Source organism: Hypanus sabinus, chromosome 26 (assembly GCF_030144855.1).
Source record: "Hypanus sabinus isolate sHypSab1 chromosome 26, sHypSab1.hap1, whole genome shotgun sequence".
Taxonomy (NCBI): Eukaryota; Metazoa; Chordata; class Chondrichthyes; order Myliobatiformes; family Dasyatidae; genus Hypanus; species Hypanus sabinus.
The window spans coordinates 36,198,751-36,342,929 of NC_082731.1; the positions used below are offsets into that span (position 1 = coordinate 36,198,751).

General features: G+C 43.5%; 3 protein-coding genes across 5 annotated transcripts in view; all 3 read right to left on the reverse strand.

Annotated features, from left to right (window-relative positions):
* Window positions 1-23,237: 23,237 nt before the first annotated feature.
* On the reverse strand, window positions 23,238-45,999 carry LOC132381438 (heterogeneous nuclear ribonucleoprotein L-like). The gene is made up of 13 exons (XM_059950840.1): window positions 45,845-45,999; window positions 40,688-40,818; window positions 38,973-39,210; window positions 37,536-37,623; window positions 36,653-36,747; window positions 35,501-35,573; window positions 30,197-30,256; window positions 27,652-27,926; window positions 27,302-27,423; window positions 26,516-26,717; window positions 26,011-26,068; window positions 25,043-25,138; window positions 23,238-23,629 (listed from the first exon to the last, which is right to left on the reverse strand). Exons 1-13 carry the CDS (start codon window positions 45,914-45,916, stop codon window positions 23,571-23,573), a joined length of 1,569 nt encoding a protein of 522 aa, XP_059806823.1. The 5' UTR covers window positions 45,917-45,999; the 3' UTR covers window positions 23,238-23,570.
* Window positions 46,000-55,905: 9,906 nt separating this feature from the next.
* On the reverse strand, window positions 55,906-95,082 carry LOC132381439 (heterogeneous nuclear ribonucleoprotein L-like). The gene is made up of 14 exons (XM_059950841.1): window positions 94,931-95,082; window positions 92,649-92,770; window positions 88,875-89,106; window positions 87,200-87,287; window positions 83,271-83,365; window positions 79,550-79,622; window positions 70,185-70,244; window positions 67,773-68,092; window positions 66,571-66,695; window positions 66,045-66,246; window positions 64,483-64,540; window positions 63,958-63,978; window positions 57,804-57,899; window positions 55,906-56,285 (listed from the first exon to the last, which is right to left on the reverse strand). The coding sequence occupies exons 1-14, from the start codon at window positions 94,970-94,972 to the stop codon at window positions 56,239-56,241; spliced, it is 1,581 nt and encodes a 526-aa protein (XP_059806824.1). The 5' UTR covers window positions 94,973-95,082; the 3' UTR covers window positions 55,906-56,238.
* Window positions 95,083-140,824: 45,742 nt separating this feature from the next.
* LOC132381440 (uncharacterized) overlaps window positions 140,825-144,179 on the reverse strand; it is a 10,310-nt gene continuing 6,955 nt past the window's right edge. For 2 of the 3 annotated variants that reach the window (XM_059950842.1, XM_059950844.1), the window contains exon 2: window positions 140,834-144,179. This exon is cut by the window's right edge. In XM_059950842.1, coding sequence (XP_059806825.1) covers window positions 142,850-143,845 — 996 coding nt within the window. In that variant the 5' untranslated portion in view covers window positions 143,846-144,179 and the 3' untranslated portion in view covers window positions 140,834-142,849. The other variant, XR_009508032.1, reaches the window with a different exon arrangement.

The following is a 144,179-nucleotide window of genomic DNA, read 5'->3' on the forward strand; positions in this document are numbered from 1 at the left end:
GACACTCCGAGGGAGGAGTTGTAAAGTTTGATGGCCACAGGCAGTAATGACTTCCTATGATGCTCAGTGTTACATCTCGGTGGAATGAGTCTCTGGCTGAATGTACTCCTGTGTCTAACCAGTACATTATGGAGTGGATGGGAGACATTGTCCAAGATGGCATGCAACTTGGACAGCATCCTCTTTTCAGACACCACCGTCAGAGAGTCCAGTTCCACCCCCACAACATCACTGGCCTTACGAATGAGTTTGTTGATTCTGTTGGTGTCCGCTACCCTCAGCCTGCTGCCCCAGCACACAACAGCAAACATGATAGCGCTGGCCACCACAGACTCGTAGAACATCCTTGGTATCGTCCGGCAGATGTTAAAGGACCTCAGTCTCCTCAGGAAATAGAGACGGCTCTGACCCTTCCTGTAGACAGCCTCAGTGTTCTTTGACCAGTCCAGTTTATTGTCCATTCATATCCCCAGGTAATTGTAATCCTCCACCATGTCCACATTGACCCCTTGGATGGAAACAGGGGTCACCGGTGCCTTAGCCTTCCTCAAGTCCACCACCAGCTCCTTAGTCTTTTTCACATTAAGCTGCAGATGATTCTGCTCACACCATGTGACAAAATTTCCCACTGTAGCCCTGTACTCAGCCTCATCTCCCTTGCTGATGCATCCAACTATGGCAGAGTCATCAGAAAACTTCTGGAGATGGCAAGACTCTGTGTTGTAGTTGAAGTCCGAGGTGTAGATGGTGAAGAGAAAGGGAGACAGGACAGTCCCCTGTGGAGCCCCAGTGCTGCTGACCACTCTGTCTGACACACAGTGTTGCAAGTACACGTACTGTGGTCTGCCAGTCAGGTAATCAATAATCCATGACACCAGGGAAGCATCCACCTGCATCACTGTCAGCTTCTCACCCAGCAGAGCAGGGCGGATGGTGTTGAACGCACTGGAGAAGACAAAAAACATGACCCTCACAGTGCTTGCCGGCTTGTCCAGGTGGGCGTAGACACGTTTCAGCAGGTAGACGATGGCATCCTCAACTCCTAGTCAGGGCTGGTAGGCGAACTGGAGGGGGTCTAAGTGGGGCCTAACCATAGGCCGGAGCTGCTGCAGAACAAGTCTCTCCAGGGTCTTCATGATGTGGGAGGTCAATGCCACCGGTCAGTAGTCATTGGAGCCACTGGGGCGCGGCATCTTCGGTACAGGGACGAGGCAGGATGTCTTCCACTGGAGACTCAGGCTCAGGTTGAAGACATGGTGAAGTTCTCCACATAGCTGGGGGGCACAGGCTTTGAGCACCCTGGGGCTGAAACCATCCAGGCCTGCAGCCTTGCTTGGGTGGAGACGTTTCAGCTGTCTTCTCACCTGTTCAGCTGTGAAGCCCACCGTGGTGGTTTCAGGTGTGGGAGGGGTGTAGTCACGGGAGCAGGGCGGGGGGCTGTGAGGAGGGGTAGGAGGGGCGAGTGGAGTATGTGTTGGTTGGGGGCTGACAACAGATGAATCGTGTGGGGGATGGGCAGGGGCCACAGTGTCAAATCTGTTGAAGAATAGATTGTTTGTTGGCCCTGTCCACACTGCCTTCAGCTCCTCTGTTGCTAGTTTGCCGGAACCCAGTGATGGTCCTCGTCCCACTCCAGACCTCTCTCATGTTGTTCTGCTGGAGTTTCCACTCAAGTGTTCTGATGAAGGGTCTCGGCCCGAAACGTCAACACTGCTTCTCCCTATCGATGCTGCCTGGCCTGCTGTGTTCTACCAGCATTTTGTGCTTGTTGTTTGAATTTCCAGCATCTGCAGATTTCTTCGTGTTTCCTCCTACACCTGTCTTTAGCCTCCCTGATCTTGGCTTTCAGGTCCCCCTGTATTGTCCTCAGCTCCTCCCTATTTCCATCTCTAAACACCCTCTTTTTAGCATTCAGGATGTCCTTAATGTCCTTTGTTACCCATTGCTTGTTATTTAAATAACAAAGGACAGTTCTTGCCCGGACATTGAAGTCCACACAGAAGTTGATGTAGCCAGTGATGCACTCTGAGCCCATCAATGTCCTCTCCATGTGGCTCACAGAGGGCCTGCCAGTCTGTTTCAGAGTGTCAGAGTATCTCACTGTATCAGTGAACCCTCACGGTACAGTATCTGTCACAGTATCACCGTAGCACAGAAAATTCACCGACATCTGTCCTATCACTGAAAATTCACCAACATCTGTCACAGTATCACTGAAAATTCACCAACATCTGTCACAGTATCACTGAACCCTCACCAACATCTGTCACCGTAGCACAGAAAATTCACCAACATCTGTCCTCTCACTGAACTCTCACCAACATCTGTCACCGTAGCACAGAAAATTCACCAACATCTGTCACAGTAGCACAGAAAATTCACCAACATCTGTCCTCTCACTGAACCCACACCAACATCTGTCACCGTAGCACAGAAAATTCACCAACATCTGTCACAGTATCACTGAACCCTCACCAACATCTGTCACCGTAGCACAGAAAATTCACCAACATCTGTCCTCTCACTGAACCCTCAACAACATCTGTCACCGTAGCACAGAAAATTCACCAACATCTGTCACAGTAGCACAGAAAATTCACCAACATCTGTCCTCTCACTGAACCCTCACCAACATCTGTCACCGTAGCACAGAAAATTCACCAACATCTGTCCTCTCACTGAACTCTCACCAACATCTGTCACCGTAGCACAGAAAATTCACCAACATCTGTCCTCTCACTGAACCCTCAACAACATCTGTCACCGTAGCACAGAAAATTCACCAACATCTGTCCTCTCACTGAACTCTCACCAACATCTGTCACCGTAGCACAGAAAATTCACCAACATCTGTCCTCTCACTGAACCCTCACCAACATCTGTCACCGTAGCACAGAAAATTCACCAACATCTGTCACAGTAGCACAGAAAATTCACCAACATCTGTCCTCTCACTGAACCCTCACCAACATCTGTCACCGTAGCACAGAAAATTCACCAACATCTGTCCTCTCACTGAACCCACACCAACATCTGTCACCATAGCACAGAAAATTCACCAACATCTGTCCTCTCACTGAACCCTCACCAACATCTGTCCTCTCACTGAACCCTCACCAACATCTGTCACCGTAGCACAGAAAATTCACCAACATCTGTCCTCTCACTGAACTCTCACCAACATCTGTCACCGTAGCACAGAAAATTTACCAACATCTGTCCTCTCACTGAACTCTCACCAACATCTGTCACCGTAGCACAGAAAATTCACCAACATCATGGGTAGGACGCCGGAATGGAGGTCGACCCACCTTCAGTCAGCAAGCAGATGGCAGAGACGCAGGGCGACACCGCTGAGCCCGAAGCAATGAACACTCTGCTGGGGGAACTCAGCGGGTAGGGCAGCATAATCCCCATGCAAGGTTTCTAGCTGAGAGCTCGACAAGTCGGACAGTGTCAAGCGCACAGAGAGGCGAGCCACAGGCTCGTCCCCGGCGCAGGTATCCCGGAACGGCGCTTGCTGGGAGTGATGTTCCGACCGTGCAGGAAGGATCTGACCGTACCCTACCCTCCATCCACCACTGCCAGCCAAGCAAGCTTTCAGTGCTTGTTGGGGATTTCCGGCGGTGAGGCATTCGGAGAATTTACACGGGCGGCTTTCCCATCCACCAAGCGGTCCCCTTGCGGTATTCCATGCTGACCACTGCCTGATGCGCTCGTGGTCAGAAGTATTGGTCTGGAAGAACCTCTCACATGAAGGACAGGTAGTGTGACAGTGTCCAGCCGACTGGGGCTTTGCGCGGCATCGGGGGCCAGCCTCAACCTTCGCAGCACCAGGGGTAGCGTGGCGCTTTGGGCCCACGCACAGTCCTTCGGCCAGGATCATACATTAACCCTTTCTCTCCTACACTCATTCTCATGAACCTCCCCCGGACCCTCTCCAATGCCACCGTCGCTTTGATCAGAGACCCCAAAAGTGCCCACAACACTCCCAGAACAGTCTGACCCACGCCCCAGCATTTACACCCTTGCTTTCAAAATGAATGCTAACGTTGCATTTGTCTTCCTCACCACCGTCTCAACCTGCACATTAACTCCTAGGGAATCCTGCAGGAGGACTCCCAAGCCCCTTCGCGCCTCAGATCTTTAAATATTCTCTTAGAAAAGCGTGGATATCTTCACTCACCCCAACACTGAACTGATTCCACAACCTATAGACTCACTTTCAAGGACTCTGCTTCTCTATTATCATTTACTGGTTTTCTTTTTGCACGTATTTACAGTTCGTCTTCGCTTGCACATTGCTTGTTTACCCCTTTTTTTTTGTTTGTCACCGAAGTTCCCTCCAAAGTGAGCGCGCACACACATCTTTTGCTACTCGCTCGCAAAGGGATTCAAACTGCGCGCACCCTCCACCTCGTCGGCGGGCTATGGAGACTTCAGGATCGTCCCCAGTCACGTTTCCTTTTCCAGTTTCTGACACGGACGGTGCTGACAACGCGGAGTTTGCCTGCAGGTTTTAGAACTGGCTTACCTGTACTGTTTTTATTGAAGAAATGATTGATTCCACCAACACACACAAAATGCTGGTGGAACACAGCAGGCCAGACAGCATCTATAGAGAGAAGCACCGTCGACATTTCGGGCCGAGACCCTTCGTCAGGACGTCGACAGTGCTTCTCCCTCTAGATGCTGCCTGGCCTGTTGAGTTCCACCAGCATTTGGCGTGTGTTGCTTGAATTTCCAGCAACTGCAGATTTCCTCGTGTTGATTCCACCCTGTCCAATTCCAGAGAGGCAAACGAGAAGAACTGTGAGTTCACTTAAAAGCCGAATGGCTTAATGACCATTTTAAACAACTTTGACAACGTGAAAAGATTGATAATGTCGCACCCTGTCAGATAGTCTATGAGAAATAAGACACAGCGGCATGCCGAAGGGGGGGTTCGGCCCGAAACGTCGACCGTGCTCTTTACCATAGACGCTGCCTGGCCTGCTGAGTTCCTCCAGCATCTTGCATGTGTTTCATTGACATGTGTTATTTGTTTTAAACCATGAACAACAAACTGGACTCGATAGTTTATAATCCATAGAACAGCTTCAGGTTTACTTCCACTTAAAAACTCAATGCGCACACCGGGCAGAAAAAATTGCACGGCACAAGATTTTAATGCACACCGGTCATTACAAATTAGAGGGAACTTTGCTTGTTGTGTTGTTTTCTGTCGATTCTGTTGTGTTTCTTCGGATCTTTTGCAAAAGAAAATGGATCTCACGGTTCTATATGCTGACACTTTGATAATATATTTACTTTGACGGTGAAGTTCATCTCAGATCTCCGGTGTTGTGCGGTGTTTATGTGATCAATCATGGGAGTCCCCTGCTGCTCCAGTGGGCTCCACCGCATCCCGGGTACTTGTGTATTGGGGAATTAGTTCGCCAGCTTCCTTAGAAAGTCTTAGAAATGTACAGCACAGAAACAGGCTCTTCAGCCCACCTCGCCCATACTGAGCCGTTTAAACTGGCCTCTCCCATCGCCTTGCACCGCCACCATCCGATCAAAACTTTGCTTGAATGTTGAAACTGAGCTCGCAGGCACCGCTTGTGCTGGCAGCTCATTCCACAGCTGTCACGGCCCTTATTACCCCTGGAGCTCAGCTTAATGTCTACTCATCTGATTCATCTGCAGGTAGGACAGTGGGTGAGGGGTAAGTAAGTGGTCAGACAAAGAAAATCGATCTCTTCAAAGGATCCAAAGGTTATTAAAGTAGAAGGCGTGATTGATAAGTTCATGGCCTAAGGTAGGAGGAGTCAATTTTAGAAAACCTCACACATTTATTTTTCAGCATAGTCCCCTCCTACATTTACACACTTAGTCCAGCGGTCGTGGAGCGTACGGATCTTGGACCTACAGAAAGTGTCCACAGCAGGGGTGATTGATGAGTTTGTGGCCTAAGGTAGAAGGAGATGAGTTATTAACTTCAAACTTTCTGCGTAATCACTCAAAGAGTGGAACTGCAGGTGCACGTAACGAGAGCTGTATAACTCACCTCCTTCTACCCGAGGCCATGAACTTATCAATCACCCCTCGTATACAACTCTAGGATTCTTCTCCAGATACTCACAAATCCAAGAACCCTCTCCCACATGAAACATAACAAGAATATTGGCCTCAATATCCTTCTCCCTGCACAAAAAAATCATGCAATATCTTTCAAGCGTATTGAGCTGTCATTGTGAGCTGTCGGTGGTCAATATTAGTGCCCCTGGATATTTGATCTAATTTAGTGGTACTAATTTAACCGATTATTTATCATATCTGGGATGTGTGCTGTGAAGATAGTGGTGAGAGATTCTGCTTTTGTTAGTGGAGGTATTGAGTTCGAAAAGGTTGTGTTGCAACTCTATAAAACTCTGGTGTGGCCACATCTGGAGTACTGCACACAGTTCTGGTCGCCCCGCTATAGGAGGGGTGTTGGGGCTTTGGAGAGGGCGCAAGAGGTTCACCAGGATGCTGCCTGGTTTAGAGAGTGCATGCTGTCACGAGAGGCCAAACTTGGGCTGTCTTCACTGGAATGCTGGAAGCTGAGGACAGATCATGAGAGTTGTAAACAGAGTAAATCTGTTTCCCAGGGTTGAAGTGTCTGACACCAGAGGGCATGCACTGAAGGTGAGAGGGGATAGGTTCGAAAGGGGATGTGAGGGTTAAGTTTTACTCAGAAAGTGGCAAGTGTCTGGAATGCGCTGTCTGGTATAGAGGCAGAGACGTTTGGATAGCCACATGGATGTGAGAAAGATGGAGGAATATGGACATGGTGTAGGTCAGGAGGGAATAGTGTTTGGGTGTTTTTGATTTGCTTTTTATCTGTTTCAGCACAACATTGTGGGCCGAATGGTCAAAAGAAGCTACAGCAAGTTGTAAAATTAGTGAGCTCCGTCATGGGTACTAGTATCCAAGGCATCTTCAAGCAGCAATTCCTCAGGGAGGCGACGTCCATCATTGAGGACCCCCATCACCCAGGACATGCCCTCTCCTTGTTCCTCAGAAAGGAGGTACAGGAGCCTGAAGACACACACTCACCAATTCAGGAACAGCTTCTTCCCCTCTGCCATCAGGGAGGAGGTACAGGAGCCTGAAGACACACACTCAATGATTCAGGAACAGCTTCTTCCCCTCTGCCATCAGGGAGGAGGTACAGGAGCCTGAAGACACACACTCACCAATTCAGGAACAGCTTCTTCCCCTCTGCCATCCGATTTCTGAATAGACAAAGAACCTGTGAACACGACCTCCCTACTTTTTTATATGATTTCTGTTTTTGCACTATTTTTAATTTAACTACTTAATTCACATATATACACTTACTGTAACTGATTTAATTACATTTTTCCATATTATTATGTACTGTTGCTGCTAAGTTAACAAACATATGCCACTGATATTAAACCTGATTCTGTTCCTGTGCTGTTCTATGTTCTAAGTTAAGTGCTGAAAGCTAGTGAGATTAGTTTGAGTTCCAGGAATTATACCAAATGAGGATGACATATTTCCTTGGATTGGATAGTGTGACACTTGGAGAGAAGTGTACAGGAGGCAAAGTTATAGTGTTGCACGTTGGCCGGCAGAGAAGCTGGATCTGCCAGCTCACAACGCCAGCAGCCTGGCTTTGAACCTGACCTTGGGTGCTGTCCGAGTACTGCCTGCACATTCTTTGTGACCCCGAGTTTCCTCCCACTGTCCAGTGACATACTGGGTGAGAGGTTATTCTGGTACTATAAATTGTCCATGGTGTAGGTTCAAAGTTCAAAGTAAACTTATTATAAAGTCCATACTTGCATGTCACCATATACGACCCTGAGATTCGTTTTCTTGTGGGCATACTCAGTAAATACAAGGAACACAACTGAATCAATGAAAGGCAGCCCACAATCAGATGGACAAACACGCAAAAATTCAACAGACTGTGAAAATACAAAGATAAGTTAATAATACTCATGTAAAAAAGCAATGAATAGTAAGAACGAGAGATGAAGAGTCTTTGAAAGTGAGTCCATAGCTTGTGGGAACATTTCAATGATCTCTGGAGAAGGCCAGCAGATCCTCAGCTTAATATCTCAAAAGTCAGCACTTCAGAAGTTTTGGCATTCCCTCGGTATTTGACTGCAGTCTCAACCTAGATTTATGGACTCCAATGAGCCTTCAATCTGACTCCTGCTTCACCAAGGCAGGACAAGCTAAAGTTAATGCCAAAAATTGTTCTCTTTGTCTCCAATGAAAACCATGGACGCATTTGTTTGTTGAAGTGGCACACTGAAATTCCCAGTGCTTGCACTTCCCTCCACTGGGTTCTACATGTTGTAAATTGGTCCTCTGGAGGATAATGGGGTGAATTTGCCCACTCTGAACCAGATTAATGAAGAAGTTCGTTCTTGATTAGCCAAGGCATCAAAGGGTGAAGGCAGGGGAGTGGGGATGACTGGAAGAATTGGATCAGCACACAATTAAATGGTAGAACAGGCTCAATGGGCCAAATGGCCTACTTCTGCTCCTGTCTTGTGATGGGGCAAGTGAAGTTATCCCTTTAGTTCGAGAGTCTAATAGCTGAGGGGTAATAAATGTTCCTGAACCTGATGCTGCGAGTCCTGAGGCTTCTGTCCCTTCTTCCTGAGGGCAGTGGCGAGAAGAGAGCATGGCCTGGGTGGAGGGGGTCCCTGATGATGGATGCTGCTTTCCTGCGCGTGTGCTCAATGGTGGCTGGATGGTACCCATGATGGAGGTCGATGGTAGGAGCACGGGTTGTGGAGAAACGGTTGGCAATAAGATCCATCCAAGAGCCGTGGCAGGCTCAGTCCAAACACCCCCATTAAGTTGGGAGGAGATGCAAATCCACAACCTGAGCCACATACACTGCAGGAACTCAACCAAGAGGCAGGTTCGATATTGTCATTAAAAAAAAAAATTGGATAGGTATACGGACAGGAAAGGAATGGAGGGTTATGGGCTGAGTGCGGGTCAGTGGAACTAGGTGAGAGTAAGCATTCGGCACGGACTAGAAGGGCCAAGATGGCCTGTTTCCGTGCTGTAATTGTTATATGGTTATAAGAACACTCATCGGCCTCGGAAATGTTTTCTGGCTCCTTCTTTGCTATTCCTGCCTGATGAAGTACTTAGAACATAGAAATTTACAGCACATTACAGGCCCTTCAGCCCACAATGTTGTGCTGACCATGTAACCTACTTTAGAAACTGCACAGGATTTCCCTAGCACATAAACTCGGGCCAGAACATCGGCTGGTCATTTCTCTCCATAGCTGCCGCTCGACCTCCTGAGTTTTTCCAGCATTTTGTGTGTGCCACTCAAGATTTCCAGCATCTGCAAAATCACTTGTACCTCCTAACTAATCACAATGCTATGAAAGTAACCCCAATTCAAGTGATGAACGGTCTCCTGTTTCATTCCTCACATACTCCCTGACCTGCTGTCAGGACGCTGGAACAGGGATCCAATCACAGAGCCAGTACACTGTGATATTAATTGAGTAACAGATCCCGAGGTGCAAACAAAGTCGGCGTCAAAGTTCAGGCAGAGATCAAAACATCCAGAGAAATCCAAAAACTAGAATCGGGAAACAGGCAGAGTCGATGTTCAGACAGACAGAGTACAGATACAAATGCTGGAAAAGCTCAAGAAAATTTACTGGCACAATCTGGCAACAAACAGGTGAAAACACAGGACTGATGTACACTGACCAATAAACAGAGAGGCAGATGATAGGTGGAGCACAATGAGACACGGGTGGCAGCAATACAGGTGATAATGAGAAACAGGTGAGAGATGGAGTACTCAGTGATACAGGGGCCGGAGTAGAGCAGGAGCGGGGACAGGAGCACGAAAACAAAATATAAACCACTGACTGATGGCTAGGGTATAAACACACAAACAGACAGAGTTCACCTGTTGAATGCTTCGAACAACTTATATTTTCTTTTCAATCTCCTATGTAAGTTATGTAGCCACTGTACAATATAGTGTAATGCCCTGGCTAAAATTGTTTCTAAATATCAGAAAATTTACTATAAAGAGCAACAAACGGTAAAAAAAATCAAATCAATATTTGTGTGACCACCCTTTGCTTTTGAAACTGCATCATTTACTTTAGGTACACTGTCATATAAGGAAATTGGCTGGTACATAGTTTCTAAGTATTTCAGGGAACCTATAAACATATAGAAACATAGAAAATCTACAGCACATTACAGGCCCTTCAGCCCACAATGTTGTGCTGACTACTCTAAAAACTGGCTAGAATTTCCCTATCGTATAGCTGCCTATTCTTCTAAGCTCCTTATGCCTAAGAGCTTCTTAAAAGACCCTATTGTATCCGCCTCTACCACCGTTGCCAGCAGTGCATTCCATACACCCACCACTCTCTGTGTGAAAAACTTACCTCTGACATCTCCTCTGTACCCGCTTCCAAGCACCTTAAGATTATGCCCCCTCGTGCTAGCCATTTCAACCCTGGGAAAAATTCTCCGGCTATCCACACGATCGATGCCGCTCATCGTCTCGTACACCTCCATCAGGTCACCTCTCATCCTCTGTCGCTCCGAGGAGAAAAGGCCCAGTTCTCGTAAGGCATGCTCCCCAATCTGGACAACGTCTGCACTCTCTCTATAGAGTCCGCTTCCTTCTTATAGTGAGATGACCAGAACAGAACACACTTCTTCTACAGACTTCAGCTAGCTCGCTCGCTTCTGTCTCTCCAGGTAATCCCGGACAGCCTCATGATGATGTTGAGACTGGGGCTCAGTGGAGGCCGGACCCTCTGAAACCAGATTAAAACCTAGCGTGCCTAAGACCTTCACACGGTATTGCAGTTGTTCACTGGATGTGGATGGTGCTGTCATCTCAGTTCCCGCAATGTTGCTGAACTGAGTCAGCAGTCAAGAGTCAGAGTACTGGTGCCTGTCTCTGCAGTGACGTACAGGCCAGACCAGTGAAGTCTGCTTCCTGAACCACATCACTGAACCAGATGGAGATTGTGTAAACTCGTCAACGTTGGAAATAAATAAAAACACAAAATGCTGGCGGAACTCAGCAGGCCAGACAGAGCATCTATGGGAGGTAGTAACGACGTTTCGGGCCAAAACCCGCTGAAGGGTTTTCAACCCGAAACGTCATCACTCTCCTGATGAAGGGTTTCAGCCTGAAACGTCGTCACTACCTCCTCCCATAGATGCTGTCTGGCCTGCTGAGTTCTGCCAGCATTTTTTATTTATTTCCAGCATCTGCAGATTCACTCGTGTTAACATTGGAAATACTAGCTTTTTAATTCTGATGATCCACTCAAATTCTCATCTGCTTTGGTATCATACACACCAGACCACAGGTAATTTGCAATTTGAGTAGACCACATATTTCAAGGGCAAATAAAGGCCTCAATGAACAATACTGACACAAGCAGGTAGATCTCTATCTCCCTTCATCCAGTAACAATGAAGTACTTTGTTAATCACACTACCTCTGGCAAATGATCATTGCAGGCAATAGCCTGTAACTTCCCTTTCACCTTGGAGGCAAATCGATGTGACAGAACTGAGGCGAGGCAGTGGGCCTGTCACTGAGAACAAGGAGGACCCGAAGCTCGATCGATCTGAGCGCTGGGTTGGATTGGAAAGGTCGGGAACAGGCTGAATCGAGGTTGCGGGGTCCAGGTCCCAGAGCGTATCGAAGCGACTGAACCTGATGCTTGGACAGGCTTGTGTCAGGCTATTGGGGCCCTGGGTGAGGGACGGGCCGGTCCAGCTTTCTGCTCCACTCTGCGCTTAACTAAGTGTCTGCGGACGGACTCTCTTTGTGGCCAGTTCAGAGCGCCATTCGCATGCGTTTATTGTTTGTGTGATTTTTTTTTCCATTTAAAGGTTGGCGGTGTTGTGGACAGTGAGGAAGGTTTTCAAAGCTTGCAGAGGGATTTGGACCAGCTGAAAAAATGGGCTGAAAAATGACAGATGGAGTATAATACAGACAAGTGTGAGGTATTGCACTTTGGAAGGGAAAACCAAGGTAGAACATACAAGGTAAATGGTAGGGCACCGAGGAGTACTGTAGGACAGAGGGATCTGGGAATACAGATACAAAATTCCCTAAAAGTGGCGTCACAGGTAGATAGGGTCGTAAAGAGAGCTTTTGGTCATTGGCCTTTATAAATCAAAGTATTGAGTATAAGAGTTGGAATGTAATGGTGAGGTTGTATAAGGCATTGCTGAGGCCGAATTTGGAGTATTGTGAGCAGTTTTGGTCACCAAATTACAAGAAGGATATTAATAAGGTTGAAAGAGTGCAGAGAAGGTTTACAAGGATGTTGACGGGACTTGAGAAACTGAGTTACCGAGAAAGGTTGAACAGGTTAGGACTTTATTCCCTGGAGCGTAGAAGAATGAAGGGAGATTTGTGTTATGCCCGTGGCCCCCTCCTTTTTGAGAATTGCAGGATCGCTATTGATATGGGTCAGGAGACCCATGAAATGAGAGAGAGACACGCAGATTCCTCAATGTTTGGAATGTGTCCTTAACGGCCATTATCTCTTGGAGACGGAGTTGTGTATTGAGTGCTGTACGATTCATCGAAGCCCGCAGGCAATGAACCGAGGGGGGTTGGTGGAGGGATTGCATCATCCCACCCTGATTGATATCTGAAACCCAGTGAGTGGGGATAAAAGAGGGTCTGTGGGAACAGCCTCTCAGACGCACCAGAAGAAATGCTGGAACTCCTGTAACAGCGTAATAGCGAAAGCCGGTAGAAAAGCCCACGTGTGTCCTTTTCCATTTGCCTCGGAATTGGTGGGTCTTGCCACGGAAGCACGGCTTTAGCTAACAACAAAGGGGAAATCAGCCCCCAACGACTCGAAGGATTGACATCATAAAAGGAATGGGCAAGTTAAACATCCGTCTTTCTCTCCAACCAAAAAGCTGCAGCTTGAATGAACTTGAGTGACTTTTATATTTCCATCGGACAATACATTATCCCCTAGACAACGATAGAGCTATTTCTTATTGATTATTATTATACCCGCGCTTTTAGATTTAGTATTGACGATGTATATTATCTGTATGTTTGCATTGATATTATTTTTTGTGTATTTTTATCAATAAATACTGTTAAAAATAGTACCATCAGACTTCAACGGACCTCTCTATCTTTGCTGGTAAGTGACCCAGTTACGGGGTACGTAACAGTTGGGGTTCTCGTCTCGGGATTTGACACCAAATTGGGAGGCCAGTGAATCGGGCTTGTAAGTCCAAACTTGGATCTGGTTACGCGTATAGCCAGACAGGAAACCAGCAAAGATGGATGTGGGTGAATTTATAGAAAACCGGACTCTGGAGGCGCTAGAGGCGGGACCAAATCAGACTTGATAAATGTGGCGAAGGGGTTAAAACTCGCAAAGGTGAGGTTGTCAATGAAAAAGCGGGAGGTGCGAAGAGCCATAACTCAGTATTATATTGGGAAGAATGTGTTTGCAGCTGAGGTATTGGAAAATATCCCTGAAAAGGTACTAGCTGGTGGGACGGCTCAGTTAGAGTTGGAGAAATTAAGGTTGGAACATGCAATTAAGTTAAAGCAGCTGAGAAAGAGAAAGGGCCAAGAGACAATGGGAGCATGAGCTCCAGCTAAAGGAGTTGGAGGTGAAACGGGAGCAGGACCGAGCTGAGAAGCAGAGAGCATGAAATTCAGTTAAAACAGCTGGAAGCAGCTGAGAAGGAGAGAGAGTATGGGGAGGCAGAGAAACAGAGGAAACATGACTTGGAGATGGAGAAGTTAAGGCAAGGGCGAAGAGATCAAGGGTCAGACCGAGAGGAGCGGTTTAATGTTAGTTGAGAGTTGAGGTTAGTACCTCCGTTCGAGGAGACGGATGTTGATAGTTATTTCTTGCTTTTTGAAAAGGTGGCAGTGAATCAGAAGTGGCCCAAAGAGCAGTGGGTGGTGTTGTTACAAAGTGTGTTAAAAGGGAAGGCACAGCGGGCATATACGGCATTGTCCATGGAGGAGGAAGAGGAGGAGAGTTATGACAAAGTAAAGACCGCCATTCTCCGGAGTTATGAGTTAGTACCTGAAGTGTATAGACAAAAGTTCAGAAATTTAAAGAAAGGGTGGAATCAGACGTATACTGAGTTTGCCTATGAGTAGGGTGTGCTCTTGGACCGTTGGTGTACAGCAGAGATAGTGGAGGAGAATTATTAGCGTCTCAGGGAGTTAATTCTGATTGAGGAATTTAAAGGTTGTGTTTCGGAGGATATCCAGATGTATTTGAATGAGAAGCCAAATAAGTCCATCTCAGAATTTGCTAGGTTCGTAGATGAATATGCCCTAACCCACAAGACAAAGTTTTCCTTGAATAAAAGTTCCCAGAGAGACCGTGAGAACGATCGAGAAAGTCCGCCGGCTGAGGCAGAGGTCCCGCCGGGAGCTAGTGGTAAGATTGAGGGGGAAAGGCCAGACGGCCAGAGATTTCCGGGCTTGACCTGTTTTAAATGTGGAAAGGGGGGGGGCATATTGCATCTAGGTGCTTTGCTCCGAGGAAGGAGACAGGAAAAGGGAAAGCAGCAGTCCCTATCGGATGTGCCGTGGTAATCAGTAAATCGACAAGAGAGCCCCGGGTAGACAGAGTACGAGAAGGTTCTGAGACTTGTATGTCAAACGGAACCGTGTTTGTGAGGGAGGGAGACTCACCAGTTCCAGTACGGATCTGGAGAGACACAGGGGCTGAAATATCATTGATCAGCAGTAAGGTACTAGATTTTGGTCGCAAGACGGGAATGGTAGCTGTGAAAGGAATAGGCAAAGGGACAGAAATGGTTCCCTTGCATAGGGTCATTATGATTAGTGAGCTAGTCTCTGGACCAGTTGAAATGGGGGTGCGATCAGAATTCCCGAGAACTGACGCGGATGTCCTTCTGGGTAATGGTTTAGCCGGTGGTAAGGTTTGGTCAGCAATGACGCTGACGAGCCGGCCGGTGAGCATTGCAGCCCTGTCTCTAGATTCCCAGATCTATCCCACATGCGCGGTCACTCGCAGCATGTCGAGAAAGGCAGCTGAGACACAGAGCAGTTTAAATCAGGCCAGTATCGATTTGGCCGAGACGTTTTTACCGACCCTGCACCAGAAGGGTGGGAAAACGGAGAATTGAAAAGTGAAAGAGAGTAAGGGAGAGTGGTTGGACCTGCCCTTAACGAGGAGAGAAGTTCTAGGGGCACGAAATAAAGATGAGAAACAGATAGAGCTGTTAAAAGGTCCAGAGTTGGACATGGATGATCTGTCTGGTTTGGCAGAACTGTTTGAAGAAGTTGAAAATTCTAAAGGTGTTCCCGATAATGAAATGAGGGCAGTCCTAGATGAAAAGGGTGCCCTTACCTTGAAGAAGTCTGCTGCGTTGGTAGATGAGGTTGTTTCAGCCTGCGGGGTTGAGTTTACTCCGAAAGGGAGTTGCCCAGAGAGTAGCTGGGAGAATCAGGGGAATTTAGAATTTGGACCGGGTACGGGTATTGAAAGCCTGGAAGAGGCAAATGTCCCGTTTGAGTGTGTCCAAGATGAGGATGCACATGGTACTGAACCTACTAATGGAGCTCAGAAAAAGTCTGAGGTATTTGATTCAGTTGAAAAGGAATGCAGTCCTTGTGGGTCAGATAGACTTGGTTCAGTGAAGAAAGGGTTAACCTTGGTAATAGTGGGAAGTGAGAGTTCCCAGGTGTTTGTGCTCGAAGGTGTGTAAAAAGTTAATGCAGAGATCAAAAGTGGGGAGATGAATATTATTATTGAAGGAGAAGGGAAATATGTAGTTCCCAAATTGAATGAAGAAAATGTAAAGGCTGTGAATCAATTACAGGTTGAGTTGGAAGGTAACGGGGCCCCATACACTATTGTTATTCCAGAGTGTGGTGTGAAAAGGCAAAATTTGAAATGCTGTTTGAACAAAGAGTTTGAACTGAAAACTAATAGACTGAAGAGTCCTGAAGAGAAAACTAGCAACTTGCGTAAAATTAAAGAATTGGGTGGAAATTCAGAAGATGGTCTAAGTTTGGGACACATTGTTGATAAAATAACTCCTATGGAAGGAGCGAACGAAGGTCTATTTCGTCAGGGTGCACAAGCTCCCCACGTGGGAATTAACCGGAAAAGAGGCGAGGGTTAATGGGGACGCCATTTTTAAATAGCAGAAGCCGGTTTTACGGGATTTCGACAAAGCATGTGAATAATAAAGACAACCCCATGGAAGCCTGCCTGTTAAGTTTGAAAGCAACATAAAGATTAGTATTTGCATGAACTTTTGTAGTATACCCGTAAGCTAAGATCACAACTCTTTAGTTTGTTTGCTAAAGAAAAATAAGACCTACAATTAGTTGGTTACTAAATTGGAGTCTGATGCTACAAGACTTTAGTAAAGTACAAGATGTTAAGGTATTAAAGGAAGTGACAATGCAATCGGTAACCATCTAGATACTGAATTGAATGTATAACTGTGTTACTCTGTAGAAAAAAAACTTTGGTATTGTGTTAGATTCTAAAATCCTGTAAGACTCTGTATTACTTACTTTTTTTCCAATGGTAAAAAACGCGTTGAAGAAAGGGGGTGTTATGCCTGTGGCCCCCTCCTTTTTGAGAATCGCACGATCACTATTGATTCAGGTCAGGAGACCCAGGAAATGAGAGAGAGACACGCAGATTCCTCAATGTTTGGAATGTGTCCTGGGCCTCCGAGAGACAAAGCCACGGTTAACGGCCATTATCTCTTGGAGACGGAGTTGTGTATTGAGTGCTGTACGATTCATCGAAGCCCGCAGGCAATGAACCGAGGGGGGTTGGTGGAGGGATTGCATCACCCCACCCTGATTGACATCTGAAACCCCGTGAGTGGGAATAAAAGAGGGTCTGTGGGAACAGCCCCTCAGACGCACCAGAAGAAATGCTGGAACTCCTGTAACAGCGTAATAGCGAAAGCCAGGGGAAAAGCCCACGTGCGTCCTTTTCCATTTGCCTCGGAATTGGTGGGTCTTGCCACGGAAGCATGGCTTTAGCTAACAACAAAGGGGAAATCAGCCCCCAACGACTCGAAGGATTGACATCATAAAAGGAATGGGCAAGTTAAACATCCGTCTTTCTCACCTACCAAAAAGCTGCAGCTTGAATGAACTTGAGTGACTTTTATATTTCCATTGGACAATCCATTATCCCCTAGACAATGATAGAGCTATTTCTTATTGATTATTATTATACCCGCGCTTTTAAATTCAGTATTGACAACGTATACTATCTGTATGTTTGCATTGATATTATTTTTTGTGTATTTTTATCAATAAATACTGTTAAAAATAGTACCATCAGACTTCAATGGACCTCTCTATCTTTGCTGGTAAGTGACCCAGTTACGGGGTACGTAACATTTGATAGAGGTATATAAAATTATGATGGGTATAGATGGAGTGAATACAAGCAGGCTTTTTCCACTGAGGCTAGGGGAGAAAAAAACCAGAAGACATGAATTAAGGGGGAAAAGCTTAAAGGGAAAACGGGGGGGGGGGCTTCTTCACACAGAGAGTGGTGGGAGTGTGGAATGAGCTGCCAGATGAAGTGGTAAATGCAGGCTCACTTTTAACATTTAAGAAAAACTTGGACAGGTACATGGATGAGAGGTGTATGGAGGGATATGGTCCAGGTGCAGGTCAGTGGGACTAGGCAGAAAAATGGTTCGGCACAGCCAAGGGCTGAAGGGCCTGTTTCTGTGCTGTAATGTTCTATGGTTCTCTCTCTCTGCACATTGGGTCTTTTTTTAAATGAGTTCTTTTAGGTGACAGCCTGTTAGGAGATGAATCTCAAGGTTGTATAAAGTATACGTGCTTTGATAATAAATGTACTTTGAACTTAATTCTTCCCCTTTTTCAGGATTCACCCAATCATTTTACGAATTGCTGAATCTGGTTTAATCACCCTTACATCAAGGTTAAAATTTTCACATTGCCAGCTCTTTCCCCAACCATCACAATCAGTGCCCTAGCGTTCACTAGCTCTTGTCATTCGAAAGCTGCCCCTTCATTAAAAAAGCGATCTTGAATCCTTTAAATGACACCAGTTATAGCTCTAGCCTCTCCAGATGCACACAAGATCTATGCTTGTCTCTCTAAAGCTGCCCTATTACAGAAAACTCCAGCAGAACCCAGGGATGTAAACCACTTAAGTTACAAAGGTTTCCATTTAACCATCTATATAGATCATCTCTGTACCCCAATTTTTACATCTTCTTAACAATGCCCCAGGTTAGCTGTTATTTTATATGAGCAAATACATCACACAGCGTTAAAATACCTCTGCCCAACACTCTTCCTAAATTATTCACATCAACTTTGAATGTTGAACTCAGAACTGAAATTATGCGATGGAAGATTGATATCAGCAATGTGTGTAAAGAGCCCTAATCTATTCATCCCACCATTTCCGTAAATGTTCTGAGGTTTTGAAAAAAGACTGAATTGGTAAAATATAAAGATGGTCAGGTGATGGCGCTGTGGCTCATTCCATGACACAAATACAATGAGACGGCCATGTGATGAGACTGTGGTTCATAGAACATAGAACAGTACAGCATAGTACATAATTTCCATGAAATTCATGAAGGGACACAGGGAGAAGGGAGGATATTGGGGCTGAGAGGGAAAATGGATCAGCCATTATGAAATGGCGGAGCAGACTCGATGGCCTAATGCTACTCTGAAATCTTATGGTCTAAATATTAGTGCATATGTCAATGATTTGGATGATGGAATTGATGGCTTTGTTGCAGTTTGCAGACAACATGAAGATAAATGGAAGGGCAGGTAGTTTGAAGTACTAAGTAGAGAGGCTACAGAAGGGTGTAGACAGATTAGGCAATGAAATGGAATCCAGTGTCGGGAAGTGTATGGTCATGCACTTTAGTAGAAGGAACGAAAGAAAATAGAGAAAAAATACAGAAAAATGAGGTGCAAAGGGACTTGAGTCCTTGTGCAGGATTCCCTAAAGCTTAATAGGCAGGCTGAGTCTGTGGCGAGGAAGGCAAATGCAATGTTAGCTTTCAAGACTACTAGAATATAAAAGCAAGGATATATTGTTGAGTCTTTACAAAGCACTGGTGAGGTCTCACTTGGAGAATTGTGAGCAGTTTTGGGCCCCTTATCTTACAAAGGATGTGCTGAAACTGGAGAGGGTTTGAAGGAGGCTCACGAAAATGATCCCAGGATTGAATGACTTGTCATATGAAGAGTGTTTGATGGTTCTGGACCTGTAGTCACTGGAATTCATAAGTGGTGACCTATTGAAACCTACCAAATGGTGAAAGGCCTTGATAGAGTGGATGTGGAGAGGATGCTTCTTATGGTAGCAGAGTTGAAGAATAGAGGACACAGCCTCAGAATTGAGGGGCATCCTTTTAGAATGGAGATGAGGAGGGATTTCTTCATCCTGGTGAGTGGTGTAGCTTTGGAATTCTTTACCACAGACAGCCAATTAGGCCAAGTCTTCATGTATATTTAAGGCAGAGGTTGATAGATTCTTGATTAGTCAGGGCATAAAGGGATACAGGGAGAAGGCAGATTGGGGCTGAGAGGAAAACTAGATCAGCCACGATGAAATGACAGCAGATTTGACGGGCCAAGTGGCCCAATTCTGCTCCTTATCTTATGGTTATTGGAGTATTAAACAGCTGAAGAGCATGGTTAATGAATATTCTGTAATGTGACGTCCATTTTCATCTGATCAACCAATACAGTAAGTTCTTCCAGTTCTATATATTCCACACAAAAAAAGATGCAGATGTTAGTTTAAATCCAGGATTGAGCTTTGCTCTCAGACTTTTGCTTGGAGTTGAATAAAATACAGAGTACAGGCCAAGTTGCAGACATTGATTAAACAAAGTTACTGACCATGTCCACCGAATAAAGATCAGACACCACATGCATTCCGAGGAACACCAGACTGCTACAGAAACTTCTTAAACCAAATCCAGATGCTGGCACCTACTTCAAGTGAAACGCTGCCAGGGTTCTGACTGGTCAAGTGCCCGGGTCAGATCACTTAACTTTTCTTAAGTACAGCTGGTATCTGTCACAAGCAAAAGAGTGATCCAAACAACTGAGCCGCAAGCTTCTTAAGCCTCATCTTTCCCCAGAAGCGCAGTCAAGGATCAGAAAATACATAACTTTCCACATTCAAATGCATGTCTACAGGGCAATGATACAGTCACTGAAATCTTCAAACTGGTTACTCCGCAATACCAAAGTTGAGAAAAATGTTAAGTTTTGTTTATGTTGTTCTATTGTGTGCCCACAGGGTTGCATACTTTGTTAATAAACTCAGTGCCATAGAGAAGAACAGTACAGAAACAGGCCCTTCAGTCCCTCTAATCCATGCCAAAACCAATTAAACTGCCTACTACCATCAACCTGCACTGGGACCACATCTCTACTATGTTGAAAGTCAAGCTCACGCGCACCACTTGCACTGGCAGTTCATTCCACACTCTCACCATCCTGAGTGAAGAAGCTTCCCCTCATGTTCCTCTTAAGCTTTTGGTTGTAGTTCCACCCACATCTCAGTGGGAAAAAAACATGTTTGCATTTACCCTATCTATAACCCTCGTAATTTTTCTATTCTAACAAATCTCCTACATTCTGAATACAGTCCTAACCTATCTTTCCTTATAACTCAGGTCCTCCAGACCCAGCAACATTCTTCTGAATGTTCTCTGCACTCGTTCAACCTTATTTACATCTTTGCTGTAGGTAATGACCAGAACTGCACACACTACTCCAAATTCAGCCTAACATATTATACAACTTCAACATCCCATCTCCTGTACTCAATGCATTGCTTTATGAAGTCCAATGTGCCAAAAGCTTTATGAACTTATCTACCTATGATGCCACATTCCATGAATTATGAACCTGTATTCACAGATCCCTCTGTTCTTCCAGTTCCCTGGACTGCTCACAGTGTAAGAATGACCCCTGGTTGGTCCTAACAAAGTGCAAAGTGCATTAAATTCTACCTGCCATTTTTTTCAGCCTGTTTACTAGCTGATGCTAACCACATCATCTAGATCACTTGAAAGCATTGGTTCTGTGGTTGTCTTTGTTGCATGGCTGTCCATAGGGGGCGGGGGAGGAGACGAGTTTTAGGGCTGTATACGGCATAGACCTAGACAATAAACATTACTTTGAAGAACAAGGAACCACTGAAAAGGAGAGCCAGCTTATAACCAAATCTGCTATAACCAATTGGGCACCACTATCGCCATGGGTAGTGGAACACTATTACAGCTCGGGGTGCCGGAGCCCAGAGTTCAATCCTGGCATCCTCCAAGGAGTGTGTACATCCTCCCCGTGGAATAAGTGGGTTTTCTGTGTGCTCTGGTTTCCTCCCACAGCCCAAAGACATACTAATCAGTAGGTGAATTGCTCATTATTTTGTCCCAAGATTAGGTTCAGGGTTTGCCAGGGGCTCCATGCTGTATCTTTAAAAATGAACATTACAGGGCAGCACTTAGAATCCCTTCAATTGTAGCTGGAAAATAAAGGTAAAAATGTGCTAGGAGGTTCTGCAAAATAACGACGTCCAGAGGAACCTGATTGTTGAAACAGTGCAAACTGTTGAGTTGATGAGTAGGTGGAAAGGGGGCATTTCTCCTGGTGCACAGGTTTGAGGACACTCAGTCCAGGTTGTCCTGACTGCACAATGGTTTACTTCCTGGAGATGCTTCCATCCATCACCTCTGATGGCTAGTCCTCAAGGTTCACAGACATTGTCACTATCAGTTTAACTAATGAACTCTTCTCAGGCTTTGAGCCAGGTACAGATACTGATTATAACCAATGTCTCAATGACAAACACTGCCATCGACTTCAGGTTATAATTGATACCTGTACCCATCTTGAAGACTGAAAGGTTATTTGTCATATATGCCAGGAAAGCAGTAGATCCTTTATCACTGAAAACACTCCTGTCAAGAGGGTAAGTTTGTGATTCCACCTACAGGTAGAATACCTGGCACACTGAGTTCTTTTGCAGAAGCTCAGGGATGATGGTACTGAAGGCTGAACTGAAATCGAAGAGAATCCTGACATATGTATGGGTGAGGTCCACACCAGTAACTGCATCAACTGCAGATCTGCTGGTACAATGCAGATTGAGGAAGTTTTCAGCTATGGATCTGAGAGATGCCCTGATCAGCCTTCATTGTGACTGATGTGATTGCAACCAGATCGCAGTCATCCAGTCCACTGAAACTGTAGTCTCTGAGACCACTGCTATTTGGGGGGAAAGAGAGGGAAAGATTGGAATAAGAGTCAGGGATCAGCAACCCACGGCTCCTTCATGACTGTGCTGCGGCTCCCCATGGTTGTTAGTTTTTGAAATGTAATTCGAAATTTGAAGATTATGGTGATCTTGTACAATCTAAATAAAACGTTGTGGAGACCCCATTTCCTGGCACATCCGAACCGGCTCACAATTAGCCACCGTTCCGGCTAAGGGAGATAGCCTACGGGGGTTTGTGAGTACGTGTCTTTTGGAGCATCCGCGCCCACGGGGACGGGTTGAGGGAGGCTTTAAAGCAAGGCTGTTTAGTTCGAATAAAGTTATCTTTGACTGCAGTGTTATTTTAGCGCTGCGTGTAGCACACCGCTACGTGTTTTTTATCGCTATTAATATACATCACTGCCAATGCCTGACACCCGCCAGTGCGCGCTTTCTTTTAATTCTTCGATCCAAGGTAGGCTAACTATGGAGTAACCTTCAACCCAACGTCTTTTTTTCGGAGTTCAAAATGTTTTTGTTGCATGCAGAAATGTAATTTCGTTTTCTCTGCAGAGTTCATCAATTTCATAAATGCAACACATTGTAGCTTATACATAGCATAAAGGCAAAAAAAACATATGCAGTGTTATTTCATTTTAAATGTCAAACGGGTTTTGTGGCTCCCAGTGTTTCCTTTTCTGTGGGAAATGGGTCCATATTGGCACTTTCAGTGGTAAATGTTGCCGACCCCTGGCCTAGTTAAACAGGCTGATTATGTGCCATGCCCTTTAAACAGCCTACCTCCATTGTCCCGCCATCTAAATACCTACCTAAACATTGAAATCGCGTTGACCGCACTCACCACCATCTCAGTGAAGTTCCTCTTAAATACATGCTGGAATTTATGTATTGATGCACATTTTATTCAATATCTTTATTTTTATACAATTCTTTTTTCTTTATAATTGGACATTTTTGTTGGTGCCTAGGACACAAATTTCTAATACATGTCGATCCTTGATCATCCAATCACAGCTAATAAAAATGAAGGGTATCTGACTTCTACAATACAATTTACCTCTAAAACAAATTAAACCAATTAACTAGAAAATAAAAACAAACTGTAATACTCATCACAAACTGTGGCTCATTACTTCTTTCTGAATGAAAAGGTCACTGCACCTTAACAGCATAAAAAGACTAAAATACAAGTCACAACAGTGGAGAGCGGTCCATCTCTTGAGATCTCTATGCTGCGTGTTGTACTGTGGAGAAACAGAGTTTCAGGGTGTAAGGGTAAGGACCACCTAGAGAGTGAAGAAAAAGAAGCATTAGTCTCATTAACACAAGCACAGCAAATCAAAGATACGCTCAGCCTGGCTATGGCTCACTCAGTGGCCACTTTATTAGGTAAAAGGAGTAGAGCCCACCCACTTCACGGCTCAACACGTTGCACGTTCAGAGATGCTCTTTTGCACACCACTGTGTGGTTATTTGAATTACACTCTCAGCTTGAACCAGCCTGGCCATTCTCTGACCTCAGTAACAAGGCATTTTCACCTACAGAACTGCTTCACACTGGAATCTCTTACTATCTTTCGGGTCTCGGCCTGAAACGTCGACAGCACTTCTCCCTATAGATGCTGCTTGCCCTGCTGTGTTCCACCAGCATTTTCTGTGTTGTTGTTTGAATTTCCAGCATCTGCAGATTTCCTCGTGTTCACACTGGAAGCCTCATTTTCTCGCAGCTTCTACATACATGCTAAAGGCCACCACCCATTTGGTACCTACGACCATTCCACTGTTAAAGTCACTTGGATTACATTTCTTCCCCATCCTGATGTTTGGTCTGAACTGAACCTCTTGACCATGTCTGCGTGCTTTTATGCATGAGCTGCTGCCACATGATTGGCTGATCAAGTATGTGCAAAAACAAGGTGTACAGGTGTACCTAATAAAGTGGCCGGAGAGTGTATCTAAGCTTCAGATGAGTGAACATCCAGCTGTAGTCAGATTAATCAAGCACTGCACAATTACTAACCCCTTGTAGCATGGAACACCACTACCAAAAATCCAATTTTGTCCACTATCACTGCTAAATTACAAGGAGTTCAGGAAATCTGCCAGACCACTGTTTATTAGTTTCCAGTTAATTTTGCCTTTCAAAAAGATTTTAATTTCATTATATTTAGACTACAACCCTTCTGACCCAGGAACTTTAGCCTAATCACAGGGCAATTTACAATGATCAATTATCCTAATTATCTACAGAATTTTTAGAAGACTATATACAACAGCTTGAATGAAGAATACTCCGGGACCTTCAGAATTCCCTGGGCTACACAAACACACATATCACTTTTTGGTAAATGGCCAATAGTGATGTATCTTTGAATGAAGCTTGAATTCTGTCATACCACAATCAGAGCAATGTTAATCCAGTACAAGTTAAGAGTCTGCAATAAATTGTTTCAAGGTTTTTCCACATTGAAGCATATAACAAGCAGCTGCCTGAATGGTTGCATGCAGATTTACATATACAAATGCCGGAAATGCTTGTATACAGATTAGACAGTGAACAAGGCCGTTTAGACCCAAATGCCATGCTTTTGAAAGCAAGGAAAATATTAAGTGTTTTAAGGGCCTTGAACACAAAGTTAATAGAAACCAGCACAGTGTGATGCAGAACGAACACCAAGATTTTAACCGGAGAGACGTACTTGGGTTTTTCATTTGATAGTGATTCAGCAAAGCCAGCGATTCCATGGCATCGTTCTTTGTGTCCCACTCAATCAGACCAGAAGAACTTCTCTCACCTACAACAATAACAAAACTGATTCAAACCACAGTACTGAAACAATGTGACCAAGTGGCATATTAAGTTCTTCAAAACCTGGATGGCTAAGAGCTGAAATAACCACAGCAGTGGCCAGGAATTGTCTGCTGCCAATCAGCTTCCAGCTTGTTCGTGACCACTGAGGAGACAATAATGGATGATCACATCAAACTAGAATGGAAACTAAGGGCAGGCTAGACCACCAAGTTAATGATGGTAGTCAACTCCAAAAAAACAATACCCTGTTGACAAACACTTCAGACAAATTCTTTACAATCAATTGAGCAAGCAGTGCAAAAATTTATACAGCTAATTACAGGCACCCTCCCAGATCCCGAATATTTGCAATGGTGACTGGCAGAGTTGTCACCCCAGGACAATGGTATAATTTGAGACCTACAATTGTTTCAATTCGCTTTAAATAGAAAGCTTGATAATTGATCTTGTTAGTCCACATTTCTGAACAGGATGTCGCATGACATTGCAGAACAGTCATGTAATCTCAAAACATTGAGGCAAAAAACTGAAGCCACCAGCTTTCAAAGTCTAAATATCACTGCGGTCGGCCAGGCGCATGAAAGTCAAACACACAAACACTGCTGATTCAACACACAGGGCAGCACCTGTGAAGGGAAATTAACAATCGACATTTCTCATCTGGACGCTGGTGACTTGACAGACCTTGGATTGAGGAAAGCTTTAAAAAGAATGTGAGAATGTAAAAGGCACAGATGAACATCACAGGCAGAAGGCCAAGAGGCTTTATTTAGGATGTGCTTTCCAACTATCACCTCTGCACTTCACAGCAGAATGCAAAGCCCTGTTCTACACCAACAAATGTCAAGTACTTACTCTTTCCAGAAAACAACTTGAAAGCAGATGGTCTCTTCAATCCCAGTTCATCACACACCTGAAACAAGAGTAACAATTGAAGCTATTTTTAATGCTCTGAAATCACATCCCCACCTTCCAAGCAAAACATAACGTAATTTTTAAGCCAGGCGTTCCCAACCTCTTTTTAAGCCATTAAGGGGGCTGATAGACCACAGATTGAGAACCCCTGGGCTATTATTTGAATTGATTCAGGGAAACACTCTCTCTATAAGCAACATTGATGACTACTAGTCATAATTTCATCTTTTGCCAAGCCCCGTGAATTGTCAGTAATTCAGTTTTATGCCAAAAATAGTAAAAGTCTCCAATTTAGTTCCCGTTTAGTCTCCAAGCAAAATCATATCAGAGAACAAATTGAAAATAGCATTCACAGCAACATGTTCTCCAATGATTAAAAAATGTTAGAGGGCAAGATGGTAACCAAGGTTAACTATGCAATATAGTATGAAAAGATTAACAGTACCTCACAGAAAGCATCTTCTGTCACCTCGGGAGGGGCGTTGAAGTAATGCAACACATTGCTTGGATGCTGGATTCGGTTCTTGCTAGCTTGCTCTGGAGTGGTGAAGCGATTGTTCCTTGAGCCGGAGAAATCTTTGAAACTGCAAGAGCCATCTTCAAGTTCGTATGATTGACCAGCCATTATAGCTTGCTGTTTGGATACACTGAACACAAGCACACAATTTCTAAATGCGTGTACCAAATGCTACATACCAAAAATAATTGCTAACCAACAATGACTGCAGCAGGTATTTACTACAGTATTTGAGAACTGTAATAAATCCTCCTGCCTATTTGAGCTGAGTATAACATTAATACAAAGCCTACTACTACCTGTGTAAGAAGTTCTATACAGTGCATAGTCTTCACAAAACAAGGATATTTAGACTGTTGTCAGATAACCCAAAGTGATATTTTATTTTTAAAACCAGCAGCCCCAAAAGGATCTTAATTTCCATGCTTCAAATTAACCGAGTTTAGAGAGTCCAATGATCTGATGATCTCAAGCATCTCAAACAGGATCTTACCTGATTCTGCCCAAGATACAGTAGTACTGATCTGACACATTTAGCTATCCCTTCCATGTATTAACCAAAAAGTCCCCACCCTAATCTACTGGATAATGGCAGATGCTTAACCAAGCATTGATTATTAACAGGTAGCAGCAAAACAACCAATTCAACCCCAGCTTCTCCTTTCAAGTCCTTGGAAAGAGAATCAACTTTCCCCAGTTTCCTAACAAACGTACCACACATTTAATTTCTGGTCAAACATGTAGGTATTATTCAAATGGCTGATGGCACGATCCACTGCAAACCCATCTCCCATCTCGACCATGGCAGCTCCTGGCTTACTCTTCATGAATTTCACCTAGAAAAAGCAACACAAGACTGAAATATTTTGAAAGCACAGAAACAACAGCTCTAATCAAAATAATTTTCCATCAAATCTATTGAGATAAAGCTGCAGTGCTGAGACAAGATTAACAAGGCATCATCATCTATTACAACGAGATAACACTTATCACACATCCAAAATTTATTTGCAAAGTTTAAATACAAAGAGACATTCATGTTCCCCATCTCTCAGAATACACACCTTCTCCACATTTCCATACAAGCAGAAGATGTTGAACACTCTGTCACAATTCATTCTGGAAGGGTCCAACCCATAAACCATCAGCACTGGACTTTCTGCCTGAGGACCATACTCTGGTGGTGGAGGCGGTGGAGGAGGGCCATACTGAGGTCCGTAACGTTGATTGGGTGGGCCTCGATGAGGAGGGGGTGGACCTCCCATCCTACGGCGTTCATAATGGGCTGGTGGGCCATAGTCATCATCCGGATAGTGACTATAGCCTCCTTGTGGGGCTCCTTAAGAGGAAATCAAAGCAAGTTTACAGTCTATTCTATAAAGGAATTATCACACTACAAAAACTATCAAGGTTACATCACAATGGATCCCTCAGTGTCAATACTCCTCCCTAAAACTGCAGTACAGTTGAGGAGAGATATCTCCCAAGTGGAAGTCACCCATCTCTGCCTTTCAAAATCAGGACAGAACAACTTAATCCCCTTCCACTCCCAGTAACTGCAAACATTATGCCACTATGCACAAGTCGGCAACCAAGTGAAGTTAGGATGGTATACAAGTGGGTAGCAAAAGTGAGAGGGAAGTTGGATTACTGGGAAGCTTTTAAAATCCAACAAAAGCCAACTAAAAAAGCTACGAGGGAAAAGACGAAATACCAGGGTAAACTAGCCAACAATAAAAAGCATGATACTAAAAGCTTTTTCCAGCTATATTGAGTAAAAGGGAAGTAGATAAACTTAATACTTTTGCATCAGTCTTCACTGTGGAAGACACTACCCATTTGCCCACAGTCCATCAGTGTCATGGAGCAGAAGTGTGTAACAGCAATGTTACAAGGAAAAAGTGCAAGGCAAACTCAAAAGGTCTAAGGTAGATGAGGTCACTTGGACCAGATGGACAACATCCCAGAACCCTGAGAGAAGTTGCTGAAGAGATAACAGGTGCATTGGTCATGTATGATCTTCAAAGAATCACTTGTTTCTGGCATGGTCACAAAGGACTGAAGATTACTAAAGTCACTCTACTCTTTAAGGAAGGAAATTACAGGCCAGTTAGCCTATGGTTGGGAAAGTGTTGGAGTCAATATTAAGCAAAAGGTTTGGGTACTTGGAGACTAATGATAAAATAAGTCAAAGTCAGCCTGGTTTCTGTTGAGAGAAACCTTGCCTGGCAATTCTGTTGGAATTCTTCGAGGAAATAACAAGCAGGGTGGACGAAGGAGAAGCAATGGATGTCATTTACTTGAATTTTCAGAAGGCACTTGATAAGGTGCCACACAAGGCTGTTCAACAAAATCCTATGGTGGTACAGGAAAGATACTGGCATGAATAGAGGAACGGCTGACAGGTAGGAGGCAGCGAGTGGGAATAAAAGGGGCCTTTTCTGGTTGGCGGTTAGTGACTAGTGGTGTTCCTCAGGATTCAGTATTGAGACAGCTACTTTTCACATTGTTTGTTGATGACTTGGATAATGGAGCTGATGACTGTGGCAAAGTTGTGGATACAAAGACAGGTGAAAGGTAGGTGATGTTGAGGAAGCAATGTGATTGCAGCAGGACTTGGACAAAACAAGTGGCACATGGAATACAGTGTTGAGAAATGTATGATGCAATTTGGTAAAAGGAACAATAGTGTGCAATATTATCCAAATGGGGATGTTTAAAAAAAAAAATCAGGGACCTGGGAGTCCTCATGCAAGACTACCCCAGAAAGTTAATTTACAGGTGGAGTCTGTGGTAGAGAAGGCAAATGCAATGTTGGGCTTTTATTTCAAGTGGAATAGAATATAAAAGATATTGCTGAGCCTTTATTAGACACTATAGTCAGTCCACACTTGGGGGTACTGTCAACAGTCCTGGGCCCCATATCTCAGAAAGGATGTGCTGTCACTGGATAGAGTCCAGAGCAAGTTCATGAGGATGATTCCAGGAATGAAGGGGTTAACATAGAAGCATTTGGCAGCTTCGGGACTGTACTCACTTGAATCTAGATGAATGAATGCGGGGGGGGGGTGTTGTCTCATCAAAACCTACCAAACGTTGAAAGGACTAGAGGGGTGGATGTGGACAGAATGCTTCCAATGGTGGGGGTATACACAACTACATGCACAGCCTCAAAATTGAGGGGCGACCTGTTCCAACAGATGAGGATTTTTTTTTAGTCAGTGTGGTGAATCTGTGGGATGCCCTGCCACAGAAGCCAAGCCAATGGGTACATTTAAGGCAAAGCTGATAGTTTCTTGATCAGCCAGGGCATCAAAAGATATGGTGAGAAGATAGGTATAAGGGGCTGAGTAGGATCCGGGATCAGCCATGATGGAATGGCAAAGTAGACCTGATCGGCTGAATGACCTAATTCTGCTCCCACATCTTAAGGTTATGCTGGATTCCAGTTAGCTAGACGAATTATCATAGATGCAAAGAAAGGCCAAAGCAAATGAGGGACTCCAGGGTTAGTGTAAAATGTTTTTTTGACGTGTGGGGAAATAAAACTCAAAATACATTTAAGGCTTTGAGCCAGCTCCCAGAACCCCACTAGATCTACACGCTCACCATACTCAGAAGGATGATCTCCAAGCAATGCTGGTTGTCGTTGACGCTTGTTGGGTTCTCCTAGAAAAAATAAACGGGTGCAGGAAAACAAAAGTTAAAATGAATTCCATATTGCCAATGCCACCCAAGAAAATTGCATTAGCAAGGAAAAACAAAACATCAAGGGGGAAACAATCAGCAGAGTACATTAAGAGAATTACAATGTTTTTTTTCCACAGTAGAGATACATATTTAAGACTTGGGCTTTGAATTTATTCAACGTTGTAGTCTAATATTTCTAAGGCCACAAAGGTTCAAGCATAAAAAGGTCTACTTACAGCCAGAGTTAGAGAACAACGTCCATGTGCACAAAATTTCTGCATTTTTTCCTTACCACCCAATGCTTCAACAGCAACTTATTGCAGTTTTGAAAGATGGCGCCCCAAACATATGCTTCAACCCTGCATTACACGTTTTACAGCAATGAATAGACATTTTTTACAAAGACAGTACTAGCTTCTAACAATTGCATCTAGCAACAATTTCTTAAATGTTCACAGTTCTGGTAAGATTCTTCACAGATGTCAAATGGTTCAGTAAAAGTGGTGAATATGAAAACCCAGTGTTCCTCCATGTCGCTCTCCTGAAAGTAGTGTTGGATGTGTTGTTCTTGGGCTTTGTGGTAGCAAGGCTTACTTGGGAAGGATCTGTGTACATCTCCCACATAGGTGTCCAAAATGAAGTAGTGTACCACTGGTAATGTATCATTTATGCAGCAAAATGGCTGTGCTGATGTGCCTCCCACAATGTGTCTCTTATCCCTCCTGTTGAAGCTGCATGTTGCCGAGTATCATCTGTTTATGGCAGATATCTGAATGTTCTTTGGAATGTAGGAATGTAGAAAACTGGTGTTTCGACAGGTTGGGTTGACTGGTGGAAGGAATTCAGCATGTACTTCGAGAGCGTTGTATGAATGCGCTTGTCTTATGACGAAACTCCTCTAAGCAAAGTGAGGGGAAACCCCTGAGACAATTCTGTATCAGTTCACATGAGGCAGTGTTTTTGACCTTTTTTTTTGAAGAAATCTTGAAAATGGAAACAGTTACGTCTCTGGCGAATATGTTCATGTTGTTTGCCTCCATTACCTTCACTTCAGAAGTCTAGGAAAATGGTGATTTGCCTCACAGTATGTAAGTCATGGCATGTCGTATCGCTGTGGCTGCAAGGTAATCTTGGATCAATGTATGACACTCGATGTATTTTGTTCTTGTTCAGTAAGAATTCTGCTTGCTTCTCCAGAAAGGTTTGCCTATTACTGTTGCACTGTGTGCCCTTACTCAGCAAATGGTTTGATTATATAATGCAAAAGCAGAGTTTAAAATTAACAGACTATCAGCATTACAGTTCAGCATTTAACAAAAATATACATTTGCAGATTTTGCGATCATACAAGTACCCACAGTTAAACAATCAAAACCATCCAATACGAGATTTGAGTTATTAGCAAACTTAAAATGCTGTTAATTTTAAGCTATGCATATTTGTTTCCGAAACATACACGCATCCCATTATTACTACTGCTTTAGATGTGTTCGTTACCCCATGACTAGATTCAGGTAGTCTTCAATATACCCAAATCGAATTCCATTATGCATTAAATGGCGGAATTCAATGAAATTATACAAAGCTGGTTAAACACATGCTAATCATAATTTACAGTCATCATTTGGGCTGCCAAGATCTCAGGTTTGACTTTCCGCTTCAGTTTAATGCCGTGATGAATTTCATCATGGCACAGGCTGTGGATCACCTGTGACAAAACCCCAGCACATTACTACTGCTGTAGTAATGCATGGGCTCAGATAAAGAGGCCAACTAGCTCTTAACATGAGGCTGGATGATTACTTGCAAGAGAAAATTAGCAGCCCTCTTTTAAAGTCCGCAAAGCATCACTGTCTTCCTGGGATTAATACTGTGTACCTAGAGAAGCTGTGTAACTCCATATCCAAGCGTGGATTCATTTCAACTCCACACAGAAAAAGGTCAAATCTCAAATTCAAGGACCACCCCTTTCCTCTAGAGTAGAGGAGCACCCCCAAGTATTTTATTATTTTGAATATTTAAAAGCAAGTGGTGACCTTTACAAAACAGCCAGGACAGTGCTGGAATGTGTGGTGACACTTGTGGGCAGTCGCCAACACAACCTGGGATGCGTTGGGTGTTAACGCAAATGACGCATTTCATAGCATATTTCCATGTGCACATGACAAATAATCTTTAATCTTGAAGATCTTCTTTTAAACACAAACTGTGAAATCCGTGTGAGAAGCCTACAATTTAGAAATGAACAATACCAACACAGTACAAAATTTCCTGCAACCAGCATGGTTGTTTTTTTTGTTAATGTGTGGTGAATGTTAGGTGTTAATGTCAAAATACAAAGAATTAATTTATTAGATATTTTAATAGGCACAGTCCAAAGACAGTAAATGCAGACAATAGGATAACTAAACACAATCTCTGAACATTAAGTAGGAAAGACCTGCCTATCATAAGGAAAGTCAAACCTAGTGGAAAACTTTCAGCAACATTGTGCTTGGACACTAAATGCAGTCAGTAGAATGAAAGAAAATATATTGCACATAGGCCCTTGCCCAACAAGCACAGTAAATATTTATACTGCATTCCACCACTTTAATTTGAAGCACTAACTGCTAAGTTTTTAAAACCCAGCTCACCCATTTTGGAAACCCCTTGACACATTCATGTGACTAGAGTCATAACCCAGACCATGCAGGAGAAAATGTAAACGATAATAGATGCACAACTCCCAGTAAATGCTTAATTAGATATTCAGAGCTCTGCAACACCAGCCTAATACTGCTTCAAGCCTGCAAAATAATTCTAAGTGATCAAGTCACCCTTTTAAAACATTGGACAGAATTACAGCATTCAGATGTTAATCTGCATTGAATACAAAATCTTTTGAAAAAATTTGAAAATTTATTCATGAGTGGCTTTGCTGAGAATTTTGCTAATTTATATTTCATATACTAGCTTACAATTTCATTAGTGATCAGATGGATAGGGTGTCCGTGGGATAGCAGCATAGTAAAGGGGCTTGTCTTGTCCATCCTCAGTGGACCAAATGGCCCAATTCTGCTCCCATGTCTTATGGTCTTATTCTGAGGTAGCACACTCACCTTTGGCCCCACCAGACACTCAGCTCTCACCTGTGGCTCCAAGCAGCTGTTTGCATGCGACAGCAACCACACCCAGTACACTACTTCTGACAGCAGACTAAAGCAGGTGAGGATAGCTGGCGGCCTCATATCCCGGTGAGAAGAGACACATGCAAAGTCAGCTCTAGTGGGCTGGGCTGATGAGATTTACAGTGAGATCCTAAGGACAGGAAGATAGTATTGCAATGCTCTGTGGAGAGCAAAGGGCATGAGAAGGCACAATACGTCACTGCAACCAAGAAAGACCCCAGTTTGACGCTCGCTTGTACCACTGGACCTGGACTTCTGAGGTAGAGTAGAACTGCCCCAGTACAACAGCTTTTCTACTTTAAAAACTCTTGCACAGGTTTCCTGACATCTTCAGACATGCACAACCATCAAGCGGGTATTAGAAACCTCTGCATTTGCAAAGATAAAAACATTATAAGTAGCTAATTCACACAAACATTAGGGTCATATTGGCACATTTCTATTAAAAAATTGTTTGAAAACAAATTCAGACTTTCAGGGCTGTTACCTACTTATTCAGTGAAAGTGGATGAGCTTTAAACCTCACTGCTTAGCAATGGTTCAAATAGGTTTCCATTTCTAGAATGCAAAAATCAGTATTCTTTGACCGTTCAAAATTGCCATCTGTACCCAGCATGACTGGATTTAGCCCTCACTGCCTCCCCCAGCCACTGTTATCACTACATTTCCTATTGTACTAAATACACTGTATAGTGCACAAAGCATCAGAAAGTACAACTTTCAATCCACTTATTACTGCAATAGAGAATCATTCATGATTTAAAGATGCAATTGTACTGAGAGTTAATGGATAACATTCAAGTTTCAATTTCATTTATTAAAACACAATAGTATCCTTGAAAAATGTGTGGATTGCTTCAAGAGTTAAAACTAACAGGGACAAACTCGAAGTAGTAAACCTGTAATCCATTGTTCAATTTATTAGCGTATACAAGCTTGGGTTGGTGGGGGAGGGAAACATTAGTTTATTTAAAGTAAGGTGTAGCTTCTTATGCGAAGCACTAAGATCCAAATTTAGAAATCAATGCCGCAAATTATTTGAGCCCACTAGCCCCATAACCATTCAATGTCTAGCTGGAGTGTAGGGACTACACAAGGAACTTCAGCCAAGACAAATAAATCTCCCTAATCTATGATCACATAAAAAAGCTATATGAATTAGAACACAACTGTTCAAATCTATGTGCAAGAAATCCCATAGCCCTACTAAAAATGTTGAAGGGAAGTTCAAGTATCTCTTGCTAATTAAACCCAGACCCAACCGTTGTGCTTTGGTGAGGCCAATATACTATGATGATATAAAAAGCAAGTTAGCTGGTACAAGTACACCATTCTGTAAATCTCGACACTGATAGCTGCTGGGGATAAAAACATGTTGTGAAAAGCTCGACATTGTCAAGTTTAAATTTATTACATAAGCAGAAACAAAATGGAGAAACTAAAATACTCAAAAGTTTACAGATTAAAAAGTGAGCTCCGGAAATAGATCTGTTTCCAAGTCTTTCAAAGACTTCAAAACAAGAACCACGTTTATAATTTCAAAGCCAGAACCCTATTTTACTAAACAAACAGTAAGGAAAAGCCTTCAGTCCCAGTGCTTGTGATTCATGAGCGAAACCTGTAGCTCAAATCTAAATCAGAAATATCATTAGGGTAGTTTTATTATATGGCAAGAATCATTTCAAAGCTTGCCAGCCGTCAGGAAACTTAAACTTTTAAAGATATTCAGTCCTTCCTAGGTGCTTGCCTGTTAAGCTAATGAGAGCTTCCAAATCCACCCCATGATTGGAAATGAAAGCTATTCATCAAGAACCCACCACCATAAAACAGATTGGCCAGTTATTAGAAGCCTACAGGGTGCAGTATTCCAATGTTGCTGGAAGCTTTTCCGAAATCCAATAATTGACAGCACCAAAGTTTAACTGTAAAACATGGTGTTGGGTTAAATGGAATGTAATTTGCAAAACAAGTGATAAAAAATTCAAAATTCAGAAGTGAATGTAATTTTAAACAGGATATATGCATATACATATATACACCAAATTTTTATTACCTTGTCCTCCCAAATTAGGATTTGTATAGTCCCAAGTGTCCTGATCATTTTTGAAGACGTTCAAACGAGTAGGCTATAGAGTGGAATTAAAATTATTAGTTCAGTGAATATACCTTCCAGTCAACAACCACATTCAAGCCAAAATACTTAACATCTGAATTCAATACAAACCAAACTCTGTGCCAATTTGGAGCTTCCCTGCACACGTCTCTGAGTGACAGATATCAAACTCCAATGGAGCTTCATGTTCACAATATACTGACAACATCCCAATGGTCACGATAGATACAACATTCCCACAGTCGACATCTTCTGGATAGACCACAAAACTATTTAATTCACTTCTGTTTCCTGCCTTGAATTGTGTTTCTTGAGCTGTTGGCACCTGTGATTTGCAGTTTGGAGATAGTTTGGGAGATCCAGAGCTTTGCCATCTCCAAGAGGACTCAGGGAGCAACTAGCTTCAAGGTGAGGAAGCTGCAGAGGGCATGAGCCAACGGTCTGACTCCATTTTGCCAATTAAAGCTTCCATTGTTCACTATCTAAAGTGACGGAGATTGTAACATCCAGGTGTACACGGAAGGTGTCAGCTGCCTGCCTTCTGCTTGCTGGTGTAATTACTCTGCTGCCAGATAGGGGAGAATGTGAGGCCTGCTGCTGTGCCTGGAGAATGTTACCAGGGTTTTATGCATTGTGGATATGGTTTTGACTATGGAGTCCCGTTCCCCCCTCAACCTATCTTTTTCACATTCAATATTTTTTTTGCCTGTTCCTTCTCATTTCCTGTGAGGAGGAGGGGGTTTGAGGGCTGATGCTCACATTGTGTTTTGGTTTTATGTGGGGGAGAGGGGCATTTGGGAGCTGGTTGCTTTTTGTACAGGTGGGGGGGAAGAGTGTTGGGGGTCTACGATTGCGTTGACGTTCTTTTGTTTTCTTGATTTCCTGGCTATCTGGAGAAGAATCTCAGTTGTATACTTCAATAATAAATGAATCCTTTGATAAGATCAGTTGGAAATTGAGACATGTGGATATCTACTGATGACTTTGGAAACAGCATAACTGATATTCAGCCTGACATCTCACTTCCACACAGATCAGTTCTGTCATTCATTGGTATATTAGTAACTATGTCAATTTTAACAAGTAACTTACTTTTGCATACTCAATCTTCAAAGTACAACATCCAGAATAGATGTCTGCCCCATTGAGTGATGCTTTTGCTCTCTGAGCACTCTGCACAGAGTCAAATGTGTCCAAAGTTAAGATAAATAAGATTATTGAGAAGGCACATCAATTGCCTGTCAATCACTTGAGATAGACAACCACTAAAACGACTCATATGTAACCCTCAAGAGCTACTACACTAAGGAGATATGAAAGGTTACATATGGGGGAAGCAATGGTGGAGATGGGCAGAGGTCAAGAGTCTGCAATAGCACTGATATACATTAGATTAAGGAACCAAGAGCAAGGAGGTTAGCATGATACGAGGAATTTTAATTAGTTGGTGTAAGGAGTTTGGCTAAAGGCAGAGGGAATAAAAGTCAGGGAGTTTGAAGCATTCTTTCAAACATCAAAGGTTACTCCAGCACAAGTGAGGTGCCTTCTGAAAAATGCTAAACAATCAGCATGATGGATAAACAGAACATCAACCTACATATGCAATCAAATGTCACTTGGATATCTTCACCAGGGAAGAAATAAATGGAAGAGGAAGGTTGGGGACAGTGGCAAAAATCAAGATAAATCTAAAAATCTCGCACTATCCTTCAGTCACTCATAACTGAATTGACTCAGTTCTATCCCACTCCTGAGTCAGCAGCTCAAGCTGTAACTTGTGTCAAATCTAAAACAAATAATGGAATTCACTGATGCACATAAACTGCATTCTACAAATGCAGATCCCAAAGGTACATCAATTAACATACAAGAGGTAGGTGTGCCAATGTCTCCATTAGAAACTTAAGAACAGAAGGTCAAAGTGTAAACTTGGTTCATATAGTCTGCCCAGTTCAACATGAGCAATGCAAAGGATATTCCACCATTGCCTGTACTCCATTCTTTCTGAATATTACAATTCTTTGCACGGGTCCGCATGGATTGCAAATGGTGTACAGCACATCCTGCAAAATAAAAATTAGTTTGTTATAAACAGCTAGCAATTATTCAGAACTTCGAGATACAATGACACAATGAGGCACCATCCCACTTCCAACTACCACAGATCAGAAGCTGCCCTTTGTCCGAGTCTGCACCACTTCCCATTACCCAAAGCGCACCTTGGTCTCCTCGTATCTGCATCGACACCCCCTACAATTTACCACTCAGTCGCACACTGGGTATAACTTACACTGGCTAATTAACCTACTAGCAGGTGGTGGGGCAGAGGTACTTCTCTTCCAAAGGAGGTGCAAGGGGCTCCTTCCCTACTCTAGTCTGCAGGTCATCTCTGGGCAAACAGTAACAACAACTTAGCCCCCCCTCTTCCCCACCTCCAATCAGGGTCACATGAAGCCATGGAAGCAGCAGCTATACGAGTAGCTGGTGCATATCGCAAGTCCTGGTTATGTGACCACTGACACCAGGCAATCTCTGAAGAGTACTGATAATGGGAGGGGGTCACCCGTCTTGTCAAGACACCGCCTAGATGAAGGAAATGGCAAACTATTTCTGAAGAAAAATTTGCCAAGAACAATCATGGTCATGGGACCATGATCGCCCACATCATTCAACACGCACGTGACTATGATGAATTAACCTACATCTTTGGAACTTGGACAAAGTGGAGCATCTGAAGAAAACCCACAGAGTCATGCATACTCTATGTGAACCCAAGCACTGGCATAAGGCAGTAGCTCCTCTAGCTGCACCAATGCTCAGTAAAGCCAATAATCCTGCATGCTCAGGATACCGGAGCATGGAAAGAGACTCCTGCTGAGTCAGGAATTGGATGAGAGTTTACAATTATATCGTAATAAAGGTCAGTGTCACAGCAGGTTAGAGGCTGGGGATCATCAGGTATCATATCTTTTGTTGATCACTTAATTACATTTGAAATAGTTTAACCCTACTTAATTTCCCTTGCATATGTATAATATGTCTACTTTTAGTTTCACCGCTTCAGGATTGTATGTTTTCGCTAGTTGCTAACAAAGGATCAAATACATTTCTTCGACATCATTACTTGATTGAACAGAGGGCATGTCGTACAGGATAAGTACCCGTGCGAGGACTCCAGCGCATTGGTTTGTTTGAGTTACTACTACAGGCGTTTTACAGCAGTCGAATAACCAATCAGCGCCGGCATCTTTGGCAGGTAGGAGAAAACCAGAACGCCCGGGGGAAACTACAGCCACCAGGGGAATGAGCAAACAGGCAGCACTGGAAGCCGGGACTGGAACGAGGCAACTGGAGCTGTGAAGCAGCAGCGTAACCACACCATACAATACTACGAACAAAAATAGCAACCCACCGTTGTAATTGGATAAATGGGGTTCATCACTGTGAAGAGCAGTATGTTGTTGACATTCCTGGAATCATCAGAGTCACCAGGCCTGGAAATTTTCTGACTTGTAGAGTAGTTAACAAAAGCAGGCTGTGCTCCCACGTAGATCTGACTTTCAACTGCAAAGTTCACACAGGCGCAGGCACCATTCAGTTCTTCAAATTCCACTAATGCTTGTCTCTTCTTTGGCATCATCACCACGTAGCTGCAACCCCAAAGAAACACTGGTGTCAGTTTTCTATATAACATGTGAACATAACCAAGCAAGACTGGGATTCCCAGCTTGTTTTGCATCCCCCAGAAATATTTTTTGCGTTTGAAGGCTAGCAACAGAGTTAGCTGTCAGATGTCAGAAAGTGGACAGAAGTGTTAAGTGAGGAGAGACATTGTTTATAATGAAAGAACACAACATAGAAAGAACATTTCTGCAATTAAAATAACATGCAAAATCAAAAAGCTTCGCAACAAAACAAAAATGCTCAAGGTGTCTGTTTCTTGTCAGGCTACACATTCACACTGCAAACATTTAAAATACCAAAAACAAAGGGTTTGTGACAGATACATCAATACAGATCTGGGCACGTTGCAAGAAACAGAAACCAGAGTTTGCATAACTCAACGGTCAATTATGGGACTGCTTGCCAAATCTGAATACCTGGAATTCATGGCAAAAACTAGCTGACAAGTGCTTAGAATAGTGAGCAGTTAAGAGCGTTGTTGTAAGTCCCAAAGGTCTGAAGTACAGTATACAAATGAGCATTAACTTGATTCCACATTGTTTAAATTTGTCATGAAAGGGTCCAAGACGTAGCAAGGTTGGTGTAAAATAATAACATTAAAAAGTACATTGACAGTTAATCAAGAATAGCTAATACACTTGCAAACTGAAAGTAAGATTTCTTAACCTTGCAGTCCAGTAAGAAAATTAGGTTCGCTTTCAATTTCAATTTCTAACTTCCCCCTTCCTTGATAGATCAACAGAAAGAATCACCACTGAGCAAAATTTGTCCCACATTTTGCAACAATCAAATGGACCAAAAGTTCCATGAAAACGAGATCAGGTACTTCAAATACTGGCAACAGCTTCTCAAACTGTAACTGTTTAATATAAACTTTGCATCTAGAAAGCCAAATAACTTTTAAAATAAATAACTGACTTGATTTAAAAAAAAATTAATCTCACACTTAACCCTTTGCTCTTAAATACAGCATTCCTTCAGTTGAGATTTGCCATGTTTTATGCACCCAACAGTTAAAATTGTTTCATTTGCAAATGCTTTCCTAGACCATTAGGATTTGACATTACCAAATTTAAGCATTTTCCTTCCAAATTTCACAGAAACGTGCTCTACTGTTTCTTTGATCAATGTCACCTGACAAATAAAGCTGGGCATATCTGGCTCTGATTGGGACAAATAGTTTGACCCATATCAGTAAGATGATGTCAGCTTTAATTATAAACTCGAGGAAGCTCAGATCCTGAGAAACTAGGTTCGGATTTGGTTAGCACAATTCTAACAGGGGCATTTAGATTCAAGTCAGAAACAGAATATGAGCTTTGTAATTAACACCAAGTTAGCACACATATAGGCATATTATACATATTATAAAAACATATAGGCAAATTATAAACTTAGTACTTCCAGAAGACAAGCTTCCATCTGTTCTGTAATTACACTTACCTGATGGCACCAAACTCCTGCAGTGCTTCTACAAGGTCCGCCTCCATCACTCCATCAGACAGCCCTCTGACATGTACTACGGGGGATGGACTTGGTTTATGAGGATCTTCAAGATAGCTGCCATCTTGCTGCTGCAGGAGAGGAGTGACATTAGCATGGCAGATTGTGCTGATTACTTCACTCCCCCGTTTCCCAATAGAAAAGGACAATCATCCACAGCATTTCTCATTTAGAATCTATCCACAATTAAATGAAATAACCAATTCCATTCACCCATGTTTCTAGAAAACCAGCACCTGCCTTTAGCTATCGGCTAGCTGGGTCTCTTTAGCGTTAGGAATATACTTTCAAGTTAACAAAAAATACAATTCAAGCCCTACACTGTAAATAAAGCAAACAGCAGCAGCATTCAAAATTCTTTTGAAAAATTATGTAGCACTATGTCAATATGAAGCATATACCACCATCACAGGAAGATGGAAACAAAATTCAGGATTATAATTCAAATGATAAGCAAATGTACTTCACACAGCTCGTGACAAGATACCATACAATGCTTTATCCAACATCTCAATGACCTAATGGATGCACCTTTTTCAACACAAACTACTAGCTGCTGTTGGTGGCCTCTTTGAACCCATTTTATTCCATTGCACCTGTGTTTTTATTATTTCCTCACACACATGCTTCACAAGCCCATTCCTTTCGAAGAAAGTATGGCAGGACTTTCCCCCTGCTTGCTGTTCACTTCATTTCACCATACATTGTTGAATGCTAATTAGCAGTGGTAATCTCAATTATTGGTCAAATCAATTGCATCCTCAACTGATATAATGAAAGCTTTAAACTAGAAAAGTGTAAGGATATAACAAACCTTGTAACAAAAACCGAGAGCAACATCAACCATAACATTCTAATTATTCCAGAATTGCTAAACAGTAAGATGATCTTATCATAGTTTACAAAGTAGAAAATGGCTGAATGAATTAATTCACACAAGAGCAGATCCTTAATACTAGTTTCTGTCCCAAATGTCCAGAAATCCAGGAAGTGTCGGAAGTCTAACACCTGGTGGGTACCTTCACGTACAAACCTGAGGATCCCCAGAAACAGCACAAGTAGAGAAGGTGGTTAAGTATTATTTGCCTAGTGGGAATATTTGACCAGTGCCCATCACTGGGAAGTGTTAGAGTAGGTGAGGAACAAGTGTAAACTGCAAATAAAATACCCTTAGGCAAGAGTAATAAATGAAGGGATCAAAGATGAAAGAGAAAAATGACAAAGCAACCGCCTCAAAAGTAAAGCAATTATTATACAGCAATGTCTTAGGTAAACAGGTCATTTAGCCACTGTGAATATGCTAGCTATACAAACACAGAAAATCTGCAGATGCTGGAAATCTAAAGCAACACAAAGTATTGGAGGGCCAGGTACCAAAAAGAGAGTCAAAACTTCAGGCTGAGAACCTTCATCAGGACTGCACCTTTCCATATATTCCTCGGCTTGTTGAGTTCCTCCAGCATATTGTGTGTGCCTTTTCAGTGATCAGTCCAAAACTACCTCTGCCATGATGTTTCAAGAGCTTGTCTAAAGATTTCCAAAGCTGGTCTTTACTGCTCCTTCAGTACTTCTGATTGCAAGCATCCCTGGCTAAAAAGGTTGCTTTCTAATCTTCTATCCTTACGTCAATAAGGATACCTTATATCCTCAGCTTTCTTCAATACAAAGCAAACAGATCTAACCAATGGAGCACCTCCTCCCAACCCTGACATTACGCTTCATGGTAAAAACAGTATTTGGCTGTGGGTCTAGATGATAACTTAGCTGCACCACAAACAATACCCAGCTAATGAAGGAAAATACCCTATACACTACAAGCACCTTATCTACGAGTCCTGCTGCGTCCACATCAAATCAGCTCTGATTTTCAGCATGCTCTCAAGTACCATTCATAGTGTAAATTATGTACCATAAAAAAAAACAGATTTTGGGATTATATTTCACCTGCCATGTCTCTGCCCATTTTAAATATAATTCTGTAGTCAAGAAACAACCCTCCTCACCGACAAATTTTTGTATCATTTTATAGGATTCTGCTCTAAAACATTGATTCTTTCTGACACTTAAACGGAATCAGTGTTCACTATTCTACAATAAACCTTTTATCATACAGCTCACAAAAATGCTGTTACTGCTTCATACACTGTTTGCTATCTTTTTATAAAATTCTACATTACGATAACTTCCCCTAAAGACACCCCATCTACAATTAGTTTATCCTTTCACAGTGCACAGTATTAAATCAAAACAGTCTGTTTTCCCAATAATGATCTAGAAAACATCATACCCACACTATTCTAAATTGGTTTCCTCATCAGAATAGCCAAATTGGAAGTCTATAATATTTTTAATATATCCACTGTTCAGGATTTGGGCATTGGTGAATATTGTCTATCCCTAACAGCTCTCTGGTGAAGGTACTCCCAGAGCTGTTTGGGCAGGGAGTCGCGGGATATGGACCCGATAACTATGAAGTCAGGGTATAATGCTGCCTCTGGTTTCTGAATTCATATTCTGATGCAGATTACCACTGGGAGGATGTCAGGTATACAAGTACAGCTAGCATTTTTGCTTCTTTTTGTTAGTTCAAAGCAACAACTATATAACTACGGATTATTATATGCTACCAGCATTATATTTTGCATCAATTCAGATGTGGTATCGAGCTGCGATGCCATTCTGTACACCAGGAAACCAACTTGGATACCAAAGATTTTACATCTGTTACAGGGCACAAGTCAGAAGTACGACAGAAGACACCCCACATGCACGGAGAACAGCTCCAACAATGCACAAGAGGTCAACAACATCCATTATAGGAGGGGGAGGCACACTACCACCACTATTTCTCCCCTCCTCACCAGCACACTATTGCATCTTTCTTTCCGCCCGAAACGTCGTCACTACCTCCTCCCATAGATGCTGTCTGGCCTGCTGAGTTCTGCCAGCATTTTGTGTTTTTTTACCGCATCTTTCTGTAGCTTCTACAAAATGTATTAAGTCACATACCAAGCCAAAACCCACAATACCTCCCCAAACACACTTCTATCACCAAGAAAGGAAAACACACTTTTTAAAAAAAATCCATAAATTTTCTTACAACAGGCAGCCAATCAGCCCCTTGAGTCTAGCCAAATGTTTGAAGCAATCCAGACTCACGTCCCAATTACTTCCCTGTATTGTATTTTCACTCACTCACCTTCATACTCATACCACTCAACTACAACTAGGGTTATTCTCAAGGTTCTGATAACTGCCACCCTCTTTTCTCCTTCACCAGTCCTATTTCCCTCACACCTCATCTCCTTACCTGTCTTCCCTTATTTACCAGGGTCTCCTGTCCTTCTCTCAGGTTCCCCCTCATTGAACCTTTTATCTTTCACCAATTGACTTCCTGGCTCTTTCTTTACTTCCCCTCCCCTTCCCCGGTTTCACCCATCACCTCCCACCTTGTACTTCTCTCCCCTCCCCAGGTTTCACCACCTCCCATCTTATACTTCCTCCTCCTCCCCCTCCACCTTCTTAAACTGACTTCTCATCTTTCTTTCCAATCCTACTTAGAGGGTCTTGCTCTAAGTCTACTGTTTATTCAATTCCAAAGATGCTGCCTGGCCTGTTGAGTTCCTCCAGGGCGTTGATCGTATTTCCCATGGGCCAACTAACCTACCAAATCCCCCTACCTTTTGGGATACGAAACTCAGGGTGGAAGCTCAGACTGACATGAGAACAAACTGCAAACTCCACCATTAAGGCCGGAAATGAACCCAGGTGGTCACGAGGCAGTAATAGCCAGTGTGATAATGGCATGAATTCCTAAGGTCACGCAAAATGCACTGCTTTTCTCATTCTCCCTACTTCGAATTGCCCAAGACTGCAGCAACACAGGAGACACTGCCTCGTTCTCATTGTTACCGTAAGGTAGGAGGTGCAGGAGCCTGAAGGCACACACTCAGCTATACTTCCTCGTTCCCATCTGATTTCTGAATGGACATTGAACCCTTGAACACTACCTACTTTTTTTAAATTTAAAGTTTTTTTTTGCACTACTTATTTTAGCTTCACTATTTGGTTCTTGATCCTCCAAAATATCCTGCATGGAATTTAAGCTGGAGGTGGCGGAGGGTGAACTTAAGGAGGCTTTTGAAGAAGAGCTGTCCTAAATTTAATTGGGTTTGACTGTGTGACTATGGCTGGGATGAAGGTTATTCCATGCTTTAATTGTGCGGGGGTATGAATGAATTGCTGTACACATCTGACTTGGTAGTTAGTATTTCAAATATAAATATATGTACATACACTTATTGCAATTCAGTTTTTATTTCTCCATATTTATCGTCTACTTCATTGCAGTGCTGGTACAAAGTTAACACATTTCACGACATGCGCCGGTGATATTAAATCTGATTCTAACTCCAACACTACCGTTAATGCAGCCACATCCCACATATTAAGGAAAAACTATTCAACAACACGCCGGATGCCCTCTTAAACAATACAGAGGTTCCTTCCCCACTACCATTAATTGCGGGTGGGAATTAACTGCAGCCACATCCTATAGATATAAAATGGATTGCTGGACATCCGTCCGAAGGTTGTCGACGTGTACACCCTTAATACCCGATGACTGAATTTATGAAACGTCATAGGGAATGAAGGAAACTACTATCCACCGTTATATTTGCAAACCAGTGATGAAGATGAGACTCTTTGGGCTGATAAGGTTGTTCTCTGCCTTTGGGGACCCGGTGTGGTCGCAGGCGCAGCCCACACGGCGCTGGTGAGCGGAGGCCAGACCGTAGGAAGCGCCGGGCCTGGTGCACATGGGCGGGAAACCTTGCCGGGAGCTAGGCCGCGGGTCTCTGAACCCGAACCCGCCCGGACTCTGATCCCAAACCCGCCCGGACTCTTCCCTTTCCTCCCTCGCTGCCGGCAAGTCCATTGGCTCCCGCCTCCCCGACCACGGTTCCCGCTCACGCTTACAGGCCGAGACCTGCTCCGCCGCCTCGCCCGGTCCGGCTGCGGCTACCGCGACGCTGTTTTCCACCCTAGAGTGACCGATTACCACTGCCCCACCCAGCTTCACCGGCCATCCCTTACCCGGCTGCCGTCATTTTCGGTTCTCTGGCGCTTGGCCGCCCGGCCATCGTACACCGCTTGCCTGGTCGCCATCTTGCCGCTTCCCTCACGATCTGCCACAAGGCGACAACATGGCGCCCGCAAATAAATAGGCGCGCCGCCGGCTGCCTCCCGCCCTCTGCCCACGCTGATTGGTGAATAGGCAACGACCGTCATTCCGATTGGTGGCCAGGAACAAAGCATCCTGTTCACTTTCACGGTGATTGGCCAATCTTTGTTGGAGCCCACCTTCTCTCACATCCGGATGGCGGTTACTTTTCAATCCCTGCATGTCTATTGGCTAACAGCATGTTTGTCAAATTGAACATCTGTAACAAAGGTACCGCCTTGTACTCCACGTGGTCCTTGTGGGTTAAGGCCAGAATTATCATTAGAACAAAATCTTCAATACAATTTATGGGGCAACATTATACGTAGTCTCATTTCCTTTTTCTTTTAACACACACAAAATGCTGGTGGAACACAGCAGGCCAGGCAGCATCCATAAGGAGAAGCACTGTCGACGTTTCCGGCCGAGACCCTTCGTCAGGAGGTCGACAGTGTTTCTCCTTACAGATGCTGCCTGGCCTGCTGTGTTCCTCTGGCATTTTGTGTGTGTTGCTTGAATTTCCAGCATCTGCAGATTTCCTCGTGTTTAATAGTCACTTGGTAACCCAAGTAGCATTTGTTTTATATTCCATCTCGGTAGCCTCCAACCTGACAGCATAGACGTCGACTACTTCTTCCTATAGATGCTGCTTTCCACCAGCATTTTATGTGTGTCACCTCCTTCTGGTGCTCCTCCCCCTTCCCTTTCCTCTGTGGTCTTCTGTCCTCTCTTATCAGATTCCCCATTCTCCAGCCCTTTATATCTCTTTCACCAATCAGCTTCCCAGCTCTTCACTCCTTCCCCTCTCTCAGTTTCACCTACCACCTTGTACTTCTTCCTCCGACCCCACCCCCCATCTTCTTACTCTGGCTCCTCATCTTCTTTTCCAGACCCAGTAGAGGGTCTTGGCCAGAAACGTCGACAGCAATTCTCTCTATAGATGCTGCCTGGCCTGCTGCGTTCCACCAACATTTTTTGTGTGTTGCTTGGCCTGAAATGTCAACTGCTCATTTTTTTCCATAGATGCTACCCGGCCTGCTGGGTTCCTCCAGCATTTTGTGTGTGTGTCCCTTGGACTTCCAGCACCTGCAGATTTTCTTGTGGTAGATCTTTAGCTGCAGGCTTTAAGAAGGAAGGTCTTTAGGAACTGGGCCTGGACCAGTTCCTAAATACAACAAAACCGTACCAATGATCAGGGCAACAACCTTTCATCAAAATTTGAAAATGATAAGTGATAAGATGACATCCAAAAGGATGATCTGTCATTTGATCTCCTGTCTACATTCTACCAATCTCTTTGGGCCTGCTTAATATTTAAATATATTTATTTTAAATGCATTTAAACGCATCGAAGGATTCGCAGTGGAAAGGGTGAGCAGGTTCAAGTTCCTTGGTGTGGACATCTGTGAAGATCTATCTGGGGCCCAACATATGGATGCAACTACGAGGAAGGCACATCCGTGGCTATATTTCATTAGGAGTTTGAGGAGATTTGGTCTGCCGGCATCGGCTCTGGCAAATTTCCATAGGTGTACTGCGGAGAGCAGTCTAACCGGTTGCATCACCCTCTAGGATGGAGGGGCCACTGCACAGTGGTGGTAAAAGCTGCAGAGGGATGCAAACTCAGCCAGCTCCATCACGGACACGATGCTCCCCAGCATTGAGGGCATCTTCAAAAGGCAATACGTCAAAATGGCGCCATCTATTTGTAGCATCTGTGTCCCCAATTTACCACCGTTTGCCGAGGGTGAACCGCCTTCGCCCCGCCAACAGTGCAATACTTCAGTGTAGATACAGTGTAATGCCCCCCCCCCCAAGTACACGCTCGCAACACAAATATCAGACAATACACCAAAGGCGAGTAAATTTATAGTTATTTCTTAGTGAGGGGTTAGCACCAAATCAGTAAGTTTATCAGTTTGTGCACATATTTTCATACGTTGGAGCTCACACCTCCAGTTCCATCCACAACGACCTTCCGAGCCTTCGGCCACCGTCCGAACCGCCGACATCCAGTATCCGTGGCCCTGGAACCGCTGTCCACTCTTCACACATCCATCCCCCTCGCTCACCTCCCGAAAAAGCCTGCGAACTCCCACTCAGCTTAAACATACAAGATGCAAGATGGCATAACAATTCTCCATTGGTTAATTCACCCCTTATCTGCAGTTATAACCCAAACATTCCAGACACAGAAACCCATTACAGAGAAGCCATTTTGTTAGGCTGAACAGTTAACACCACGGTTACTGGTATTGAGAGCCCTGCATATTATTAAGGACAACCATCACCCAGGACATGCCCTTTTCTCATTTGTTACAAGAAACACCCCTTGTAATAATGATCAGTGAGGCACAAAGAGTCTGTGTTCACTGAGAAGTAACTTTTATTTGTCTCAACTAAAATGCACCTGGGTTGCACAAAGTAACTTCCTGTGTGCACTCTACTAGAATCCATTAACAGTCAATGAAGAGAAAAGGAGTCTACGCTGGCCAAGCGTTCCTTGTGGTCCTGGTCTACAAGTGACCAGGAGGTCCTCCTTATCCATGATGGTTGATAGAGAGTTATCGACCATGTGTATTTGGAGATCCTGACTCTTGTACTGTTCCTCATCGATTGAACTGGTGGATCTCCATCCCATTGGCTCAAGGTCACCAGACCTACCCGGGTCGCCTACTTACTGGTCATTGCACAGGGCTACAGCCAACATCATTTCCTCTTTCTGCCCACCGCAGCCTTGTGTATTTGTGTCTTTCAACTCTGATTGTTCAAACCAGTTAAATGAGTCAACCCAGACAGTCTTACGAGATTACTAATTGGTTCTTTGGTAGGTGTGGCATTTTACATAGTAATTAGCTACTCATCTGAGAATGGTCTCAGATTTAGCAGATCATTACCTGAAGCTTCCTTGGTCCACATTCAGTTGCCCTAATTAGATTGTCCTGGAGCAAGATTCAGTTCAGAGTCCACAAATTGTGGCAGGCGTGGAGGGGAACAAACGCAACTGATTTGTCTGCTTCACCTGTCCTTGATTGGACTGTAGCTTCTGCAGGCCAACACATTGCTACTATCAGAGAGGAGGTACAGGAGCCTGAAGACACATACTCCATGACTTAGGAACAGCTTCTTCCCCTCTGCCATCAGATTTCTAAACAGACAATGAACCCACGAACACCATCTCTGTATTTTGCTCTCACGTTAGACCATAAAATATAGAATTAGGCCATTTGGCCCATCAAGTCTGCTCTGCCATTTCATCCTGGCTGATCTGTCTTTCCTCTCAGCCCCAATCTCCTGCCTCCCCTCCATATTTTGCATTACTTACTTAACTTTAAAGGCTCTGCACAGAAGAAGGCAATGACAGACCACCTCTGTAGAAACCAAGAACAATCATGGTCTTGGAAAGACTGTGATCGCCCATGTCATATGACACGGCACATAAAGAATGAACAGTTTAATTTTTAACATATATTTCTTATTGTAATGCATGTTTTATGTATTACACCGCACACTGCTGCCGCAAAACAGCGAATTTCATGATCTGTGACAGTGATATTCAATTTTGATTCTGAAATGCACTCGGTGGGCGGAGGGAAGCATAAAACGTACAGGAGTTGCATCACTGTGATCGTACAGATTGCTGAATTCTGTATGTTTATGCGTGAACTTGAGCATTTCATGAATCTGGAATTGACACAATACATGTCAGTCATGAAGGGTGTTGGTCCAAAACATCGACTTATTTATTCCCCTCCACAGATGCTGCCTGACTTGCTGAGCTCCTCCAGCATTTTGTGTTTGTCGACACGGTACCAGGTTTCTTGGAGTCAAGCCGAATGAAGCCTTAATTTATGCTTGCTGTTCTGGTGTAAACACAGGAACTGAGTGACTGTTTGCAATTCAATCATCATAGGAGGCTGATGGATCACCAAATATCAGACCCACGTAAAGTGGGCCACTTTATTAGGTACAGCTGCTCGTTAATTTTGATATCTAATCAGCCAATCACGTGGCGGCAACTCAGTGCATAAAAGCATGCAGACATGGTCAAGAGGTTCAGTTGTCGTTCGGGAAGAAATGTGATCTGAGTGACCTTGACCATGGAATGGCTGTCGGTGCCAGATGGGGTGGTTTGAGGATCTCAGAATCTGCTGACCTGCTGGGATCTTCGTACAGCACTGCCTCCAGAGTTGATGGAGAATGGTGTGGAAAAACTTTCAGTGAGTGGCAGTTCTGATGGTGAAAATGCCTTGTTAATCAGAGAGGTCAGGGGAGAACAGATCTCTGAATGCACAACATGGAAGTGGATGGGGTACCGATGCAGAAGGCTACATCCAGTTCCACTCCTGTGCCTAATAAAGTGGCCACGAAGTGTAACTGGCACTTTTGCATGTGCTGAGATGACAGGTATGTGGAAAATATATTCCTGAAATCAATGAATGTTTTTCATCTACGCTCAGATATATCATTAAAATTTTAAGATGGCTCCGGTGTTCTGTGAGCTGCAGGACCCTCCCAACCATTGAGCACATCTTCATGGAACGCTATCGTAGGAAAGCGCCATTCAACATCAGGCTCAGCTGTTGGAGACTGAAAAGCCTGCCACTGTGCCCGGAGAACGTTACTCAGGTTTTCTGCGCTTCAGATATGGACTTGGAATATAGTTTTTTTATACATAGTTGGCCCTCCTTACCCGTGGGTTCCACACGCGCGTATTCAACTAACCGTGGATCGGGAAAACCCGGAGGTTCTCTCTCCGGCTCTCGTTGTTTGAGCATTGTTCGCCTCACGTCTTGTGTTGTGAGCGAGGGGAAGGAGCTTAAGGCTAGTAAGGGATGGCTGGCTAGCTATGTAAAGCGCGACAGCCTCAAGAAACTTAAAGATCACGGGAGAATCAGGATCGGCTGATGTCGAGGCGGCATCAGTGTTCCCAGGAGAGCTATGGTGGTTGCATCTGTACTGAACATGTACAAGCTTTATTTTCTTGTCATTATTCCCTAAACAATACAGTATAGCAACTATTTACATAGCATTTACATTAGATTACCTAATGTAATACCTAATACAGAGATGATTTAAAGTATATGGGAGGACATGCATAGGTTATATGCAAATACTACGCCATTTTATATGAAGGACTTGAGCATCAGTGTTTTTTGGTATCCGTGGGGGGGAGGGGGTCCCGGAACCAATCCCCCACGGATACGGAGGGCGGACTGTACCTTGTGTTTTTTATCCAATCTTTCTAATTTTTTTATGTGCAGGGAGAGCGGTTAATATAACCATATAACAATTACAGCACGGAAATAGGCCATCTCGGCCCTTCTAGTCCGTGCCGAATGCTTACTCAATGTGTCTGTTCTGTTTTTGTTCGTTTTTTTGTGCAGGAAGGAGGGATGATGATTGTGCTGATTTCTTTCTTGGTTTCGTGGCTATATGGAGAAGAAAAGTTTCAGAGTTGTATATTTTGATAATAAACAAACCTTTGGATCCCCACAACCCAACTTATGTATCTCTTTTCACAGCTGCCATTGGTACAAGAGCCTCAGGACTCACACTATCAGGTTCAAGAACAGTTACTAAACCTCTTGACCATCAGGCTCTTGAACAAAAGGGGCAAGGTGAACTTCTGGTTTAAGCAACGGCTTACTGGTAGTTCAAAAGGCAAGAAATTTGACTGTAAAACATTCTTAAGCAGGTTGAGGTAAACATTAAAGGGGTGAGCAAAGGCAAAGCTGATTGGAGGGAAGAGCTGTGCTGGAGCATTGCAAAGTCAAAGTGTAACGTGTTCGAGATGGATTGCAGATGGAGTGGAGGGAGCGACTCGGAGAGAAGTCATCGAGGTGGAGGAGTTTCAATGACCGTCCAACTAACCTGGGTGCGAGGTCACTTGGGGAACATCTGACATCACTTATGGCGTGGTGGGGGAGCTGGGGGTGCTGTCGGATTACAATATCTGCAGTTTGATTTAAGAGTAACTCATTGCCACAGGTAGGTTAACTTACTTTGATCTGATTTGCAGGTAGCTTATTGCTACAGATCACAGACCAGCACCAAGAGTTCTGTATCAACGATTGAGAAGCAGGAGTTGAAAGCCTACCATGGTAATTGGAGAATTTCAATCTGTGAAAATAAATATGGAATTTAAAAATGAGTTTGTTCAATTATTGACAGCGCGGATTATGCCATTTGAGCAACCCCGCCCAGCAATTCTTGATTTAACACCGGCCTAATTACGGGATAATTGACAAAGTCACTTAGATCACATTTCTTCCCCATGCTGATGTTTGGGCTGAACAACTGAACCTCTTGACCATGTCTGCATGCTTTTATGTATCGAGTTGCTGCCACATGATTGGCTGATTAGATATTTGCATTAATGAGCAGATGTACCTAATAAAGTGGCCACTGAGTGGCAAATCAGAGAGCACCATGTTGAAGTACAAGTGATACACCATGGGTACTGATGGTCTGGCCTATCAGAAAAGGAGTCAGCAACAAAGGAACGTGTTAACCAAAGTTCAAAGTATAACTTATTATCAGGGTACATTCATGTCACCACGTACAACCCGGAGATAAATTTTCTGTGGGCATACTCAGCAAGTCTACAGAACTGTAACTGTATACAGAATCAATGGACAACAAACTGTTTAAATGCAAATATAAATAAATAGCAATAAATAACGAGCATGAAATAACAAGATAAAGAGTCCTTGAAGTGAGACCAGCAGCTGTGGGAACACCAGAATTAGAATGTGTAATTAACCCTTTTGTTCAAGAGCCTTATCATTGAGTAGTAGTAACTTGAAGCAGGTGGTGCGAGTCCTGAGGCTCTTGTACCTTTTATCTCATGGCAGCAGTGAGAAAAGAGCACGGCCTGGATGATGAGGATCTTTGATGATGGATGCTGCTTTCCTACGGCAACATTTCATGTAGATGTGCTCAATGGTTGGGAAGGTTTTACCAGTGACGTACTGGGCCAAATCCACTAGCTTTTGTAGGATTTTCCCCTCAAAGGCATTACCGTTCTCATACCTGGCTGTAATGCAACCCCACATCTATAGAAATTTGCCATGGTTTTTGATGTCATGCCGAATTTCTGCAGACTCCTGAAGTAGTAGAAAACTATCGTGCTTTCTTTGCAGTTGTATTTATATGATGACAGGCCCACTGAGATAGTGGCTCCCAGGAATTTAAAGTTACTGACCCTCTGATGAACATGAGCTCAAGGATCTCTGGTTTCCCTCTCCTAAAGTCCACAATCAGTTCCTTGGTCTTATTGACACTGAGTGAGAGGCTGTTGTTATTACACCACTCAAAAAATTTTCAATCTCCCTCATGTATGCTAATTTATCACCACTTTTGATACAGCCACAACAGTGGTGTCATCAGCAAACTTGTGTATGGTGTTGGAGCTGTACTTAGCCATACAGTCATGGATTTAAAACAAGTAGAACAGGAGGCAAAGCACACACCCCTATGGTGCTCCTGTGCTGATGGAGATGTTTTTGCCAATCTGAACTGACTGGGATCTACAAGTGAGGGTATCCAAGATCCAATTGCACAAAGGGGTGTTGATGCCGGGTTTTAGAGTCTACTGATCAGTTTTGAGGGCACAATGGTTTTAGATGCTGAGTTGTAATTGATGAAGAGCATCCTGATGTATGCATCTTTGCTGTCCAGATGTTCCAGGGTTGTGTGGAGAGCCAATGAGATATCAACTGCTGTAGACAAGTGTTGTTGTGTTAGGAGGATTGGAGCAGATCCAAATCGCTACTCAGGCAGGAGCTGATATGCGTCACACCAGCCTTTCACTTCATTGTGGATGCAATTGCCACAGGGAATTAGTCATTAACACACTCTTCTCAGGCACCAGTATATTTGAAGCCTGGTAGGAGCAGGTGGGTAGGACATATGACCAGAGCGACAGCAGAAGACAATACCTTAAGTTAACTATGCAGTGTTTCCAGTCTATGGTTAATGGTATAAAAAAGTTTTGGAAATCCTTTGTTAACAAAACTTTTGCCCATTCAATAAGTTCAACCCCTTGAACTATCTAACAGATTGCAGCATCTCCAAATACCCTGCTGATTTGGGATATTACAGAGTGAGTACATCTATTTTGACGTGGACTAAGTTTTGGTGGGGCGGGGAAATAGTGAAAGGGGCAAACAATATCTTTGTTTGGGCCAAGATAAATGGGTTAATCAGATACACCCATCTTATTTCAAATCCAGCTTTGGGACAGGATTATTCAAAGCACAATTCATTCCTTGATTAACTAAAACTTTCAAGTCTCCTGGCAGGTCAATACATTTGTTCAGCCCTCACTGTGATTTTGGATTAATTGAAATAGAGACAATTGTGACTGTGGTTTAGTATATTTAACTCTCCCACTCCGATGTCACTTTTGTTTCTGACGCCCCTCTTGAAATGTTTAACAAGCACCATAATGGTATCTCTTTCCCTTCAATACGACTGTTGCAACAGCAATGATTTTTGTTTTCTCAGCAGAGGCAGTGTAACAAAGGCAAGTCCTTTCACCCAAGGAAAAGATGCATTCCTCTACATCCACCAACAGCTGCACATTCATTCAATCCCGTGGCCGTCTACCTGCACAAATCCCCGATTACATCCAGAATAAACTGAGCAACTGAATCTCCACAGCTCACTCGAGTGGAATATTCAAAAGGTACCCTACAATGCCATATCTCCCTCATTAAGCCCTTTATATAAATTTTGTACATCACGATGGAAAATCTTCCTCAGGAACAAATGCTGGCAAGTCTGCACGTCTTTTTGCAGCACATTGATTTGTTGTTGCCCCTTCAGATTTACTTTCAATTTAGCTCAATTTACTATCTTTATTGCCTTCATTTTACAATCAAATTTATTATCACCTACCACATGATTTTTTTGTAGCAGCTGTGCAGTGCAATACATAACCTAAAGTAAAATGCTGTATATGAAAATTTAAATTAGTGCAAACAGAGCAAAAATAGTGAGTTAGTGTTCATTATTTTAAAAACAATACAGCGCAGTACAGGCCCTTCGGCCCACAATATTGTGCCGACCCTTAAACCCTGCCTCCCATATAACCCTCCACCTTAGATTCCTCCATATACCTGTCATGGTCCAGTTCAATGTCTGCAGAATATATTTATTGAGATACATGGTGGAATAGATCCTTCTGACTTTTCAAGTAGCCCCCAATTTAATCCTAGCCTAATCACAGGAGAATTTACAAGTACGAATTAATCAACCAACTGGTTCAACTTTAAAACGTGGGAGGAAACCAGAACACCCGGAGGAAATCCACAGAGTCGAAGTGAGAACATACAAACTCCTTACAGGCAGTAGTGGGAATTGAACCTGTGTCACCCGTGCTGTAAAGCATTGTGCAAACGACCACACTACTGTTTTGATGGCAGAGGGGAAGCTGTTGTTCCTAAAGCATTGAGTGTGTGCCTTCGGACTCCTGTACCACCTTCTTGATGGCAGTAATGAGAAGAGGGCATGTTTTGGGTCCTTAAACCACAACTACCTTTTTTGAGACATTGCGTTTTGAAGATGTACTGGATGGAGCTGGCCGAGTTTACAACTTTCTACAGCTTTTTCTGATCCTGTGCCCCTTCATAACAGATGATAATAGAACCATTTAGAATGCTCTTCACAGTACATCTATAGAAATTTGCAGATGTCTTTGGTGATGTACCAAATCTCCCCAAACTCCTAAAGAAGCTGCTGACACACCTTTCAATTGTCTCATTAGGTTTAGCACTGAATAGATCTTGATAGACGTTGACACCCAGAAACTCTAATATAACCTTGTTGATTCCAATGAGGATCCTTTACACAAACAAAAGTCACTCAACACAATGTTGGCATTTTCAGAAAATACTAAAAGGTTCTCTAAAGAAAAGACTACAAGTAGTCAGGACAACTAAACAAATTGTTTTATTAATACTTTGTAGCTGTAACATAAATAGTGTATGGTATTATGCAGTCAAGGAATTTTCCAATAATTAAACAAGTTTAAACAGTTGCTCGTACATACTAACCGCTAACATGGTCACGTTCCACATTTCACTAACCATTCATTCACGGGAAAACTTTAAAAAAAACTGCCCTTAACTGGAGAACATACAATTCCATTTCATGGGTCACATGTTACAGCATTTAAGTGATTAAAAAAAGTTGAAATGAAACCAGATACATCTAAAGCAATGATCAGCCTCGTGGCGTCTGCTTCCTGATCAGGATCTTGTTAGGCAGTAGAGAAACACAGCTTCAGTGTATACAGATCAGGCCCATCTGTTGAGGTTTTCAAAACATTGGAGTTGGGGTGGGGGGGGGGGGGGGGAAGAGAGAAAAAGAGAGACTTACTCAGTGGATAATCCAGTATCAAACCTGACTAATATACTGACAGGTGCTGCACAGTGCATTAAAAGCGCAGATTGGCTGCTTTTTGGCCACATGTTTATTTTATCAACGGTGTCTTGCTCAGCTGACTCAATTGCAGTCGGAGAACCACAGAACAGAACCAGGCCCTTCAGCCCATCTAGTCAGTACCAAACTATTATTCTGCCCAGTTCCCATCAATCTGCTCCTGGACTACTGCCCTCCAAACCCCTCACATCCATGCAGACATCCCAACTTCTCTTAAATGTTGAAATTGACCCCGCACCCACCATTTCTGTTGGCAGCTCGATCCACACTCTCACCACTCTGAGTGAAGTAGCTCCCCCTCTGGTTCCCCTTAAACATTTCACCTTTCACCCTAAGCCCCATGACCTCTAGCCAACCCTAGTAAAAAAAAGCCTGTTTGTATCTATACCTCTATCAATCCTCCTCTCATTCTCCTACGCTCCAGGTAATATAAAGTCCTAACCTATTCAACCTTTCCCTACAAGGTAGGTCTTTAGCTGAGCACAGGAACCAAGCAACCAACATCTGGAACTCTCCCTCTCCATTCCCAGTGAAGATACCACAGCATCTGAACAAACCGCTTGTTGAGATGAGTAACTGAATATTATCAAGCAATGTCCACCCACCTCTCTGCACAATTGCATGATTGTTCCCCAGTACGGGTTCTTCACTGACCAAAGAATCTCAGTTTAACACCCCCATGAAAATTCCATAAACTTAAAGGAATATTACTAATGGCATGACAAACCTCAAAATATCTCCACTTATGTCACCGAAGGCAAACTAGAACCTGAGGGACCCCACGGGCGTGCCAATGTCCTAGAAGCAAAATCCTACTTGTCTATGGATATCAAAGACAGGCTGGAGGCTTTGGTAATTTTGTTCTCTGGTCAAGATTTACAGACTGATTACAAATTTCAGTTCTTTAGTCTAGTGTTGCTGCTTGTAAGAAACTTCCCTTCCACTTCATCTCTGTACTCCACCCCCCCCACTATCACTCCATTCAGTAACAGACCCCAAATTCCCCAGTAATGACCATATCTTTAGCTTGTCTTGCCAAAAACTGAAAGCCCTCAATTACCATCAACTTTAAGCCCCATCTCCTCAACTTGCACTCTCAGCCACATTTCAGCTCATTTTCCAGAGAAAGACATCTCTGTGCAATACTCTGATACTCAGGTTCTGTCTGGCGTTGTATCAGTAAATAGCCTCATCTTAAGCTAAAGTACCCCTTCCCCTTCAGACATCTTTCCGTACTGGAAGATGTACTTTAAAAAGCAAATAAAAGTACATTTCTAGATTCTATACCAGATGTGTTAATATCAAAATAACTCAAAAGTCAAGAATGCTTCACACAGTTTAGCTCAAAGAATCAATGTCAGAGTTCAGGATGGAAGAATATACCTGGATTTTTTAGCCTGTAGTGATTAAGCATAACCAGTGCTTCAAAAGCATCGGTCTTCGATTCGTACTCCAGGAGCCCGGAAGAACTTTTCTCACCTACAAAAGTGAGAATTTTGGGGTAAGTGAACAGGAGTAAATTCCTTTGATACAAACTCCCAATATCAACATCTAGTGAGGATTGAAGGGAGAGTAGAACTACATGGAAAGGATACTCTTAAAAGGAAAGCTGTTAATAAAATACATTTACACACAAAGCTGAATTATAGTCCCCTACCCGAAACACTGCATTTGGGGTCCAATTGTGTTGAAGTATTGCAAAGAATTAACCTTAATTGATATAGCTTCCAAGATTGAGTTAAACCATGTAGGGAATGCAACCTACAAATCTCAACAAGAATAAACAAAAGTGGAAATTGTGTTAAATGTATGGAATCCATAGTTTCCAACAATGCTAGCCTTTGTGACATTAACTCCCACATGAATCCACCTAACACTTATCCCCAACTTCTTAATCTCATTTTCTAGCACAATGATGAAGGATGCTTCGCCAGCTGTGCTTTTGATTTACAATTCGCCCTCATTCCAACATCCCTTCTTCAGCCCCATAACCTTTGCTAATGTCTACTGCAAACCACAATTCCCATGGGTACAAATGTTTCCTGTATGAATTTGATTCCATTCTTCGAGAGCAGCAAATTAAGATAACACCTTTCATACCACTGCTTCCAAAATACTTCTCTTAGCTAAGCCTTCCCCCCTAATGTGTTTAAGACCTCTTCTCTGTCAGACTGCCTGCATGCAGAGTATTTCCAACCATCTCCAGGGTAGTGCTTGCAAACACACTATCCAACAAGTTCTGACTCTTTGTAAAAACATTTCACTCAACTTCGTTCAATGCCCCTGAAGCATTTTCCAGGTCTTTGCACTGCGCTGCTGCTACAAAAGCAAAGAATTTTACACTGCAGATCCTGGGCATCTCAGTTTGTGCCTGAGTATCTGAAGAGGAAAAATATCAACATTACGAGCTAGGTGAAAATGCTCCAAGCTAACCCTATCTTAATAGGACTCAACTCCTTGCTACCAATCGATACAAAATGAGTTTTTGAACTAACCATTTAGCTTCAGGAACAATTAAATTGAAATTAGAAACATATAGCCTGGCTTGCCCAAGCTGACCATGATAGGAAAAGTGTTAGCTTAATTCCAAACACCTTGAGGGGGAACAAAACTATTTCTCAGATCCAATGGATCCCAATCTTTTTTATGCCATGGACCCCTACCATTAACTGCAGGGTGCATGGGCCACAGGTTGGTAACCCCAGCATCAGATCTCATTTCAGCCACACCCCCACCTCACCTTAAAACAGTGCCCTCTACTTCTAGACTCACTTTTCCTTTAGAAGGAAGACAACTTAGTCATCCATGCCTTTCAGCCTTCTGCATTTCACTGAGAATAAAGCCAGTTTCTATAATCTCATACAATTATAGCATCCTCATTCTCGGCAGCATCCCGGTTAATCCTTTCTGAACTCCTTATTGCCATAACATCCTTCCTGTAATGTCATGATTAGAGCTGGAGGACACAATACAAGTGCAGTCCAATTAATGTTCTGTACAGCTGGAGTTACAATTAATGTTCTGTACAGCTGGAGTTACAATTAATGTTCTGTACAGCTGGAGTTATTTGGCAGAAACAACCCACTATTTATATTCAGCTGGATTAAGTTCAGGAAACTTCAGGATTTCTTTGAATAAGTTATCAACAGCTGTGTACTCCCAAGATTCCACAGATCGTAAATCTAAACACGTACCGGATAGGTTAATTGGTCATTGTAAACTGTCCTGTGACTTAGGTTAGGGTTAACTCGGGGGTTGCAGGGGCTTGATAGGGCAGAAGGATACTGTCTATCAGCACTTTAACGGATGCACAATTTCTACTCAGCTGACACTGGGCAGTAACCTGCACAGACACCAACAAAAAGGCAAAACAAACATATGTATGCAAAACACCTGGTGAAAGTCACAAGCGAACAGCTTGAACAAAAAAATTACTATTAGCATTGTACCAGGAAACTACGGAGTGTTTTCCTTCTGCTGAAGAACACTTATAGATTTGTTACAACAGCCCTACGAGTGCCTCCCATGACCCATCTAGGGGAAAAAATACAATGTAGACTTGAATACACTCACACCCAATCCCATAATCAGATTTAACCTAATAAATGGCTGTCTCACTGTAATAAAGAGCTAGTGATCAGTCCAAATGATGTAATAAGATCAGAACATTTATAGAGCATTACTAAAAACTATTGGTAAAACAGCTCTTCATCCCAAAATAACATCATTATTGAAATTATTTCCAACAAAAGGAGCAACTTTATATTGATCACAAGCACAAGACAATTTGCAGATGTTGGAAATACAAAGCAACACACACAAAGTACTTGAGGAACGTAGGTCAAACAGCATCCATAGAAAACAGTTGACCTGAAAAGTAAACTAGAAGGGTCTCTGCCTGAAATGTAGACCGTTCACTCTTTTCCATCGATGCTGCCTGACTGGCTGAGTTCCTCCAGCATTTTGTGTTGCAACTTTATCTTGATCCCAGTCCTGACAGAGGCCTTTGGCACGAAATGTTGACTCTTCATAGATGCTGCCTGACCTGTTCCTCCAGAATTTGTGTGTTACACTAGTTACAGAAGCTTTACTAGCCAAGATCTAAACTTTGTAGTCTCTTCCAGGTATCATTGTCATTAACCAGCATCTTTTAACTACACTTCCATTAATCTGAAGGCATTTCAACTGATGATACATGCATACTCTGCTCTATCAGACTTGTCAATGCATATGACATGAAATTGGTTTCTGGGTAACAGTGCAAAGATAAAACCCTACAAATCATATAAATAGCCAAGGAACAACGAGGTAGCGTTCATGGACCATTCAGCTATCTGATGGTGGAAGGGAAGAAGCTGTTCTTGAGTGTGTGTTTTCAGGCTTATGTACCCCCACCCCAATCATGGTAACAAGAGAGCATATTCAGGACGCTGAGGGACTGGGCTTGTATACGCTGGAATTTAGAAGGATGAGAGGGGATCTGATTGAGGCATATAAGATTATTAAGGGATTGGACACACTGGAGGCAGGAAGCATGTTCCCGCTGATGGGTGAGTCCAGAACTAGAGGCCACAGTTTAAGAATAAGAGATTTAGAACAGAGATGCAGAAAAACTTTTTCACCCAGAGTGGTGGATATGTGGAATGCTCTGCCCCAGAAGGCAATGGAGGCCAAGTCTCTGGATGTATTCAAGAGAGAATTAGATAGAGCCCTTATAGATAGCGGGGTCAAGGGATATGGGGAGAAGGCAGGAACGGGGTACTGATTGCGTATGATCAGCCATGATCACACTGAATGGCGGTGCTGGCTAGAAGGGCCAAATGGCCTACTCCTGCACCTATTCTCTGTAAGGATCAACGATGTCTTCTTGAGGCACTGCCTTTTGATGTTATCCATTGTACTCATTTATTTAATTTGATTTGTTATTGTTCAGATATTTAACCAGAAGTCTTTGCTGCCCATCAGTTTGGTTCAGGTTCACCTTAAAACTGTTGTTGTTCCTCTTCGCACACTGTGTGGCAACCTTGCTATTTCTTTAGCCTTTGTCTTTTTTTAAAAAAAGTGAGGTTTTGCTAGCTCTACGCTCAACCCAACACAGATGCAAAGTGTACAAGGAGCCAGCCGGATTTGAACCTGGGTCCACTTCCCTCGAAGTCCAGTACAGATGTCACCTCACCGCTGGCCGGCTGCTCCTTAAAACTATCCAGCCCCAGCTCAGGAAAACAGGAATCAATATTTCTACCCCTGTTGACCACAAAAGTCAGATTATTGCAGCACAGTCTACAGTCTACAATGGTTCTAACATAACCATACTTGATTTTGTGTGAAATTCCACTGAGATAATAATGGACTTCATATCTAATAAAAGGCTATGAAATGTTGTATTTATTTTCAGAAACACTGTCGCGGATAATGAAATGACAGAGTGCAGACTCCCTGTAGCTTTTCATATCAACATTCCTTTTCAATGGAGCTTGGCAGTTTCACGGCCAAGTGAAGGCACAGGGGCCAAGAAAATTAGTATTTAATTCTCAGTTGGGCTCGTAAGTTGGGGAGAAAAATTGGAGAAAGATCAATCCTTGGAATCAAAGCTAGGCTAAAACACTAGATGGCTTTACTGCAAGTACCATAGATATTATAAACCTACCAAGGGACACACTGCATTAGTGTGCATGGGCTGAAGTGCAGATGGAATTCAGAACCCACTCTGAAGGTATGGGATTTTATCCCCATTTCTGTACTTGCATTGCACATTATCACACCTGTAACAGTGAACTAATGCTAAACAAACAACTTTTATCAGGAGGGGGCAGGAGTCAAAGTTATCAGTATCTTTTCTAGAAAGCTTAGAAAGATGAGAAAGGCCAGAATCAGATCAAATTTAATAGCAATATATGGTCACCAGTCTGGGAAAATCAAGGTGAAATTCACTTCTGAGAAAAAGCAGTGCTGGAAAAGCACTATTTGTGGGACCCACTCATTCTTCAACCTTTGTATTCCTGAGCTTAGCAAACCACATAAGCAGCCATTAAAAAAACTCAATAACGTGACTGGTAAAATAAAAGAACCAAAGCTACAGTTTTATATTACATTTACTCTATCTCATGACAGCATATTGCCTGATCCCAATATGTCCCAGAGTAACCAGCATTCACACTAAGGTGTGTCAAGCTTTCTTTTTACCTCTTATGAATTTAACCCTTTGCTCACCTCAAGGTTGGGTATGGATGCACTACCTGTTGCTACAAGTAACAGATGAGAAAATGCACTTGCAGACCTTGTAATAAATTGACAGATGTAAAATGCCTATTATACTTTAAAAGCTTTAAATACAAAGACTTGTATTTAAAATACTTTTACATAACTCAACTAAGATGGGAGGTATAATCAGCAGGATTTCTGGAGTTCATGTAACGATGTGTTTCTAGTTTCTCTTTCTTAATTTTGTTATTTTGTGCAATTTTGATTGGGGCGGATTGGTTCTGCAGCCTGCAGTTAACGAGTGACAGCATTACGTTGAATCCTAAACTGTTTCAATGACTTTGTGGGCTGGTGTTTTATATTCTGTCTTTTTTGCTCGTCTTTTTTTAAACCATTTGTGCAATTTGCTCTTTTTGTTGCATGTTGGATGTTTTTCTTTGAATGCGTTCCATGGTGTGTCTGTTTCATGCCTGTGTGTGGGAATACAATTCTCAGGGTTGTACATTGTATACATACTTTGATAATAAAAGTACTTTGAAATTTGAGATTAATACAGGTGTCCTCCATTTTTCAAATGTTCGCTTTATGACAACTCGCTGTTACAAAAGTCCTACATTAGTACTTGTTTTCGCTAACCAAAGAGGATTTTCGCTTTTACGAAAAAAAGACGCCCGCTTTATAAGCGTTTACCCTGAGAAAGACTACAATGACCGCGAAACATTGTGCGTGTAGTTGTTTGCGTAGGCATGTACAGGATTTTTTTTTCTCCAAATCAACTTTGGCTCGCTGTTTTCCTGATTTTGATAAGTGAAACTACACCGTACATACAATATTTCTACTTTACATAGGGTGTATATTTATCATATCATTCCTGCTTTTACTAAATGTTAGTGTTACTTTAGGTTTTATGTGTTATTTGGTTTGATTTGGTAGGTTATTTTTTGGGTCTGGGAACGCTCAAAAATTTTCCCATATGTCTTACTAGTAATTGCTTCTTCGGTTTACGACATTTCAGTATACAAGCAGTTTCATAGTAACACTCTACCTTCGGGGGAAACCTGTAAAGCATTTTTGTAGGATTAAGGTGACACCTACTTTAGTCCCATATTACAGTATATGCTGTGCACTAATAACAATACAAATGCTGGGAAAGACACCATGTCAGGAAATAGAATCTTAAAAATAGTTTTCTATAAAACTCAGCCACGTGAATTGAATGGGTGTGATCGGTTGTTAGTTTAAGACCATCACAAGGTACTTTTAACAAGGATACAGGTACTTCCTCATAGTTCAAATTTCACTGAAAGAAAAAATAGAATACAGATTTATGTCCTACCTTGATTTCCTTTAGATCCAGCTGGTCCGGTTTGGATAATGGAAGAAAGAAATACAAATTTCTATTTAACAAACCCTTCTTCCTCCTAGAGAATTTATATACAATCTGCAGCATAACATGTTGCCCAAAAATGAATCACACAAGGCTTTAAGCACTCAAGAACAAGGAATAATCCCCATTATGACAACTCTCTACACTCTAGGAATAACTCATTCACTGGAATTGCACAAGAGCAATTCATATTGTCAGGTATATTCTTTAAAGATCTCAGCTCCAACATGAATAATTTGAAAACTTCCCAAATCTCAAATATAGATAAATGCCTCCATTTTTCTAGTCAGTGCATGGCAATAAATTTACCTGCCTCATACATAGACGGAGCTCCAGAAGAACTCAAACACCACCCTCAAAGGACTAGATTTGTGACAGCACTACTTTCACTAAGCGTTTTAAGACTAACACTGTATTCAGAGAACATCACACACACAAACAGAACAAGATTATTTGAAGGTACAAGTCACTTACTTTTCCCACTGAAAAATATGACACTTTTAGGTCTCTTCACGTCAACTTTGTCCGATATCTGGAAAACAATGCAAAATTACAAGCCCGCTCTCTGCAAATACAAGCATTAGATGCAAAATAGCCAATCCAGGAAATCAAACATTTAAAGTTAAAGGCAAAGATAAAGCACCATTTTAAGTCTTTCAACTCATGCACTAGAGGCATATTCATTCCCTCCATCACTAACCCAGTATTTGTGGTGTATGCCATCATTATTCACCCAGGCTACTAAGAAAGTCCCTTCTAAACCAGTGACCTCTACCTCAGAAGGACAAAAGCTTCTGGCACATAAGTACTAAGCCAAGCACCTTTCTGACTTGGAAATTCATCGCCATTCCTCCCTGAATGCAGAGTCTATATCCTGGAATTCCTAAGTGAACACCACTGTAAGAGTACCTCCACTAGAATTACACCAGTTTGTCACCGATTTTCAAGGGTGGACAAAACAGCTTGGCTTTTCCTGGCAAGCCCAGAAAGTGATTAAATTACTTTAAAAAACCAAATTATATTTAACGTTAATATCACTGCACAATCAACACGCACTTTCTTCCAGGTTGAAATAAAGTAGAAACGACGAAACCAAAAATTTCCAAAATTAGTTTGTTAGGGCATATTCTGGAGATGTGCAATATAGCAAATATTAATCTCAACAGGAACCAGTCTTCAGATCTGAATATGGATTGTAGATTGAATTTAAAAGCAGCTTGGAACAATAGTCTTCCTGAAGCTGCATTGTAAGTTGCAGAGCAGGAAACAGCCAACTGACCTGAAATGTCTCCACATACGTGAAATGCAATTAACATGCCATTGTATGAATATGACTCAGACCACAATCGTCAGCAGTAATTTTAAGTGTGTTGGCGTGAAGACCCAGGTATTTGAAAAATTACATGCAACTCAAAAGCAGCATTATCAGGATCTTGTAACTATAGAAATTGTCCTGTCAGCTTGTTCTTTAATGTGCTGTAATGTTGAGTTGGGGACTCTCTCTCGAGTGACTCCTAAGGCTTGTGTTTGCCCTGAATAGACTTTTATATCTACCAGCTGCACCCCGATGACTTTGTTCACAGTCGCGACACTAAGTCAAAAGCAATGGATGAAACAAAAAAAATCCAAAATTAGCTTAAAATATAGGTTTCGGTAAATACACTCCTAAATGGATACCTGCAGGAAAATATCTGGGATTCTCTCCTCTGGAGGGCTATAATTATTCAAAAAGAAATCATATTTTTGGGCATTGGGGAAATCAGGTTTGGAAAGTGGACTGATAGAACATCCTAAAACAGGGGTACCTGACCCTATTTTTATGCTATGGACCCCAGGTTAGGAAACCCTGCTTAAAGGGACAGAACAGGTTTGATGATTCACACGGCTGACATCTGTACCTATCAGCAAGTCTTCAGATATGCCAGAATAACAGAGCCCCAAGGCTCCTTGGGTGTTCCTATTTTGAGCACAACACTATTTCAGAATAATGAGGCTCACAAATGGAAAGCTGTTTCAGAGAAATACTACATACAAACCTGATAGAATACTTCTTCAACAGTGCCTGGAGGAGCACTGAAGAAATGCAGCATGTTGTTAGGCTTCTGGATTCGATTTTTGGCAGCTTGCTTCACATTGGTGAATCGGTTATTACGATTCGTTGAATAGTCCTTGAAACTACAAGAGCCGTCTTCCAACTCAAATGACTGGCCAGGGACAATTACCTTTTGTTTTGATACACTGTGGGGGAAAGGAGGGAAAAAACCCTTAGTGAAAAAAAAGGCAGAGGTTTAGCTATTGATTAGCAATCAGAATTGAATCCTGTGACTGTTTCAATTCCCACTAAGATTTAAGTACATAGCCAGTATCAGAAAGTGACCACAAAATTAGTTGTTCACCAACATCCTTACCAGACTGGCTAAAGATCCTGAGGAGGTAAAACTCAACTAACCTAGAAGTGAATTGCTAGGTCACTTCGCTCTGGGGCATTTGGCTTTGCCATCAACCTCCATCCTACAAATGACATACTTGGAAAATGTATTGGACTCAGCTCAGCCGTCTTACCATACATTTATGTGCTGGTCAAACAGAAAGTTTTCAGTGTTCAGACACGTGAGGGCACGGTCCACTGCAAATCCATCCCCCATTTCCACCATGGCAGCTCCAGGTTTGCTTTTTAGGAATTTAACCTGTAAATAGATTTGTAGTTGTTAAGTATTAAATTGAAACATGAGTTTAAAAAAAATTCTGGGAAAAAAAACTTTTGGAGACAGAGGAAATAGCAATTAGTCCACTATTCAAGATAAAACAGCGGAGAATTGAGACAACAGAGACTGGAATGTGAAGTCAAAACAAACTGTTGGAAAAGTTTGGCAAACAAGCAACATGGGTAGCAGCAAAAGAACAGCATACGTTTTGGGTCAAAATTCGGCTCGAGCCCAGCAATTTATTTTTATTTGCCTACCACATTTTTGTAACAATATCTCCCAAATATGCTTCTACACAAGCTCAAGATCACACTTAGAATCAATAGTTCAGTCTATGCCATACAGTTATTGCTTATTGTCAGAGTGCTACAGCAGTTCGAGTGCTTTGCTCCTTTAAAGTACACACACACACCAGTACTTGTGCACATTTTATTCCATATCTGTACTTTAATTTTTAAGACATTATGCACCCCCCCCCCCCCCCGCCCAATCCCGATTTGGTTTGCTACTTTCCAAATACAAGATCTTCTGCTTACTGTCCACAGCTGTTGCTGATTACTTATCGCATTGTTAAGCAATTAACCTTTGATACTGGGCCAGCTACCAATCACTTGCATATTCGTTCGTTAGAAGCACTCTGTTAAGTGAAGGAATTTCAATCAATATTTGACTCTACCTTTCTTGAGAATGTACAGTCTTTTTACATCAGCTCCTTGTGTTCTGTACTGTGATGGTGAATAATAAAACCGCTTTGAAACTACTCAGGAATGAAGTTTAGTTATCTGCCTAGCTTAAAATGGGGAAACTCTCGACTGACGGCACAAAAACATTGCTTATTCAGCAAAATTATCGAATGCTGTCTTTTATCATTGTCTGTCATTCCAACACACCACAGCAATTGCTAATATGTGTAAACAAAAATACACACACGTAAATGTACACGGCAAACAAAGCTGACCCTTGATCAGATAACAATAACCTAAGATAACAATGCAAAGAGATTGTAAACAATCATTAACAATTTCAAAAAGACTAATGCAAATTCCCATGCAAACATACCTTATGCACATTTCCATACAGACAGAAAATATTGAACACTTTGTCTGGGTTCATTCTCTTAGTATCCAGCCCATACACGATCAGGACTGGGCTATCAGCGAGAGGACCATAATCACCATGAGGGGCAAGTGGTGGAGGTTGCTGTACTGAGGAGCCATACTGAGAAGAGTAGCGCCGTGAAGGTGGACCCCTACGAGGGCCTGCCACTGGAGGAGGTGGTGGTGGAGGACCCATCCCCCTGCCTTCATAACGATGTGGCGGAGTATAATCGTCGTCGTCATCGTCATAAAATCCATGGTATGAAGGAGGATAGCCATGACCTGGTCAACGAGAAAGCAAAGCGTGGTCAGAAAGATAAGCTTGCAAAAGATATGCAATTTATTCTGAAAACTAGAAACGGACTTGTACTTTATGAGCAATGTAATTGCTTTGTAGAAATCATATGATCTCCACTTACTTTAGCTTGATTCAGCACTGGTCTCCCACACTAAAAAAGGGGCATTAATTTAAAATAACGTGAACACTATTTTATGGTGAATCTCAGCGACTTTTGGCTAGTGGCCAATGAAGTAATGAAAACAAAACACTTCATTAATCACCCTTTCTATTAAACAATCAGTGCAAACAATAACTTGCAACTTCCCTTTGGCCCTGGAGGCTACAATGCAACAGAACTGAGGCAGAGCAATGGGCCCATCGCTGAGAGCAAGCGAGAGCAGAGGTTCAATCAACTTAGGTGCTGGGCCGAATTGGAAAGGTTGGGTACTGGCTGAAAGAAGGCAGCTGGGCTCATGGCCCTTGAGCATACTTAAGGGCCAGATTGAAAAGATCAGGGTGTTGGGGCCAGAGGCAAGGGACAGGTTTGCTGCGCCAAACTAAGGGCCCGTGAATAGACTCCTTGTTTCCCTTCAGTTCAGAATGCTATGTTTGCATGATTTTATTTTTCCTCTGCACATTGTGTGTTTGATGATCTTTCTTTTAATAAAAAAAATTATTTTGGGTTTCTTTGTTTTGTGGCTACAAATCTCAAGGTTGTGTAAAGTATACATACTTTGATAATAAATGTACTTCGAAAGTCATGAATATTCACTATTTTGTAGAATATGATAGAAGTTGAAAGCCAAGCTTGAGGTGAACAATATTGCTACAAAATTTGTAGATTCTAGAAGTTGGCCAATTCAGTTCCTGACAAATCAATACTATGTTTAAAACAGAATGAAGAAAATTTAACACAAGGGGTCAGCAACTTCAATACATCTGTAATTTAGGGAAGGTACTGCCTAAGTAAAATGTGCCTAAATACCAAGGGAGGCATCTGACCAAAGTTATCCATTAAAACACTTCAGAGAACCACATGAAATCTGATCTGCCAAAATATCTGAAGTTCACTTTATTGTCAATCATTACCAACTTAAAAATCAGTAAATTTGGATTTTACTTTTCCAAATCTGGATTTAAAGGGAAGAAAGCAGGAAGGTTTTGTATTTCTGTTGAAACGCATCCTATAATTGAGTTCAATAATTTTATTTTGCGCCGGGGGTACTGCAAACAAAAGGTCTGAGAGGACAGCACAGCCCCATTCCTGGGACAGGGTTACTGCACAACCAATTCCATCCTGTGCACTTGACAAGAGCAGCTAAATTCAGTGGATTTGGATCTCATCTTTCATCTTATAGCTTAATTTAGTACAGATATTATCCCTTTCTCAGCAAGGTCAAGCTCAAAAAGGGCAAACATTTAGGACTCTAAAGCAATCTGATCTTGAATATGAAGCTCCAGAGGTACTAAGCACGTAAACATTTTAAAATTCAAAATGGAAAGAAAGTTGTTCTTATTGTGTGCAGTTTTGGGCCACTTATCTAAGAAAGGATGTGTTGGCATTGGAGAGGGTACAAAGGACGTTCACGAAAATGATTCCAGGATTGAAAGGCTCTGCTCACTGGTATTAAGAATGAGTGATGACCTCATTGAAACCTATCAAATGTTGAAAGGCTTTCTCGAATGGACGTAGAGAGGATGTTTCCTATGGTGGTGGGAGTCTAGGACCAGAGGACACAGCCTTAGAAGAGAGGGGTGTCCTTTTAGAACAGATTTGAGGAGGAACTTCTTTAGTCAGGGACTGGTGAATCAGCAACTTGTTGCCAAAGGCACCCTGGGAGGTCAAGTCTTCATGTATATTTAAAGCAGAGGTTGATAGATTCTTCATTAGTCAGGGCATGAAGGGATACAAGGAGAAGGCAAGAATCTGGGACTGAGGGAAATGGATCAGCCTGATGAAATGGCAGAACAGACTCCATGGGCCGAATGGCCTAATTTTGCTCCCACATCTTGTTATGGTCCCATTGAAGCATAATACATAAAACTGAACGCACTGTTTAGTAGAGGGATTTTTCTCTGGCACGATCCACTCACCAAAGCTGGATGGAGCATCGCCAAGCAAGGCAGGTGGTCTTGAACGCTTGCTCGGAGGCTCTGGAATATAAAACAGAAAACTAACGAAGCCATTACATACAATGGGAATAAACAAAAGCAGTAAAACTGTTACACATGAAGTCCCAACTGCAGCACAAGATTAAGTACCGTTCCCCAAGGATATAATACCAAACAGTTACTAGAAGTCAATTCGAAAGTACGCAGAATAAGACAGAACTAATACAGAAATGTCTACTTACAGCAGCGCTAGGGCACAAGGTCCAAGTGAACATTATCTTACCACTTTTATGCCTCAAACAGCAACAAATGGTTTGAAAGATGGCTCTCCATCAAACATACGGTTGCAAGAAGATTCAACACAGGCTTGAAACTTCAACCCTGCTTCATAGGTTTTACAGTACATGATCATAGAAACAAAAGATTACAATTAGAACATTCTTCTACACATCATAGATCTTTATTTGCATTTAAGCTTACAGCACAGAGGAAATTACAGAAGAAACACATTAACATACGAAAGATTTGATGACCAGATCATGTGAGAAGTGATGAAAGGAAAGCTGTCTTCAGTGTTTGAACCCCAAGATGCAACGTTCAAATTTACTGGTGCATTTGATCATCTGTGTGCACATATCCTGAAGTGGCCAAGTAAATTAGTTTAAAATCAAGTGACAGTTGCTTATGCAAATATTAACACCACCCATATAGTAGAATACAGTTATTGCATTATGGGCTGTGTTTCAGAATATAATCTATAATGTAAAACACAGATTTGAAATTTGATCTGCAAGTGAATATGGAATGCTAACGTGTCTGTATCTGACATTTAAGCCGTATTATGGGGTCTAACTGATCAAACCCAGCCAGTGACCGTATCTGCAAAAAGCTTGAATTCAAAGTTCAGCAGAACTGAAGTATTTGAGCAGTTTAGAAAAAAAGCAACTAGAATGAATTAATCCATAGATTCAATCTATTTATATTTCACCAAAACTGAGCTGAGGTAGCCAAATGTCAGGACCGATTGGGAAGCATATACAGAACCGACTGGGACTTGCTTTCTAACGTTACTTTCCTGCAACCTTGACTGGAAACTCGCAAGCTGTAGGGAGGGCGAGGTCAGGCTTGGCTCCAATGTCAGCAAGCCACTGTCTGTCTGGATATCCCCTGCGGCTTTTCAAACTCAAGTGCAAATAATTTACTTTATGCAAATACACTAAATCTGCCCTAAAGCAAACACTGATCCAGGGTTAAGGTACGAGGAACTTATGATGGCTCTGGGCCTACATTTCCCAGAGATCAGAAGAATGAGCGCAGAATACTGAAAGGACTGGATAGAATGGGGATTCTAGGAACAGAATACACAACCTCAGAATATTTCATTTGGAACAGAAATTCTTCCTAATCTCTTTAGCTAGAGGGCGTTGAACCAATTGGCTCAGACAGCTATGGAGGCCAAGTTATTGAGTGTATTTAAAGGTCTTGATTAGTAAGCATGTCAAAGGGTACAGTGAGAAGGCGGAGAATAGGTTGAGGGGACAAAAAGATCCGACATGACAGAATGGTGGGGCAGATCTGATTAACCAAATGGCCAAATTCTGCTCTTGAGCCTCAAGGTCAAACAACTTGACTGCCAAGGAAACTTGACATTTTCTGAAGTTCCAGAGGTCAATGAATCTTTTAACTTTCACTACCTAGTCAACTGCGGAGTCTCAATCACACACACAATCAAGACAAATGGCGATTTTTTGGCAAGGGTTGGTGGGCTAGGGGAGGAAAGTAATGGATGGAAAAGATCACCCACCATCACACAAGCAGAGCTGATATGAAGGGCGATCAGCTTATGTAGAGGTTATCTGTTAATCTAATATAGAGGGAAATCTATCACCGTTATTAACCAAGTAACCAATTTTGCTATTGCACTAATTCCCATAAGGGCATATTATTAAATTGGGATTAGCATTTCAAAGGTTCAAAAGGTCCAATTTAATGTCAGGGAAATGTATACTATATACATCCTAAAATGCTTTTTCTTTGCAAAATATCCACGAAAGCAGAGAAGTGCCCCAAAGAATCAATGACAATTAAACGAGAGAACCCTAAAGTATCCCCCCTAGCACGCAAATGGCAGCAAGACAATACCCCCTCCCCCAGCAAAAAAGCATATCCACTACTGAGCCCAAGCTTGAGCTAAGCCACAGCAAAAACACAGACCTTGCAGTTACTTCAAAGACTATCACACTTCATCTGGCATTCGACAAACCACAGGTCCTCTGCATTTCCTCATCTTTCCATTTTGGAGTGCTCAAACTTCTATCATTTATGACTTACAGATGGAAATTACATCTGCTCAGTAACATCTTTTATCCATTCCATGGTAATAGCACCACCAGGGCTCTCAAGTAGCTCATTTCAGTTAAGAGTTCACATACCCACAGAGGTTTGGCTGAACTTTGAAATTCTGCTCATGCATTTCACGGTCACTGCTACGTTCAAGCCTGCATGATTTACAAAGGCTATATAAACCCAAAAAAGCATCTTACAAGACAGAAACCAGTCAGGGGATAGCTAGGAACCATTTAATCATTTGCCATTTCAGAAATGGTATCAGAGTTGGCAAAAATAAAGTTGGTCCAGATATCAATTGGTTGCAAGATCTTCCCTCCTCAGCCTATCCTGCAAGATGCTTTTGGGTGGGGAGAAAAACAGCCCAACTGAAAACTAAAGGCCCTTAATATCACCAGAAGTCAGTGATATATTAGAAATGTGATTGAAGAGAAAATTACTGAATGTGAGAAATAAATAATTCACTTCCTGCCCATACATAGACAATTGGATCGGCATGTATTTGTATACATAAGCAGAGGCATTCAAAGGATGAATCTCAGGACAAACCTGGAAAAGCATTTGGGACTTGAGGTGATAATGTTCAAAACAGGTAGAGGCAACATAAAATCCATTACCAGTGGACTGAAATTAAGAAAGTGCAAATACTAGTGTAGCTTGCTATTGGAGCACCATGTCACTATTTCTCTTGTGTCACGTTGTTACTTTGGGACGCTCAGTAAACAGATCGGTTTTCCTGCTCACCAGATTTGAGCTGCGCAAGATGGAGCAGCTAGTCATCAGTATGAATATTACTTCTCCCTGCACAAATACTAGTCAACCTGCCAATTGCACCATCCCTGCATTTGTTTATTCCATAAGTCTTCTAATGAAGTTTGGGAAGGTTATTTATATGCCAAGCTCTGTATTAGCTTCGCCAAAGGAAGTTCTACCTATAAACAAAGATGAATGTTGTATCTTTGGATCAAACAGGAGACCGTGGGATTTCAATGAAGAACACTATGTGATGCCTAGAGTATGATAACTAATGACAAAGATTCAAATGGAATTAAGTGGAAACCAGGATATTTTCCCTACCCAAACCACCCAGATAATTGCACATCACACTCAAAAGGAATGATACAAAAGCCAGGAAGTGGGAGCAATGCCAACAGCTCCACTTTTTGGCTGGCTTTGACATGCGCTGAATGACTGAGGTCTGGGTTGGCAATCCTCCACAGGGACAACCTCTGGGATACATGCTTGGTGTTAGACTGCTCTGTCACCAAGACAATGAGATACTGGAACAAACAGCACTTAACTGATTTTTAAATACCATTATTCTACTATTTATTTATTGAGATGCAGTGTGGAATAAGCCCGTTTGGCCCCTCGAGCTATGCCCATCCAGCAATCCTGATTAAACCCTAGCCTAATCATGGGAGAATTTACAATGACCAATTAACCTAACAACCAGTATGTCTTTGGACTGTGGTACAAAATCCAGAGTCATGGTAAAAATGTACTAACTTCTTAAAGGCAGTTGGGGGGGGGGGGGGGGGGAAATTGAACCCAGGTTGCCTGTACTGTAGTGTCATGCTAACCACTAGGCAACCCTGCCACTATTTCCCCATCTCCCATTTTAAAAACTTCTCATCTTATGCCTCCCACTCATCAGGATTATTACGGTGAAGCAATTTAAGTCTCAGATGTCTTATATGCACTTTTACCCTCCTTTCAGCTTATGGAAAGTTTTTATATTTGGAAAAGCATGACAGCCTGAAGTTACTTCCCATCACAAGTTTTTTTTGCCCATTCCACTGCAAATAAACAATTGCAATATTTCAAGTCTTAGTTACCTGTCTTTAAATGAGAGAATTGTTGCTTCGTGTGCCCTCTCATGTGGGCATTTAAATAGTCCGTTAAAATTGATTCTCAAAGTACAACGAATGAAAAGTGACATGCTGCTCCATACGTGACAAAAGGATGACAGAAATTGAAATGCTGGGCATTATAAATTCCAACTGTCCAGTTTTTAATGTTTTGCTACCCTCATGCTCTGCTTATATACCCTTATCACTGATGTACCTGCTTACAGATGGTATCAGAAAGACTTCTCCTGAAGTAAAAGGCTCTCTGGCTGTAGAATTGTCTGTCAAGTGGAAGGAACCTTCATTGATTCTGTATGACTGGAGTATTTAATGCAAAATAGCATCTGTACCGGTGGAATAAAAACCTACAAGGTCTCAGTGGACATGAGAAAGTGTCACATTTTTCTGCAGCTAACAGGGAGAGGAGGCTTTGTAGATGAATGATTTCAGTGTCTTCATCTTGTTAGAGGTTTCGTGAGGTAGATTGACAGAGAAAACGGGAAATATTTGAGGTGAATTATTCAGGTATTTCATGGTCTTGACAGCTTGAAGAACGTCCTCGCTCAATTGTGTTTTCTTGTGAGTACAGTGTTGATCACATGGATTATTTCTCCCTCTCTCCTTTTGCGCAGTGCTAGCTACGTGACAAGCTGTGCGTGCAGCCGACGTCCAGCGTTGGTAATGCTCACCGTTACGAGTGTATATACAAATGAGCGTCTTGTATTGAAGTCAGTGAATAGAGGCTGTTGAGGAAAGGCTGAAGGTTTGCCGTATGAGGAGGATAAGCTTCCAGCAACCTTCGATTTCTGGTTAGCACACTGGCATTGACAGGCACTTCAGAGAAAACCAAGTTTCAACACAATTAAACAAACGGGAAACAATTCTGGTACCATGTTCCAATTGCTGGGGACATTTTCATCAGAAGAACACAAGACTGACAATATTAAGGGGATACTATTGCTGAATTAGAAATATGTACCATCATAGTTCAAGGAAACACCAAATAAAGACAGCCGTTGTTTAATCCCCTTTTAGATTTGTTTGTCCAATCTCAAGGCTCCCTTTAATAGCAGATGACTGAAGGGACAGTGTAAACAAGGTGATCCAGAGTACTTGGCAGATCCCATTCTGTGAAGAACACTCAAAACTCCTACAGATAAATGATTTCTATTGTGGAAATACTGAGAAGGGTGGAAACCGTGAGAAACTAAAATGCAAGCAAGAAACACAGAATTAAAAAAGGTATTAACCATAAAGTACACTGCAGATGCTGTGGTCATACAACAAGCTGGAGGAACTCAGCAGGTCAGGCAGCATCAGTGGAAATGAGCAGTCAACATTTTGGGCCAAGACCCTTCATCAGGACTGAAGAAGACTCCCTCTTCAGTCCTGACGAAGGGTATCGGCCCCAAACGTTGATCGCTTGTTTCCACAGATGCTGCCCGACCTGCCGAGTTCCTCTAGTTTGTTGTACGTGTTAAAAAAGGCATTACTCTGTAATTAGCCCACTTTGACAGGGCAGCAAAGGACAGTCATGAAAATAGCATTTATACATACAATACATTCATTTGCAGAATCTTCACCCTTCAAGATGCTCGAAGATCTTGGGCGAAGAGAGCGAAATATGAAAAATTGCAAAAAATGTACGGCGTGTCCTTGCTCTGATAAGCAATGAGGTGAGAGGTTATTGCTCCGACAAATTAGTAGAAAATTGATAGGCATCTTTGTTGAAATCCATACTCAGAAAGTGAGATTGAATATCTGAAGAACTGAGGTGACCACAAAATGAATTCCCTCACTTCACGCCATTGATGAGCGGCTAAAAATAGATAGTAGTCAGACTGGTAGTCACAAGTACATCTATGTAAGAACCCATGTTGAGATATTGTGAAGGTGTTTTAATATATTCCGTATTAACTAAATGCAAAGTATTGAAATCTCAGAATAACATTTTTAATGCAGCTAATTGGAGGAAGCTTTAGTATGCAAACCCTGAATCAAATCAAGCAGCTTATTGTTACTGACCAATCATGAACTGTAAAAAATTTAAAAATTCATAAGACTGGAAACAAGAAAGAACACTCACTGATAATAATGGTATCTTAAAACTATAAATCAACATCATACCAAATTCACAAACAGCTCATTTTAATAGTACACTACTGGCAAAGTAATAGTTTATTACCATGAGCTTGCATTTGTTAAAACCCAAACAGAAAACTACTAAATTTGAAACTTTCAGTTACACAAAGAGTTAATCAACTGTTCACAGGGAATAACAGGACAAATGTATTATAGAAATATTTAGTAATGCGTTCCCATGTGGAAATAAATTTAAGTTCATTATACTAAAAATTCACAATAATCATTGAAAAATCCCCTGAGGTGTGTAAGCACTTGAACTGCAGAAGACAAGTCATTTCAGAAATTCAAGCAGAGTAATTAAGCCAGATCTTACTAGACTCAATTCCCAAAAACACAGCGCTGACTGTAGTGTTATCACTAAAATTTCTATCGAACATTAGAGCACAAATTGTTTGTAGAATCCCTTTTTAAACTAAAAAGGTTCAGCTGTAACCTGCCAATTAGTCAGTTGCCTCAACAGAACATTTGATCTGTACTTTAAAGGCACTGGTAAACACTTGGAAATATTTTGAAATTATGAATAAAGTGTAATGTAACAAGTCTGAGAAAAATATTAAATTAAGATGGAATACTGATAGTAAATTGCCTCCAGTGATATCCAAGGAAGCAAACAATGCGGTGTATAAACATTTTTCCTATACAGTGAAAACCCAATTATGACAAGTACAATTCAGTGCAAGTAGCTCTCACAATGCAGTATATGTATTTAGATATTGCTGTGAGCAGATGTATAGAGATTCAAATATGTCCAGAAAGAAATATATCAAAAGAAAGCTTTGCATTTGGCTACGTGCTTGAATGACAGCTATATTATCACCTTGCTCACACCAATCATTAACTGCACTCTCTTCTTCCCCCCCCCCCCCCCCCCAAATGTGGCAGGACCAGATAACCAATATCACCAGTGCTGGAAGCTTACCTCAGTGTAGACTCAAGATTTAACCTTTGACTTTCAACCATTATCTAAGAGATTAGGGCCAATGTTAACAAAAACCTTTATCCTATAAACTGTCATTGAGTTAGTAAATTGCAAAACGGGCAAGGGAGTTACAAAAAAGACGAGTACTTCTTGTTCCTCGATTTTACTTTCTACCAAGCATTATAGCTATGAGTCCAAATTACAGGATGCATTCTGCGACTGAAGGTAATAATTTCGTTTAACTAAAATGACACCTGAAGATGCCTCAATGTCACAATCTCAATTGTACATCTGAAAAAGATGACAGCAAATATGTTGATTTAATAAGTGAGATATTAACACTTATTAGGGAAAAGAAAAACTTGAGAGCCTAAAGACTCCAGTGATAACAGAGAAGCATAAAAATGTTATTCAGTCTCGCTAATATTCAAATCTTAACAATGAAGCGTTGGTGCTGAATCTCCACAACTATACCTAATCCCAATTCCTATGATAATCAAAGTAACAAAGGTGCTGAAATGTCACGGAAGCTGTGGGACAGATGGCAGGAGTGCAGGGGTGTGGGTACAGACACACCCAGCCAAGACACCAGGGAAGGTCATTTGATTCCAAACAATTGGCTTACTGATTATTACAGAATGTCTCTCTGGTGCTTCTTGCTTCCTCCCCTCTCCCTTCCTCTTTTTCCAACCAGGATTCCCTGCTTCCTGCCCCCTTCCCACACTCAGTCCACAAATGAGAGCCATATCAGAGTCAGTTTTACCACTCACATATAGCACGAAATGTGTTTATTTTTGTGGCAGCAGTACAGTGCAATACATAAAATTACTACAGTACAGTGCAAAAGTCTCAGGCACCCTAGCTAAATATATGTGCCCAAAAATTTTGCACAGTATTGTATATAACCTGCTATGTAAAAAAAAAGCAAACCTTTATAAGACTAGCTTTTAAATTTAGTCTTCAAATCAAAAAGAGCAGGGAATAAATGAAAAATGGCTTCATTCACATAAAAATATACTTGGACTGAGGAAATCCACAGCACTATCACAGCTTCAATTTCTTCTCCCTTTGGGATGCACTAAGACTTTGAAAACACTATAGTTTTCACTTAAAGCATATGATACTCTTAACGTATCACATCGCTGACTATCTTTAATAAATCAACATGCAAAAGATTGGAACCGTAGCTGATACCTACACTAACATGTCAGTATTGAAAATATCATGGATTACAGAACAAGTTACTGACTTCAGAGGGGGAGGAGAGGAATGGAGAGGAAGGAGAACATTTCTTCAGTGAAGTTAAAATTAAAAATGGAGATAACTTGCATCTAAATATGTCCTAAGCTGGAGAAACTTCAGTTCCCAGGCATTTCACAGCCTAGAAACGTAGAAGAGTTTCCATGTTGCTAGGTGGAACAGATGTATAAGGAGAGAATTCCAGAGCTTGGCCAAAGTTATATCTGAAGTAGCAGGAATTAGGGAGTTACACGCACAAAATGCTGGAGGAATTCAATAGGCCAGGCAGTATCTATGGCAATCTAATCTATGACATTTCAGGCTGAAATGCTGACTGCAGTTTTTTTCTCCACTGATGCTGCCTGGCCAACTGAGTTCCTCCAGCATCTGCAGATTTTCTTGTCTGGAATAAGACAGTTGTTAACACCCAACAGCCCAGAGGCGGAGGTGCGGTTTCCAAAGAGTTGTAAAATGATACAAAACTGAGGGATTTAGACATACACGTTCATCTGGCTACCACCAATGGCAAGAGTATAAAAACAGTTCACCTTTAGCAAATTGGAAAAGCACCTAAAATGTGGACAAATTTAAGTGCTAAAATGCCAACTTTGTTCAAAAAATTCAGACTGACAGTTTGCATGTATCAAACCAAATTTGAATTTATCCCTATATTCTACGTATATAAATAAAACTAAGACATACTTGGCCCTGCACTCTAATTGACAATGGCTAAAGGTCAGAGGTTCCGATATAGGTTTGCAAACAGAAACAAATTTGAATAAAAGCAGGATGCAAAGATCAGTTGTGCAAGAGAGAATCACCGGCAACACACTTATACATGACCTTACCTGGTCTACCAGGGTTAGGGTTTACATAATCCCAGGTATCAGCATCATTCTTAAAGACATTCAGACGGGTTGGCTGCAACAGAATACAAGTTATTTACATCTGAAAGAAGTAACTTTGAAGTGACAATGGCCCAGAATTTACTGAGCCAAATTTCAAATGGTTAACAAAATCAAAATCACCCCAGGGAGGCTGATAATATGGCTGTTAGAATGAGGGCAGCACGGTAGCGTAGTGATTAAAACACTTCACAGTACCAGCGACCCAGGGTTAAATCCCCACTGCTGTCTTTAAGGCATTTGTACGTTCTTGCCAAGGCTTTTCTCCGGGTGCTCCAGTTTCAACCATAGAAGCAGACAAAACTACAAAACAATACAAGCCCTTCGGACCACAATGCTGTGCCAAACATGTACGTACTTTAGAAATTATCTAGGGTTACCCATAGCCCTCTATTTTTCTAAACTCCATGTACCTACTTCCAAGCATCTTAAAACTGTGCCCTCTTGTGTTAGCCATTTCAGCCCTGGGAAAAAGCCTCTGACTATCCACATGATCAATGCCTCTCATCATCTTGTACACCTCTATCAGGTCATCTCTTATCCTTTGTTGCTCAAGGAGAAAAGGCCAAGTTCACTCAATCTATCTTATTCATCCTTTCAGATAGACACAGAACATGACTTAAGAGGAGCAAGGAATATAAGCTAAACTGTGTTGCTGAGCAGAGAAATCTTGGGATCAAGTTCATAGCTCCATGATAGTGGCTACACAGCTCGATACAGTGGGTAGGAAGGCTCATGAAATGCTTGCCTTTATTTTACTTCTTTCTAAAACTCTGGTTAAGCCACATCTGGAGTACTCATACAGTTTTGGTTGCCCCACTATATGTTAAGGCTTCATAAAGGGTGCAGAAGAGGTTTACCAAGATGCTGTCTGGTTGAGAAGGCCATGTGCTGTCACGACAGGCTGGGGTTTTTTCTTTAGAGCAGCAGAGAGAAAGGAGCTGTTCCTGCCTTGTCTTCCTCCAGCCTGAGAACAAGGCATGTCCTGGGTGGTGCTGATCCTTAATCTCACCAGTTTCTGCATCCGACTTTGATCTTGCACACTATCTTCCCCAGATAGTGATGCAGCCAGTCAGAACGACCTCCACAATACATTTGTGGAAGTTTTTGACAGTTGACAAACCTAATCTCCTCAAACTATTAATGAAATATAACTGCTGTTTTGCCTTCTTCATAACTAAATCAATAAGTTGTATCCAGGTTAGGTCTCAAGAGATGGAGAAACTCAGGAACATGAAATTGCTCACTCTCTCCATTTTTGATTCCTCTGAGAATTGGTTTATGTTCCCGCATCTTATCCTTTCTGAGGCCCACAACTGGCTCTTTGGTCTTGCAAGGTTGTTGCTGTAGCAACACTCGATGAGCTGGGACTTCTATAAGGTTCACCAATTCTGAAGCACTTGTATTCATTACATCACCTCTATATTGTGACTGTGAAGCATAGTATTAACTTGCTAAGGTTTCTTCAGTTCAGCCTTTGCCCATCCAATAGAAGGAAGAAGGCAGCAAAAATATGTTAAGATCACTAAACTCAAAAGACAAAAGAAAGATACTGCTGTTCCTTCATTGTTGCTGAATTTAAAAACTGGAACACACTATCCCTTGGCACTTTTTGAATCCACTTCATGATTGCTGCTGACTGCTGCTGCTGCTCTGAAAAATCTCACCACCGTCCTAGCAGATTAATGCTTGCCCCGACAGCAATAGGCAAACCCTACTAATGAATAAACACAGTAATTAATTATGATGCCTGTCAGAAGATTACCATAATGCATTAGGATTTTGTAAGAAAGCTTAAAAAAATTCTTCAGCAGCCAGTTGCAAAACAAGTGATTGCTGGAAAGATAAGGCCCCAACAGCTAATCTTAGCTATAATTAAACCAGGCTGTCAACGTTCCTTGTCTGGGTTTGCAAAAGTAGAATATGGTGCCTCTCAAAAATATTCAGCCCCCACAACTATTTTCACATTTACTGTCTCATTTTCTAAATTTAAAATACATTGAAGTTGGAAATCATAAACAATGAGAAAGTCTGCAGATGCTGGAAACCTGCAGCAAACGCACAAAATGTTGGAGGAACTCAGAAAGTCAGGTAATTAATAAACAGTTGTAGGATTACTTTGAGCCAATCTAGAAAATATTGTGCATCACATCAAATCTAAAGAAAAATTCCAAAATAATATACAAAAAATGAAAAACCAGAATTAAGAGGCTGAGAAAGTGTTCATTCCCTTTGTGATCAATATGCTAACTTTCCTCAGGTGCAATATACAGTGCCAACTCATCCAATTTGTTAATGCAGAAGACTGGAGGATTATCTTTTTAAGAATAAATATGCCTTCTCTCTGTAAGGTCCAACAGCATAGACTTTCAACAGACCCAACCAAATGAGGACAAGAGAGCATCCAAGGCAAGTCAGGAAAATGATAATGGAGAAGAATAAATCTGGAAAGGGTGCAGACCACCTCAAAGGCACTGAATGTACCTGAGCTCAGTGCAGTCCATCTTGAAAATACAGAAAAATATGAAACCACAGCCACGCTGCCTATGTCAGGCCGCCCCTCCAAACTTAACACACAGAAGAATGGCACTTGTAAGAGGCCACTGTGATACCAAATCACTGAATAAGCTGCAGAAGTCAGTGGTCACAACTGGAGATGAAGTTCATGGCTCTACAATTTCCAAGAACTCGCACAAAGGGCATTTATGGACAAATGGCAAGGAAGAAACTAGCTAAAAAAAAACATTTCCTTGCCCATAAAGATTATGCAAAGCATCACTCAGAAGACACCGTAAAGATGTGGAAGGTCTTGTGGTTGGATGAGACTAAAGTGGAACTTTTTGATCTCAACGCCAAGCTGTACGTGTGGTGCTAATCTACTACTATGCATCAGCTGGGTAACACCATCCCTACTGTAAAGTATGGTGGAGGGAGAATCATGCTATAGGGCTGCTTTTCAGCAACAGGGACTGGAAATCTGGTCAGGATAGATGGGAAGATGAATGCTACTAGAGACCCTAAATAAAGACATGCTAGCCTCTGCCAGATAGCTTAGAGAGGAAGCTTGTCTTTCATCAGGACAACATCCCAAAGCACACTGCCAGAGCAACTACTGAGCGGCTTCAAATGAAGAACCTATAATGTCCTTAAGTGGCCCAGGACTCCTGACTTTAACTCAATCAAACATATCTGGCGAGACCTCAAGATTGCTGCCCACTGCCCAACTACCCCAGCACAGCATGAGCAATTTTGCAATGAGCGGGCAAATCTGCTCCATCACATTGTGCAAAACAAATTGACTACTGGCTGTAATAGCTGTAAGGGGTGGTTCAACTAAAAACTCAAAGGAGGATGAATACTTCTAAATTGCTGACAGTTTTTCAAGGTTTACAATTTTTTTTCTGGGCTCTAGTGTGGGGAAAAAAGGAGCATGTGATTCAGAAATAAAAATTTTCAGTAAAATTGATCAAAATCCTTGGTTGTAATACAGTACTCATCTATGTGAGTGATGGATTGGGGGCTGAATACTTTTTCCAAGGCAATGAATATATATGCATGACAAGTAGCTGCCATTAGAACCACATCCACAAATCCAAGGAATTTGGAAGGAAGAAGTTGGTGCTGAGGAGAGAAAGATACATAGCTGCATCCCATAAAGACTCACCTTTGCATATTCTATTTTCAAAGTACAACAACCAGAATAAATATCGGCACCATTAAGAGATGCTTTGGCCTTCTGTGCACTTTGAACAGAGTCAAATGTATAGCAAATCAAGGAAAACACCGTTACATATATATTTAACACAAACGACAATATTTTCAACAGCTCAATTACTAAACAGAATCTCACAAGCGGTTTATTTGGTAAATGCATTATCCTACCCTGCTCTTGATCAATTACTGGAAAAACTGAGTGAAATAGCAGTTGTTTTCAGTGCAAAGTACTGTAGTTTGGCAAGTTAAACCTGAACAGGACTTAAATGTAAATATAAGAGTCAGGGAGAATACTGTAGAACAGAGAGATACTGGAGTACAACTATAGCTCCATGAAATTGGTGACACAGGTAGAGAGGGTGGTACAGTGGGATGACACAATCCACCTGCATCAGATGATCATGGAATATGAGAAACAAACAAGATCTGCAGATGCTGGAAATCAAGTACACGCAAAATGCAGGAGGAACTCAGCAGGCCAGGCAGCAGTTATGGAAGAGTAAACAAAGAACGTTTCAAGTTGAAACCCCGAAACGTCAACTGCTTACTCTTTTCAATAGACGCTGCCTGCCCTATGAGTTCTTCCATGCACTGTGTATTACATGGAATGAGAGTTGAGGAAGATTGAGACTTCCAGACGAATGAGGAAGGCGGGTGAGGGTTCAGTGCCGACTGTCTTCCCTTTGATTGCTGCCAGAGAAGGAACTGTGAGCAGCCTACCAGTGTGTGGAAGCTGGGTAGGCCTCTGTCTTGTGCAGTGTCCTTCTCTTTCAGTGAAGGATGACATTACCGTGGTTCTGTTCTATGGATTGGACTGCAAGTTTATGGACAGTGGACTCTTTCAGATTTATGGTTTTTATATTTTGTGTTTTCCCCCATTCTTTCCCTTTTTTTGTGCAGAGGGGGGATTTGGTGTTCTTGTTTCATGTTGTGTGGGGGTTGATTCACTCTGAACAACTTTCATGTTGTTTTGTGGTTACCTGGAAAAAAGGAATCTCACGAGTTGTATATGAATACATACTTCGATAATAAATGAACCTTTGAGACATGTTACAGCTGTTCAAAACATTAGTGAGACTGCACTTGTGTAGACCTGTGGTAGCCGAACTATAGGAAGGACATTATTGAGCTGGAAGGGGTACAGCAAACATTCACAAGTATGCTGCTGAGAGTTAGAAGTGATTGAATAGGCTGTGGTTATTATCCCATGGCTCATAGGAGGCAGAGCAGTGATCTACAGAAAGTACACAAAATCTTGGGGGGAGACAAGGAGGCAAAGATGATTAGTGACCATTACTCGCTCTCCTCCTCCCCCCCCACCCCCCAAAGCAGGGGAGTCTGAAGCTCGAGGACATCGGTTTAAAGGACATCGGCTTCCCCCCCACAAAGGGTACTGTGTAAATGGAATGAGTTGTCAGAAGAAATAGTAGAAAGAGATACAATTAAGCATTTAAAAGGCATTTAGACAGGAACACGGATAGAAGAGGCTTAGAGGGAAATAGGCAGAACACAACAAACAAGGACAGCACGAGGAAATCTGCAGATGCTGGAAATTCAAACAACCACACAAAATGCTGGTGGAACACAGCAGGCCAGGCAGCATCTAAAGAGAGAAGCGCTGTTGATGTTTCAGGCCGAGACCCTTCATCAGGACAAGCTAAGGTAGCTAATTAGTCAGGCTGGACAAGATAAAGAGCTTGCTTCCAATCTGTATAACCATGGATCTCTTTGCCGGACAGGTTTACAAACAGATAAACTACAGTACATATCTTTTTGTTGATGTTCATTTGTCAAACCTAGAATGTAGGGTCACAGACCCCAAACCGAGAGGAGGAAGCCAAATTCAAGTGTCTAACAGTGCTCACCAGCAAGTAATACTCTGAAGGTGTACGAGGAACGATCAAATGGGAATGCATAAAGGCAAAGAAATGTAATTTTAAAGCTATTAAAAATAGACCAATTGCTTCAATTAATTTATCTGATAAGAAGTACATGAACTTCCCAGTTTGGGTTCTCTTCTACGGTTACTAACTTAAAATTCACGGGACGTCAGAGTTACTCACCCTGCATTTCAAAATCCTCAAATGTTCCAGATGATTTTACTCCTGTTTCCATTTATTTCTTTAAGTTATCTTCTGTTTATTGTCATACTCTCGCTGCTGCCTGCAAGGAGTCTGCAATTTCTCCCCATGACCTCATGGGTTTCCTCCAGGTGCTCCGGTTCCCCCCCCCACAGTCTAAAGACATACCGGTTGGTAGGTTAATCAGTCATTGTAAATTGTCCTGTGATTAAGCTTGCATTAAATTGGGGGACTGCTTGGCAGTGTGGCTCAAAAGGCCAGAAAGGACTTTTCCACACATCTCAATAATTATAAAATAAATATTACCATCCTCTTTAATAAAGCATGCATTTAAACTTGCATCAATAAAGTAAATGCATTTACTTCTCTGCTAACATCCAATCTCCCCTCCGACATCCTGAACTTGCTGCACCCTTATGGCTTTCCAATTTGAAAAGTCTAGAACAGTCTGTATATTCAAAGGGTATAACGCCAACATTTGCCACTTAATTTATAAAACAAGCTGTAGTATCCTGACAAGGCAATGGAAACATTTCTTGTTCTTTTCAAATCCATGATAAGAACTGAAAATGCAGGAAAGAAAGTCAGATACAGGTGTCCCCCGCTTTACGAATGTTTGCTTTATGCTGCTTCACTTTTACAAAAGACCTACATTAGTAACCTGTTTTCACATTACAAAGAAGTTTTTGCTTTTACTAAAATTTTTCCCATATAAATGGTTCTTTGCTTTACACCATTTCGGCTTAAGAAAGGTTTCAAAGGAACACTCTACCTTTGTTTGGGGGGGGGGGGGGAGAACACCTGTATCACCTTCACCCAAAACGTTAAGATGTTTCTCTTCACGGATACTACCTGACGTGCTAAGTGCTGTTTTGAAATCAATTTGCTGCTTTGCTGTTTATTGATTTGAAAACTCATAACTGCTGCTCCGAAGTGAGTAATTTTACATCGTCATCCTGAAAAGGGAAATTAACCTTCCACGATCCAAGAACAACCACCATGTTCCTGACTCTGTCTCATCTCGGACATATCACGGAACAGGCTCTCCTGGCCCTGCTACCATGCTGCCCCAGCAACCCTGATTTAACCCTACTTGGGACCTACCAACCAGTACATATTTGGGACTGGGGGAGCAAACACCAGCACCCGGAGGAAACCTACAGTCATGGGGAGAACGTACAAACCCCTTGCAGATAACGTTGGAACTGAACTCCCGACACCTCAAGCTTTAATAGCATCGTGCTAACCACTATGCTACTGTGGCGCTAGTAACATCCTCGTAAGCAACTCTTGCATCTTTCCTAATATGTGCAAGCAAAATTTTCAAAACTCTTCAGAGCCTGGTGATTTAGTTAGGTCTGAAATCCCTAGGGTTTGCATAAAAACCCAAAAATCACATTTTTGGCATTTGCTTGTCATACTGCTCACTTTTTTAAAAAAAACACTTCCTAACTTTTATCAATTAACCTATCTGGTATGTCCCCAGAGGATTAAGTGAACTAGTAATATAGAATGATAATGAAATTACAGCAATCAGGAAGCTTTTCAGCACTTCCCACACTTTAATAAAATTTTACTGTTGACATTTCCCACTTGGGTATCTAGAAGCATCTGCAATTACCTGACGGATCAGAAAACCATTAATAGGAACCAATACCTAGGGTGCACAAAGTTTTGCAAGAGGCTGACTACCTTACTTCCCCCATTCCTAATTTGGACGTATGTACAAGTTTTATTACAGGAAATGCTGATCACAGAAACAGAAGGCAAGGAGAAAAAACATGCACTGCAAAAGGATATTCCACCATCGCTTGAATTCCATTCTTTCTAAAAATCACAATCCTTTGAACAGGCCCACAGGGATTGCAGATCGTGTACAGAACATCCTGAAAAACAAGTAGTTGCAAAGAGGTAAACAAATAATTATGCACTGCACAAAATGAAACCCCCATAAGGATTGCAATTAAACATCTCAATTCCCTTGGAGCAGACATACAAGTAGGAAATCAGGTGAAATTAATAAACACATGAATGGTAGTGTTTAAGACAAAGATTCAGTTTTGTGCATTTAATGATTACCACTGAAGCCGTATATCAAGTAAGATTTAAGCCAACATTAATAATTACTGAAGTGTTCTGAGCAATCTTCTGATCTAGAAGCAGAATTATGAAGAGCAGGCTGAAGCCCACAGCTCTGTCAACGTGGGTTTAATCCTGATCTCTGGTTCCATGAGGAGTGCGGACATTCGCCAAACAAACTAGTGGCATCCTTTCACATCGCTGTCAAAGATCCCAAGGGCAGAATGAGCTCACTCATTTTATGTCTTCTCATTGCATGGAATAAGTCCCAACTAATGGGTGGAGGTGGGAATGCTATCAGTTTTATTTATTTGGAGATACAGGGCAGAATAGACCTTTCCAGCCCTTTGAGCCGCAATGCCTAGCAACCCCCGATTTGGCACTAGTCTAATCATGGGACAAGTTACAATGACCGTTAGCCTACTATAGGATACATTTTTGGACTGTGGGAGAAACCCATGCATTCCAAAGGGAGGATGTAGACACTACTTATAGATAACCTCAGAACTGATCTCCAAACTCTGACACCCCAAGCTGTAACAGTGTCACACTAACTGCCACGCTGCCAAATGAAGATAGTTGCCTGAACTTTGAAGCCTGCACATGAGAACTATATGGACCCATGAACATCAAGACTCCAGAACCCAATCATTCCATATTTTATAACGTTGCAGTAAGAAATAGCTTTCGCTGCTTAGGCTAAATAACATTGTGTGCTTGCAAAATATTTGGCAGGTCAGTAATTTAATCATAATTATAAAAAATTATTATTCCTTTAAATTGTGTGACAGAGTAAAATCAATTTTTGGCCAATGCATGTTTAATGCCCCAGAAGTTTGGAACAGTCAAGAAAACAAGAGTATGGCATTGAAAATTGATCAGCTTTTAAAACTCCAAGTCACAAGCACCCACAAGGTACTCTGTAGTCGACAATGCTCTGCAACAATGAAAAAACGTGGGGCATGAAGCTACATATAGGATGGTAGCGTGATATTGATACGCAGCAACCTCTCCGGACTCTGGATTGGGGATTACCAAACGTTATGTGGTTTTTCTTGTGTGGTCTGTTTTGTTGTGTGCTTTTTTGTGATATCATTCCAGAGAACGTTGTCTCATTTTTTTTAACTGCATTGCATTTATGGTTTCTAAATGACAATAAACTGAATATGAATCTGAAATAGGACAAAAAAAATCCTTGGAAGTGGTTGAACTCCTGCTGGATTTTGATAAGTGGTAATTGAACAAGAGCTGTGCAAGGTTTTAGGCAGCAATCATACTCTGCTTGCGAAGAATGGTAAAGAAAGGCTGGCTAGATGTTAACAGACGTTGGCAAGATGGCAGATACAACATTGAAGGCTAATGGACAGTATTTGCAAAGCTTCTGTTCAACTCACCGTATTGATAGGGTAAATTGGATTAGCGATGTTGATCAAAAGGACTTTGTTGCATTTGGAGTCGTCGTCATCCAGCCTGGCGATTTTCTGACTCGTGGAGAAGCAAATATAGGCCAGTTGGCCCGCGACGTAAATCGGATTATCTGCCGCGTAGTTCACACAGCTACACGCGCCAGCGATGTCCTCGAACTCCACCAGTGCTTGTTTCCTCCTCGGCATCAGCATAACGCAACTGTAAACCAAATACAAAGAGCATCAGAGGCACAAGTTCGGGGTGGTGGTAGCTGTTTTGAAAAAAAAAGGATCTGACTCATCTGTGAAGTGCATGGACCATAAAAAATCCAGAATGCATAATGAACACAATTTTTTGGCAGTAAGACTTCCAGCACTGATTTATTGTCCACACTGAGCATCACTAGATCAAGAACACCATTAATCAGCCCCAAGCCTCATCCTCCGAAACACACAGATGAGGCTCTAATGTGATCTAATAGCACTTGAACTGTTGCCTGAAGCTAATCGGCATTAGGTACTGCGGCTAAAACCAACCTACCTGCCAAGCACACAGATGCATTAAAACACAAGATTCATATGGGATGCAACACTTGCAGCTCTAGTGCAAGGGAATAGCCATTTCCAACAAGATTCTCATCACCTATGGTTGATAGCCAATGGCATTCGCAGCAATTGCGCTGCTGGCATTTATGACAGCAACGAAGGCCCAAGGATTGTTAGGTTTGTCTTAAGTCAGGTTTCTTAGCCTTGAGCTGAACCTGGAGGATTAACAAACCACTCTTAGTCTAACTGCTACCCTTTGACCTATTTGGTAGGATGACCCTACCAAGAGCCAAAGCACAAGACCCTGACTCTAGCCAACAAAGCCCTCCGGGGTCATTGAGGTATGCAAGCCTCCAAACCCTACAACAAGGTTGTGGTCCTCTTGGAGGGTTCAAAGCCATTACCTCTTCCTAATTCCCCACCAACACTTCTGACCAGATGACGAACTGAGTGATCAAATAGATACTGTAATTAGCAGATCAGATCCAGGACTGGCAAGTGGATGGAACCACTAACCAAGCAGTGCTCAGTATGACACGTATCCTACAGCTAATGGGTTACTTAATGACACCATGGACTCTTACAACTAAATACAATGGCAAGAGTTCACTCGCCTAGACAAATGTAGCCCCATCAAAAACTTCATACCATCCAGTACAGAGCACCCCATTAGCTAACCACTCTCTCCCTTCATCTGTTAACACCATGGCCACAGTGTTCATCTTCTCCAAGATGCTCTGCAGATACTGCAATACCACCTCGAATCCCTGAATGCTACCAATGGTCCTGTGGGAAGGCCAACTTCTGAGTCATCCCGATTTGAAATGCAAGAGAATGGCACATTATGAGCGTCAGCCATGGAACTCTTATCCTAATCAGAACTGTGGGAGTACCAATACCAGGACTGCCAGCAGTTGAACGCAGTGGATCACTGTCACCTTCACGGATGATTAAGTGAAAAGAATCTGTCAGCAATGCCTACAGCAGTAAGCAAATAAAGAAAATGAACAATTGTGCTCATTGCATCGTCCTGACCTCAAAGAACAACTCACTGAAAGGAACAGGAAACTTGCCTATATTTAACTGATTTGTGTTTACAAGGACAGGTTTCAATGAAGAGGCCCACAAAGATACAGCTCTAGTTGGTCTGTTGGGAACTCCAGGACTGTAGGATTATGAATGGAGCTACACACAGCAAGGTTCCACAACCGAATCAGGAAAATAAAGTTAATTTTGGGTACAGACATTAGATTGGCCAGAATACCAACTAATGCATTGGCAAGCCCTCACAGATGGTATTGAATGTGGTTTTGGGTCCCTTATCTAAGAAAGGATGTACTGACATTGGAGAAGGTTCAGGAGAATGTTTCCAGGAATGAAAAGTTAACATACAAGGAGTATCTGATGGCTCTGGGTCAGTAATAACAGGAAATCTCAGTTAACACTCAATACGTTTCAAAGACCTAGAGCAGGGGCTCCCAATCTTTTTTATGACATGGACCCGAGGTTGGGAACCCCTGACCCAGACAGACAGGATAAGGAGAGAATGTTTCCTATAACGGAGGAGTCTAGAACTAGAGGTCAGAGCCTCAGAATAGAGGGACAGCCATGTAGAACAGAGATAAGGAGGAATTTATTTGCCGGGAAGGTGGTAAATCAATGCAATTCATTGCCATGGGTGGCTGTGGAAGGCAGATTATTGGGTGTATTTAAGGTGTAGGTTGATCAGACCTTGAAAGGTAAGAGGGAGAAGGCAGGAGAATAGGGTTGAAAGGGAAAATGGATTAGCCATGATGAAATGGCTGAGCAAACTCAATGGGCAGAATGGGCCAATTCTGCTCCTACCTCTTATCATCTTATTACTTCCATGCTTGAATTTAAAAGCACCACTGAATCAATCAAAACTACCCAATGCACAGATGACTCAAGTTACTGTCTCATCCAGCAGACTCTGCAGGGCCATGCCAATAATTCACAGAAGTGTCAAGACTGACAATTTGCTGAAACATTTGGTTGGGTGTGAGGTGGGTGTGTAAAGTAACCATCTCCCACTGCAGAGAATTTCCAAATGGGCCAAGCTCAACATCCTAGACAAGAAACGCAAGCTTCAGGAAATTCAATAATTCAGGCTTCTCATGCCTGCATTAGAAAACTACCACTAAACAACCAACAGTTGCTGGACTGCACACTACAAAATGGACCTTGTACTGAAGCACTACCAACTGAAATCAGAATCAGGTTCATATCACTAGCATTATGTAGTGAAATTTGGTGTCTTTGCAGCAGCAGTACAATGCAATACATTGAGGAAAAAAGACTGTGCAAAGTATGTGTAATGCCCTGGCTCACATTTTTACTGTTAATCAGTATTTTTACTGTATGTATTTCATTTAGCAGTTCTGTAGGAGCAGTCTGTTTGGGTTATTGTTGAAGATAAGGAATGTGTTCCATCCAATTAGGAGGAGGTTTTCTTGGTGAGGTTGGCCTTGGGTTTTATTTTGGTTCGGCGGGAGATGAAGGGAGAAGACACTGGGAGGATACGACCCGGTGGGAGACTCATCTGTTGGAGATGGATTGCGAGCAACTTTCCGAAGGCAGCGTGCGTTTTCCTGTTGACCGAGGGCCCAGCGTGTGAGTGTCAGAGAAGTTCAAGATGAGCTCCAACTTGCGCACATTTAACTGCTTATTTAACATGGCCCCTTTTATTTTTGTTTTTCTTTACCCTTTAATTAAGATTTATAAATATAATACCTTTAATCGTATGCAGCATACTGTCTTATTTCATGGCACTAATTTGTAACAGGATAGCAAATTACAAATTATAAACTTACATACAGATATAAAAAAAGTTAAATTAAATTAGTGCAAAAATGAAAATAATAATAAAAAAAGTAGTGAGGAAGTGTTCATGGGTTTAATGTCCATTCGGATGGCAGAAGGAAGAAGCCGGTCCTGAATCGGGGTGGGGGTGTGTGTGTGCGCGCGCACACGCCTTCAGGCTTCTCTATTTCCTTCCTAATAGCACCAGTGAGAAGAGGGCACGTCTTGGATGGTGGGGGTTCTCTAACGATGAATGCATCTCTTTGAAGCAATCCTCTTGATAAGTAGTGCTGGATACCAAGGAGACTACTGCCTATGATGGATATTTTAGCAAAAGATCCAACATGATCATGATACACTAGATCAGGATTCTATTTCAAGTCATCTACAACATACCTGATGTTGCCAAAATCCTGAAGAGCCTCCATGAGGTCCACTTCCACAACTCCATCTAACAGGCCCCGGACATGTACCACAGCAGATGGCATAATCTTATTGTGGTTTTCTGATCCACCATCCTGCAATGAAGATGAGTCATGTCACTACTTCACTGTTAACTACTTATTTGAAGACAACATTTTCTTTGTAACCGAATTAACCATTCATTATGTGCTCATCCCTTTCAAAAGGATGAATTTGCTATCTTGTCCATTAGCACAGAAGACAATATATAACTTGCGTCACACACATCCCATCAATGGCTTAGCTGAACAAATCCCATAGACTCTCAAATATAAATAACTGGCTAAACCGGATTGTACAACAAGCAGGACTAATCTTGGTGATAAAGTTTTAAGGGAATTGGTGAGTCTCAGATTCCTGTAAATAATGGTTAAGGGTGAGTCTGTGTATTCTGGTTTGAGAATGGCTGCAGTTTGAGCAGCTGTTGTCTCCTGACTTTTCACACCTTTCAATTTTGTGTTTAAATTTCAACTTTGGGTTTAAGTACCGACTATGTCTGTAACTACAGTATGTTTGAATAATGTCTCACAACTGCTTCTTTTAGTGAAAATAAGGATGATAAACTTACAAAACCCACAAGAAGATGCCTCCTAACTTTTCACACCTCTTGGTTTTGACAAAAGGTGGAGATAAGGCAGGACATTCTTTATATTCCTTTCTTAATTTTCATGTCTTCTCTAAATTATTAAGTTTTGCTCTATTTGAGTAGCCGGAATGTCTATGGATCTGACTGTTCTTTTACTTTGAGGTGTTAAAATCAATTTGTCCTGCTGACTCCTTGTCTCACTTGCAGGATGTAACATCTGTTTTCTGTCTACCTCTGCCTGATGTGATTAAGTATTCTTTGTTTCAGACCATCACTGTTGACAGCATTCGTGACAAAGGTGGTATAAAAAAACTCTGTACCTCTGTCCTTAGACAGAGAGACTTCGAGAGTCAGACTCTCTGTGAGTGCAGATGGAATGTTCTCTCTCATAGCTTGCTACTAATAAAGGTGGAAAAGAATTAACCGTGGTACTTGTATCATTACATCAGGTTGATCACCGTTGACATTGGAAAAGGAAATACAATCTAATTGACAGAGGTGCTCCCCCTCACAAGTTAAAAAAAAGCCCCAGAAGCCTGAGATAAAATTGACCAATATTCATCAAGGCCCAGAAGTCTTAGATAAGATTCAAAGAGTCATTTTATTGTTAAAGTAGGCATGTACAACACTGATATTCATCTTCTCCAGATAGCCACAAAATACAGAAACCCTGCGCTGAAAGGAAAACGAAAAACCTCTCAAACCCCAACCCTCCACCCCTTCTCTCGCACAAAAAATACAGATCACCCACCCAGAAGACAGCAGTCAGATGAGAGAAGGCATTAAATTGACCAGTATTCACTGAGCCCCAGAAGTCTTAGTTAACCACCACTCACAGCCCAAGCTCACACTAAGAGTCAATTCATTACATCAGATTAAGAAACATCTAAACCACAGCCTGGGATAAGCCGGTAGTCAAATTATATTGGCCAAGGTAGATGCAAGAAATTATTTACATGTAGTAATGAAATTAGCATTAAAGGTCACACTCAAAAGCAAAGCCATGCCCCTCAACTCAGCAGCTTATAAAAGACAGCAAAAAAAATTACACACTACTGAAATGTCAAGTACAATCCCTGAATTCTTAGAATGGGAATAAAATCTGCTAAGGCGCCCCCTCATCGACATGCAAGGATATCCAAAATCCAACAATAGAAAGGGTCGGATTGGAACAATCTAGACCATGCAAATTATTCTCCTGAACGAGTCCCGTCCAAACCACGTTTTCGCATTCCAGAAGATCAACCTCACTCCTGATTTTTTAAAAGATGCAGCCACCGTAATTGATTTAACGTCTAAAGCAGGGAATTAGTTAACTGAAAAGCAAAGGACGAGCTAATTCCCCAATTTTAACGAATGCCATTAGTCGAGTCCGTTATCTAATAGCGCCCAGTAGAAGGCGGGCATCATGTGGGCACTGTCCCATCCCCACCGCCGCCGTTTGAGCGGCGGCCCAGCGCCCGTCTGCAACTCGAGGGCCGCGGACCACCTGCTGCCACTAGGCCTCAAAGCCCCTTTGTTCAGCCCTTCGCCCCGAGTCCCGGGGGAGGGGGTGTAACACCCCGCCAGGCACACCCCGCTGCGCCGGGAAGACCTGCCCGCAGGAGGGGATACGTCTCCCTCCACTCACCCTGTCGAGCCTGAAGCGCTTCGCCTGGTGCCTGCCCGCCATTCCGCTCCGCAACGAAATCCCGCTCACCGACCGCCGCCTTCGCACACGACCGAGGACAAAAAATGGCGCCCGCAAGCGGCCTCTTTCCGTCAGAGGTCCCGCCCCCCTCGCCGAGGCCGGGGCGCCAATGGGTCCGATCCACGCCCGTCATCCGGCATCCTCCAATCAAGTGGGTCGGAGGTCGCCCCTCCCCCTTCTGCGGGGAAACCGAATAACGCTTTTGGCGGCGTGGGTTTTCATTCATTAAATTCTACGCTGTAGTAAACTGGGGGTCGAAGATGCCTGAAATATTTTGGAGATCATCGTCGGCAGGGAAAGGAACAAGAGTTTGCTGGTTATGGCTGGAGGTATAGAGGGATTTGGTGGGGGCCGGGAACTTGGGGAAAATGAGTCTCTGTCCGGCGGTGACACTTCAACATTTTTCCCAAGTTCCCAGCCCCCACCGAATCCCTCTACATTTCCAGCAGAGTCTTGTTGTTTTTAGTTAAAAAGGCCAGGAAAGTAAGAAATAACTTCTGTGGGACAATACACCCTGAAACAAATGTGGATCCTAAGGAGAAGGTAGAAGATTGGAGGCTGTGGAAGGAAGATCTCCACTGAAAATCAGTGGCTCAAAGTTCAAAGTAAGTTTTTATCAATAAAGTATATCTATGTCACCATATACAACCCTGAGATTCATTTTCTTGTGGACATAATAAATCTATATAATAATAACTATATTATTATATAGTTGGCTGCTCCATGAGGCGAAGGAAGGGATTGCTGAACCTTTGGCTAGGATCTTTATGTCCTCGTCCATGGGAATGGTACCAGAGGATTGGAGGTAGGCGAATGTTGTTCCCTTGTTCAAAAAAGGTAGTAGGGATAGTCCAGGTAATTATAGACCAGCGAGCCTTACATCTGTGGTGGGAAAGCTGTCAGAAAAGATCCTTAGAGATAGGATCTATGGGCATTTAGAGAATTATGGTCTGACCAGGGACAGTCAGCATGGCTTTGTGAAGGGCAGATCGTGCCTAACAAGCCTGATAGAGTTATTTGAGGAGGTGACCAGGCATATAGATGAGGGTACTACAGTGGATGTGATCTACATGGATTTTAGTAAGGCATTTGACAAGGTTACACACGGTAGGTTTATTCAGAAAGTCTGAAGGCATAGGATTTAGGGAAGTTTGGCCAGGTGGATTCAGAATTGGCTTGCCTGCAGAAGGCAGAGGGTTGTGGTGGAGGGAGTACATTCAGATTGGAGGGTTGTGACTAGTGGTGTCCCACAAGGATCTGTTCTGGGACCTCTACTTTTCATGATTTTTATTAACGACCTGGATGTGGGGATAGAAGGGTGGGTTGGCATGTTTGCAGACAACACAAAGGTTGGTGGTGTTGTGGATAGTGTAGAAGATTGTTGAAGATTGCAGAGAGACATTGATAGGATGCAGAAGTGGGCTGAGAAGTGGCAGATGGAGTTCAACCCTGAGAAGTGTGAGGTGGTACACTTTGGAAGGACAAACTCCAAGGCAGAGTACAAAGTAAATGGTAGGATACTTGGTAGTGTGGAGGAGCAGAGGGATCTGGGGTACATGTCTACAGATTTCTGAAAGTTGCCTCACAGGTAGATAGGGTAGTTAAGAAAGCTTATGGGGTATTAGCTTTCATAAGTCGAGGGATAGAGTTTAAGAGACGAGATGTAATTATGCAGCTCTATAAAACTCTGATTTGGCCACACTTGGAGTACTGTGTCCAGTTCTGGTAGCCTCACTATAGGAAAGATGTGGTAGCATTGGAAAGGGTACAGTGGAGATTTACCAGGATGCTGCCTGGTTTAGAGAGGGTGGATTATGATCAGAGATTAAGGGAGCTAGGGCTTTACTCTTTGGAGAGAAGGAGGATGAGAGGAGACATGATAGAGGTGTACAAGATATTAAGAGGAATAGACAGAGTGGACAGCCAGCGCCTTTTCCCCAGGGCACCACTGCTCAGTACAAGAGGACATGGCTTTAAGGTAAGGGGAGGGAAATTCAAGGGGGATATTAGAGGAAGGTTTTTCACTCAGAGAGTGGCTGGTGCATGGAGTGCACTGCCTGAGCCAGTGGTGGAGGCAGATACACTAGTGAAGTTTAAGAGACTCCTAGACAGGTATATGGAGGAATTTAAGGTAGGGGGTTATATGGGAGGCAGGGTTTGAAGGTTGGCACAATGTTGTGGGCCGAAGGGCCGGTAATGTCCTGTACTATTCTATGTTCTGTATATGTAAACAGAATCAATGAAAGACCACCCAACTGGGATGTTCAACAACTGTGCAAATACAGAAAGAAGAGACAACAATATCAATAAACATCGAGAACGTGAGATGAAGAGTTCTTGAAGGTTAGTCCGTAGGGATTAGGAACATTTCAATGATGGGGCAAGTGTCCTTTTGTTCAAGGGCCCGATGGTTGGAGGGGTAATAACTGTTCCTGAACCTGGTGGTGTGGGTCCTGTACCTTCTTCCTGATGGCAGCAGTGAGAAGAGAGCATGTCCTGGGTGTTAGGGATCCCTGATGCTGCTTTTCAGCTTTTCGTGTGGGAGGGCTCAGTGGCTGGGAGGGCTTTTTGTAGGATTTTGCATTCAAGGGCATTGGTGTTTCTGTACCAGGCCATGATGCTCCCCCGAAGTCAATGTCCAATGATTGGGTTCATTGTCCGGTTGGGTGGTGGCATGTTCGGATGCAGCGGCCTCTTGCGAGTCAACCTGAGAGGGACAACCAAAAGAGCCTTTTTTTTCTTTGTTAAGTGTGCTTTAGGATTGTAAAACAATCTTGGACTCTGAGAACTTTGGGTACAGCATCGGCAAGCTGCTAGTTGATCAGAGTAGCCAGCCAGGGTGTCAGTGGAGGAGCTGCCTGCTGCTCGAAGGCATTAGGGTTGTTGCACAAAGACAACGTGCAGTGTAATGGCGGGTGATTGTCTTCGGTGGTTCTCTCGTGATCACGCGACTCTGTTGGGTATTGATAATGTAAGATGGCGCAGGCCTGTTTCCCCTGGCTGGTGGAAAGACAGGCAGCACGGGAGCTGCGCAGCCTCAAGTGGTAGTGAGCACTAGGCCTCAAGCCGCGGGCTTGCCTGGTGCTGCAGTCCAGGTGAGGAGACACCGGAGGCGGGGCAGCATGTCATTTGTGCTCCTTTGGTGGCTGGCTTCCCATCAGTGCTGCCCTCCCATGTTCAATCAGTGGAATGACAGGCTAGCCTGCGTGCATCTGAACACTGCTGGGAGACTGTACCAACAACCTGTAGGAAGTTCCTCAGCGTCTTGGACAATTTTTTTTTTTTTGCTTGCTATTTTGAATGTGCTGCGTATATTTTGCACCTTGGCCCCAGAGGAATATTGTCTCGTTCAGCTGTATCTATATATGGTTGTACAACAATTAAACTTGATTTGATTTGATTTGCCCAGAGAGGCCAAAGCCTCTGTAGGGAAGAGGTAAGATTGCCAATTAACCAAAGGAACATCCTGTTAGCAGGTTTGATGACAGTGTTGAAGTTGATCCTAGTGGGCGGCACAAGATTTGGAATTAGTTACAGTCACTGAGTCTTGGAACACTACGGCACATAAACAAGACTTCGGCCCATCTAGTCTCTGCCAAACTATTATTCTGCCTTGTCCCATTGACCTGCACCCAAGGGGCTCATCGATAGACTTCACTCACCTCAGAGCTGGACGGGTTCCGCAACTGTGGACTCACCTTTGGGACTCAGTCGTTCACCTTCCACGTGTCTTTTGTTAACTTTTTGTTAGTATTTACGCCACTCGATCAAGATGGTCAGCCCCGAACTGACCCTGCAGCCGCGGCCCGTGGCCAGTGGCACAGCGCAGAACTGGCTCCATGGCTGGCGTCGCCCGCCTCAGCGGCTCCGCGAGCCCCATTTGCTTGCCTCAGGTTTGTAGATGGCGTCTAGGAGTTATCAATTTAAGATGCTTAAAACTGGGAGGTTCTGGCGCAGGGGAGCGTGAAGCAGGCACGAGATGCTTTAGAAGTGTGGTTCCCTTCCGATAACTTCATGAACAAACATATTGAAACAGCCGCCATCTCCGAACCCCCTAAAGAGCCAAAGAAACGAGAGACAATACAGTTCAGAGTTCAACCGAAGGGGTAGCCAATCAGGACCGAGGCAAGCGAAAAGTGGGGGGGGGGCTGTATAAAGGCGAGCCCTCCCAGAGAGAACAACTGCGCACCGAGGCTGCAACCTCGACTGGTGATGAAACGTTAGCAAACCAAGTGCCGATCTCAGCGAGCACCGCAACATTTAGTCAGCTGCTTATTCAGGCCACGTCATTTAAATATCCAACCTAGAATCAAAATAGAGACTCCGTGTGTTACAGGAGATTACCACGGAAAAATTCAAGGATATTCTCAATGCCTCTTTGATATAATGCTATATTTTCACTAACTCCAGGGACTCCCTGGTCCACGACTGCCCAAAGGGTAGAAATAGAATCTGGGGTGACACTGAGAACTTGCAATCTCTGTTCAGCTGATTTAAGCGCCAGATTGAATTGACTTCATTACTTACATCCTTCATATACACCAGGAGTAAAAATCTTTACATTACCTCTCCTTGTAAATGTGCAATTTACAGTAATTTATAATAAATAGTATGAACAACAGGACAGTCAATATAGCATAAAAATACAGTTGAGTTAATCACTCCGATGGCCTGGTGGAAGAAGCTGTCCTGGAGCCTGTCGGTCCTGGCTTTTATGCTGCGGTACCTTTTCCCGGATGGTAGCAGCTGGAACAGTTTGTGGTTGGGGTGACTCAGGGCCCCGATGATTCTTCAGGGCCCTTTTTTACACACCTGTCTTTGTAAATGCCCTGAATAGTGGGAAGTTCACATCTACAGATGCGCTGGGCTGTCCGCACCACTCCCAGCAGAGTCCTGCGATTGAGGGAGGTACAGTTCCCATACCAGGCAGTGATGCAGCCAGTCAGGATGCTCTCAGTTGTGCCCCTGTAGAAAGTTATTAGAATTTGGGTCCCACATCAAACTTCTTCAACCGTCCGAGGTGTAAGAGGTGCTGTTGTGCCTTTTTCACTACACAGTCGAATGTACAGACAACGTGAGATCCTCGGTGATATTTATGCTGAGGAATTCAAAGCTGTTCACTCTCTCAACCCCAGATCCATTGATGTCAATAGGGGTTAGCCTGTCTCCATTCCTGCTGGTTCCTTCCACAATCAGCTCCTTTGTTTTTGCGACGTTGAGTGAGAGGTTGTTTTCTTGACACCACTCTGACAGGGTGATGATTTCTTCTCTGCAGGCTGCCTCATTATTACTTGAGATGAGATCAATCAGTGTAGCGTCATCTGCAAATTTAATTAACACATTGGAGCTGTGGGTGGCGACACAGTCATGGGCATAGAGAGAGTGAATGAGGGGGCTTAGTACACAGCCCTGAGGGGCACCTGTGTTGAGGGGCAGAAGGGAGGGAGCCCACTCTTACCATCTGCCAGCGATCTGACAGGATCCAGCTACACAAGGCAGGGTGCAGGCCGAGGTCTCTGAGCTTCTTGTCGAGTCTGGAGGGAATTATGGTGTCAAATGCTGGAATTAAGATGAATGAATGACTGGAAAAGTCAGGGTGTGTCGGGCCGGAGGCGGGGTTCGGCCCGGTGTACCTCTTGCTTTTCCATGATGTTTACTCATCCCTGCGCTGAACTGAGGCTGTGGCCTGCAACTAACAGGACGCTAGATCGGCTGCAGTGACGACTGGCTTCGTAGCTGTGGACTCACTTACGGGAACTTCAGTTCTGAATGTTATTTGCATGATTTGCTTTTCTTTTCTGCACATCAGATGTATGGTGGTCTTCCTTTAATGGGTTCAATCGGGTCTCTTGCCTTTGTGGCTGCCTGCAGGGAGGCAAATCTCAAGGTTAACAAGAAATGCACTTTGAACTTTGGATCAGAAACATGGAGTCATGAAACGTTGGCTCAATTAGGGGCGCAAACCTCCCCACCATTGAGGACATCTTCAAAAGCTGGTGGCTAAAGATGGCATCATCCGTCATCCAGGAGCGTCACCATCTGGTACGTTACCTCTTCCCATGATTACAATTAGCGAGGAGGTACAAGAGCCTGGAGATTCACGCCTAACATTTTAGGAACAGCTTTTTTTCCCTCCACCCTCAACAGCCCATGAGCCACATTGAAGAAGCACTCCATACTTCATTAAGAGTTTGAGGAGATTTGTAATGCCACCAAGGATGCCCGCAAATTTCTGCAGATATGCTGTGGAGAGTGTTCTAACTGACTGCATCACCATCTGGCTGCTGTGCAAGATCAGGAAAAGATGCAAAGGGTTGCATCGGGATTCGATCCCCAATCTTTCAGCTGGTGCGCCTATGGGCATGCTGCAGTGACATCCAGATTTTGTCCTTGAGGACTGAGGCCCCCTGTTGGTCAGTTTCCATTGGAACTCTACCTGTATGCAAGCTAGGGCTCTGTGATATGAAGTGCAAGCTGTTACCCATTTTTAAACATTAAATTGATTACACTCATTCATTATTTAAGGTGGTGAAAGGTCAAACAGGCGAGTGAGTGAGGACTCCATTGGTCAGGGTTGACCATGGATGCTGTATCGTATCTGTCCAGATATGCAGGCCTGGGCAGTTCACTGTGGAGAGCAAGCTCCCTTTCTCCACGCAGCTGATAAACCCAAAAGAACGGGAGAGACCGACACAGTTTGGCACTGGGGCTGTCACAGGAAACGCCAGTCAGTGCTGAACACAACGTCAGACTGCCTTAGGGAATCCAGCTCCGGGTTTTTTTCCCTCGGGGTTCACTCCCAAAGCCTTCCCCACGAGTGGGAACGGCTGCGAGGCAGCGGAGGTTTGAGATCAGAGTCTTCCTTCTCCTGGACGAGCTGCCAGCCACGGCTGACAAGCCCCATCTATTCAAAGCGACCGGTCTTCAGGTGCCAGTAACCTGCCTTTGCCCCTTACCCTGTCGGTAGAAATGGTTCTGCTGGGCTTAGCAGCCAAGCCACATGTGAAGGCCGGGAGCTGGACTTGGTTGTCAGAGGCCATTTGAGGCTCACGCCAATGGGAGCATTTAATAGGTGGTGGGAACAATCTTAAAAGACATTCTGTAGTTTTAACTTATTTCTTTAAACTATAGCACGATTGCAATTCATGCGTTTCTATGCGTGAGGGGCTTCCCCACACGACCCAGACCCTACAGTTGTAGCGGACGGAGCCCCGACTGTGGTCCTTCTTCAAGAGCCTTTGTGCTGGCCACGCCGAGCTTCAATGCGTCCCTCGGACCATACTCCTACATCCCGGAATGTGCCAGCTGTCAGCGTTCCCTTACCGATACCTTGCAGTGCCACTGGGCTCGAGGACCCCAGCCATTGTCAGACTCCTGTACGGTGAGATGGACTTCTGACCCCATAATCGTTATGATCTTGCCCTTTATCGTTTACCTGCAATGCTCTCCTCCTATTACTTTTACACTTTATTTTCCTCTGTTAAAGTTTAACCTGGTATTACCTCAATGCACTGTGTAACGATTGGATCTGTATCAACAGTATGCAAAACACTTCCACATGCACAAAGGACAAAGATGGCGCAATATTTCATCGGGAGTTAGAGGAGATTTGATGTGTCACCGTAGACACTCGCAGATTTCGACAGATGTACTGGCTGGCTGCATCAGTGTCTGGTATGCAGGGGGAGATCGAAGTAAGCTCAGTCAGCTTCACCGTGGGCACCAGCCTCCACAGTGTCCAGGACATCTTCATGGAGTGATGCCTTAAAAAGACGGCATCCATCATTAAGGACCCCCGTCACCCAGGACATGCCCTCTTCTCATTGCTACCATCAGGGATGGGGTACAGAAACCTGAAGGCACACACTCAGCGATTCAGGAACAGCTTCTTCCCCTCTGCCATCCGATTCCTGAATGGACATTGAACCCGTGACACTACCTCTCTACTTTTTTTATTTCTATTTTTGCACTATTTATTTAAATTAATTATTTAATATATATTTTATTTTTACTGTAATTCACATTTTTTCTATCATTACGCATTGCATTGTACTGCTGCTGCAAAGACAACAAATTTCATGACATATCAAATTTCGGGTCAAAGAACACTGAGCCTGTCTACAAGAAGGGTCAGAGCCGTCTCTATTTCCTGAGGAGACTGAGGTCCTTTAACATCTGCCGGATGATGCTGAGGATGTTCTCCAAGGCTGTGTTGGCCAGTGCTATCATGTTTGCTGTTGTGTGCTGGGGCAGCAGGCTGAGGGTAGCGGACACCAACAGAATCAACAAACTCATTCGTAAGGCCAGTGATGTTGTGGGGGTGGAACTGGACTCTCTGACAGTGGTGTCTGAAAAGAGGATGCTGTCCAAGTTGCACGCCATCTTGGACAATGTCTCCCATCCACTCCATAATGTACTGGTTAGGCACAGGAGTACATTCAGCCAGAGACTCATTCCACTGAGATGTAACACTGAGCGTCATAGGAAGTCATTCAACTTTACAACTCCTCCCTCGGAGTGTCAGACACCCTGAGCCAATAGGCTGGTCCTGGACTTATTTCCACTTGGCATGATTAACTTATTATTATTTAATTATTTATGGTTTTATATTGCTGTATTTCTTCACTATTCTTGGTTGGTGCGGCTGTAACGAAACCCAATTTCCCTCGGGATCAATAAAGTATGTCTGTCTGTCTGTCATATGCCGGTGATATTAAACCTGACTCTGCTGTGGCAATTGTAAAACCAATATCAATACCAATATGGATGGCGGGGTGGAGATACACCTCTAGCAAAGGAGGTGTAAGGCGCTCCTTCCCTCCGCTAGCTTGCAGATCACCCTTGGGCAAGGAATAGCACCTGCTCAGCCCCCGATCAGGGTCACGTGAAGCCATGGGACCAGGTGGTGGATGGTCTTATGAGCAACCGGTGCAGATCGCAAGTCCTGGTTATGTGACCACTGACAATCTCTGAAGAGTGTTGATAATGGCTGGGGTCACCCACCTTGTAAAGACACTGCCCAGAGGAAGGCAATGGCAGACCACTTCTGTAAAAAAGTCTGCCAAGGACAATCATGGTCGTGAGACTATGATCTCCTACATCATATGACATGGCACATAATAATGATTATGGCCAATGCCAGTACCAGGATGAGCAAGTTTCGGGCGTCCTCCACCAACCTGATGACCTTCGGAAGCTCCTGCTGTCTCTCTTGGTGTGTCCCCCCAACCAAGGAATCATCCATTCAGCAGGAAGGTCTCTGTGACACAGCTGTTGGGAGATGAGCTCTTCCCCACACCTGCAATGAGATGAGTGACCATCTCTTCCTACACAGCAGCCACGTCGAGGGCAATGTGCGTTGGGGATGTGCTTTGTCTGCACGGGGCTATGAATGGGAGGGCTCCTCTCACCGCCAGCCAAACAAGTTCTTGGTGTTTGTTGGCGAGTTGTGTCAAATGAAGCTCTCTGGCAGGGAAGTGGCTAGAGTGTCCCTGCAGACACTCAGTACCCGATGGACTTGTGGCCAAAGGTGTGTGCTTGGAAGAACTCTTGCACAAAGTGCAGTACCTGACTAGGACATTGAATGACAATGTGGCTAGGCCTAACCTTCACAACAGCAGGGACAGGCCGAATCTCAGCACGTAGTGACACTTGGTGCCCATTGACTGTGGTTCTATGTACACCCTTACGCAAAATGCTCTGTTATACTACTTTCAGTTGAAGCACATTTGGTGGGAAGGCAATGCCTGGACCAGTGCACACATTATTCACTATTTTAAAGTCATCCTTCTGCTCTTGTCACCCTACTCCAAGTTCTTTTGTCTACATTTAGACCATAATACCAAAAGACAGTGGAGTAGAATTAGGCCATTCAGCCCATCGAATCTGCTTCACCATTTGATCAAAGCTGATCCATTTCCCTCTCTACGCAATTCTCCTGGCTTCTTCCCTGTAACCTCTCTCACCCTGACTTATCAAGAACCTATCAACCTCCGCTTTAAATACACCCAATGACTTGGCAACGAATTCCACAGGTTCATCGCTCTCTGGCTGAAGAAATCCCTCCTCATCTCTGTTCTAAATGGACGCCCCACTATTCCGAGCTTGGGCCCTCTGGTCCTAGACTCCCCCCACCACAGGAAACATCTGCTCCACATCCACTCTATCGAGGCCTTTCAACATTCGATGGGTTTCAATGAGGTCACCCCTCATTCTTCTCAATTCCAGGGAGTACAGGCTCACTCTTTCAGTGGTAACTCTTTCAATCCTGGAGCTTCCTCGGAACCCTCTCCAATGCCAGCACATGCTTTCTTAGATGAGGGGCCCAAAGCTGCTCAGAATACTCCAAGTGAGGCCTCACCAGTGCCTTATAAAGCCTCAACATTACATTCTTATATACTAGTCCTCTTGAAATGAATGCTAACATTGCATTTGCCTTCCTCACCACTGATTCAACCTGCAAAATAACCTTTGGAGAATCCTGCACAAGGACTCTAAATACCCTTTGTACCTTAGATTTTTGAATTTTCTCCTCGTTTAGAAAATAGTCTGCACATTTATTCCTTCTACCAAAGCGCATGATCACACACTTCCCGACAGTATTCCATCTGCCATTTCCTGCTCATTCTCCTAATCTGTCTCTGTCAGGGGATCCGAACCTGGGGTCCATGGATCTCTTCCTTTATAGTATTGGTCCATGGCATTGAAAAGGTTGGGGACCTCTGGTCTGCAAGTGTTTCTGAGGATGCTAAGCCATTTCAAGAGAAAGTACCTTTTACACACTCCTGCCACTGCTGGTGATGCAGTTCCAAACATGTAGTTTTAATTCTAAATGTGGATTTGTGAATTCATAATGCAGACATAAGACCATAGGGACAGAATTAGGCCATTCAGCCCATCAAATCCGCCGCCCCATTCCATTGTCAGAAACAGAAGCACTTTATTACCAGTAGGTGAAACATATCACAATTGACTCTGGTTCAGTGCCAAACACAAAACACAGACAATACCATAAAAATCAACACAATAGCAACCAACAATTTACAAGACAATCGTGCAAACAGCCACGAGCAATCAACAATTAGCACAAATGTCTATAGTCAAACTTAAATAAATGTGAATATATGAACAGACTAAATAATTACTAACAGAATAAGGAAACTATTTACTGCAAGGGTTCCCAACATTTTTTATGCCATTAAGCAAGGGCAACCCCCCTGATTTAATGGAGGAGGTGCAGGAACACAATACCTGAGTTTTGAGTGAGTTTTACTGAGAAGCCTGGCTGATTTTTTTTTAATCTCTCTCAACCCCATTCTCATGCCTTCTCCCAGTAACCTTTGCTTCCCTGACTAGTCAAGAAGCTATCGACCTGTGCTGCAAACATACCCAATGACTTGGCCTCCACTGCCACCTGTGGCGAAGCATTCGCAGATTCACGACAGACTGGTCAAAAATGATCCTGGGAGAGAACGGCCTAACGTATAAGGAGAATTCGATGGTTCTGGGCCTGTACTTGCTAAAGAAGTTCTTTCTCATCTCTGTTTAATAGGGACGTCTTATATTCTGAGGCTGCGCCCTCTGGTCCTGGACTCCCCCACTGTAGGAAACATCCTCTCTGTCCAGGCCTTTCAATATTCGATAGGATTCAATGAGATCCTCCCTCATTCTTCTCAACACAAGCGAGTACAGGCCCAGAGCCATCGAATGCTCCACATACAGTACATACAGTACATTAACCCCTTCATTCCTGAGATGGTTCTCATGAACCTCTTCTGGACCTTCTCCAAAGGCAGCACGACTTTTCTTTTCTCACCTTCTCACATATTTCCATTGGAAAAGAAAAGCTTACAATCTGCCCAAATTGGAAATCTGCCCAAACAGGAAATCCGCAGTGAGATTCAAACCGCTAGTTTTGTGTTTCCAAGGGTGGTATTTCAGAGCCGGGACTGAGTTACAGATTGTGGATGTTGGCTGTGAAATGGTTAATATTACTTATTTAGCAAGCTCTTTGTTCAGTTCTCACTAGGGAGACTCGAGGCCAGAAATCTGACATTCCGCTGCAGTATTTAGAGCGCAGATCAGAGAGAACAATGTCGGATGTAATGTCCGTAAAGTGAGTAGGCCACCATTCCACCCAAGAAAAAGTAAAATGTTTTCTTAAGCATGTGTTTTCCTATAGAGCCTTTCGTGCATCTTCCAAAGCATCCTGAAGCACCCAGAATTTTTGAAGTCAGAATCAGAATCATGCTTTCTACCACCGGCATGTGTCATGACATTTGTTGTTATGCAGTGGCAGTACATTGCAATACGTAATAATTGAACCTGTGAATTACTGTAAATTAAATTAAATAAGTATTGCAAAAAAGTAGTGAGGTAGTGTTCGTGGGTTTAATGTCCATTCAGAGGGGAAGAAGCTGTTCCTGAATCGCTGAGTGTGTGGGCCTTCAGGCTCCTGTACTTCCTTCCTCATGGTCGCAACGAGAAGAGAGAGGGAGAGCACATCCTGTGTGGTGGGCGTCCTTAATGATGGACGCCGCCTTTTTGAGGCGTCGCTCCTTGAAGGTGGGGGGACTGATGATGGAGCGGACTAAGTTCACAATGTTCTGCAGCTTATTCCGATCCTGTGCAGTGCCACTGCCCCACCCCCATACCAGACGGTGATGCTCTCTACGGGATGTCTGTAGAAATTTGCAAGAGGCTTTTGGTGACATAACAAGTCTTCTCAAACCCCTAATTAACTACAGCTGCTGTCATGTCTTCTTTGTGACTGCATCAACAGGTTGGGTTCAGGTTAGATCCTCAGAAATATTGGCACCCAGGAACATGAAATTGCTCACCCTTTCCACTTCTGATCCCTCTATCAGGACTGGTGTGTGTTCCCCTGTCTTACCCTTTCCAAAGTCCACAATCAATTCCTTGGTCTTACTGACGTTGAGTGCAAGGTTGTTACTGCGACATCACTCACCGGCTGATCTATCTCGCTGCTGTACGCCTTCTCGTCACCATCTGAAATCCTGCCAACAATAGTCGCATCGAATAAACTCCTCTCAGGCTTCAAGCTGGGTAGCGGCATCGATTACAACCGGTGTTTTGATGGCATACTCTGCCATCTTCTTCAGGGATGATGCCTGGGCACGTCTAGTCCAGTGGTATTTGTGTCATCAGCAAATCTTAGATAAATTTATAGTGTGGTCACTGTCATAATCTTAGAAATGCTGCAGCCAATTTACATAGAGCAAGATCACACAATGATTAGAATCTGTTTAAAAGTCAAAAAGTTCAGAGTACACTTATTATCAAAGTATGTATACTACATTCAACCTTGAGATTGGTCTCCTAACAGGCAGCCACAAACAAGAACCCATTAAAATAAAGAGGACCATCAAATACCCAACGTGCAGGAAAAGAAACAAATTGTGCCAACAGCAAAAGCAAGCGAACAACTGAAGTTGATGAAGCCACAGAGCCAGTCATTGCCGCAGTCTCAGCTCAGCGCAGAGGCGGGCAGACCTCGCCGAGCAGCGAGCTGCACCCGCCCATCCTTCGCCTCCAGCCGTGAACCCCGGCCAGCTTCAACCCAGCCCGGTGCTTAAATCAACCAAACCCCCGGCCGTTCCTCGCTCCCGGACCGCCTCGAGACTGGAGGAGTACAGCGTTAACGCAAGTCCACCGTGTCCGCGTCTACACTAGTCCCAGTTACCGCTTTGAAGTGTCAGCCCAGATCATTTTTCCTGCTGGGAGATGAAACCGGATGGATTCAGTTTCACATTCAGTTTTAATTCCCAGCAAAGAGTATAATACATAGAGTGTTTATGGAAGGACAAAGCCTTCGTCCCTGCCTCTCATGCTCTGAATTTTAGTCATCCTTACTGCTAACATTCATTAGGGGGCACTGCAGTGCTGTTCTACACTGTAGCTTCGTCAATAGCAACCTTTGAAATATGGAACATAACACATTTGTTTAGTGTTTCAATATTTAATATGGGGACAAAGCCAGAATCATTTGAATGAAGTGCACTGGCAATTTAACTGTTCACATGAATGGCCCCGTTATGGTGTGAGTTTGGATGACAGTGTGGAGCTACATCTCGGCCAAAGGAGGCAGAAGGTGCTCCTTCCCTCCGAGGGTAGTGTAGCTCTGAGAGTGGCCGTAAGTGGACCTCCAGGAAACCTGTTTCACTGCATCTGGTTCTGTGCTGCACGATGACGAGTTGCCTGTCTCTTGCTTTTAGTAACGGGCGCACGCAATTCTGGGAACATGCCCACACACAATCCTTGCTGAACCGCCGTGACCTGGCAAACGAGAATGAAAAGTGGTTAATTAAAATCACACAGCAGGGCAAGCGGCCATTTGGCCCACCCAGTCTGTTCTGACGGTGGGCACCTCTCCTTCATGAATCCCATCATTCAACACTTGGTCCATAGCTCTCCTTGCCCAAGAGGTTCTAGGTGTTTCTTAATGCTGTCAATAACTGAGCTTCAACCACTCTCTCAGACTGCACCTTCCAAGCCCTTGACACTCTCTGGGTGAAGAAGATCCCCCTCAGGTCCCCTCTAATCTCTTTTCTCTAAACTAGTTTTCTCTGCCTCTGATAAGGGGAACCTGTGGCTAGGTGGAGCTACGTCTCTACCAAAGGAGGTGTAAGGCACTCCTTCCCTCCGATGGTCTGCAGGTCACCCTTGGGCAAGGTGTAGCACCTGCTTAGCCCCCGATCAGGGTCACAGGAAGCCATGGGAGCAGGTGGGGGACGGTCCTATGAGCAGCCGGTGCAGATCACAAGACCTGGTTCTATAACCACTGACGCCAAGCAGACAATTCTAATAGTGGCTGGGGTCACCCCGTCTTGTAAGGACACTGCCCAGAAGGCGACAATGGCAAACCACATCTGTAGAAAAGTTTACCAAGAACAATCGTAGTCATGGAAACCCCGTGATTGCCCACATTGTACGATGCGGCACACAATGATGCTGTCATAGGACATGGCACTTAATGATGATGTCATACAGCATGGCGCACAACAAAAGAATGAACGATCAGAGTGAGTGCTAAACTAGGAACCTTGTTGGCTCTTCTATCTTTGAGATTGTACGTTAGGATTTGAACTCAGTTGGGGTAGGGTGAATGAAGGAATTCCATGCCAAACTACTCAGTACCTTGTCTGAATTAGATCCTATCATCCATGACTTTTCCTTGGAGTTCTGGAGAAGTTGCCAATCTGGTCACGGGAAGCAATTTGGAGTCAATGACAGAGTTCAAAGTACATTTGTTATCAAATTATGCACTGTATACAATGTACTATCTTGAAATTGGAATCTATTAAAAAGTAAGCAACAACACTCAGAGCTGGGGTTTATTTACCAAAGTGAGTCCACAGCTGCGAAGCCTTCCTCTCAGGCCCGGGCCCTGTCACTTCGATTGGGCGCCGCTGCACCGCACCTTCGAGTTCCCTCCGACCATCGCGAAGGTGCCCGGGAGCACAGGCGGAGCAAAAGCACAACTTTCAAAGGGAAGTTACGGGCTCTTGATGGCAGAGGGCGTTGTCCAGGATAACATGTGTTTAATAAAATAGTTAATAGTTTTGTTTTCTGTCTGCAAAACATTGCTGTGTCTCACCAGCACCATCTTAAACTGGACTTTGACTGAGACCAACTATTGTTTCATTAGCAAACGTCAGTCCTGACGAAGGGTCTCGGCCCGAAACGTCGACAGCGCTTCTCCCTATAGATGCTGCCTGGCCTGCTGCGTTCCACCAGCATTTTGTGTGTATTGTTTCATTATCCACCTATCGATCTAGAATTTACAGCCTGGATCTATAAGAGTTTTGGCCCCAAATGTCGGTCATTTACTCTTTTCCGTAGATTCTGCCTGGCCTGCTGTGTTCCTCCAGCATTTTGTGTGTATTGTTTCATTATCCACCGATCGGTCTAGAATTTACAGCCTGGATCTATAAGCGTTTTGGCCCGAAATGTCGGTCATTTACTCTTTTCCGTAGATGCTGCCTGGCCTGCTTCGTTCCTCCAGCATTCCACATGTGTTGCTCTGGATTTCCAGCCTCTGCAGATTTTCTCTTGTTTGTGTCAGGGTCGGCCACCTACACCACTAAATCACACTCCATTCTAACCGTCAACCGTGTCTGCATCCCTCACTGTGAGAGAGAGCACTGGGGAAACCCAGTCCTTACTCATGCATTCACACACAAAATATGCCTGTATATTTTGACCCCACCTCTCCCCCCCACAAACATCGATATTTTCAGTCAATTACAACACCTTGGCCCCGATGCCCTACCCAGGCAACACCACAGCTTGAGGCCCAGTCCTCCCATATACAAGATAACAAGACCATATAGAATATCAGTTAAAAAAATGCAATGACACGAAATATACATATCTATAGTCCAGACTTTCCAATCCATTGAAACCTTCAGTCGACCACAGGAGAGCTTGTCTTCTGCCCCGCGAACACTGTGGGGGGCAGCCCCGACTCCAGCCCAGATGCTGCGCCATGCCGCCCCCCCCCACCCCCTCCCGGTGAAGCACACCGGCTGGAACGCCTCTCCCCGGCAGCTGTAAAACAGGCAACCCTGCGGCTTGGGGCCCAGAGTCTTCTGAGTCCTTTAACGTCATTTCCTGTCCTCAAGTATAACGAGAGCGAAATAATTGTTACTCCGGATCTGATGTAGCACAACACCCCCCCCCCCCACCCACGAAAGATCAGGAACACAATAACAATAAAAAAAATTACAAATATGAATACAGTATTTGAGATAGCTTATGTACATAGAATGATTGTACGCCCATAAAGTGACACTAGGCTGGACATAAGGTGTCTGACGGGAAATGATAAAGAAGCGGTGGAGTTAATGAGAGGAGGTGTTGATCAGCCTCACTGCTTGGGGAAAGTAACTGGTTTTGAGCCTGGTGGTTCTGGTGTGAATGCTATGTAGCATTCTCCCTGACAGGAGTGGGATGAACAGTCCATGCGAAGTGTGTGTGTGTGTGTGTGTGTTTTCTTGATGTTACTGGCCTCGTTCTGTATCTATGTCCTTGATGGTGGGTAGACCGATGCTGGTGATGCATCGGACAGTCTTGACTACCCATTGTAGAACCTTCCCATCTGTCGCCGTTGTGAAACTGAGGCACCCTACTGTCCACAAAGACCCAATTGTGCAGTGTAAAGGTTTATTTCCCTGTTATCTTAGCCAATATTTATTCAACCATTAAGATGATAACCTGATAGATGTATCATTTTCGCTTGTGGTAACTTGCTACGAGAACACAAATTGTTACTGTGGTTTCTACATTACAACAGTGACTATTCTTCAAAGGTGCAGTTTATTGATGATATTTGAGGGGAAAACTAAATCAGGAAGTAATTGGAATGTGTAAAAGAGAAGTTCATTAATTACGGGTGACTTTAATCTTCACAGCCATTGGAATAATTAGATTAAAAGTGGTAGCCAGAAGAATGAACTTATAGAATGTATTTGGAACAATATGTCACGGAGAAACCAGGCTATTTTGCATTGAATAATGTGTCACATATGACTCAATTTTGCCCAGATTAAGATGGGAGTCAGATAGGGTTGTGTTCTCGTGCCAGTTATTCAACCTTTATAGCGAGAAGATTCAAAAGAGGATTATTGCATGCTGCCGTTTACGCGTGGGAGGGGGGAGCTGGGGTGAGACTTTGGGGCTGTCGTTCATTCTTTGGGGCACTCCTCTGCTTTTGTGGATGGTTGTGAAGAAAAAGCATTTCAGGATGTGTATGTAAAACAGAGTGATCTAGGAATAATGGTGCATAGATCCCTGAAGGTGGGATCTCATGTGGATAGGGTGGTGAAGAAAGCTTTTGGTATGCTGGCCTTTATAAATCAGAGCATTGAGTATAGGAGTTGGGATGTAATATTAAAATTGCACAAGGCATTGGTGAGGCCAAATTTGGAGTATTGTGTACAGTTCTGGTCACCGAATTATAGGAAAGATGTCAAAAAAATCGAGAGAGTACAGAGGAGATTTACTAGAATGTTACCTGGGTTTCAGCACCTAAGTTACAGAGAAAGGTTGAACAAGTTAGGTCTTTACTCTTTGGAGCATAGACGGTTGAGGGGGGACTTGATAGAGGTATTTAAAATTATGAGGGGGATAGATAGAGTTGACATGGATAGGCTTTTTCCATTGAGAGTAGGGGAGATTCAAACAAGAGGACATGAGTTGAGAGTTAAGGGGCAAAAGTTTAGGGGTAACATGAGGGGGAGCTTCTTTACTCAGAGAGTGGTAGCTGTGTGGAACGAGCTTCCAGTAGAAGTGGTAGAGGCAAGTTTGATTTTGTCATTTAAAAAAAAATTAGATAGGTATATGGACAGGAAAGGAATGGAGGGTTATGGGCTGAGTGCAGGTCGGTGGGACTAGGTGAGAATAAGCACTTGGCATGGACTAGAAGGGCCGAGATGGCCTGTTTCCGAGCTGTGATTGTTATATGGTTATATTGTATACATTTCTCTGTTATTAAATTGTACCTTCGAACATTTGAGAAATTAGCTGCATTTCAGGCATGATAATTGGTGGATACAATTTGAACAACCTATGATACACAGTGCTGATATTTATTCACTCATTAAGTTATCTATCTGTCTATCTCTTTATTTATTTGTAACGCCTGGGAAAGGCTTCACCGCTGATGTAATGGTTTCTCCGTAGCAGCAGTGTTTGGGTTATGACTGGAGATAACGGGGGCTTTGGAACGTGTGCCGTCCAATGAAGGGAGATTTTTTTTCTTGTTGTGTGCCTGAGAGCGAGGTGATCTGAGTCTTTCGTTCGGCGGAAGATGAAGAGAGAAGTCGCCAGAACGGAGAGGTCGTAGACATCAGGACGGAGTGGGGCCTGGAGTCAACGAAGCCCGGGGGAAATCGATGGAGGGTCGGCGGAAGGGAAACCGTGAGCTCCAACAATCTGCGCATTAGACAGTTTCATTAAAATGGGCCCTTTTCTCTTTTTTTTTTGCTTTTTCTTTACTAACCCTGTAGTTAAATTAAGAATTATAAAGCTAAATCGTTTCATTGTGTGTGGTGCACTGTCTATTATACCGTGTTACTGATTTGTAACGGGGTTACACATCAGGCAGCATCCACTCAAACAGGAGGTTTCGCTCCTCAATCTCACACGTTTGGTTTCATATTTATTTATGAAACAGTCAGGTTCTGTTGTCTGCGTAAGTCTAGAGAAGACAACCTCTGGCCCCACCAAACGTGTGAGATTGAGGAGCGAGTCGTCCCGCCCCCCCACCGTTTGTGTGGGTGTTGCATAATTCTTAACCCTGTTACAAATCAGTACCACGAAGTAACAAGACAGCACACCACATACAATTAAATGATTTAGCTTTACAATTCTTAATTTAACTACAGGGTTAGTGAAGAGAAAGCAAAGAAAGATAAGGGACCATTTTTAACGAACCAGTCGAATGCGCTCAAGTTGGAGCTCACGGTTTTGCCTTCGCCGATTCTCCGTCGAACTCCCTAGCCTTCATCAGATCATGGCCCCGCTCCGGATCAAGTCCTGTGACCTCTTCTCTCCGGTGTCTTCTCTCTTTATCTCCTGCTGATCAAGATGCGGCATGAAAAGCCGCTCCCCTCATTGGACGGCTCACATTCCAAAGCACCCATTATCTCCAACCATAACCCAAACACTGCTTCTACAGAAAGACCATCACGTTAGCAGTGAAACCTTTCCCAGGGTGATACATTTATTGATCGATTGATTGATTAATTGATTGATTGAGATACAGCGTGGAATAAACCCTTCTGGCCCTAACAATTCCCTAACTTAATCCTAGCGTAATCACGGGACAATTTACTTGGAACCACTTGGGACTGTGGGAGGAAACAGGACCACCTGGAGGAAACCACATGGTCACAGGGAGAGTGTACAAACTCCTTACAGGCAGCGGCAGGAATCAAATTCGCGTCGCCTGTACTGTAAAGTGATGTGCTCATCACTACGCTGCCATGCCATTTCTACAGAGAAGCTCCACGAAATACTAAATGAAGTCGAAGAAGATGCAAAGGGAGGGTTGGCCACCAGCTGCAAGAAGAGCAAATGCATGGTTGTCATGAAAAAGAAAGAAGCACAGAAATGTGAACTGAAAGTGGACAAGGGAACTATTAAACAAACATGGAAGTACAATTACTCAGGGAGCACGATAACATCTGACGGTAGGCGCTGAGGCTGAAATTAGAAGAAGGACTGGGATTGCTAAATGCACCTTCGAGCAAGGTACCGAGGAATGACAATTTCTACGGATACGAAAATCAGAGTGGTACAGTGCTGCGCTCACTCCACACTAACATGCAGAAGCGAGTGCCAAAGCAAAATGAGGAAGACTCGAAGCTGCAGAAAAGTGGCTCCTGAGAGGAATGATGAAAACGTCACGGAAGGACAGTGTAACAAATGAGGACATGCGATGGAAAGCTGGAATGAGAAGAAAGTTGAATCAGGAAACGGCAGCTGGAATTTCTGGGACACGTACTGAGGAAAGAGAAGGTCGAGCGTCTTGCAGTGACAGGAAGAACTGATGGAAGGAAAAGTCGCAGTCGACAGCACGTGACGTTCATGAGTTACATCGAGGGGTGGATTGGCAAAAGTTTTGAAGAGTTTATTAGAACCTGTCAGATTAGCGACAGGCGGAAGACCCTGATTGCCCGTGATGAACCTGTGACAACACAGGATACTGAGGCTGTGAGACTGCCCCCGGCCGCATTACTTCACGTCTGCAAGCTTTGGGGTGACCTCATTTCGGGGTGAATATAATGAACTGAGACTGAGGCTTTGGGCCTAATCCCAGGATTTGGATTCAAGGACTCAACTCGGTTTGGACTGCTGCTGCCCGCTTCTGTTGTTGGCATGATTTGTATTTCTGTCTCTTTCTCTGCGCATTGGGTGCGTGCCTTAATTTATTTATTCAATTGGGTTCTTTCGGGTTTCCAGCTTTGTGGCTGCCAAGGAGATGAACCTCAATGCTTTATAAGTTATACATTCTTTGACAATAATTGTACTTAGAACCTTGGATCTTTAATAAGCGATTATAGTGTAAAATCTCAACACAAGAACACAAAAATTGGGGCAGGAGAAGGCTTCTTGTTCACTACGATCATGGCTGACTGCTTCAGGCCTCAATTATTCTTTTGTGCCAGTTCCCCATCGCCTGAATTCTCTGATCTACACTCAATGGCCATTCGATAAGGTACCTCGTGGACCTAATAAAGGAACCACTGTGAGTAGGTTTGTGGTCTTCTCAGCCACCCCACCTCTCCCAGAAGTTCCAGGAGTCTCCTGCATATTGATAGTGGCTCTCTGATGCCCGAAAATTATATACAATATCCCGGAAATCGATTTTTTTTCAGAGGGAGAGGAAGAGCGAGAGCGAGAGGGAGCATCCTGATTGGTCTCTCTTCGTGCTAAGTAGACCTATCAGTTTTCTCTGTGGGCGGGCTTTAAAGTCGACCTCAAAAATAACGACAACGTTGCTCGCTGCACTGTTTGCAACAGTGACTTTTCTATTGCCCATGGTGGGTTAAAATGTTAAAGACATGTTGAGGTGAGTTTAACAGGTGTCACTTGTTCATTAGCACAGCTAATGTTATTTAAACTAGCTGGCTAGCTGCTAAGGAGTTACTCTATTGATGTCCTACGTGATGAGGCCGAACTCCCTGTAGACTTGCTTAAAGTTGTAACAGAATAAAAAGATGACTCAATGATAATATAAATACATATTTTAATGTCACATTTTCTGCATATACACAACTTGGTTTACAGATTAGACAAAATCACTAAACGAAGTATTACATACACCCTTGGAGGTTGACTGGGGGGGGGGGATATGGGGTTGCGGGGTGCAGGGGTGCTACCTCCCTGAAATGAGTTTTTGCAGGGTGGGATGTCTGTCTTCTGCTGCTGCGGCCCAGCCACTTCAAGGTCTGACATGTTGTGCATTCGGAGATGCTCTTCCGCACTCTGCTCTTCTTGTAACGTGTGGTTATGTGAGTTATTGTCGCCTTCCTGTCAGTTTGAACCAGTCTAGCCATTGTCCTCTGACCTCTCCTATTAATAATCCATTTATGTCCACAGAACTGCCGCTCACAGGATGCTCTTTTCCTTTTTCACACCATTCTCCGCAAACTCCTGAGATTGTTGTTCGTGAAAATCCCTGAATGTCTGCAGTACTCAAACCACCCCGTCTGGCACCGACAATCATTCCATGGTCAAAGTCACTTAGACCACATTCCTTCCACATTCTGATGTTTGGTCTGGACAGCAACTGGACCTCTTGACCTTGCATGTGTGCTTTTATGCGTTGAGTTGCTGCCAAATGATTGGCCGATTAGATATTTACGTCGACGAGCAAGTGATAATAAAGTGGCCGCTGAGTTCAATTCCTCTTTAAGTCCCTCCAATGTTGTAGTGCCCAAAAATCCTCTGGGGGAAGAGAACTCCAGACCTTCACTACCCTCTGTGGAAAGATCCTCAGCATTAAATAATTGCTCCTTGTCTAGTAACTAATTCTCCTGGCTCAAGGCTCTCCCAGGAATGAAAAAGCTCCCAGTAGCTTCTGCCCGCTGCTCTGAGATACGTATCCAGCTCGGCACTGAACTGAGGCCGAGGCTGTGGCCTGCACCGGCTGCCCTGGGCTTTGTGACCGTGGACTCACTTTTGTTCCGATTGCTGTTTCCTTTGATTGCATGGAACTTTTCCCCCTCTCTCAGCGCATTGCATGTTTGTCAGTGTTCTTTAATGTTTTCTCTTGGGTTTCTTTACTTTGTGAGGGGATGAATCTCAAGGTTGTATAATGTATACATACTTCGATAATAAATGTTCTTTGAACTTTTAGTTATGGCTCTTTAAGATCTTATATGCTTCAATAAGTTCGTAGTACATTTATTATCGAAGTACGTATACAGTATACACCCTTGAGATTTGCCTTCTTGCAGACAGCCATAAAACAAAACAACACCATAGAACCCGCTTCAGGAAAAACCTCACACAACGAGACCGTCACACAAGCAGAGAAAAAAGAACAAATCGTGCGGACAAAAAAAACATTAAACATCAAACCGTAAAGTCCACAGCCCTGGGCTGCTAAGGCATGTAAAGCCAGTCCAGGAGCTGATGATTAACGGCCACAAGCTACCACGTTCAGCGCTGTGTCGACAGCTTCCCACCACAGCCGCAGCTCATTCTTCGAAATACCAGAAAGTATCTTAAACTTTTTTTCAGCTGTCCTTGAGAGAAAGCAGCAATGGCACCATGACCATTTTTAGTACATACCTTGAAACTGAAACAACTTTATTAAACGTAAATAAGGGGATTTGCTGAATGATGGCAGTGTTGGCTAAACAGATCAGGTGAAGGGATTAGAATCGGAAACAAGTTTAATATCATCGCATGTATTGTGAAATTCATTAACCTTGTGGTAGCAGTACAATGAAATACATAGTAATAGAGAAAAAAGCTGTGAATGACAGTAAATATACACACTGATCAACCATAAAAACACTCGTATCAAAGTGAAAACAGATCTCTACAAAGTGATCTAAAATAATTACAAATATAAAACGTGCACCATTTGCAGCTCATTCCACACTCTCACCACCCTCTTAATGAAGAAGTTTCCCCTCATGTGCCCCTTAAACTTTTCACCTTTCATCTTTAACCCATGTCCCACCCAACCTCCGAGCGAAAAGCCTGCTTGCATTTATCCTATCTATGAAGGCCATTAGTCTGGATATAAAAAAACTTTCCATGGATTTGCGCCTTGGACAGTTGGCAAACCTGGGCAAATTTTTTTTATATGGAAGACCGGCAAGTCTCCCCTGATGTTGTCCAAGGGAAGGGCATTAGGACCCATACAGCTTGACACCGGTGTCGTCACAGAGCGATGTGTGGTTAAGTGCCTTGCTCAAGGACACAACACGCTGCCTTAGGTGAGGCTCGAACTAGCGACCTTCAGATCACTAGACGAACACCTTAACCACTTGGCCACCAACGCTACCCTACTTATACCCCTCATAATTTTGTATACCTCTGTCAAATACCCCTCAATCTTCTACATTCCAAGGAATAAAGTCCTAACCTCTTCGATATAAATCAGATCTTCCAGACCTGGCAGCATCCTTGCAAATTTTCCTTATAAGACAGAGAAAACATAATAGCGAAAATTATCTCTGTTATGTAGGTAGAGGACTGGGCTGCTGGCAGGAAGCATTCAGTAAAGATCAGGAATCATTGTTAACTATTAACTGATGGGGTGTCATAAACATCTGTGTGTGGGCTGCTGGGGTTTACAATATGTATTAAATAATTATAATGAGGAAGAAAGCCAAGTTTACCAAAGATGCAAGAGTAGAGGGGTTGGGGGAGGCAAGTTGTGAGGAGGGTTCAGTCTACAGGGAGATATCAATAGGGTAATTGAGGGGGCAAAAACTGATGGCAATTGGGGTAAAATTTGGAAATACCTGGTTTTATCGTGAAAAGAAGAATCAGGAAACAAAATATTATTTAAGTGGATACATACAACAGAAAGCTGCTGTGCCATGGGATCCTTATACATAAGACCGCAAGATATAGGAGCAGAATTAGACCATTTGGCCCATTGAGTCTGTTCGTCCATTTCATCATGGCTGATCCATTTTCCTCTCAGCCCCGATCTCCTGCCTTCTCCCTGTACCCCTTCATGCCCTGTCCAATCAAGAATCTATCAAGCTCTGCCTTAAATATACCCAGAGACTTGGCCTCCACAGCCACCTGCGGCAATGAATTCCACAGATGCAACGCTCTTCGGCTAAGCAAATTCCTTTTCGTCTCCATCCTAAATGGACGTCCTCCATTCTGAGTCTGTGCTCCCGGGTCCTAGATTCCCCCACCATCGGAAGCATCCTGTCCACATCCGTTCTATTGAGGCCTTTCAATATTCAGTAGGCTTCAATGAGGTCCCCTTTATTCGTCAGAATTCCAGTGAATACAGGCCCAGAGGCCTCAGTCGGTCCTTATATGGTCACCTGTAAGGCCGCTCTCCACATTGTTTGTGGAAAGCCAGCATACACGTGATGCACCAACAATAACTCTCCGAGACGTGAGGCGAGATATTGGCTTTTATTGACTGGAAGAAAGAACAAGCAGTAATTGACCACCATACTACATCCTGGAGACTGAGAGGCAGGGCTCAGGCCCCAATCGCCTTTATACCGGGGTCAGTGGGAGGGGCCACAGGAGCAGTCAGCCGGGGGGGGGGGGGGGGGCGTGTCCAGACTGGTATATGTAGCTCACCACAACACGTAATCAAGAAGGTGAATTTCAAGGTGACTGGAGGTAAGTCTTATTGCAATTATGACTTATTGCACTGGTAAGACCTTATCTAGACACTTTATCTAGCTGACTATGGCCCGTAATTATGGAAAGATTTACTCCTGTTAGATGTTCATAGAAGGCCTACAAGGCTGAGGCGTGGTCTGGAGAGGAAAATTTGAACAATTAGCTCTGTGCACATTGAAAGTTAGTGCAAGCCTTATTATACACATACGGCTCTCTGAGGGAATTAACAAACGGTTGGAGGATGTTTCCCTTCGTGGCACACTCCAAGAGCAGAGGACAGGATGTCGGAACAAGGTACTGTCCGTTTATGAATGAGTTAATGAAGGGTTTCTTCAAAGGCTCGTGCGTCTTTGGAAGTCCTTGCTCAGAGAGCTCTGGAGGCTTAATCCTCAAACATACTGAGAATCAGAATCTCTCTATCGCATGTAGGTGAAACACATTAGAACTGACTGTGGTTCGGTGCCAAGCATAAAATGCAGGACAATATTAAAACGTGTCGGACATACTGTGCCACCAGGCAAGTCCGCCTATCAGCAGTCTGATGCAGACAACAAACTTCAAAGTAAAAGTTATTGTCAGAGTACATATGTGTCACCTGTGGGCACAATCAGCAAATGTATAGAATAGTAACTAAATAGAGTCAACGGAAGAGCAACAGCATAAAAGACAACGAACTGTGCAAATGCAAATATAAATAAATAGCAATAAATAATGAGGGCATGAAATAACAAGATAAAGAGTCTTTGAAGGGAGACTGTTGGTTATAGGAACATCTCAATGGATGAGTGTAGTTATCTTCTTTTGCTCAAGAGCCTGATGGTTGAGAGGTAGTAACTGTTCTTGAACTTGGCGGTGCAAGTCCTGAGGCTCCTGTACCTTCTACCTGATGGCGGCCACGAGGAAAGAGCAACCCACAATTCACAAGACAGTCGTGCCAACAGCCACGAGCAATGAGCAATTAGCCGAACGGTCAATAATCAAACTTCGATCAACGTGAACATATGAAGAGACTCAATAATTATCAACAGGACAAGGGGAGCAGGGAAGACCCTTTAGTGGACATTTCTCAGGCTGGTTGTCCGTCAGTCGTATCCGACGATTTCAAGAGAACTGCGCGGGAGAGTTTTCGAAGTGGAAAAGCCATTGAACTTGGGAAGTTTCACTCACCCAGCCTCAGGAGTCCAGGTCCAGTGGTATGAAAAGTGTCACAGACTGGGGTCTGCCCTGTTGTGCAGGGACAGTTAGTGGATGACACCTGAATGAGTTTCGTTGGGAAGTTGGATAGCTACAGGAAAGAAGCTTCGGAGATGACCTGGTGGTGATGGACTTGTAACGTCTCCCTGATGGTAATTTGGTGAATAGGTGACCGCTAGGGTGGGTGGAGTCAACAGTCATTTTTTCAAGAGCAAATACAAGGAAATCTGCAGATGCTGGAAATCCAAACAACAACATAAAATGCTAGTGGAACACAGCAGGCCAGGCAGCATCTATAGGGAGAAGCACTGTTGACGTTTCAGGCCGAGACCCTTCGTCAGGACTAACTGAAAGGAGAGATAGTAAGAGATTTGAAAGTAGTGTGGGGGGGCAGGGGGAACGCGAAATGATAGGAGAAGACCGGAGGGGGTGGGATGAAGCTAAGAGCTGGAAAGGTGATTGGCGAAAGTGTTACCGAGCTGGAGAAGGGAAAGGATCATGGGACGGGAGGCCTCGGGAGAAAGAAAGGGGGTGGGGAGCACCAGAGGGAGATGGAGAACAGGCAAACAACTAAATATGTCAGGGATGGGGTAAGAAGGGGAGGAGGGGCATTAACGGAAGTTAGAGAAGTCAACGTTCATGCCATCAGGTTGGAGGCTACCCAGCCGGTATATAAGGTGTTGTTCCTCCAACCTGAGTTTGCATTTCAGCTGTCAGTTTTTTCAGCTGTCTTCTGCGCTCTGGTGATGAACAGGTCTCTCAATGTCAGGAGCTGACAGCAAAACTACAATGAGCTTTATAGATCAGTCCGGGAATCAAGGGAATAGGCTGGGAAAGGGAATGAGGAAAGTGGGATCAGCCATGGTGATAAATGGTGGAGTGGACTCCAGGTGCCAAGGGACCACTGCTGCTCCTATCTGTAGAGATGTGAAGTCAGCTTTAGAGATGCAAGCCTTTAAGTTACAGATTGAATATGTGTAATGCAAGCAACCCACCCCTTCCCCTTATCCAGTTTTAGAGTCGCAATCCCACAGATTATAATACAACCAATCCATTATTATAAATAGGACAATTCATAATCACCATTCAGATATAATATTACAGGATAAACAAACAAGAACAACTTACTTAATAGATATCGCCATTCCAATCACACATAACATACAAAAATAAATAAATGAAAAACACCAGAAATATGCTGAATTAAAAGAGGAATTGATATCTGTTATTTGTCAAGTGGGGTGCCATGCGCAATCCTAATCTGATGAAAAACGGACATGGGAACACGGAGCACAGAGGAACATCTGGAAATCTCCAGAAAGGCCCTCTTCGTTGTTGCCGCTGCTGCTGTGAGGTCCAGGTCTCTGCTGGGAAGAACAGGCCCCCAGTCCTCGGGGTCACGTTGCCGGTGGCGGGGGCATCGTAGTTCGCTCGGCAGAGGATGGTGCTCGGAGAGGCTGTGCTGGAGGGGATGGTCGGAGGCTCGGAGGTTCGACGGACTCGGAATCCGCTGTGGTCGGGATGCTTTCACTGTGCGCTGCGTCTGCGAGGCTGGGTCCAACGGTGCTGCCGTGGAAGTCCATAGCGGGGGGTATTCCCTTCTGCCGCCTGTGTGGGATGACGAGACTACCGGGACCCCAAGGACTTGTGGAAACTGTGTGGTGGTTCTGGAGAAACGTTGTCTCATTTTTTAACTGCACTGCATTTGTGGTTTCTAAATGACAATAAACCAAAATTCAATTAAATTCAATTGTTGTGAGGGCATTGCGTTCTCAGAAAACAGTCTGTCTTACAATTTTCCACAACGTGAAGCCACATTCAAAGTTCAAAGCAAATTTATTTTCAAAGTACATATATGTCAGCGTTTAAACCCTGCGATTCATTTTCTTATGGGCATACACAATAAATCCAATAACCATAATAGAATCAATGAAACACCTCACCAACAGGTCGGACAACCGGCGTGCAAACAACAACAAACTGTGCAAATTCAAAAATAAAAAATGATAATAGAATACCATTTACTTCAAGACAATAAATGCCAAGAGAATCCAGAAACAAATCCAACACATTACAGGATCCTGTAGCAGTTTAACTCAATCTGCTCACTTACACAGACACAATCAAGTGGCTAACGTCATTCACTAAAATCTTGTTTTAAAATATAAACTCATAAAAGACACCAAACCTTACTAAAAGTACAAGCCTGATCCAGTTTTAGAGTCGCAATCCCACAGATTATATTACGACTGATCCATTATTACAGATAGGACAATTCATAATCACCATTCGGATGTAATATTACAAGATAAACATACAAGGACAACTTACTTAATAGATGTAACCATTCCAATCACACATATCATACAAAAATAACTAAGTGACAAACACCAGAAATATGCTGAATTAAAAGAGGAAATTGAAGGACTATGGAACATGAACAGGGTATATATCTACAACTGGTGTCATCCCAAAGTCACTACACAATAGCATTAAACAATTTGGCACATTCAGTAATACCTTCAGAAAGCCACAATACTGAACATTATGCAGTATTGTGTGCAGTTTTGGTCACCTAATTACAGGAAGGATATTAATAAGGTTGAAAGAGTGCAGAGAAGGTTTACAAGGATGTTACTGGGAATTGAGAAACTGAGTTACAGAGAAAGGTTGAATAGGTTAGGACTTTATTCCCTGGAGCGTAGGAGAATGAGGGGTGATTTGATAGAGGTGTATAAAATTATGATGGGTATAGATAGAGTGAATGCAAGCAGGCTTTTTCCACTGAGGCTAGGGGAGAAAAGAACCAGAGGACATGGGTTAAGGGTGAAGGGGGAAAAGTTTAAAGGGAACATTGGGGGGGGGCTTCTTCACACAGAGAGTGGTGGGAGTGTGGAATGAGCTGCCAGATGAAGCGGTAAATGCGGGCTCACTTTTGACATATAAGAAAAACTTGGACAGGTACATGGATGAGAGGGGTTTGGAGGGACATGGTCCAGGTGCAGGTCAGTGGGATAGGCAGAAAAATGGTTCGGCACAACCAAGAAGAGTCAGAAGATCTGTTTCTGTGCTGTAATGTTCTATGGTTCTATCACTAGAATAGTCTGAAAGTTCCTAGTATTTGACAAAAGAGCATGCTTGACTCTGCCAGTACTTCAGGTTTTACCAGCTTGTGCTGAGGAAAAAAATAACTATAAATAAATAAGCAATAAATATTGAGAACATGATATAAAGAGTCCTTGAAAGTGAGTCCATTGTTTGTGGCGACAGTTCAGTGATGGTGCGAATGAAGTTGAGTGAACACAAACACGAGGAAATCTGCAGATGCTGGAAATTCAAGCAACACACACAAAATGCTGGTGGAACGCAGCAGGCCAGGCAGCATCTATAGGGAGAAGCACTGTCGACGTTTCGGGCCGAGACCCTTCGTCAGGACTAACTGAAAGGAAAGGTAGTAAGAGATTTGAAAGTAGTAGGAGGAGGGAGGAAATGTAAAATGATAGGAGAAGACCGGAGGGGGTGGGATGAAGCTAAGAGCTGGAAAGGTGATTGGCGAAAGGGATACAGAGCTGGAGAAGGGAAAGGATCATGGGACGGGAGGCCTCGGGAGAAAGAAAGGGGGAAGGGGAGCACCAGAGGGAGATGGAGAACAGGCAAAGAGTGATGGGCAGAGAGAAAAAAAGGGGGAGGGGGATAAATAAATCAGAGATGAGGGGAGAAGGGGCATTAACAGAAGTGAGAGAAATCAATGTTCATGCCATCAGGTTGGAGGCTACCCAGATGGACTATCCTCCAACCTGAGTGTGGCTTCATTTTGACAGTAGAGGAGGCCATGGACAGACATATCAGAATGGGAATGGGACATGGAATTAAAATGTGTGGCCACTGGGAGATCCTGCTTTCTCTGGCAGACAGAGCATAGGTGTTCAGCGAAACGGTCTCCCAGTCTGCGTTCCACCAGCATTTTGTGCATGAGGTTGAGCGAAGTTTGGTTCAAGAACCTGACGGCTGAGGGGTAATAACTGTTCCTGTACTTGGTGGTGCGAGTCCTGAGGCTCCTGATGGCAACAGCAAGAAGAGAGTGTGGCCTTGGTGGTGAGGGTACCTGATGATGGATGCTGCTTTCCTGCGACAAAGCTCCGTGCAATCTGTGGGCAGGTCTTTGCCCGTGATGGACTGGGCCATATCTACTACGTTTTTGCAGGATTTTCCATTCAAAAAGTATCTGTGTTTCCATACCAGGCCATGATGCAACCACCTTGCATCTATAGAAGTTTGTCAAAGTGTTAGATGCTCTGAGAAGCATTATCTGCTTTACCATGCCATTTCTCCAAATGAATAAATAAAATGAATAGATTAAAAAATAAAAGTGTGCAGAAATAAAATTAAAATTGATGCATAAATCCCATGAAAGCAAATTCATTTTGTATATCAAAACTCAGGTTTTTTTTGGGAGTGATTTGTGAATTAGTGTTACCTGACCTGTTGTGATGTGGTGGTGGGGGGGAGGGGGTGCTGTAGATTTCTGTAAGCCTATGAATGGAGTGACAGAGACAGTTTGTTCTCACAATGCTTTGTGCTAGTGGTGTTCATTATGTATCCAGACTCTTTTCTAGCCAAGGTGAGACAGTTTAATAACATGTTAGGTGCAAAGCAGACAGGAAGTATGAAGACAGACAATTCCCTGTGCTCGGTGTGGTGTCCCAGCAGCACACGCGTCTGGTTCAAGTCCCAGTCTATAGATCTGAGCAAAAGCTCTAGGCTGACAATTGAGTAAATTGAATTAACTTGCATTTGTTTAAATCTTACGACCAATGTGAAGGAGTAAAAATCTTTGTGTTATGACTCAGTTGCAATGTACAGACACGTGAATTTATAAGTCTAATGGCTTGTATAAGGAAGCTGTCCTGTAGCTCGTTGGTCCTGTCTTTAATGTTGTGGTACCATTTGCCAGACGGAAGCAGCTGAAACAGTTTATGGTTGGGGGGTGACTGGTGTCCCCGATGACCTCTCAGACCTTCTTTATGCAGCTGCTGCTGTGAATGTCCTCAGTGGAGGGAAGTTCACCGCCACAGATGCGCTGGGCTGTCCGTATCACTCTCTGCAGAGCCCAGCGATCAAAGTTGGGGCAGCTCCCGGTGATACAGCCAGTCAGGATGCTCTCAGTGGTGCCCCCGTGGAAGGTCCTGAGGATCTGGGGGGGCTCGTGCCGGACTTCTTCAGTCGCCTGAGGTGGAAGAGACACTGTTGTGCGTTTCTTGCCACAAAGCCGGTGTGGACAGTCCAGGTGAGGTCTTCGTTGGCACTTGCTGGTGCAGATGCACTCTTTCTAATGTAATGTTCAACCAGGGTTCCTCCTGCTCTGCGGGTTCCCCGAGTAACCACGGCACTTTTTCAAAGAAGAACACATGAGCTATCCTTGAGTTTTCCTTCAACCAACTTCTAAAAGACGTACAACAGAAAAGTACAGTTTACGCTCTGTGTCCACTTTATTCGATACCTCCTGCCCCCAATAAAGTGGCCACTGAGTGTATGTTGGTGGTCTTCTGCTCCTGTAGCCCGTCCACACCAGGGTTTGATGTGTTGTCAGGGATGCTCTCCTGCAGACCACTGTTGTAACACGACGCTACTTGAGCTGCTGCCTGCTTCCTGTCAACTTGAACCGCTCTGGCAGCATTCTCCTCCGACCCCTCTCATTGACAAGGCGTTTTCAGCCCCCAGAACTGTCGCTCACTGGAATTTTTGTTTTGTTTGTTTTTTGCATCGTTCTCTGTAAAATCTCGGGAGGACAGCAGTCTCTGAGGCACTCAAACCACCCCATTTGGCACCAACAGTCATTCCTCAGTCGGTCACTTCGATGACGTTTCTTCCCCATTTTGACGTTTGAACTGCTTGGCCATCCCAGAAGAGAGTGTGGTTCGGTGCCAACCATGGAACGCAGGACTGTACCACAACAGACAACACAACAGCAAGCAATGATTTACAAGATGATAGTGCTAACAGCCCTGAGTAATCAACAACTAATGCAAATTGTTGCCATTTTGGGGGGGGGGGGGCGATACCTTCTCCGACCCTGAGCCTGGGCTGCACTAGGTGACCACGGAGGGTGCAACAGTCAGAATTAGTGCTTGCTAACTTCTCTGTTTGGTAACTTGAACATCCCTTTACATTTCCCTTCTTGGGAATTGGAATCTAAACTGATCTTTTCCAGTCCAAAGGCCATTGTCGGGTTTTCCAGATCCGCTGGCAACACTTTCCTCGGTTCAGAGATTTCTGTAGGTGGTAACAGCAGCCTCAAAACTAAATGGTGCTTACTTCTGGGGAGGGCAGCAATGGCAAATTTAGATAAAATATTGAAGAGCAGAGACATAACATTGTCTATGGAGATCCGTATAGTCAAGTCTATGGTATTTCCAGTTGCGGTGTATGGCTGTGAGAGCTGGACTATTGGAAAGGCTGAATACAAAAGAATCGACGGCTTTGAACTTGGATGCTGGAGGGAAGTGTTAAAAGTTCGTTGGACAGCAAGAAGATCCAGCAAGTTAATACTTGGAGAAACACAGCCAGACTGCTCACGAGGAGGCTTGGTTACGAGAGAAAAGCTCAACTATTTTGGACACATCATGAGAAGACAGGATTCCTTGGAGAAGACTCTCATTAGGTAAAACAGAAGGAAGGAGAGGATAACAGAGGCTACGATGGACAGATAATATTGCCCAGACAATGCGTATGACCCTGAGGCAGCTTCCATCAAGAAGGCTTGGTGTGCAGGAGTCCACAAGGTCACGAAGAGTCCGACTCGACTTAATGACTGAACAACAAAAAAACTTCTCTGTAGAAAAGGTGGAATCACTGGGTAGTGAAAATTACAGGAACTACCAGAAAGTAGATCAATTAGGGGATCAATTAAGTTGCATTTCTGCTGCAGGAATGAACCTAGTAACGTTCACATTACTCTACACCGGGGTCCGAACCTGAGGTCCATGGACCCCTCAGTTAAGGGAACGAAACAGGTTGGGAACCCCTGCCCTAGAAGCTGTAGGTACTGTCACTTACTTTAAGGACCCCCACTGCCATTGGAAAGGAGGTACAGCAGCCTTAGGTCCCGCACCACCATGTTCAGGAACAGTTATTACATTTCAACCATCAGGCTCCTGAACCGGTGTGGATAACTCCACTCACCTCAGCTCTGAACTGATTCCACAATCTGCGGACTCACTTTCAAGGACTCTACAATTCATGTTTTCTTACTTGTTTATTTATCCATCAATTTATTTGTTTAATTTATTTATTTAATCGATCTATTTATCTATTGATTAATCATTGTATTTTTATTTTTTTCTCAGCTCCTTCTGGTGAAACCTGAGGTACCGGCATAGACAAGCACACTCATTTCTCAATTACTTGGAGCTTTCAGACTTTCCAGCGCTGTTTAGTATTGTGGCTTTCGAGAGGTTTGCATAAATTTAGTATGCAAGCCTAATTGTTTAATGGTATTGTGTAGTGCCTTTGGGAAGATACCATGTGTAGATATTACTGTTGGGACAATGTATGCCCTGTTCACGTTCCATAGTCTTTCAGTTTGTTTTCACTGATTGATTTCTGTATGTTATGTGTCTTTGGAATAAGTTGTTTTTGCTTGTTTATTCTGTAATATTATATCCGGACGGTTATTATGGATTGTTCTATCTCTAATAATGGATTGATTGTAACCTAATTTGTGGGACTCTTGGCTCGTAAAGCTGGCTCAGGCTTGTATTTATTGTAAGGTATGGTTCCTGCAGACACGCAGACTGGGAGACCGTTTTGCTGAACACTTATGCACCGTCCACCAGAGAAAGCAGGATCTCCCAGTGGCCACACGTTTTAAATCCACGTCCCATTCCCATTCTGATATGTCTATCCATGGCCTCCTCTACTGTCAAGATGAAGCCACACTCAGGTTGGAGGAACAACACATTATATACCGGCTGGGTAGCCTCCAACCTGATGGCATGAACATTGACTTCTCTAACTTCCATTAATGCCCCTCCTTCCCTTCTTATCCCATCTCTGACATATTTATTTTTCACCCTCCCCCTTTTTTTTCTCTCTGCCCATCACTCTGCCTGTTCTCCATCTCCCTCTGGTGCTCCCCTTCCTGCTTTCTTTCTCCCAAGGCCTCCCGTCCCATGATCCTTTCCCTTCTCTAGCTCTGTATCCCTTTTGCCAATCACCTTTCCGGCTCTCAGCTTCACCCCACCTCCTCCTGTCTTCTCCTATCATTTCGCATTTTCCCCTCCCCCTCCTACTTTCAAATCTCTCACTATCGTTCCTTTCAGTTAGTCCTGAGGACGGGTCTTGGCCCGAAACGTCGACAGTGTTTTTCCTTATTGATGCTGCCTGGCCTGATGTGTTCTACCAGCATTTTGTGTGTGTTGTTTGAATTTCCAGCATCTGCTGATTTCCTCGTGTATGAGTTTGTATTTTAAAGCACGATCTTGGCGAATGATGTTTGCCCCTTAACGGTGTCTGTAATCAGATTGAGTTGAACCGCTGTAGGATCCTGCAATGTGTTGGATTGTTTCTGGTTTCTGCATTTATCATCTTGAGTTTGTTGCTCTTTTGTTCTGTATTTTTGATTTTTTTTTGTGTGTTAACCACTGGTCCTGTGTTGCCGCGAGGAGTCCTTCTGTCTCTGGGAAAGAGGTCTCCAGTTCTGAGCCAGGGATTCGATGCTTCCTTGAGGACATCTAGCCGGCTCAGATCGTGGGGCTGTCTTCCATGGAGCGTCGTACTCTTCCACTGGTTAACTTTGTCTTCAATAGTGATAATGTCTTCATTTTCTCTGGGGTTGTGCGGAGCGTACCCATTTGAAATGCATATGCTCGCGTGTAGGAGTTGAATCCTGTTTCCTTTGAAGAAAGTTTATCCTTAGAAGTTTTATCTGACTGTTGTGTAAATTCTTTATGTCCATTATTCCTCTTTCTCCTTCTGAACTTGTAAGTGTCAATCTAAGCACACTCAAGTGACCATAGTGTTTTCTAAAATTTCTCATTTCAGGTCTTATTTTTCTGTGTAAGCTTTCCAGATTGGTTTAGGACCGGGATATTATGCCGGAAGAATACCGATATAGTGAATATAGTGTTATTTTTTATATTTGTACAATTTGTCTGTTTTTGCCAGTCTTTGTGTATAGCTTTTCATTGATTCTATCATTTTCTTTTGTCCTACTGTGAACGCCCACAAGAAAATGAATTTCAGGGTTGTACACAGTGACAATAACGTACTTTGATAATGAATTTACTTTGAACTTTGGTCTTACTGTTGGGAAGTATCCAGCACAGTTGCCATTGTGATGACTAAGAGGTGACTCATAATGACGTGAACAGTCCCCTGCTTTGTTAGATTTGGACTGTGGGTTCAGTGTGGCACCTGCATGCTGCTTCAAGAGAGCGCCGTGATCCTAAACCATCAACTGTGGAATTGACATTATCTTGTCTTGTCCACACTGCACCAACTGCCGCCACTGGGCTATAAACGTGCAGGAGCAGCGTGTGATTAAACGCCTTGCTCAAGGACACACACACTGCCTCGGCTGAGGCTCGAACTAACAACCTTCAGATCGCCAGCCCAAAGCCTTAACCACTTGGCCACGCGCCATACAAGATCCAATACTTCCTCTACATCATACTGGTGGGGGGGGGGGGGGTGGCAGGGACTTCAAGTCAGCAGCAGTGATCCTAAACCATCTAACTATGGAATTGTCATTAGGCAGACAAGGCTCCATACCTCCTTTACATCATAGTGGCGGGGGTAGTAAGATAGTGTACTGGCTAGCATAATGTTTTACAGCCAAAGGAATACACAGTATTGCCTGTAAGATATGGGGTTCGATTCCCACTACTACCTTTAATGTACAGGTTCCCAAACTGGGGTCCACAGACCCGTTGGTTAATGATATTGGTCCAATGCACGAGAAAGGCTGGGAACCCCTGCGTTAAGGAGTTCGCACGTTCTCCCTGTGACTGAATGGGTTTCCTCCGGGTGCTCTGGTTTCCTCCCATATTCCAAAGACATAGAGGCTAGGGTTAGTGAGTTGCGGGAGTGTGCCGACACTTACAGGCTGCCCCCAGCACATCCCTGGACGGTGTTGGAAGTCGACTCAAACAAATCATTTCCTGCATGTTTTAATGTCCATACTGAGGCTAATCTTTATTCAACTTAATCATAAAGACTCCACATTCCATGCATGTCGATAGTGTCATCGTTATGTGCAGTGTCATATGACATCATCGGTATGTGCTGTGTCGTATGACATCATCATTATGTGCAGTGTCGTATAACATTTTTTTCACTTTTTTATTATTTCTATTGAACACAAACAAGAACAGAAACTAAACACATGCTAACAAAGCCAGGGAATCACACATAAGCATCAACAAATATATAACGATTAACTTTAAATGTACAAATAAACAAGAAAATCCACTCTAAATACTGTTGGACAGAAGGAACTCTATCTAAAAGGAGTCACAAAACAGAAACATTTACAGAGATAACCCGAAACGTTGACATTATTGTTATGTGCCGTGTCGTATGACATCATCATTACGTGCCGTGTCGTATGACATGGGCGATCATGGTGACCATGATTGCTCTCGGCAAACTTTTCAACAGAAATGGTTTGCCATTGCCTTCTTCTGGGCAGCGTCTTTACAAGACGGGTGACCCCAGCCATTATCAATACTCTTCAGAGATTGTCTGCCTGGAGTCAGTGGTCGCATAACCAGGACTTGTGATCTGCACCGGCTGCTCGTACGACCATCCACCACCTGCTCCCATGGCTTCACTGGACCCTGATCGAAGGGGGCTGATCAGCTGCTTCACCTTGCCCAAGGGTGACCTGCAGGCTAGCGGAGGGAAGGAGTGCCTCACATCTCCTTTTGTAGAGATGTACCTCCATCCTGCCACCCCATGCACGAAAAGACACTATTAAGTAAAATAACACAGGCGCCTCGATTGTGCAGAAGAGAGCTGAACTGACTGCAGCTGAAAGATACTCAAAGGGACCTTCCATAGCATGATTAATATAATACTGCATTTAGGAGTTGGGGGGGGTGGGTTAGTAGACCCTCTAAGGATCCTTCCCAGACCAGCACCATTTCCCAGAAGTTGGGAGGGATGAGTGGCTGGCCAGCAGGGCTGCACAATGCAGCCAATGTGCGCGGATTACAGCGTTTCATTCAGCCTGTGCGTGCCAGCCTCCGCAGAGAGGCAGTCACCAGGAACTCAGGAGGCCAAAGCTCCGTGCCCGTGGAGAAAATCCCCTCGCGCTGCCAGTGGGCCACCCGAAGAAGCCGGCTCTGGCCAGCGTGGGCCGGCCACGGCACGTTGACCTTGGCACCTCGACCCAATCTCCTCGCTGCGCGGCATCGTGTTTGCCAATTACTCGGGAATAATGTCACAGTTCATCATTTTCAACAGCCGTTCAAGTGTTGCTAAGTCCGGTGCTGTAGCGGCAGGTCGTCATAGCAACAAAGCGAAGATCACTGAGGCCCTGTGTACAACTCTGGGCCAGAGAAATAATCTTGAATGGCTGTTTATAAGAAGGGAACAAAGAACACTGTTTTTCAGTCTGGCGTGCATTCAATTATTCAAGTTAGACAAAGAGTTACAACATAGCATTGTCACTGATAAAATAAACCTTGTTTGGACTAAGTATTGGCTTGGTTGTATGATAATTATCAGTGCACTCACTCACAAGGAAGTGAGCTCTATTTTGTAATGCTGTTGCGAAGAAGTGATACCATCGCTGATCTGAGCTTCATTCATCAGAGAAGGTTTCCTCAGAAGGAAGCTTCTAGGAATCATGGAATTCTGGGATTCATATAGCAGAGAAACAGGCCTTTTGGTGGCTTCTACGCCCACCTATGCTAATTCCGTTTGAATTAACCCTTCGGCCTACCATGTTGTGCCAAGCCTATTATATTGGTAATCAAGTGGGCAGCTAAACTAGTCCTCTTCTGTCTACACAATGTCCACATCCTTCCATCCTCCTTCCATTCACGTGCCTATTTAAAAGCCTCTTAAAAGTCCGTTATGTACCTGCCTCTAGCACACCTAGAAGGAACAAGCAGTGAGTGACCACCATACCTGGAGACTGAGAGGCCGGGCTCAGGCCTTGATCGCCTTTATACAGGGGTCTGTGGGAGGAGCCACAGGAGCAGTCAGCAGGGGGCGTGTCCAGACAGGTATATGTAGTTCACCACAGTACCTGCCTCTAGCACACCGCCAGATAACGCATTTCAGGCACCTGACACTCTATGTGTAAGAATCTAGCCCATCACACCTCCTTCGAAAGCGCTGCCTCTCACCTTATGCGCATACCGTCTGGTATAAGACCACACTGATCTATGCTTTGCCTATTGAAGGACCTGCCTCTGACCTTCTCTGTTGTGTTAATAACGATTGTTTTCTGTTTACACATCAGTGCTGGAGAGACTCTTTGTTGTCCAAACTCAGTGGAATCCTGACCTACATGGCCCCTTCCATCAACGTCATCATCATTATGTGCCGTGTCAAACGACATCATCATTATGTGCCATGTCCGATGACATGGGTGATCCCGGTCTTTCCATGACGATGATTGCCCTTGGCAAATTTTTCTACAGAAGTGGTCTGCCATTGCCTTCTTCTAGGCAGTGTCTTTACAAGACGGGTGACCCCCAGCCATGATCAATACTCTTCAGAGACTGTCTGCCTGGTGTCAGTGATTGCATAACCTGGATTTGCCAATAGGCTTCATGTGACCCTGATCATGGGGGGCCAAGCTGGTGCTACACCTTGCCCAAGTGTGACCTGCAGGCTAGTGGAGGGAAGGAGTGTCTTATACCTCCTTTGGTAAAGTATCTCAACTCCACCATCCATCAACAACCCCAAAATTGAGGTAAAACGGCCCCATCTCCCAAACTTGGCATGAATAAAATCAGCTGAAGCTTGTGGAATATTGATTAGGTGCCATCCATTACATCAAGGGCTGTAATGAAGTCAGGAGGTACAGTCACGAGCTATGCCAGGTCTGAAGTTTGTCTCCAGAAACTTGGGGACTTCTGGCAAAAGTAGGAGGACCTCTGGAATTGAATCAGAATTAGATTTAATATCACCGACATATTCATTTACTCAGATACAGCACAAAATAGGCCTTTCTGGCCCTTTGAGCCCTGCCACTCAGCACTCCCCCAATTTAACCCTAGACTAACCAGGGGACAATTTACAATGACCAACCAACCTACCAACCGGTACGTCTTGGGACTGTGGGAGGAAACCAGAGCGCCAGAAGGAAACCCATGCAGCTAAAGCAAGAACGTACAAACTCTTTTACAGGCTGAGGTGGGAATTGAACCTGGGTCACTGGTACTGTAAAGTGTCGTGCTAACCACTATGCTATTGTGCTGCCCTAACATGTTTTTCTATGTTGTGGAATTTGTGGTTTTGAGGCAGCTGTACAGTGCAGTAAATAAAAATACTATAAATTACAAGATGATATATACCGTATGTTAAAGAAATTAAGTAAGTAATTCAAAAAGAGAATGAAAATAATGAGGTATTGTTCATGGGTGGGTTCATTGTCTGTTCAGAAGACTAAAGACAGAGGGGAAGAAGCTGTTCCTAAATCATTGAGTGTATTTCTTCAGGCTCTGTACTTCCTCTCTGATGGTAGTGATAAGAAGAGAACATTTCCTGGATGATTATCATCGTCGTGATCTGCCATGTTGTATGATGTGGACGATCACTGTCTTCCGTTTGTCTTTAATCTATGGAATTCAAATAAGCTCTTCAAAACCTTCGCCTGTCCATCCCTTGATGTAACTCATGAACTTCATGCGCTGTCAGCCGAGACTTTTTCTTCCATCAGTTTTTCCCCTCACTCCGAGACGTTCGAGCTTCCCGTTCTTCGGTACGTGTCCCAGAAACTCCAGCCGCCATTTCCTGATAACATTAGCTCTCTCCTTATTCTGGCTTTTTGCAACACTTCCTCAATTGTTATCTCTGTCCTTCTGCGATGTTTTCATCATTCTTCTTAAAAAAAAACACGTTTCTGCAGCTTCGAGTCTTCCCTCGCTTTTCTTTGATAATAGGCATCCGTTAGTCCCGTGAGACATGGATTTGCGCCTTGGAAGGCTTCCAGGGTGCAGGCCTGGGCAGGGTCGTATGGGAGACCGGCAGTTGTCCAAGCTGCAAGTCTCCCCTCTCCACGCCACCGATGTTGTGCAAGGGAAGGGCATTAGGACCCATACAGCTTGGCACCGGTGTCGTCGCAGAGCAATGTGCGGTTAAGTGCCTTGCTCAAGGACACAACGCACTGCCTCAGCTGAGGCTCAAACCAGTGACCTTCAGATCACTAGGCCGATGCCTTATCCACTAGGCCACGCGCCAACACTTTGCTTTGAGAAAAAGATTTGCTTTGATTCTCACTTCCTTAAGTTAGCATGGAATGAACGTAGCACCACAATACTCGGTGTTTCGTACCCATAGAAATTATATCACTCCTGGTATCTTGCTCAAACGAGCATTTAGCCGATCCCAGTCCTTCAAGTTTCAACATCAGCCCTACCATCAGATGTTATCGTGCTCCCGAAGTAATTGAACTTCTAAGTAACTGAACTTGGCTTAATGGTGTAAAAACAACAACCTCTCCCTCGATGTCAGCAAGACCAAAGAACTGAGTGTAGGCTTCAGGAGAGGGAAACCAGAGGTCCATGAGTCATGATTGTGGATGATCAGCCATGATCACAGTGAATGGTGGTGCTGGCTAGAAGGGCCGAATGGCCTACTCCTGCACCTACTGTCTATTGTCTACTCACCAGAGGTTCAGAGGTGGAGAGGGTCAGTAACGTTAAATTCTTGGGTGTTGCTATCTCTGAGAATCTGTCCTATACCCATCATATTAATGTTACTGTGAAGAAACCACGACATCGCCTCTACTTCCTTAGGAGTCTGTGGAGATCTGGCACGTTATCGAAAACCTCGGCAAACTTCTATAGATGTGTGGTGGAAAGTGCACTGACTGGCTGCATTACAGCCTGGCACAGGAACACCAATGTCTTCGAGTGGGAAATCTTACAAAAGGTAGTGGATTTGACCCAGTGCATCATGGGTAAAACCCTCCCAACCGTTGAGCACGTCTACATGAAACGTTGCTGTAGAAAAGCAGCACCAGACATCAAAGATCCTTATCACCCAGGCCGTGCTCTTTTCTTGTTGCTGCCATCAGGGAGAAGGTACAAGAGCCTCAGGATTCACACCACCTGGTTCAAGAACAGTTACTACCCCTGAACCATCAGGCTCTTGAACCAAAGAGGATAGCTACACTCACTTAGGGACACATTTAAAGACTCTGTTATTTTGTTATTTCATGCTCGTTCCTACTGCTATTTAATTATATCTGCATTTGCACAATTTGTTTACAGTTAACAGTTCCTGATGTTTACAGTTTGCATTTACAGTTCTATAGATTTGCTGATTATATCTGCAGGAAAAAGAATCTCGGGGCTGTGCGTGGTGACTTATACGTACTCTGATAATAAATTTTACTTTGAACTTTATGAGCTTTGATGTTTGTTTAATAGTTTCATTTCCCACTTTCTGTTCACATTTTTATATTTCTTTCTTCTTCAGTTTTTTTGCAGCTGATGGCCAATCCTCTCTTTGCACTTACTTTGACAACTTTATCCAATATTCCTTGGAGCTTCTCTTCAGTGATAGCTATCAGCGCTCTGGCGCCTGGGTGGTGGGTGTCCTGGGTGGTGGGGGTCCTGGGTGGCAGGCGTCCTGGGTGGCGGGTCTCCTGGGTGGTGGGTGTCCTGGGTGGCAGGTGTCCTGGGTGGTGGGGGTCCTGGGCGGCAGGCGTCCTGGGTGGCGGGTGTCCTGGGTGGTGGGTGTCCTGGGTGGTGGGGGTCCTGGGTGGTGGGTGTCCTGGGTGGCGGGTGTCCTGGGTGGTGGGGGTCCTGGGTGGCGGGTGTCCTGGGTGGTGGGCGCCGTCTTTTTGAGGCCTTGCCTGCTGAAGATGCCCTCAGTGCTGGGAAGGTTAGTGATGGAGCTGGCTGAGTTTTAGAACGTATAGAACATAGAACAGTACAGCACAGTACAGGCCCTTCGGCCCACTATGTTGTGCCGACCCTCAAGCCCTGCCTCCCATATAACCCTCCACCTTAAATTCCTCCATATACCTGTCTAGTAGTCTCTTAAATTTCACTAGTGTATCTGCCTCCACCACTGACTCAGGCAGTGCATTCCACTCTCTGAGTGAAAAACCTTCCTCTAATATCCCCCTTGAACTTCCCTCCCCTTACCTTAAAGCCACGTCCTCTTGTACTGAGCAGTGGTGCCCTGGGGAAGAGGCGCTGGCTGTCCACTCTGTCTATTCCTCTCAATATCTTGTACACCTCTATCACGTCTCCTCTCATCCTCCTTCTCTCCAAAGAGTAAAGCCCTAGCTCCCTTAATCTCTGATCATAATCCATATTCTCTAAACCAGGCAGCATCCTGGTAAATCATCCTGCAACTCAACTGATTGATGAAGCGAGAGCATAGAACAGTACTGCACAGGAAGAGGCCATTCGGCCCACAACGTTGTGCTGAACCAGCTATAAAGCAAATCAAAAACACCCAAACACTAATCCCTCCTACCTTCACCATGTATAGAACATACATGATGCCAATGGACAGTCTCTGATAATGGCTCTTGTAAAGACACTGCCCAGAAGAACAACTGCTTGGGTTGATGTGGAGGTGGACCATAAAGAATAAGCCACCTTTTGCGAAAGCACAGAAGAGATGTCGGACAGATTAGCCATGATCATATTGAATGGCCGATGAGGCCTGAGGAGCCTCTCAGGTCCTTCATCAAATAGCAAAGAAATTTATTCTTTTAGATGAGATACGAAACCAGGGCCTCATCCGGCCTTTCAGCTGAACTTAAAAAGATCACTTTTGGAAAAGAGCAAGGTTGTTGATTTCACCAGAATAATCTAAAAATGAGGGTGGTGGGGTGGAGATACATCTCTACCAAAGGAGGTGTAAGGCTAGCCGGCAGGTCACCCTTGGGCAAGATGTAGCACCTGCTTAGCCCCCAATCAGGGTCACGTGAAGCCATGGAGGCAGGTGGTGGATGGTCGTACGAGCAGCCGGTGCAGATCACAAACCAGCTTTTTAGCTGGTTATGGGACCACTGACGCCAGGCAGACAATCTCTGAAGAGTATTGATAATGGCTGGGGTTCACTCGTCTTGTAAAGACACTGCCCAGAAGAAGGCAATGGCAAACCATTTCTGCAGAAAATTTTTCCAAGAACAATCATGGTCATGGATAGAGAGAGAGCGGGAGGACCATGATCACCCACAGCATATAACAATGATGATGAATTTAAGAATAGCTTTCTCTCCATGGATGCGGCCTGGCCCGATAGATATTTCCGTTGCATTGTTAGCACTTGGCTATAAACCATTTTGGGATGATATAAGGTTAGTATCCTCTGTCTTTTTCGAAAAGAGGACTAACAACCCCATCCCATAAAAACCCAGTGCTACAGAAATGCCAACAGAAAGTCCTAAGGCCACATCCTTGGAGAGGAAGGATCCACCGAGAAGGTGGGCTACACCAGGAGACAGTGTGAAGACTGGACCAGGACAGTGGACTCTGGCCAGCTGCTGTCAGCGGCCTAGGCCCCAGTGGGGGTGATGCGCTTAAATAGGTAAGATTATTCTTTTAGCTGAGAAAGGAGTTGAGCTGCTGTTTAACCTGAGTTATAAAGATTCCCACGCTGCCATCTGCCAACAGGTTGAGAACTCGTAAAAGCTGGGAGACAGTCCTGCCTCAACTTGAGTTTGGGATTTGCTGAAATTAATTCTCCCAGATCACGGGGAGGTGGTAAATGATGTCTGACAGGGTGCTGACTCAGTTTGTAACACCCAGCGGGAAGGCAGAATGTCTTCAAAGGAACATTGTCAGCTCCAATTATGACACACAAGTAAAGTTCGTGGTATCCCGCCGCAGCAATAACTTTCTACTTTTATTATTAGGTAAATGCTCGTCTCTGCTCCCTCCATCTTGAGGTGTTTCTCTTCACAGGTTTCCAAGTGCCCAAAGGTCCATTTTGTTATCAAAGTATGTGTGCACAATACAGCTCTGAGATTTGCCTTCTCCAGTTAGTCATAAAATACAGAAAAACCACAGAAAGGCATCAATCACCCCCTTGACGCCTGTTTTAAAATTCAGTCACGAGTTGAGGAGGCTGCCCTAAATGCCCTTGAGAAAAGGCTGCTGTAGCTCTGGTGGTGAGTTTGCTCCCACGGTGATGACATGGAGAGAGTTTTAGGATCTTAACCAGTGAAAGCAGACTGATGTAGAAGTGGATAGTGAGGGGATGGTTGCGGGTGGTGTATGCGGCTCTCCAACATATTAAGGATATTAATAAATCCTACAGAAAAGTAGTGGATATGGCCCAGTCCACCACTGGGTAAAGCCCTCCCAACCATTGAGCACATCCACATGAAATTCAGTCGCAGGAAAGCAGCATCCATCATCAGGGACCCCCACCACCCAGGCCGTGCCCCCTTCTCACTGCTGCCATCAGATAGAAGGTGCAAGAGCCCATTATTTATTGCTATTTATTTATAACTGCATGTGCACAGTTTGTTATCTTCAGCATTCTGGTTGACTATCCCAGTTGAGCAGTCTTTCATTGACCCTACTCCTGCACCTACTGTCTATTGTCCATCGTCAAGGACCCACTCCACCCAGGTCATGCTCTCTTCTCACTGCTGCCATCAGGAAGGAGGTACAGGAACCTCAGGACTCGCACCACCAGGTTCAGGAACAGTTGCAACCCCTCAACCATCAGGCTCTTGAAACAAAGAAGAAAACTTCACTCAACTTCACTTGCCTCATCATCAAACTGTTCCCACAACCTATGGATTCACTTTCAAGGACTCTTCATCTCATGTTTATTTATTTATTATTATTACATCTTCTTTTTCTATTTGCACATTTAGTTGTCTTCTGGACTCCGGTTAAAAGCCCCATTGGTGTGGTCTCTCATTTTTTTTTCTGTTAAGGGCAATAAAATAGATTTATTGAATTTATTGTTGTCAATTGCCCCTGCTCCAGATGGACTTAAGAAAAAGAAGATAGATATGGTGAAATGTTTTGTGGCAACAGTACAGGGCAAGAGATAAAGATCTACAATAATAAATAAAATAGTGCAAAAGATGGACAACAAGGCAGTGTTCATGGGTCCTCTTTCAATATTTTTATTTGCTTCTGCATAAAGGAATATAGAGTACAAGTCAAAAGAAAAAAATAAAATAGTACCAAATACATTATATTAAAAATACAGTTACAATCACAAAACCCTGTATTCATAAAAATTAAATTAAATTGTAATATTGAAATATAATAATTTTGTTATATATATAAAAAAATCTAAACCCAATACCAAAGTCAAAGCTATTAGGAAAAGCAAGAGAAAAGGGGAAAAACCCTTATCATATAATAAAATATATTAGCCACCATCTGTACTTTTACAACAAATCAAAGGTTTTGAAAATAACTCAAAAATGGTCCCCATAATGTATAAAAGTCTTGGCTAGATTCAAAAACTGAACATTGGACCTTCTCTAAATTTAACTTGACATAACATCCCGTTGAGTGTTCGTGGGTTCAATGTCCATTCAGAAATCTGACGGCCGAGGGGTCTTCAGAAGCAGGATTAATAACACCAGTGTATGTGGTGAAATTAGTTGTTTTGCTGAAGCAATGCAATAGACAATAGACAGTAGGTGCAGGAGTAGGCCATTCGGCCCTTCTAGCCAGCGCCACCATTCACTGTGATCATGGCTGATCATCCACAATCAGTATCCCATTCTTGCCCTCTCCCCATATCCCTTGACCCCACTATCTATAAGAGCTCTATCTAACTCTCTCTTGAATGCATCCAGAGACTTGGCCTCCACTGCCTTCTGGGGCAGAGCATTCCACATATCCACCACTCTCTGAGTGAAAAAGCTTTTCCACATCTCTGTTCTAAATGGCCTACCCCTTATTCTTAAACTGTGGCCCCTAGTTCTGGACTCACCCATCAGCGGGAACATGCTTCCTGCCTCCAGTGTGTCCAATCCCTTAATAGCCTTTTATGTTTCAATCAGATCCCCTCTCATCCTTCTAAATTCCAGTGTATACAAGTATACAGTGTATTCCAATCTTTCAACATATGACAGTCCTGCCATTCCGGGAATTAACCTTGTGAACCTATGCTGCACTCCCTCAATAGCAAGAATGTCCTTCCTCAAACTTGGAGACCAAAACTGCGCACAATACTCCAGGTGGGGTCTCACCAGGGCCCTGTACAGCTGCAGAAGGACCTCTTTACCCCTATACTCAATTCCTCCTGTTATAAAGGTCAGCATGCCATTAGCTTTCTTCACTGCCTGCTGTACCTGCATGCTTGCTTTCATTGACTGATGTACAAGAACACCTGGATCTCATTGTACTTCCCCTTTTCCTAACTTGACTCCATTTAGATAGTAATCTGCCTTCCTGTTCTTGCCAAAGTGGATAACCTCACATTTATCCACATTAAACTGCATCTGCCATACATTTGCCCACTCACCCAACCTGTCCAAGTCACCCTGCATTCTCATAACATCCTCCTGACATTTCACACTGCCACCCAGCTTTGTGTCATCTGCAAATTTGCTAATGTTACTTTTAATCCCTTCATCTAAATCATTAATGTATATTGTAAACAGCTGCGGTCCCAGCACTGAACCTTGCGGTACCCCACTGGTCACAGCCTGCCATTCCGAAAGGGACCCATTAATTGCTATTTGTTTCCTGTCAGCCAGCCAATTTTCAATCTATGTCAGTACTGTGCCCCCAATACCATGTGCCCTAATTTTGCCCACTAATCTATGTGGGACTTTATCAAAAGCTTTCTGGAAGTCCAGGTACACTATATCCACTGGCTCTCCCTTGTCCATTTTCATAGTTACATCCTTAAAAAACTCCATAAGATTAGTCAAGCATGATTTTCCCTTCATAAATCCATGCTGACTCGGACTGATCCTTCTACTGCTATCCAAATGTGTTGTAATTTCCTCTTTTATAATTGACTCCAGCATCTTTCCCACCACTGGTGTCAGGCTAACCGGTCTATAATTCCCTGTTTTTTCTCTCCCTCCTTTCTTGAAAAGTGGGACAACATTAGCCACCCTCCAATCAGCAGGAACTGTTCCTGAATCTATAGAACATTGGAAAATGATTACCATACCAATGCGTCCATGATTTCTAGAGCCACCTCTTTAAGTACCCTGGGATGCAGACCATCAGGTCCCAGGGACTTATCAGCCTTCAGACTCAACAGTCTATCCAACACCGTTTCTTGCCTAATATAAATTTCCTTCAGTTCATCCTTTACCCTAGTTCCTTTGGCCTCTATTACATCTGGGAGATTGTTTGCGTCTTCCCTAGTGAAGACAGATCCAAAGTACCTGTTCAACTCATCTGCCATTTCCGTGTTCCCCATAATAAATTCACCTGTTTCTGTCTTCAATGACCCAATTTTGGTCTTAACTATTTTTTTGCTATTCACATACCTAAAGAAACTTTTACTATCCTCCTTTATATTCTTGGCTAGTTTACCTTCGTACCTCATTTTTTCTTGGCTTATTGCCTTTTTTGTTATCTTCTGTTGCTCTTTAAAAGCTTCCCAGTCCTCCGGTTTCCCGCTCATCTTTGCTATGTTATACTTCTTCTCTTTTATTTTTATACTGCCCTTTACTTCCCTCATCAGCCACGTCTGCCCCTTACTCCCCTTAGGATCTTTCTTCCTCATTGGAATGAACCGATCCTGCACCTTCTGCACTATTCCCAGAAATACCTGCCATTGTTGCTCCACTGTCTTCCCTGCTAGGGTATTGTTCCATTGAACTTTGGCCAGCTCCTCCCTCATAGCTCCATAGTTCCCTTTGTTCAACTGTAATACTGACACATCCGATTTTCCCTTCTCCTTCTCAAATTGTAGGTTAAAACATATCATATTATGGTCACTATCTCCTAATGGTTCCTTTACCTCGAGGTCCCTGATCAAATCCAGTTCATTACACAACACTAAATCCAGAATTGCCTTCTCCCTGGTAGGCTCCAGTACAAGCTGTTCTAAGAATCCATCTCGGAGGCACTCCACAAACTCCCTTTCTCGGGGTCCAGTACCATTCTGATTCTCCCAGTCTACCTGCATGGGAGAATCATAATACATTGCAATATATAATAATAAAAAACTAAATTACGGTATGAGGTATATATATTAATAAAGATAAATTAAACGAGTCGTGCAAAAAGAGAAAAAGAAAATAGTGAGGTAGTGTTTGTGGGTTCAACATCCATTCAGAAATCAGATGGTTGAGGGGAAGAAGCTGTCCCTGAATCGCTGGGTGTGTGCCTTCAGGCTCCTCCTTCCTGGTTGTATAATAAAAAGAGAACATGTTCTGTGTGATGGGGGTCCTTAATGATGGACGCCACTTTTTTGAGGTATCGCTGCTTGAAGATGTTCTGGACGCTGGAGAGGCAAGTGCCCATGATAAAGCTGACTG

Coding starts and splice junctions, on each gene's coding strand:
- LOC132381438 (XM_059950840.1), bottom strand. CDS start 45,916: ATGGCGACCAGGCAAGCGGTGTACGATGGCCGGGCGGCCAAGCGCCAG. Junction 39,211..40,687: donor CAGGAGTTTGGTGCCATCAG/GTAAGTGTAATT, acceptor TTGGGGTTGCAG/CTACGTGGTGATGATGCCAA. Junction 35,574..36,652: donor TGAAGATTGAGTATGCAAAA/GTAAGTTACTTG, acceptor TCCACTCTATAG/CCTACTCGTTTGAACGTCTT.
- LOC132381439 (XM_059950841.1), bottom strand. CDS start 94,972: ATGGCGGGCAGGCACCAGGCGAAGCGCTTCAGGCTCGACAGG. Junction 92,771..94,930: donor AGCGCTTCAGGCTCGACAGG/GTGAGTGGAGGG, acceptor TCTTCATTGCAG/GATGGTGGATCAGAAAACCA. Junction 66,696..67,772: donor TGTATGGAAATGTGCATAAG/GTATGTTTGCAT, acceptor ATCTATTTACAG/GTTAAATTCCTAAAAAGCAA.